Genomic DNA, 144,179 nt, shown 5'->3' on the forward strand with positions numbered 1-144,179 from the left:
GGAGATTACGGTTTTCAAAAAACTCAAACTTTTACGACCCTGTGACAGCGTGACTAAATAGGAGAACTTTCGTACCGCAAGCCCAGATCAAACAGTCGAACACATATTTGTGGCCAAGAAATGAATTAAGATAAATAATTCGATAACACTCTGACTCAGGTCATATGGCAAAGCAGTCTCTTCGATCCGCAATTTTTATGGGCCATATGAAACATACCCTATGATCAGAAAATACCGGGAAATTTTAAATAGAACAAAATAGAGTTAAATTTCAGGTAACATTATGTTATCTCCTTCAAAATATGATCAATCTGAAGCAAATGTGATAACGCAGAACCCAGTCCTCCATGCATCCCAGGTATAATATAATATAAAGGGTGTGTCACATCAAATTACATCACGGAAAAAACGCTGTAGAAATTTAATTTTTAGGAATTATATCTTCAGCTTTCGCTTATAATCAGATAAGAGTGTATAGATCACGTTGGCCATGCTTCACTGACAATTTTTCGTAAATTTGGAAAAATGTCGTCGAACGAAAAAGAGCGTCGTGAATTAATCCTGTGCACTCATTTCGAGAATCCGGAGTTGTCACATCGGGACATCGGTAAGATGCTGGGAATCGTCCAATCCACGGTCAGCAGAGTACTAAAACGATACTTCGAGAACCTAACCATCGACCGGAAGGTGAAGAACGGCAAAAATGGATGCTCCGTAAGTGAAAAAGATCACAAGCGCGTAGTTAAGCAGTTTAGACGTGATCCGAGAAGTTCGGTCCGGGATGTCGCCAATAAGCTGAATTTGTCAAGTTCATTCGTCCAGCGGACCAAGCAGCGGGAGGGCCTGCGTACATACAAGGTTCAGAAGGCTCCTAACCGCGACGAAAGGCAAAACATGGTGGGGAAGACGCGAGCCCGGAAGCTGTACACCGAAATGCTGACGAAGCCGCATTGCCTGGTAATGGACGACGAAACCTACGTCAAAGCGGACTTTCGTCAGCTGCCAGGCCTGTTGTTCTTCTCCGCAGAGGACAAATTTAGCGTTCCGGAGGAGATTCGCAAGCAGAAACTATCCAAGTTTGCCAAAAAGTACATGGTGTGGCAAGCGATCTGCTCTTGCGGAAAGCGGAGCGCCCCCTTCGTGATAACCGGCACGGTAAACGGGCAGGTTTACCTTAAGGAGTGCCTACAGAAGCGCTTACTACCACTATTGAAGCAGCACGAGGGCCCGACCATCTTCTGGCCGGATCTCGCTTCGTGCCACTATTCAAAGGACGTGTTGGAGTGGTACGAAGCCAACGGGGTCACCTTCGTGCTAAAGGAAATGAACCCGCCCAACGCGCCGGAGCTTCGCCCAATAGAGAAATATTGGGCGGTTATGAAGCAGGCCCTCCGGAAGAACCCAAAAGTTGTCAAATCGGAGGCGGACTTCAAGAGAAAATGGATTTCTGTTCAAAAAAAACTACAACCTGACGTTGTACAGAACTTTATGGACGGGGTAAAGAGGAAGGTGCGAGCATACGGGCTTGGGCTCGAAGTATGAATAAAAAGAAAATGCCAAAAGTTGTTTAATAGTTTTTATTTTATTGTCTAAAATTTTCAAAAGGATCGGTCTACTGGGCGAATTTCTACAGCGTTTTTTCCGTGATGCAATTTGATGTGACACACCCTTTATTCATAGACGGCCGAGAAAAGATGAACGATTTCCCACATCAAGATAACAGAAAAAGTTTGAGAGAACTAGCCTCCGAATGAAATGTTTCTCACAAGATCGTTCGTCATATTTTGGTTGATGTTTTGGGCATGCGAAAAGTCGCAGCATGACTAGTGTCTAAAGGGCATTTTCTTTTAAAAATATGATTGCAATCAAGTGAGTGAAGACATGCTTGAACGATCAAAACTCTGATACCACGTCCATCCAACACATAATACTTGGCGACGAGACATGGGTTTGATTTTTTTTTCCTATTTCTGAGACTCAAATTTCCGGTGGACAGCATTGAAGACATAAAAACGAATTCGCTGCGTGAACTAAGGCAATTTCTCAATACAGTGCTCAATAAAAAGTGCTTCGATGACCGGATTGCTCATTGAAAAAAGTGTATTGCTTCAGGAGGTACCTAACGATTGCAATAAAAAAATGGACAAAAAATTCATGGGTTTGCCCTCATCAGGGTTTCCATATCTACAGAATAATCTGTGTTTATACAGATTTTTCGGACTTTTTCAAACCAAGAATCTGTAGATACAGATTACAGATTTGTTAGGTTTTCATACAGATTTACAGATTTTCCAAAATAACTATCCAATATTATTCATGGTTTGATATCAATAATACTTTTTCCCGACTCACCAATTTCATTCAAATAGCATTCGAATCAGTCTAAATGAAAGTCATGTTAGCAATCATATGTAGCGTGTAATACTGCTTTCTCGTGTTCGAACTAAGGCGAAAAGATGCTAAAGTCTGCGTCATCGGCTAGCTTTACCATAAATAAATAACACCGTATAAAGCACTGTGAATGGGAAGTTTTACATGGATACCATCAACATCGTTAAATTCATAATAACTATGCACTTTAGTGGTAAAGTGTCACAAATAAATAATAAATAAATAATAATAACTATGCCATCCAATGATACTAAAGCCAAGATAATGCTTCAAAATTTTATATAAAGGGTGTGTCACATCAAATTGCATCACGGAAAAAACGCTGTAGAAATTCGCCCAGTAGACCGATCCTTTTGAAAATTTTAGACAGTAAAATAAAAACTATTAAACAACTTTTGGCATTTTCTTTTTATTCATACTTCGAGCCCAAGCCCGTATGCTCGCACCTTTCTCTTTACCCCGTCCATAAGGCTCTGTACAACGTCAGGTTGTAGTTTTTTTTGAACGAAAATTCATTTTCTCTTGAAGTCCGCCTCCGATTTGACAACTTTTGGGTTCTTCCGGAGGGCCTGCTTCATAACCGCCCAATATTTCTCTATTGGGCGAAGCTCCGGCGCGTTGGGCGGGTTCATTTCCTTTGGCACGAAGGTGACCCCGTTGGCTTCGTACCACTCCAACACGTCCTTTGAATAGTGGCACGAAGCGAGATCCGGCCAGAAGATGGTCGGGCCCTCGTGCTGCTTCAATAGTGGTAGTAAGCGCTTCTGCCCGTTTACCGTGCCGGTCATCACGAAGGGGGCGCTCCGCTTTCCGCAAGAGCAGATCGCTTGCCACACCATGTACTTTTTGGCAAACTTGGATATTTTTTTTTTTTTTTTTTTTTTCTTTATTTTTGAGACTTTCAGCCTCCTGGGCTGGTTCGTCTCAGGCAAACTTGGATAGTTTCTGCTTGCGAATCTCCTCCGGAACGCTGAATTTGTCCTCTGCGGAGAAGAACAATAGGCCCGGCAGCTGACGAAAGTCCGCTTTGACGTAGGTTTCGTCGTCCATTACCAGGCAATGCGGCTTCGTCAGCATTTCGGTGTACATCTTCCGGGCTCGCGTCTTCCCCACCATGTTTTGCCTTTCGTCGCGGTTAGGAGCCTTCTGAGCCTTGTATGTACGCAGGCCCTCCCGCTGCTTGGTCCGCTGGACGAATGAACTTGACAAATTCAGCTTATTGGCGACATCCCGGACCGAACTTCTCGGATCACGTCTAAACTGCTTAACTACGCGCTTGTGATCTTTTTCACTGACGGAGCATCCATTTTTGCCGTTCTTCACCTTCCGGTCGATGGTTAGGTTCTCGAAGTATCGTTTTAGTACTCTGCTGACCGTGGATTGGACGATTCCCAGCATCTTACCGATGTCTCGATGTGACAACTCCGGATTCTCGAAATGAGTGCACAGGATTAATTCACGACCCTCTTTTTCGTTCGACGACATTTTTCCAAATTTACGAAAAATTGACAGTGAAGCATGGCCAACGTGATCTATCGTGATCTAAGCTGAAGATATAATTCCTAAAAATTAAATTTCTACAGCGTTTTTTCCGTGATGCAATTTGATGTGACACCTTTTATTAGGCTGTCAAAAAAGTCCTGCGGTATTTCCGCGAGGCGTCGTTGTAAGCGCGTAGTTCTAGTTGTATTCATTGTATCGAGTCATACTATAGCTTGTTGGAAAGGTATTTTTGCGCGCTATAATATAGTCCTTGGCAGTGTTTTGTTTGGTTAAGTCGTTCGTGAGTTATAGTGTCGCAAATATGGAGCAAAATAATGAGTAAATCTGACATATTTTACAGTACTACTATGATAAAGGCCAAAATGCATCTCAAGCTGCCAATAAAATTTGTGCAGTTTATGGACCCGATACAGTTTCCATTTCCACCGCACAACGATGGTTTCAACGTTTTCGTTCCGGTGTAGAGGTCGTCGAAGATGCGCCACGCTCCGGAAGGCCTGTCGTCGAAAATTGCGACAAAATCGCTGAATTAGCCGAGAAAGATCGGCATAGTAGCAGCCGTAGCATCGGCCAAGAGCTGGGGATAAGTCATCAAACCGTTATTAACCATTTGAAGAAGCTTGGATTCACAAAGAAGCTCGATGTATGGGTGCCACACACGTTGACGCAAAAAAACATCTTTGACCGTATCGACGCATGTGAATCGCACGGAAACGGCTCAGACGGTGGCCAAGCCCTCATGAACGGCCAAGAAGGTTCTGCTGTGTGTTTGGTGGGATTGTCAAGGAATAATCTATTGTGAGCTGCTTCCCTATGGCCAAACGCTCAATTCGGACCTGTACTGCCAACAACTGGACCGCTGATAGATCTGATAGAGTTATATGCTACACATCACCGTAGCAATTGCTGATTTTTTTCAGACACAATTCTCGTGCAAGATTTTTCATCAACTTGCAAATAACATGTTTCTCCGTTACATGGAATAAATGTTTGATATATAAAATATGATAAAATAAAGACAGCCCTAAATCGAACGATTCCTTTCTCGAATTTAGCTCTTATCAACACATTCGGCGATTCATTTTTATTTATATAGATAGGAGACGATATAGGAGTGCGTTTTATCACATTAAAATCACTTTCGAACGAAGGTTAATTTCACTAGCGCAAACATCAAATGGACTAACATCGCTTGTCAATATGTAATTGTAGAACATATGACGAATTTCATGCCAACTGATCTTAGGAGTTGGCAACACCATCTCAGATAGTAGTGGAACGTTGTGGGTGTTAAGACATGGGTCATTTAAGCAACTTTGCATACTTGAAATATTCGAAAAAGCATTAGACTACTTTTGCTTTTAGACTACTTTTGTTGTCTAATTCTTTTTTTGTCGTCAAAAAATGGGAAAAATTTTTTTTCTCAATTTTTGACAACAAGAATTTTGTAGGTATCATATCAATTATATTCATATATATATTTTTTGGGAATAAAAAAAAAGGTTTTTTTTTAATAATCCGTTTATTTTTACAGGCTCAGTTACATAGGTTTAAAGGAGCCACGCTCTTAACTAAATTTTTACTAGAAAATATTAACATGTTTCCTTAATTCTATGGTTAATAAAATAGGAAACCGAATACTCGCGGTCGACTCGAGTTTAGAAGGGTGTCACATTTTCATTAGGAAAAGGATGGAATGTAAGGAGATTGTAACAATGTTCACACTCACACTAATATTTACACTCACATTCTCATTCACACTCACACTCAATTCTTAAAACTATTCTTACATTTAATATGTATTTACAATTTAATGTTAGTTGGAAGGGAACCGATAGCTCGCGAAGGACGAAAAAGAGGGTAAAAGGATGTAAGAACAATCACACTCGAAGATCGATAGCTTTAAAGAAAACATATATTTGGGACATGTAATCAAGATCTAACCGAGCCAACACATCTCTCATCGGCACATAAAAAAAATACTTTTTTGAGAAAAATTAATTTCAATTTTTAAAATTTTTAAAAACTTTTTTGTCAGCGAAATTTTTTTCCAAAATCTTAACAATTTCCTACGTTTCATCCTTTGACAAGAATTTTGTTTCATTTTGTTTCATTTGTTTCATAGTTTTTAAATTATAAATTTTTGTAAAAAAATAAGAAAAAAATTGGCTTTTTCCAAAAAGTAGTCTAATTCTTTTTCGAATATTTCAAGTACGCAAAATTGCTTAAATGATCCATGTCTTTACACCCACAACGTTTCACTGCTATCTGAGATGGTGCTGCCAACGACCAGTCGAGGTGGCATTTTTCCTTCAGAGTTTTCCGGAAATTTTCAATTTCATGTATGATTGAAATATGTGTATTATTTTTATGGGATCCCTTTCCATTCCAGAGGAGGGAGGAGTGTCATACCATCATAGAAAAATTTCTCGTACCCAAAAACCCTCACATCCCAAATTCGGCTCCATTTGCTTGATTAGTTCTTCGAGTTCTGCAAACTACCCCCTCCCCTTCCCTCTGAAACCTCCACATGCTCAATTTTGGTTCTGTTTATTTGACTGATTCTCGAGTAATGCAGCCCCCCTTCTTAGGGAGGGAGGATGATTGTCAAACCACCATTTTTTTTGGTCAAATATCGACACTCTGGGACTTCGTTTTTTCGGAATACAAGTCAAAACGTATGGTTTAGGGTGTCAATGAAAATCATAAAGATACCCTCTGCAAAATATTGGCTCATACGGACTTCATTTACGATTGTCGCAGATCTCAAAATTTAAGTTTTCTGAAAATCGAAGATCAGTGTTTGGATTTCGATCAAAATCAAATGATACACAATGTGTCATGCAAGTAAACTCTCACGAACATATAACCAAATATGAGAGGATCATTCAGATACTTGTATGAATGTCAGCAATCACTTTTGTAACATTTAGTGATTAAACTAAGAGAGGAACGAAGACAGTTGTTTGCATATTCGAGTTGTATCAAACATGGCACACTATTTTTGAAGCCTGCATACAAGTTTGAACCGCATATATCGTCTCATTTTACTATAGCGAAACCCACTGCACAGACAAGTGTAAAGCAATAAATGATACAAGAAAAATTACGTCATCATTACGTCACCATTTGCGGAGAGCAGCGAATGGGAAAAGAGATAAAACGCGAGAGTTTTTGCTTCTCACTGGAGCGGTGTTGCTAGTAAAACTATGCGGTCTATATGAATATACACATTTCAAGGGATAGCGGCGTTAAAAATGGAAAATATAATCTGACTACCCTTCCCTTAGCCTCTATCGAGCTAAATAATCATATAGTTTGCACTCTCTGAGACTTAAAAATCAGGATCTGCTACATTAGCTGAATATGAATCTTTCGCTTTGCGTTGTCCGTATGATCCTGCTGTTTCATGATGCATGGAGAGGTCGGTATGCATATGTTAGAGGCAAAGAAGAAAATAAGCTTTCTGCACTGAAAGCGTATATGATAGCTTTGCTTGCATGCTGGTGTGCAATGAAGTGCGAGCCGATGCAGAGTTGTCTCGTTCTCTTTTGTGTCGTGATTTGCAGCACATAACAATAATAGAATACCGCTGGGGGAAATGTTTCCTGAAAGATCATATTTGAACGAACGAAAGCGATTTTTTCAATGAGTGGATCATTTGGCAAACACTGTCGAAGATTCACCCAAGGGCAGAGTAAAGGAAATCGGGGTTTTCAAAAAAAATTATTTGATGTCTTAGAATTGCATGGTGATTTTTCGGTTTTCAAAAAACTGAAACTTTGACCGCTGTGCGACATTAGTAAATGAAGTCCGATTGAGCTGATATTTGGTATAGAATAGTTTTTCGTGGGAATCAACATTTTTAATCATGTTCCCCTTGAAAATTCGAAATGACCATTTTCATTGGCACTCTAGTGTACAGTTCTGTCTTTCTTTGAACACTTCGAATATCCATCTGCCTTAGATTCTACCAAAATCACGTTAGTTTTAAAATATCACAGGTGTGTTCTGCCAGTAAAATAGAGACAGATGACAGGAGAGACGATTGATGCGAGAAAAAAATTGTACTCTGCAGTCATTTAGTGTTATGTCCCTCCTTCTTTCTCACCAAGTTTCGCGATCTCATCAGTATTTGTTCGTAGCAACAATCCTAGCAACGGTCTGTACGAGATGGCAACTATGGAGTCATTTAATTGCAGGATGTACGATGTCATCCACTTTCCACAATCCGTGCAGCGATTGACGATTGGCCCAAGCATTTAAGACTCCCCGTGAAGAAGAGGGGGTAGCTATCATTTCAAATTTTTTTGCCAAAAATGTTAATTTTAGATACTTTCATACTTTCAATAACAATTTTAGCTTTCTATTTCATTTTGTTCTCGAGTTGTGAATTTTCAAACGATTGACAGAACTTATGTCTATACTAGGTATTATCTGAACCATCACCGAGAATAGAAGAGGTTTTTCCAATAATTGAAGTTGTGTTGAATGTTAGATGTTTTCACATTCGTCAACAGAGAGTTAATTGGAATACAAAGCAATAATTGTGGTTGTTGAAAACAGACAAACATTCATCGTACATAGCAGTAATTTTCTGCGGTAATTTGCAATATTATTTTGCACGAAGAACCATCCCCAATCACGATGCCGGGAGCTTCATTCCTGTGTATTTTCGAAGAATCATTTAATGACAGATGCGACATCCCCTGTCCGCCCGATTTGAACAGACCTTCAATCGTGAATTGTCGATCATCATAAACTGATTTATCTGTAGATTGTGAGCCGTTCAAAGAGCATAACATAACATTCTCCTGGGGGGTCTCCGTAGCCACATTGGTTGCGCGTTCGCTTAGTAAGCGATCGATCGTGAGTTCAAAACTCAGGGCCCTCATTGACCATCTTTGTGTTGTTACAGAATTACTACGTCCACGCAACAATCATCAGCGATGGAGATCGATCCACGGTCGAAATAAGATCGATTCATCCATACAACTGCTCTGCTCTGCAAGACACATCGGGCTGCTGTTCTATAAATAACTCAACAATGATCAATCAACTGTCTCCGCTGTCCGGTGGTCCAACTGGATAATGGAAGAACAGAAAGAATACTCTTACGCCTAAATGGCTACTGTGTGAATGTACCATATGTAATGGTATAGAAGGAATAGTGGCGAATGGCAACTATGTAATGTGCTAATTATAGATATATGGTATCCATGTGACATGTACACGATTAAAAATTCGGCTCTGTTACAGCTAAAATGCTAATGAGCCTTAAATAAATAAATGGGATAAAAAAAAACATTCTCCTAAATGGATGCCATCGGTTTAAGCGATGATTATCGGTTCATAGGTGTTGCTAAAATCATTCATTTATCACACTTATCTCTAGGCTCGTACCGAGGTCATGAAGTCAAGAGGGGCTGTTTTTATTGACCAATTAATAAGTGATCGTAGATGACCTTTGAGTGAGGCACCGTATTTGATGAGGATTATTTCATACAGAAAGGTGTGACTACGTGTTTAAATCTGACCAGAAACGGTGAATTGTGATCAAGAAATTGATCTTGATGCTGATAATAAATTCTCAGATTAATCAAAACAAATTGTATTATATTTCACATCATGGATCTCACGCTTTGAAGAATCACATCATCCCCTGAAACATGTTTTTTTTTAGGCAAGTCTTCGAGAATAATTCAACCTATATTATATGTTAACCTTCTGTTCCAAAGAACAAAAGATTAATACAAAACAAAGACTTGTTTTTGTGTACAATATTCTGATTATCATTATTCCGCGAAAGCTGAGCTGAGCCCCTCTGAGCTTTGGTTTCAATCGTTCTCGCGTTTCAACTAGACGTGATATAATCGACCATTACTTTATTGATGATTCACTCTTTCGGCCAGAGAACAGTCGAGAAAGGCCTATAAAAACCACCTTTGGTACCACTTGTGCAAACCTCTTATCACAATGGCGAATTACTAGAACAATGAGATGCTTGCAAGATGATGCCCGCTAAATAGTCCGTAGGGAATACCAACCAGAACGGCATGACTAAATCGAATTTTCTGGACCGACACGCGGATGCGGAGTAATGGATTTTAGTGTTTTGGCTATATTTTTGCGGTCACAAGAATAGCATCTGCTATCCGGCGCGAATAAATTAACATGTGCGTGCTAATTGAGCGCATATTTCACATTTCCAATTTGATCGGATAGGGTCCGATTGAATCGCCTTATTTTAATTCAAGCCGGATCGTTGTTGTAAAAGTCGATCATGTTGGCAGACAAAGTACATATGAGTGTACCTAATGTGACTGACATTCTACAGAATTCTTCCGCTTTGACATAACTCTTCCTCGGAGCAAATAAGCCGAGAGGAGATAACAGTTGAGCCCATAAAAAAGGCCATACGCGATGCTGTTGTAGGTTTTGCTTGTTTGGGTTGCAAATCAGCTCCATGTGTTCATTACAAAGTCAATGCCTCGATCTTTCCCTTTTTCTCCTCCTGTTGTTGACTTAAATGGGTACCCTCGAGCGTGGCGGATCTATCTAGCGCGGCTATCAGTTGGACCCGTGATTCACGGTTCAGACTATGTCGCATCGGTCGTAAATTGATTCTCGGTAATGACACAGGAGCGATGCCTCCCGATGTCGTGACTGACAATGCTTCTTCTTCGAACAAAATTGTTAAAATAATTTAACGGCCACAGGAAATTGCTACCGCATGGAGTAAACGGTCGACTTCCGATTATAAACACCGTATGCTTCGACATGAAGCTGAGAAAATTATGCATGACACCTTGCATCCAGATGGAGATAAGTTTTTCTTGATATATTGTCATCTTCTGAATGACACTCGGCGCTGGAATCAAATCCAAAAATTCACCAAGAACAAGTTTGCGAGCGAGTGACTCAATTCAGAACAAAACAAAAAAGGAACCGAATGCGAAATGAAAATATTTCGGATTAACCAGTTTTGTAGGGGGAAAGGTGATACATTCCAACGTTAGAACCGATCGAAAACAATCCCACAAGTTCAGAGTCAGGCGGAATGCGCCGTCGGTTACAAGCTGCTTTATGGCGTCAATCAGTGTGATCATTGTGACGGACATACCGGAGTCGTGAAGTGGTGGCGAAATTTGCCCCCAAATCAACAGCTGGTTGGAATCAGCAATTAAGACTACCATGTATACCGAATAAAGAGAGAATTTAGCGATGATCCGAGAAGGATGTTTTGTGGAATCAGGGAAAAATTTAAATCATTCAGTATTAATTGTTCAAATTAGAACGAACAGTCGCTAAATAAAATGTTGATCTTTTGGATACAATACTGGTCTGTTTGACCCATTTTGCGAAATCGAAATCAGTTTTTATTTTTTTTTATCCCTTTTGTTTATTTTAGGCTCATTAGCATTTTAGCTGTAACAGAGCCGAATTTTAATCGTGTACATGTCACACATATTTATCATATCTATAATTAGCACATTACACAGTTGCCATCAGTCTTCCATGTTTCACAAAAAACACTGCGTCCGGAATAAACATGTCCACGCTGCTGTTCACAGTTTTGTGTTTGAGTACAAACATGATTTTTTCGTATCTATGTTAGAAAATGTGACATGTTTGTACTCGTGGTATGTTTGGACATACGATGTTTAATCCCAATGTTTCACATGATGTTCGAACATGGTGTACAGTTTCTCTTGCATTTTCACCCCAAGCACCGGCAGTGCGTAGAGTAGAAGAAGCGAATCGGACACCACACCACCACCACTCAACGCGTGGTGTGTTGGTATGTTGACATGGAAAAAATGCTTTCCTTTCATGACAATGGGTGCTTCATCAAAAATATTGGGCAAATAAAATAAACCTCTTTTTCTGTTCTGAACAAAATAAACATCGATTGATATGAGAGTTTTTCACATTTGATATCATTATTTAGTGCACGCATCAATTTATATATTGAATTCATGTAACATTCGCTATTATTAGCTATTTGAACAAGTACTAACATTGAATTATTCAGCAGTGACATGTTAGGCGTGACGCTAACCACTCGACCACGGGAGCAACAATTTTGGCTGGATCTTTGAATACAAATGGCCAATACTGCTTGTTCGCGACGATCGCGACCCGAGCTATAAAACGAGTGGAGAAGAGGAGAAGAAAGGATGACGCAATCGCATGCACACATAGCATATGTATTGCAGTGTAAGTGTAGCTTTTAGTTTTTTCCTTCATTCAGTTTGTGATAACATCGAGAAATTAATGGTGTGTTTTAGCCGCTGAAATTTCTCTGCTGGTTCTGCTGTGTGCCGCTGAAGGTTGCATCTAAAACTAATTTTTGGGTATTTATTTTTTTAGTCAGCATTTGTACGACGTCGCCCGCTATGCAGTCGGCTCCCCAGACTTTAATTGCCAACATGCACGCAAAAAAAATAGAAAGCTTCTTTCTATTCAGAGAATGTTTTCTTTGAACGAAACCAAGGATTATTTAATCAGACTTGCAAAATATGCATGAACGATCTATAAACTTTTACTTAGTCGTGGCAATACATACAAACACTCTTTACAGATACACGGGACGAAGGTTGATCCACTGATCCTGAGGTCCACTGATGATTCAACAAGAGCCAAAGGTTGTACCGCTCATGACAACTCTACACGAGCTGATGATTGCGCCGGCTAGTGATCATTCTATCCTGGATTCCTCGAGTCGAAAAAGACGCACCACGCTAGATATGGGGTGCAGACTAGGGGGTCGTTGCTGGTTAACGGTCAGCTGCATCCCAATAGAAGTATCCCATGTCGGGCACACGTACAGAGCACTGAAGACTGCATCATCCCAATTATGAGAACACTTGTAATACTAACACCGAGCCAACAGCGAGTAATCGGTTACATATTACTAACATAGTTGTAAGCAAACATTGTCAAAATATTGAACTCCCGGCCCCGTTAGGCTAACGCCATATGAGCCATAATAAAATTATATATTTTGGTGCATGAACTTATAGCCTCTTAGTTCGTGCAATTTTTGAAATGCGAACTAAATTTCAAGTTCGTTTCTGTGAAAAAGTATTCTACGAAGAAATGTCTTGGGATGAATAATTTCTTTCCGTGTATGAAAAGAAACGAAACGAAAGCAATGAATACTGCGACATCGGGTGATATGTTTGTACATGATGTTCTTGAATTATAAACATCGTGTTTGTTTTCACATGTCTATGTTTGTGTATCATTGTTCGTGTTGGGGATAGACACTCAACACTAGCGAGAATCATGTTTGAATTCAAACAAAAACATGGAATTTTCACATCGCGTGGACATGTGTAAGTGTTTTTCGGAAGACTGGTTGCCATTTTTCGGCGTTAGAGTATTCCCTTCTATATCATTGCAATGGTACACATTTACACAGTAGCCATTCAGGCGTAAGAGTTTACTATCTGTTCTTCCATTATCCAGTTAAGACTGGACAGCGGAGACAGTCGTTGATCCATTGTTGAGTTATTTATAGAACAGCAGCCCGATGTTTCTTGCAGAGCAGAGCAGTTGTATGGATGAATCGATCTTATTTCGACCGTGGATCGATCTCCATCGCTGATGATTGTTGCGTGGACGTAGTTATTCTGTAACAACACAAAGATGGACAATGGGGGCCCTGAGTTTTGAACTCACGATCGATCGCTTACTAAGCGAACGCGCAACCAATGTGGCTACGGAGACCCCCAAATCGAAATCAGTTGATATTATTAGATTTCTAATGGCAATAATTTAACTCTAGGTAATGTAAGAAAGACTGAAATTTCTGGAACATGAATGTATCTTTTGAATTGAGAAATGTATCAGGTTTGTTAAGCCCACCGTTAAATTTTGGAACGTTAACTGTCAAATCTGTAAAAAAATAGGGGGTTGAGTCCAGGACACGATCGCATTGTTGACGTGGAACTACGAAATAATTTTCTCCGAATCATCGGTCCATCACTTCAGATACAGTAACGTCTCAATTATATTTCGCGTAATATAGTACAAATGTGACATATTTAAAACAATTTTTTTCTCTAATTAAACTTGTTTTTTCAATTTGTATAATTTAAACAATTTATATATATTTTGCAAGTCGTGCGACCAGAACAAATATATAGAAAAACATTAATTACAGTAGTTTCAGGTATGTTTTTCTCAGTTTTTCACTTACGCATCATATATCTTAGTCCTTCACCTCTCCTTTGGTTTTCCGAAGTTCGTGCTTCATCATGGCTCAATAGGTTCCGATCGAGCGAAGTTCAGGACAGTTTGGTGGGTTTATGCCATTCGGCCCAAAATCCACGGAATTAGCCGTATACATCTCCTACACGGTTTTGGAGTAGTGGCATCAAGCCAAACCGGGTCAAAACAACGGTTTACGACAGCTCCATCTGTTTGAAACAGTCATTCGCAGTAAACTTGTTCTTACCCGTGAAGTATTTAGGTACTTCGTTTGCAGTTTTATGGAGATTTTGCGGGTGCACGTTTTGGCAACACTGTGCTGGCATTCCTCTCGATTTGGGAAGTACTGCACGTTATACAGGGTGTTCAACGAGTTCGAACACACTTTAAAAATGTTAAAAAAAATTAAAATACAAGATTTCTTTTCTGCGTAAATTTTTATGAACCTGAGAACTCTTACGACATATTAGATCGAACCCTCATCACTTTGATGGTTAATGGAGTCCACGCCGAACGCGTCGATCCCGGATCTCGCACAGTCTTTGGTCGAGTCCGAGTTGTTAAGTTGTTAAGTAAAATTCAGCTCCTTGGATAGATGTGAATTACTGCTAACAATATAGGGTTATCTAGAAGTATACTTTCTCCCCATGGACCGTACAACTCCATCTGAAATTTGTGAAATCAGATTCGGAAAATCAGACTTCTTCAATCCAACATAAACTTTCCAGGCGTCAGTTCTTCAAGTTGAGGTGTTCTAGTTAGGTTGAACGGTTGAAACAGAAGTTTCTCCAGATCGATCGTTTTGTTCTGCTGATTCTCGATTGGGAAATATTTCATCATCATTGATGATATTTCCAATCAGCCGTTGAATCGTGAGATATGTACTCCTTTAGCGAGTACATATTGTTTCTTTCCTTGCTCTTCTTTTAAGAATTGCATCCGTTTTCGGGGTTCTAGCACCTATAGTAACTTTCCTCAACTTTCCAGAACGATCATTCAGTCCGTTACGAATCGTCAGCTGGAATGTGTGAACGGGGCAACGCATATGGAAACCTTGAACATATCGGCAACTTCATCTATTACGAAATCAAATTAATTTCAATGAATTCGGCTCTTACCGGATTTGCTTTTTTAGTGTTTGCGTCTTTAATTACCATGCAACTGATGCTTTGACTTTGAAGTTAAATTCCAAGCTTTCTTGCCATTTCCCCGTTTAAATCTATGGATTCTGGTTGTGATAAAAATATCAGCGGGATGCTGTTACTGCATTTCAGCAGTCATCGTTAAATCCACGTTAAATTTCGGACACTTTTCTTTCAGTGTAGTTTATGAATTATTTCACTAATCAATGAAATATTTCACTTACATGACAGCTGAAACCCACCTCTTTATTTCGATGTCAAACATGTTCTTCAGTTTGGCAAAATGGCGTCGAATCAAGTGGATGTACGCAAACGCATTTTGCGCGAACGGCAGCAAAATCCAACACTGTCGGTACGCGATCTTGCCAAAAAGCTAAAACTGTCGAAGAGTACCGTGTTTAGTGTGTGCAAATCGTTTGACCAGAATTTAACTGTGGATCAAAATTATTAAGATCATGAAATTAAATTTTGTTTAATGAGCTAATTATTATGATTTTATTGGGTCATTTGACAAATGTTTTCGACTCCGACTCCGACTCCATAGCTCTGGTCTACACTTTGCGTGTTGGATTGATAATATTTTATGATCATGTCAATTGATGCTTGACGAATTTAATGCCAAGGAGTTGGCATCATCGTCACAGATTGTAATAAAACATTGTAGGTATAAAGACATTTAAGTAACTTTGCATACTAGAAATATCCAAAAAAAATTAACCTACTTTTTGAAATAGTTTAGAACTTTTTCTGATTTTTTTTTCCAAAAATTTCTGACCTCAAAACAATGATATCCACAAAATTTTAGTCAAAGAATAAAATGTAGGAGATTGTTTAAATTTTAATAAAATATTATAAAAAATTACAATGTAAAAGTTAATTTAGTTATTTAAATTCAATAAAAAAAAATACCCCATACAATTACCAACAAGACATTCATACATCAGAAAATGGGCACTGTTACAGGGAAAAAGTTTTTCTTTGAACAACTATTCCATGTTTTTTTTTAAAGCAGCTGATCCTAATTTCGTTCAAATTCAAGATAGCGCCGTAGTGTATTCGACAAAGTTTTAGATCTTATTGAAATATGGACCTTTGTCGCAGACGTCAACTTTCTAGTTTTGGTAGTTCCAGAATTTATGGGTTTTTTTTCTGGAGACTACTGTTGCAATTAATTGTAACATTTTTTTGTGTAAATTTCAGCGTTTAGCACGTTCTTAACATGTTTCGCGATAATATACACACGAAAATGTTACAAGTAGAACATTAATAGTAATTTTTCCAAGAAAACATGAAAAAGCTGTTGTTAGAAAAACTTTTTTCTCTGTAAAAGTGTCCATTTTCTGATGTATGTTGTCTATGTCTTGTTGGTAATAAAAGTACGTTTTAAAGACAAATAAATTTTAATAATTAAATGCTTCTTGTTTATTTGTAATTTTTGTTTTAATTTTATGATATTTTTAAATGAAAATTTAAACAATTTTCTATATTTCATTCTTTGAGCATAATTGTGTGAGTATTATTGTTTTGGAGTCAGAAGTTTATGTAATTTTTTTTAAAAAACTGGTTCTTTCCAAAAAGTAATTTTGTTTTTTTTTGTATTACTTTTTATGAGAATTTAAACATTTTCCTACATTTCATTCTTTAACCAGTATTTTATGGGTATTATTATACCCACAATAATAACAATATAACTTTGGCTCTTTTCAAAAAGTAGTCTAATTCTTTTTGGGAGATGTCAAATACAATGGCTTTACACCCAAAATGTTCCATATGAGATGGTGCTGAAAATAGACACTCAAGTTAGCACGAGATTCGTCAATTTAGGTTTAATTACGTCAGGGGTTACGAAAATATCCACGCTTGCCCATGATGAGGGGGAGAAGGTATAAAATATTTCTTCGTGGACACATTAAAAATATTGTTTTAAATATATTACGTATTATTCGCATGTATGTTGATCGTTGATCTTTCTCATTGAAATTCACATTCTCAAACTACACTGCGTTTCACAACTATAGAACCACTCATTTTTTCCGAGTTTCCAGATATTACATATAGTTACATAGAAGTCGGATGAATTGAAGTATATGGTGTAGGACATAACAACTATTTTCAATTAAAAGACTGGTCATTTGAACTTTATTATTGTACTCAGGCGCGAAACATTCAAAAAACAAAAAATCATAACTATAGAACCAGATGGAAAAACTTTCACTCCTTTACAAAATTAACGTCAATTTCACATGAATTACAATAAGTTTCTAATTTGTAGGTCATTTCTAGTTCTCAATCAGTTCAAATAACCCATTCGGGGTGGTTTTGATTATGTTGCGCCATGTTTTAGAGTGTATCTCGTTCTTCGCAGAGGGTACTGTTCGTTTATGCTCTTCAAATCACTCATGCTGCTTGTAAGCTGCATCTACTATTCGTACGATCACTCTTCATAAGTTTTTGATAGGATTTTGATTCGGTAAACAAGCTGACCAGTCCAGAATCTGAAGCCCCCATTTAATAAACCATGCCTTGACTTTTCGGATGTTACGAATTGATGCCAAATTACCCAATTATCACGGTGTTTTTGATCCAAAAACAGAAGTAATCGATTCTGAAGTACTTCATTGCACTTCTAACAGTACATTGGTGTTGATGAGGAGCTATCTGAACCAGGCCGTTTTTAAATATTTTCCTCAAACCATCAACTGCCGCCTGCAAAATTACGAGTTTAAACATTACATGACACGTTCCGTAAGTCCTTTCAGTATGAAGAAATTCTATTCAAGTTGGATTTCTTTTCATCAGAAAAGTTCTCCTGATATAGTGAAACCCATGAGTTTAGCTTCCAAATTGTTTTTTGGATCCGCAACTTTAGAGATGAGATGTTTATGGTTTGGGGAGAATTTTCTCAAAAAGGCCAGGTTTAGGTAGCTTACCATCGACACGAATGAACAGTCAGAAGTTGAGAGAAGCACTTCAGAATCATTTACCACTGTTTTTACATCAAATACAATGTAATAATTGGGTAATTTGGCATCAATTCATAGTTATTTGGAGAGATTGAGAACTAAAGATGACCCACGAATTATAAACTTATTGTAATTCATGTGAAATTGACGTTAATTTTGTAAAGGAGTGAGAGCTTTTCCATTTGCTTCTATAGTTACGAAACTATAGTTTCGCGCCTGAACACAATAATAAAGTTCAAATGGCCAGTATTTTAAATGAAAATAGTTGTTATATCCTACACTATATACTCTGGAAACTCGGAAAAAAATAGTGGTTCTGTAGTTGTGAAACGCAGTGTAATATACGCAAACTGAGAGCGATCGATTTACTTTCATTGCTAGTTCAAGTTCATTCATTTCGCAGGATTCAAGATACCGCCACAGACTGTTAGTATTGTAGTATTGAAAATGTCTGACATTATGTTCTTAGCTGCGAGTTCCGATCCAGCTTCCGCACTTGATGTAAAAACCATTTTATTTCTATCCCTCGAGAACTTCGGAAGTTTTGTGAAAATGGAGGACGAAAATAAAACTCTTTTAGAAGTGCACGGGTCGTATCTCTGGAGAAGGGGTTTTAGCAGCGATGGTCTTCTTCATTGAAATGTGGGAATTTTTGAAATACTCTTCTATGGGGTGGCCCGGAAAGTTCGTGTCGCCTCTGATGACAACCAATTCAAAACGTCAATCGAAAATAATTCGGTATTCGACGGGTGAATTAATACATTCACTACATATGTCGAAAAAGCTTGGTAAAGATTGGTTACAGAAATCGTTACAGCGTATAGGTTCCACATTATTTGATCGAAATAGATTTAATGGATTCCATATTTATTTGTGACTCTCTCTATAAGCGAAATAAAATGTCGTTTTTGTTGCAAATCGTGACGGGTGATGCAAATGTCAAATAATTTACAACAAAGTTGAACGGAACAATATGGCAACATTAACATCAGCCATATGAGCCTTAATAAAAATATATATTTTGGATAAAAAACAAAAAAAAAACATCAGCCATTTGTTATTACCAAAGTCTTACGAAATTGTTAATGTTATGAGCCTCTACCAAACAATCAGTCGATAAATATCATCACATTATCAAACATATATAAATGATGCTTTCAAGTTCTTCCTAGAAACCGACATTTGCTTTCTGGCCATTTCATGGCACATTTCTATTCAAGTCTATTCAAGAAGTTTTGTAAGAAGTTTGCGGTTTGTGAAAGCAGGAGTGCATCATTGTTGCATAGACGATTTGTGTCCAAGACGAGTAATGTGCGCTACACATACAACGTCCCGTCACCGTTCCGTCAACTACTCTCTTGAACTTATTTTGCCGACGGCGAACTTGCCGTTGCTGGTGTATGTGAATGTTTCCATAAAAATTTCATGGGATAATAATTGACGTAACGTGACGTGAACGTGACGTGGATGTTGCATGTGGATCGCGCTTGATTCTGAAAATATTTCTCAGTACCCAACTAATTTCAGTGAGTTGATCGGATCGGACTGCGGATCAACTAAGTTAATGTCATCCGAAATTGGCTACTGATTAACGACTATGAGCCGGAGCGACAACTTAGGTGTTGAATGATCCAAAACTACATCAAACCACGCACCATTTCCTTAACATAAACAGCGTAGTGAGAATACCTATTACCATTGCATCCATTCATCGTGACTTTTTGGGCTAGCAATGCTGTTGGAAAGTTGAATTCCTCGCCGAGATTGTGCTAGTAGCATGTTTGAGTCTCAATGACGTCAATGAGTCTCTATCACATTGACGTCAACACATGATTTTAGTATTTTTTGAACATCATAATTTTTTTTATTGAATCGTTTATTTTTACAGGCTCAGTAACATAAGTTTAAAGGAGTCAGACTCTTAACTATATTTTAACTAGAATATATAACCATGTTTCCTTAATTCTATGGTTAATAAAATAAGAAACCGATTACTCGGGGTCGACTCGAGTTTAGAAGAGTGACACATTTTCGTTAGGAAAAGGATGGGATGTAAGGAGATTGTAACAATGTTCACACTCATATTCACATTCTCATTCATACTCACACTTCACACTCAATTCTTAAAAACTGTCCTTACGTCTAATATGTGTTACAATTCACCTTATTCTAATGGAAGTGAACCAATAGCTCGCAAAGGACGAAAAGGAGGGGAAAGGAATCACACTCGAAGATCGATAGTTTTAAGGAAAACATATATTTGGGATATGTAATCAAGATCTAACCGAGCCAACACACCGGCACATCGGGCTGTCTTCCTCTGGCCGGAAGAGAGTTTTCTAAATTCGATCTGGCAACAACATATCCCTCGCACGACCAAACAACGTGCTCGATGTCGTGGTAATCTTGCCCACAAACACAGATATTGCTGTCGGCAAGATTAATACGAAAGAGTAGCGCATCTAACGAACAGTGATTGGGCATGAGCCGAGAGAAGGTGCGAATAAAGTCCCGACTCAAGTCCAGACTTTTGAACCATGGTTTAAGGCTAACCTTAGGGATAATCGAGTGAAACCACCGGCCCAATTCATCTTCGTTCCTCTTGCGTTGCCAGTTAGCGATGGTATTTTTACGGACTAAGGAATAAAATTCATTGAAGGCGATTTAACGCTGATAAATAACGCCTCCAATTGCACCTACCTTTGTTAATGAGTCAACCCTCTCATTACCCGGAATTGAGCAATGTGAAGGGACCCAGACAAAAGTAATGACATAACAGCGTCTGGTTAAATCACTCAAAATTTCTCGTATTCTCTCAAGGAAGTACGGCGAGTGCTTTTCCGGCCTCACTGAACGGATAGCTTCGACAGAGCTAAGACTATCCGTTACAATGTAATAGTGTTCAACAGATCGTGAGGCGACGCTGTCCAGCGCCCAGTATATCGCTGCCAATGCAGCAATATACACTGAGCAACGACAATGAAGACTGTGGGAGGTGCTGAAAATTTCGTTGAACACTCCAAATCCTCGGGACTCATTCATAGAAAACCCATCAGTAAAGTACATATTATCACAATTGATACGCCCATACTTTGCATTGAAGATCGTAGGAACGATCCCCGATAGAAGATAATCTGGAATTTCATGGATTTTCTCCTTCATAAACAGATCAAAATGTACAGAGAAATTGATGTAGTCAGGAAAACAAACGCGGTTGGGAATACACGAAGACGGATTAACCTGCGAGGAGATGAATTCATGACATGGACTCTTGAATCCAAAGTGAAAATTTAGCTCGATCCGTTGCTCAAAATTTCCGATCACCAATGGGTTCATAACCTTATACCGGATGAAGAACCGAAGAGATAATAAATGGAAGCGATCTTTTAGTGGGAGTACGCCTGCCAAAACCTCGAGACTCATGGTATGCATTGAGGGCATACATCCCAACGCAATACGGAAACAAAAATACTGAATTCGCTCGAGTTTAATGAGGTGTGTTTTGGCAGCTGATTGACAACAGAAACTACCATACTCCATCACTGAGAGATTAGTTGTTCGATACAACATTATAAGATCTTCTGGATGGGCTCCCCACCATGTGCCAGTTATTGTACGGAGAAAGTTTATTTCTTGTTGGCATTTTTTACTCAGATACCTAATATGTATAATAGCACCCCCCCCCAAGTACATTTGGAGTCGAACCAGACCTCAAGATACTTGAATGACATAGCATGAGTGATCGGTTTACCCAAAGAAATGTCCATGTGGACAAAGGGGGGAGGGGTATAATAAATTTCCACGCTTGATCACGGGGGGGGGGGAGGCTGTTTGAACGTGATATGTAGACAGCCCCATATGGGACTATCCTTGTACCGCAGAAATATTTCGTGGCAATTGGCATTTATTGTCCACTTCCTCTGAATTGTTTTTTTTTGTTTTACCTATTATAGGAATTAAGGGAAAGACATCCCGAATCGCTGCCCGTAAAAATTCCGTCTCGCCCGGTGCGTCACCCGTTACCCAACAGTACAGCAATGACCAAATCGAGAAACAAAAAAAGACGGGTGGGTAATGTCAGGGACATAACCGGAGTGACAAAGGACTATACAAAGGGGACAGCTTTTGTTAAATATATATTTTAAATATATTGTTTTATTTTCTTCTCATACGTGAATACCTACCTATCTACCTGAAAAATGGATTAGTTTACTGTTTACTCTTTATGAATATGTTGATGGTTCTGAAAAGAACCTTTGGTGTTGTGTTTTTGTTATCACTCGATATTCCCATCTTGTTCGGTTAAACCTTCCTGTTTAGCTATTGCGTTTGCCACTCGCCACAACTTTCACAGTTGGAAAATTTCTTCCCATCCAGCTTGTGACATGTTGTTCAGTGAATTACATTTAATGCGACGTGCCGGAGAAACACTTTGCCACTCACTGAAACTAATTGTTGTCTTGATGAGCGCCGAACCGAAGCTGATTGTCGTGAGCAGCTTTGCAAGCCAACTCGAGCACTCCGACAGCCGAAACTCTATAATCGCTGTTAGGTATACTGGTGCTCCGGCACCAATCCGTTCGGCCTAGTTACCCTTGCGGAGCAATCAGTGAATGCGACCAACAGGGAACTGGAGACCTGCACGGTTCGAGTGAGACTTTGCCTTTCGCTTAACTTGTCCTCCTTTGTTACGTCCACGATGCCGATGCCGTACAACCACACGGGTTTACGGTTTGAAAGAAAATAAGATATTTTTTTGGGGTCCGCGTGTTTTATACTCTAGCGGTACACACTCACAGGATAGAGACAAATCGGCAGACTCAGCCAGAGGGGCGAGTCCAACGAGACGAACGAATGAGCGTTAAAAGGGAGCGATGGCAAAAAAATACATTCATTACGATTTGTACGCTCGTTGGATTCACTTGCAGGCTAAAAAGGGTCCTTTTCAGGATCACAAAATTATCTTCAATCTAAAGAGTTTATTGTTTTGTTATCACTCGATATCCCCATCTTGTTCGGCTAAACCTTTCTGTTTAGCGATTGCATTTGCCACTCGCCACAGCTTTCACAGTTGGAAAATTTCTTCCCATCCAGCTTGTGACATATTGTACAGTAAATTACATTCAATGGCACATCGCATTACCACCACTCAGTATCGGATTGGAGATAATTTTAACCTGTAATTGAACATTTGCGATGACAGTGGTACAGTGTCGACTTTCAATGTGGGGACCCCGAACTCTATGTTTACAAACATGTCCATCTAAATATGTCGCATTACATGTCCGTCCAATTAGATAAATGTCGAGATAAGTGTAAATTACTGTACTTTCAATCTAGTAGCAATTTAAGAATTGGTGAAAATCAATAAGCTCAGAACAACTGCCAAATTCACATACTCATCAGATCCTGGCAAACAAATTATGAAAAAATCAATTTGTGTTTTATTATTATTTTGGATAATGTTTTAGAAAGCATTGAACTGTATTTCCTAAACTCGTTTTTGGAAGGTTTAATGGCCCTGAAAAGCGCCTTGTTTTATGGAATGGTTCCAATTTGGAAAACTTAGTACTCGTGGTTTTGAAAAAAACCATTTCGAACGCCCTCGATGCCGCCTTGTTCTGGATTTGCCACTAAAGCAGTTTGTATAAAGAACAAACTTTTTTCTTCTGCTACTTGATGCCGTTTTGCTATTGCCACTCGCCACTCGCTGCAACTGCCTGTTGTCTTGATGTCTACCGAACCGAATGTGTTCTGTTACGAATGCGGGTTTTCTTATCGTCGCGAGTAGCTTTGCCAGCCAACTCGATCACTTCGGCGACCGAAACTATATAACGCCGGCTAGGTGGACTGGTGCACTGGTACTAACGCGCTCGGCCTAGCTACCCTTGCGGGGAACTCCAGATCAACACGGTTCGAGCGGGATTTTGCCTTTCCCTTCACTTTTCCTCCTTTACCATGTCCAGACATGGCTGCTTGGGTTGGTTTGTTGAAGTGTTGTGATGCGAACCGATGTGGTGTACGGTTTGAATGATAATGATCGTTACGGCAGCGGAGCGGGGATTTTTAAGCTGACTGGCTGGCTCGAGAATTACGCATGTGTGAGACTGCGACCAATGTTTCGTTCATTTTTTTCTTTTTCCTTTCCAATCGTGCTTCATTCTATTTCGCTGCTGCTTTGGTTGCCCGTTTTGGTCGGTACGATTTGAGGAGCACAAAATGGACCAATCAAAAATGGGCACATAGTGCATTTTGACAATGCTTGATATTTCACAATTATTCAATTATTTATCTCAAGAAAAATGAAATGTTATTCATTATGATAGATGCGTAGATATATTTCCTATCAATTGATGTAAAAACCTTTGCGATCTATTGAGAAATGCTCGAGTTGTAAGCGTTCCAAATCTTGCATTTTTTCCTACTTGTTCAGTGCCTAGATTTCCATTTCACCCCCTTTATCTTCCGGTTAGGCGTAGTCCTACGTCAAAAGTAATTCTCGGTAATCGACGCTTTGGTCTCTTAGACAACCCGATTTTGTTTTGTTTTGGCTGAAATCTGCTTACTTTCTCACCCACTATTCTAACCAGATGTTCTACCTTCAGATTTCTATTTGTTCTTATCTCTGCAAAACTATCTTGAGGGCTAAAGCTTCGACTTTTTGGACAATATAAAAAGTACCTTGACGGGGTTTTCTGCGAGAAACCAAACAATTTCTGAGAGAATTGAATACAATTGAAAAGTGGAAGATTCTTGAAATGAAAATGAAAATCATGCTTTTGATTTTCTTCTGTATTCTCCGATATTTTCGTACAAGATTCCAAGTAAGGTAAAGTAATTTCAATAATATTCTCATTTTTGAACCTCGTTTATGCAAAATCTATTAGATAGCGTGGAAGGTGTCACCGAATTCAGAGAAGCTCGGGTCACATGATCTGTCGCCCTAGTAAAAATCGCTCCACACGACATATTAGTATCCCCTATTGCTCGGGCAGACCGGCGTCACAATACTACACGGTGCTGCCATACACAACACGCAAAGCTCTATATTCGATCACACACGTCTCACCCACGAATCTGCCGCGAACGACACAACCGCCACCCCCGCATTGACACTTTTCCTCCGGTGTTTTCCGTTTTGTGTTGTTGTTTCAGTCGAAAGCATGATTGTCGCGAGTGAGCGAGTTCAGCAGCATGTTTGTGTTGTGTTCGCCCGCGGCTCGTCGCGCATTTCGCTGAGAGTTCAGCTGAACGCTGACTCACCTCGCCGGGTGTATATATAGGGGGGGATCTTCAGCTGCACTCGGTTTAGTAGAGAGAACGAGATACGGGAGAATAGAGCATACCAGCATTCGCGCAGAGACCATCATCATTCGGTGCTGAGGGAAGCAATCGACCTGACGAGTAGTGAATCCATACGAAAACTGTCCGTCGAATTTGAGGAAAAGTTTTTCCCTGTGCTCATCCAAGTTGGCAGTGTCATTTGAATCAGTTTTCCAGCCATCCGATTGAAAGTGCCAAAAACTGTGTCAGTGATAACGTTTTGATTGAAGAACCCGCAGTGCAATTCCTCTGGAAGGTTCCAGTCCAGGTGGCAGAATGAAAACAATTGCGACGTACTTCCTTCTGATTGGTGCCCTGGTGGCCACCGGTTACGCATATCCAGGTATGAAATTGAAGCGATTGAGCTAAGTGATTACGCGAGCAAACGAGCAAACATCTGTTGATACTGAATCTTAATTTCGGTCCTATTTTCATCACCCATCATCGTCAGCTGTGTGCAACAGTGCGATAAAACGGGGCTTGTTTTTGGTTTGGGTTGGGGGTGTTTTGGGAGAGAGGGTGTCATACGCATCCGTTGTGATTGCTGCTAAATTATCGACGGTCACTTCCCGTTTGGGGGAGCGCGATGTGTTTGCGAAATTGGCAGGTGCTCGAAGCAGTGTTAGAAAGCCAATGTTTACAGTTTTTCGTGGTGCGGAAAATTCTTTGAATGGATATTGCATAATTGCTGACTTTGTGAATATCATCTGCGAAGTTTTGCAAGTTCAACAAGTTCATTTATGAATAATAGTTGAAATTAGTGGATGAGGTTCATAGGATGTATTTTGGTTCCTGATCTTGAATGGAATAAATTTGAATGTTGTCTGAAAAATATCACTGTAAGAATACAATATATAATATTATAATATTTTTTTTCATTCCTTTTGAATTGTTCCTTGACTAATTCTGAAGATCTTTACGAGGCCACCTTGTAATTTTTTCATTCTGTACACGATTGCATACGCTTCTAATTGATAGTAAAACTTCTTGCAGCTTCCGAAATCGTTGTTTCAAGTGGATCAACGAGCTTCCTGATCAAATTCGCTTTGCTAAGAATGGTCATGCGTTTTAGACGTTCAATTTTGTTCGAAGGATTAAATATCTTGACAATTTTACTATTTAAAGTAAAATACAATTATATAAATAATCTATCAATCTTCGTCTAGATTAATGAACTCGTATCCTTTTTTTTTTTTAATATGTTAACCATTTTGTAAGCTACATACCACATTTATCAGATTTGGAAAATAAAACGTACAGCAGGAATTACGGATCGAAATGGTATTGAATGTGTAACACAAAACTTCAACAATCATAAAAATGTCACATAGGTCCAGAAAACGAGACGAGCATTTCTCGTCTCGGCTTCAGTCACTGTCGAGACGAGTAAAATATCCTATTCAGTACACGACATTCATTGAAATGTTTTATTTGGTAGACTGGAAAGACTTCTGACACTTGTTTCGGTATGATTAGTGATGTCAGATATGAAGACATGTTTTTAAACAACAAATATAGAATAAACATTTCTAAAATTGATCAAACGGGACTACTTTCTCAGTGCCAAAATCCTAAAATCATTACAAAGAGGAATAAGTTTGATAAATCTTTTTGTTTTATTAATATTTTCCTACCAGTGTATGGTTTCATCACTCAGACGATTCGTTATTATGGAGTTATTGGGGCCAATGTTTATTCATCCAATCAACGATTCATAAAGAAAAGTTTTAAATCTATACGCATGTACTTCCCTTAACAGTTGCACACTAAACTCTACTCTAGTTTTTTTTTCACATGTATAGCAATAAACTTCGAAACATCTAGGTACGATCTATGGGGGACATTCCTCTACCTTCTCTAAGGGGAGGCTATCGTACAAATAAAACATGAATTTCTACATTACTCGAGAATTAATTAAGCAAATGAAACCAAATTTGGCATGTGGGGGTTTTAGGGTGCAATAAATGTTTTTACGGTGCTTAGAGACTCCACCCCCCTCTCTAAGGGTGGCTGCCTTACAAATGAAACACAAATTTCTGCATAACACAAGAACTAATTAAGCATATCGAGCCAAATTTGGGATGTGAGGATTTTTGGGTAGGAGAAATGTTTCTATGAAGGTATGAAACCCCTCCCTTCTATGAAATGATCATCACAATCACGGATGCCGCCATTTAATATAAATATTCTATCTTCGATTAGGAATTAAAAATATCCTCACACGGCATATGAAGATATTTTCTGATGTTTACACTCATGGATGGCTTATGTTCTTGTTTTCGAGAAAACTATCCCAAAAAGAAAGCATGTTACGCCAGCGTGCGAAACAAAATAATAACGATTTCGTTTAGAAACTACAGGTAAACTTCGATATAACGTACATTTCACTTTCAAAATTGTACGTTGTATCGAATTGTTATATCGAAGCATAATAAAGTACTCACAAACGTAGTCTATAATACATTATTGTGTTGCTGTTTTAGTAAAGTTAATGAATAACTTAAATCAGAAGACGAAGCTAGCCTTTCTCATGATGTTTTCCTTCGTACTGTTGATTAAAGCTTGATTCATTTAGAATCCGGAATCACAAAACCAGCTGTATTTCGGGATTTATTGAAGGTACACAACTTGTTTTAGCATCACAATACGGGTAATTCATTGTTCTATCAGAAAAAAAAATATTGAAAAAAATTTTCTTTTACACTTTGGAAATGTGTACGTTATATCGAGTGACGTTATATCGAGGGTACGTTATAACGAGGGTACGTTATATCGAAGTTTCCCTGTATTTGGTTTTTCCAATAATTTTCAAGTCTGTTAATATTTCTTTACATTTGGCATCCCTTATTCGAACGCTAAATGCAAAGTACGTAGAATAGAAGGTAGTCTCCTCTCTGCTTTGTTCAAGTAGTGGTAGGCAAAGGAAAAAAGCAAAAAATTGTAATAAACCATCCATCGAATCCATATAAATTCGAACATTTTTGATTTTTTTTAAATTGTAACAAAAGAACTGTCTCAAAATATGTTTCTAAATGATGAAATAGCAATTTACTTAATCATTTTAAAATAGAAAAAAGTGGAATTATCGCACCTGTGTTATGAAAATAACCCAAAAATAACCGATGAACAAATGTGTGGAGAGGTTATATCGAAGCAGTTTCGTTTCGTGTCGTTGATAGTATGATGAAAGATTAACTCCCACACTGCTGATTTTTTTTCTCTTTTATTGAAGCAGCTATCAAGAATCATCGCGACGCTTTCAATGGTTTCGGTTTGGAGTATTCAGCCGTTCAGCCGGGACCAAATTGGTGTTTCTGAAAAACGAGAAAAACATTTCCTCCACGCCGGGTCATCTTCCGAATTGATTGCAAATAAATATTTTGCACTTTCGCAAGAAGTTAATGTATAAATTTAATGTATAAAATGTATAAATTTTGTGTGAAACCATTGGAACGGAACGTTTAGGAAGATCCAAGAAGCGAATGCATTGGATAGCTGAAAACATCTCCGATTAGTTTATCTCATCACAATTTATATAAAACACACTTACCTCCAGTACAAAGATGTCTTCTTTGCTGATTATAGGTTAAAACAGTATCCCCAAGTTTTAAAATTTTTCTGCTCCGGCATCGCGGGACGTGGCACTTCGACATATTGCTGAAGTAAACAAACACTGTTCAGTATGAAATCGATAAAAAAATCACATCAAACCTTACCTGCAGTGAAAATGCGGTACACTATCGTGTTTATCGTCGGGTCGACTTACGATTTTGTCACTTTGTACGATTTTTTGAACTTTTAAAAACAAGAAATATTGAAAAAACTTCCGAACATCGAACAAATTGAGGATAGTTTATTCCTAATTTCTTTGTGTGTGTATCACATGCGCGCTCCGTGTGTATGCACAGAGAATATCACTTACCTTCTATTCTACGTACTTTGCGCTAAATGCTGTTTTTGACGTTTCGAGGGATGCGAGTGCGAGTAAAATAAAATTTTTCGCACGCTGGATCTCGCATGACACTAACTGACATGATGTGTTCACACGGTGTGAGTAGCTATACTGCAGCAACTGTCTAGGCCGACTCGTATGCTTACTCGCACCGTATAAACTAGGCTTGAGGGCCCATTCATACGTTGCTAGTAGCTGCCTTGACAGTGAGCAGCTACTGGGCCGGTGAACTCGCTTGACAATTGGTTGACTCGCCTTGTCCGTTCACACAGTGTGACCTGCTGACGAGAAACTTGATACTACAGCATTGGCTTACCAGGGATGCCAGATGATTTTTCAAATGTCCATTAAATAGTCAGAAACAACAATCAGGTCCGAATTTGATCTGAAATCGACTTCTGAGACGATAGATGATTGATCTGAAAACCTGAGACGAAAATTTACAGTTTTCGTCTCAGGTTTTCAGTTGCATTTATCATTACACAATTTTATCACGAAATACACGCTGACCGTGTATAAAAATACTTTGTGCTGAATTTCTTCGAACTGAAGGTACTATCCGAAAAAGCAGAAAGGCAAAAGGTTTTGGGCCAGGAATTGGTTACAAGGAAAAGGAGCAACAAATACAATACAGAAGGAACTCTACGATGATGATCCTCTAGAGCACAGAGCAGTGTTGAGAAAAACACCTGAATAAATGGAAACACTGTTGGATTTCATTGGTCCAAAAATACAACGCCAAGATACACTCATGAGGGATGCTATACCTGTAAGAGTGAAACTAAAAAAACGACATTGAAATGCCTTTCTTGTTTCATATCTAAGATACTTCCGGAAGTATGTGATGCTATAAATGGCAGTGTAAAAGATTTTTTTTAAATTTTATTTACTTCGCCTTGCCAGCGACTTCGTGTACCAATTTATGAAATGAAAATGGTAGTAGATTTGCAGGTGGAATAAATACGCGTCAAACATTAAAATAATCAATGAAAATGTACTTTTTCAAATCGAATATGTATTCTGTTTCTTAGAACAATACTTTTTTTTGCAAGTTGTGAGTGAATTTTGAATGAAAATTGATAATGATTCTATATTATAGATTCTAACGAAAACTATCTCAAAAACAAAGCGTGTCCCGTCAGCGTGCAAAACAAAATAACAACGATTTCGTTTAGAAACTATTTGTTTATTTGTTTTTCCAATTATTTTCAAATATTGAAAAATAGAGATATTTCTTTACATTTGCCATCCCTGATTCGAACGCTAAATTCTGTTTTTGACGCTTTGAGGGATGCGAGTGCGTTCACACGGTGTGAGTAGCTGCACTGCAGTAACTGACTAGACCGACTCGTATGTTTACTCGCACCGTCTGAAGCCGGCTTAAAGGTATCTGGTAACATTAAATTTTTTAAATGGATGCCAAAATGTACGATATTAATTTGGGAGTCATTTTTATGTACAAAAACGATTTTAGAGCGTTAACAGAAAATTCTGTTTAAATTCGTTGAAAATGCCACAAGTTGATAAGTTTCGCACTGTAAGCATTCTTTTTAGAATCTACTGTGAATGTTAAGAAGTTTTTTTTTAATAATGTAAATGGTGTGTTTGATGAAAAATTAAAATTTTCAATTTTGTCTTTGTAAGTCTATATAAAAAAATATTTTTGTCGCTGCACTGGAAATATTGTGTTAACTTTTGCATAACCAAAGACGTAATTTTTGGGGCTAACGAGCAGTGGCAACCGTATACATTATGACGGCATTCAATTGCCGCAAATTTTTCCAACTTTTTCAATAGTTTATTTTTTATGAAAGGTAAATATATGGTCTTTCTTATGTAAGCATTGGAATCTTCGAAGTTGAACTCGATTCCTCGTTAGTTTCCACGGCCTTATAAATGATTAGGCGCGCTTTCTATGTAATAATTTATTGATACTTTTGACGTAGGAATATGTCTTTCGAGAATGAAAATCCCAATATTTGTCACGTCACAAAGAACGAATTTTGAATGTTTGTTTGAATCAATGAATATTTTGAATGTTTATTGGTAGACATCCTTATCAGGAGAAAACAATTAAAAATTATTGAAGTGTCGTGAGTGTTATAACGAGAGTTTCTTATTTCTCATACATTTCTTTCACCACTCTATATGATCGGGGTTCTGCCAAAACAAACTAATCGCCAAAAATATTATTTGGAGATATGTCAATTTAATGTTTGAGCTCCCACTAATTGACTGTGTCTGATCAAATTTATCATTTTATCGCTCACGTGTTACAAACGGGATGTTAAACATAATACTGCCTTTCATGCTGTAAGCGCACATCTTCGTCAATTTCTGATTCAGAACCTTTATGAAAATGAAAAAAAAAATTGTTGCTGCTAGACAATCAAAACTTCGTTCTCTTTGAAGTCATACAAATGAAACACAAATTTCTGCATTACTCGAGGATTAATCATGCAAATGAAACCAAATTAGGCATATGGAGGTTTTAGAGTGCAATAAATGTTTCTATGGTGGTTAGACTCCCCACCCCCTCTCTAGGGGGGGTGGGGGGTGTGGTCTGCCATACAATCGAAACACAAACTTCTGTATAACTCGAGAACTAATCAAGCACAATTTGATATGTGAGGGTTTCTGGGTATGAGAAATGTTCCTATAAAGGTATGGCACTCCTCCCTCCTCTGGAATGGAGAGGGGGTCCCATAAAAATATTACACATATATTATAAAATATACAGAATACATTCAAGCCGTGTTATCCGGCATAGAAATCTCAACTAAGTACTAGTAAAAATAACGCAAGTAATACTACGTTGAGACGGCAAAGTTCCCCTAGGAACGTTAGTGCCATTTAAGAAGAAGAAGAAGAAGAAGCAATGAACCACTCAAAAAGCCTGCATCTAATGGGAATGGACAGGAATTCAGTATCACCGCCTTTGTCAAACAACCAATAGCTACTTTTCAAAAAGTATTCCTCAAATCTCAACGTTTTAAAGGCAGCGGTACAAGACAAACGTCCAGTATAAGTCCATAAAAGAGGAATCGTGTTTCTCCGGGACAATCCCATACTTTATGTCTCTTCGAAAGTAAAAAGGCACCAGGAACAGTTCTACGACGAGAAGCTAAGCATATCCTATGAGGATCTAATTTTTATGCCGTGTGGAAGATGGCGTTAGATTAGGGTTACCATCTGTCCTGATTTAGCAGGACATGCCCTGGTTTTGAAATCTATTTTGGGCGTCCTGATTTTTTTTCACAATCTAGCATTTGTCCTGATTTTCATGAGAAATTCAATTTTGTTGCAGATTTAAAATTATTTTCAGTGTATTATGTTTTTGCGTAAAATCTTTTTTTTATTGAAAACTAAAGTTTTGTGAGCATATAAAGAGGAGCAGTTGGATCTTCCACGAGATCTTTCAACTCTCTGTATCATTTAGAAATTTTGTTTCACTTTCGGTAAAATGACGCTTTCGTTTAGACATTTGAAAAAAAAACTTGAAATATTGAGACAAAGAACAAAAACATAGCCGCGGCCACGTTTTTTATTCAAATGGCTAAACGAAAGCGTCATTTTAAAGACTAATTGCGCCAGAAGTATCCCTTTTTCACAAAGGAACTTAAGGATTATGAGACCAACGCTGCATATGTGATTTATAAGTGTCGGTAGCTCATAGCGGTGTTTAGATTTAGCCATTTTGTTGAAACAGAAATTAATTTACTGATTAACAAAAGCATATCCAATCACCGAAACATTCCCATAATATTCGATTGGCATCCACTCCCAAACTGAACTATGTTGAGCAGAACTTCAGCCGCTCAGAAAATCTGGTTTGCAGAAGGAGCTGTTGCGTTTCACACCCGTGGTTTATACTTCGGTACTATTGCACTTGATGTTTGATGACTCTGAAACCGCCAAAAAATCTTCTGTGTTCGTGAGAAGACAGAAGTCATCATCTCCACAGTATTTTCACCGTATGGAATATGTTAAATAAATGTTGAATTTCACGTGTTATTATCTTATATATAAAACAAGGGTTTTCCCACGTACGTATAACTCATCATCACAGGAGAACGGTTGATCAGATTTGAGTCGTCTATGGATCGTTCAGTTTGTCTTCACGCAAATTAGAACGATAGCATACTTTGGAGGATATTTGATATATATACAAAAATTTAGAAAAAAAAATTGCATATGTATGTTTCGGAGCGAAAATCATCAATCAGATCAATTTTACAGATCTTAACGATGTTATACAAACTCTTTTAGAATATATTTGTTATTTTTTCCTACCAAAATATTCTTTTGAACTAATATATATGGCAGAACAACGTTTGCCGGGTCAGCTAGTTTATTTATATCTCAAATAATCACAATGGTTTATTCCTAATAGTAACTGGGATAGTTGTCCTGATTTTCAACACCGACCAGATGGTATCCCTACGTAAGATACATCCAACAAACATTATGAGATATTCTTAGGTTGCTGACGTTTTCACCGATTACTTGAATTAATTGGTCATCAAATGAAATCCCATTCCTATTTCTCCAATCGGCTAGTAATTCTTCCAAATGTTGCGTACGTGTAGGTACTCGGCCTGATTCTACGCGGCGTGTGAGGTGAGATGACAATTGTCACATCACCATCACGCAACTCTCCTCACTCTATTCCTACAGTCGTTTCGGATGCCGTGAGAGGTTCATTTGATGTATGTGAGAGGATGAACAGCAAGTGACAAGGCGTTCATTCTGCTGGTTGCCAAATCTGATCAGAGATGCCACATTCGCACATGTGTTCACGAATTTGCAGACATTTAACTTTTATCACAACCTTTTATTCCTGCTGCAGGCTATTTAAAATAGTGACAAAACATTATTGATTCCATATGATAAACGAAGCTGGTCAGTATGTCAGACATTAGCACATATTTACAAATATTTCAGATTTTTATCGCATATATTTGAGAAAAAACATCTGGCATCCCAGAATTTTATTTGTTTCGCTCAGAGAGGTCAGATATTTGTTTTGCTGCAGTCAGTACCGTATCTATAGATCTGATTTAACCTGGCCTGTTGTTAGTGTATCAGGACATTCTGCCGAATTTGCAGGTATTTGATTTAGATTTGGTGAAACAGTTGATTGCATCCTGTAAAGTTTAGCATTTTTGTTTGTTTTGGTCGTAGTTGCTGCTGCTCTCTGCACTCTCAGTGTTAAATTGTTGCTCTGGCTCCGGCTCGGGCATATACCACGGCTTCTGAAATGGATATGCAGTTCGGTGACGATGACTCGCGGATAGATAGATGAAACACAAGACCCATATGATAGATATATTTTAGAGAAAATAAATAGATTTCATGAAATGAAAATAATTTCGGTGTGCTTATTCGTCCAATTGAGGAATAACAGACTCACTACCGCTTTCACAAAAAAAACTACTTGCAATTTGTCTTTCGTACTGTGAAAATTGAAGATAAATTGAATTTATTGATACATATAATACCATTACTATCGATTCTATACGACCCAAAAAAACACTTATTATTCCTCTTCCTTTTTTCATTTGTTTTCATGCACTGTCGACACCTCAAGACATGTCGACGATTGTCACCTAGAAATCCCAGTTCATGTGACAATCGTCACGTATATTTGAGAGCGGGAATAAAGTGAGAGTTCATTCAAGTGAGATTTCTCACGGCATACGCCTGGTGGAATCGCGTGACATAAGTGACAATTGTCATCTCACCTCACACGCCACGCAGAATAAGGCCGACTATATATACATAGTGACCCCTTTTTTGCTCAAACCAAAACAGCTAAACGTTGAACATATGAACGCACTACCTTAAATTTCCTCTCGAGCATGGAAATCAGCTGACCGGCGGTGGCTCTTCGATACTGCCAAGTGCCAATTAGCGTTTGCTCACTTGCTTTTCACTTTGCGGTTTTCGTCAACATCATCGATCTGAACTCAACGAGATTCTACGTGAGACGATGTACGCCACTGCGTTCCCTGCGAATCCAGTCGGTGAAGCGAAAACCTGAAGCACAATAAGCGTTGCATCTTCCGCAAAGATCTCACGCTAGAGATCTCTGATGATGGAATACATTTTTCCCTCCCACAGCGCATCTTCTGCGCGTTGAGGTGCGGAGTGAGTGCGGTATGTCAGAAAGGGAAGGGAAAACTCTTGTGCACAAAACGATGCACATTTTGCGAGCGGGTTTGGCCCACCACTGGCGAAGTGCACGCAGATTAGCATATGACGCAAAATAGTACTTTTTCGGCATCTTAATCAAGATTTTCAGTTGGGTGGAAGGTGTGTTTCAAATGCTGCTGCGTGCATCACCACCTTCACCACTACGGAAAGTGTTTCAGCATCTTCACCTTCTGGAGAAGAGGCTTCGCTTTCGGTGACCTAATTTCTCCATCGCTGCGGTTATCTGGATAGCTGTTCTTTTACTTTTTTGCATACTGACTCGGTCAATCGATACCTCTTGATCAGCATCACGTATGGAAAAACCAGCGCCGCATGATGAGGCGCACTGTAAGAGAACAGCAGGTTGAAACAATTGCAACGTCAAGTGCCGGTTTTGAATTGGCATTTAGCGCTTCCTCCGGTGTTGCCTCTGGTTGCCACAGTGTTCACACAATCATCACCCCGAATGATTGCAAATTGTGAGCAACAAGATTTGTTAAAATATAATTATTTTAACGAATGAATATTTCATTTTTGTTGCCGACAGTGTATATTTAATACATATTACTATTACTGACAATCGGTAATATGCATAAGTCATAGGACTGATACATCTGCTGTTATTATTTTCTTAACGATGAGATATTATTTCACTCACTCGTGTGCTGCAATCCAGCTTAATGCAAATGCAGTGATTCGCGAAATAACTGGTTTCGTGTTTATATTGCAACTTGATATTGATGTTGGGTGGGGGGGGTGTTTGTTCAGAAGAACCACCCGCGGGGTAAAACGGACCATGACGGGGTAAGACGGAGCGATGCTATTTTCAAACAGTTTAGTAAAAATAACAGGAACAGTGGTGTCTAAGGTACTTAAAGTTTTGGGCTGTTCATAAACTACGCACAAACTTCTGAAAAGATTATCTATATTCCTATCTATATTCCATGTGCAGAGTTTTCAAAAAATTCGTGAAACATTTATCAAATTATCGGACAATTATCTACGTGGGTCTAAAATCTCTCAAAATCTGTTCACGTGAAGTTTTAATAACCCCGAAGTAGGTATTTCTGGCTCCGATTCGATATGTTGATATCACAACGTGTGGCGCTTTTACCGCGTCGAAAATGGTTCGTCTTCCCCTCAGAGCACCTTTTGCATTATTTAGCACTTTTCACGCATTCTATATTACATTTTACATATCTTTTAACGCAGAAAGAACCGGAACAATCTACCGAAGGGTTGGGACACTGACAATTAAATGAATACACAGTTTTTGCTGGAAAAATCCTTATTTTGGTTGTCTTGAAAATTAGATCGCTTGCAACCGCAATGGACGAAAACTTTGTTTTGTTTACAATTTTGATATTTCGTGCTCTCAAGTGTTGCCAAGTATTTTGAAACGACAAAAATATGCTAATCATGCTCCTTGCGTAACATATTTGCCAAAAAACTGAGGATTTCTTATAAAACTGGCCGTCTTACCCCGCCGGGCGGTCTTACCCCGTCTTCCCCTATTATTTCGCGGAATACACATTTGGAATCCGTCTGGTCTAGATGACAGTTGAATCTCTCAAATTTCAACAATGTTTCTGGCTGGGAATCGCTCTAGTCACAAGTCATTTTTGCATGATTTTTTGTTCATTGGTGAAATAAATCAAGGTAATTTGTTCTTTTATAAAATTTTTGGGCAGTCAATGTTATGATGGATATTTCCACCATTGGAACATTGATGTTCTGAATGATTTTTTTTTGTATATTCGTTTCAGAATTTTGTATTCTGTCAAATGTTTAGGGAAGTATGCTGTTCGAGTGCCATGAAATTAAATTTTGGTTTAAAAATCCCATCTCTCACTTTTCGCAGAGAGAACATAAAGTGAAAAAATAAATATATTATAACTCTTTAAGAAAAACGACCACATAGTTGAAGCTTTGATTCGTTCGATTATCACTTCGGATATTGTTTTAAAATGCATCAAAATTTTAGCTCTTTGGAGAATGTTGGTGAAGGGTGATTTTAGAACCAGCTTAGGATGATCGATACTCGATTCTTTTTTTCTTTCGCGAGAGCAGTATATGAGCAGCAATATGTTGAAATTTTAGTCCTTGTTGTGAATGCACGATCTTCAATGAGCGAAAGTTCTTCTTCCAAAAACACCGCGAACGCAGGCGATTATATATTTTTTCCCCCGCCACGTGTGATTCAATCATACACAAACACTCTCCACCTGGCAGAATTTCTGTGTTTAGATACAGACATCTCACTGTCTGAAACGAGACAAGAATTAAATTGGAAATGAGACTTATCTTATACCCGCTAGTTAATATTTCTCTTCAGCGCTGCTTCTGCGCACCAGTGTATGCTCTGTACTAAACATGAATTGTGCATATTTTGAGGATACATTCTGAATAGGCTGACCAAACATACAGTACCGTTTTTTCGATCATTTTTTATCGTCCCGTCTTTTAATCAATATGTACCGTATTTTGAGAAAAATATATTTATTCCTTTGTCATTATTTTCATACTTTTCACCACAAATTGGTTAGTGACATTTCAAACATTTATTGGCCTTGTTGAGATAATATTGTTGAAGTTGGTGTTAGTTTTTCTTATATTATTATAATTTATTTTTGACTAAGAAGGTGCAAACTGTTGTTGAAAGTAAAATTCATTGAACTGAAATACAGGCGGCTGAATTTTTTAAGACTGTGGAAATTTTTTACGATACAGCGCGGACTCGATTATACACAGTTTTTGATTTCTTTTCACTGTATATAATCGAATCCTGTATATAAACGAGTCAAAAAAAAATTTTTTTTATTTGTGTTTTTGACATAGGACTATGTTTTTGATTTCTATATAGGGGGGTCACTCTACGAAAAATGTAACGATTTATTAAGAGTTTTCAAACGCATATTACTCAAAATGGTTATTGCGACATATGTTGTGTTATATATCATTAGACAGGAGATTTATCCACATTTTTTTTGCTTGAAACATGAACAGTGAATATAGTAAAAAAGTTAACAATTTGACGATTTAATTGGGTATGTTTTCTTTGGTTGCACTACCCACTCGCTACTCGGCGCAACGAGCAATTTTTTTGCCTAACTTCGGGCGTTAGCTCATAATGTGAGTTAATGCGTAAAATGAATTATTCTCCATTTACCGATAATAGGCAATAGTTTTATATTATATTGTATGTTGTCCAACCAATTTGTGCTCAATTCATGTTTTCATCGTATAGGTCTCACTACTAACAATTTGTGTAATTGTGGTCCAGGATGTAAATCAGATTATGATAGCTTGAGTAGTCGCGATCTTACAGGGCTATGAAGGTCTTACAATGTTCCGACAACGTGATAACGAAAGAGATAATGCTATTTTTATCTATAATATATTTTTGTAGTCATAGATTGATTTGACACAGTCTTATATTTATATAGGTCTTAACTATTTAGACTTGTTTAAAAATTATACATGATGACTCTTTGTCTTCTTCTGCATGATTGAATGGCTTCAATGGTATTTTTGTGTACATTTTTGAACAGAATGCGGTACCGAATTCTACCAAGTTATGTCATCTAACCCGTTTAAAGGATACAAGTACATGCAGGAAATGGTTTTTCCAGGGCATCCATTTGGTGTATCAGAAGAGAAAAAAATACATATTCTGAACAATGAAAAACTCAATTGAAATGCAATTCCTACACACAATAACAATCCTATGTCAAGACCCCGTCCGTCCCCCTAGGCTCAGACCCATCAACTTTTTTGCATATATTTTTCGATTTTTGAAAATGAAAGAGGAATTTGAATTTTGATCCTCTTAATGTCAGAAAACACCTTTCTCACATGAAAAAAATTAATTAATTCCAGATTATCTCAGGAGGTGATAGACGATCATATTTGATGAAAAAAATTCTCCTACGCATTTGTTCGAATTTCAACAATGACAGAGTTATATAACTTTTTTTTTTGTTTCGGACACTGTTGCCTAAAACTGGCTCTACATTAAAAAGTACGCTACGGAAGACGATTCTGATGCTTTTATTTGAAAAATGAGAAAATTTAGTACAGGATATAGTAGTGGAACAACTAAATTAGTGGATTTTAATAACATTTTATAAGTAAAAAACATAAAAGTTAATCATTTTTAATGTGTTATTATTAATTAAAAAAAGTTTATATTAAACTAGATTGTTTCTATCAATTAAATTGAAGTTTTTTAACCGATCTACAATTTGTTTTTTGACACCCAACTTCTATCTTTCTTAATTTGGCTGCATTATTGATATTAAAAATTACTGGTGAAAATTCAAGCAAAATCTTCAAAAATCACGATTTTTACCCCACTCTACATGTAATAGACACTTAAACTTCACCTTAACGCTGAAAGGTTACATCTCTTCTTGAAATAAGCCATATTTGTAATATTAAAAAAAAAATATTTTCTTTCAAACTATATAACTTCGGAAACTTCGATATAACGTACCCTCGATATAACGTCACTCGATATAACGTACATTTTACCTCGATATAACGTACACATTTCCGAAGTGCAAAGGAAATTTTTTTTCAATATTTTTTTTCTGATAGAACAATGAATTATCTGTATTGTGATGCTAAAACAAGTTTTGTACCTTCAATAAATCCCGGAATTCAGCTGGTTTTGTGATTCCGGATTCTAAATGAATCAAGCTTTGATCAACAGTACGAAGGAAAACATCATGAGAAAGGCTGGCTTCGTCTTCTGATTGAAAGTATTCATTAACTTTACTAAAACAGAAACACAATAATGTATTATAGACTACGTTTGTGAGTACTTTATTATGCTTGGATATAACGTACAATTCGATACAACGTACAATTTTGAAAGTGAAATGTACGTTATATCGAAGTTTACCCGTATAATCAAGTCCAAAATTGTATATAAAGGGTGTGCCACATCAAATTGCATCACGGAAAAAACGCTGTAGAAATTCGCCCAGTAGACCGATCCTTTTGAAAATTTTAGACAGTAAAATAAAAACTATTAAACAACTTTTGGCATTTTCTTTTTATTCATACTTCGAGCCCAAGCCCGTATGCTCGCACCTTCCTCTTTACCCCGTCCATAAGGTTCTGTACAACGTCAGGTTGTAGTTTTTTTTGAACAGAAATCCATTTTCTCTTGAAGTCCGCCTCCGATTTGACAACTTTTGGGTTCTTCCGGAGGGCCTGCTTCATAATCGCCCAATATTTCTCTATTGGGCGAAGCTCCGGCGCGTTGGGCGGGTTCATTTCCTTTGGCACGAAGGTGACCCCGTTGGCTTCGTACCACTCCAACACGTCCTTTGAATAGTGGCACGAAGCGAGATCCGGCCAGAAGATGGTCGGGCCCTCGTGCTGCTTCAATAGTGGTAGTAAGCGCTTCTGTAGCACTTAAGGTAAACCTGCCCGTTTACCGTGCCGGTCATCACGAAGGGGGCGCTCCGCTTTCCGTAAGAGCAGATCGCTTGCCACACCATGTACTTTTTGGCAAACTTGGATAGTTTCTGTTTGCGAATCTCCTCCGGAACGCTGAATTTGTCCTCTGCGGAGAAGAACAACAGGCCCGGCAGCTGACGAAAGTCCGCTTTGACGTAGTTTTCGTCGTCCATTACCAGGCAATGCGGCTTCGTCAGCATTTCGGTGTACAGCTTCCGGGCTCGCGTCTTCCCCACCATGTTTTGCCTTTCGTCGCGGTTAGGAGCCTTCTGAACCTTGTATGTACGCAGGCCCTCCCGCTGCTTGGTCCGCTGTACGAATGAACTTGACAAATTCAGCTTATTGGCGACATCCCGGACCGAACTTCTCGGATCACGTCTAAACTGCTTAACTACGCGCTTGTGATCTTTTTCACTGACGGAGCATCCATTTTTGCCTTTCTTCACCTTCCGGTCGATGGTTAGGTTCTCGAAGTATCGTTTTAGTACTCTGCTGACCGTGGATTGGACGATTCCCAGCATCTTACCGATGTCCCGATGTGACAACTCCGGATTCTCGAAATGAGTGCACAGGATTAATTCACGACGCTCTTTTTCGTTCGACGACATTTTTCCAAATTTACGAAAAATTGACAGTGAAGCATGGCCAACGTGATCTATACACTCTTATCTGATTATAAGCGAAAGCTGAAGATATAATTCCTAAAAATTAAATTTCTACAGCGTTTTTTTCCGTGATGCAATTTGATGTGACACACCCTTTAGCACAGTTTATATGTTCGTCGAAGCGTTTCGTCAAGAATAACGCCAAGATATTTGATCGATGATGCTCTTTCCACCCTTTGCCCATCAATAGTTTTACTAAGACCTTCACTGTCAAAATACCATGTACTTCGTTTTGTTTATGTTTAACTTAAGTTTCTTCCATTTCAACCATTCGTCTAAGTTCGGCAGTTCATGGTTCATCTTTATGTAGTAATCTTGCAATGTCTCAGTTACAATGAATATTACAGTGTCGTCAGCAAATAAGTTTACGTCACTGTCATTTAGCACCTGTTTGATGTCATTGATATAAAGCAAGAAAAGCAGCGGTTACATGTCGAGTTTTGAGATTTTCATTTTATACCTTATATCTTCCAGATAAAAGTGGTCCTACGTTGAAAGAGATACGGGGTAACTTCGATATAACGTACATTTTACTTTCAAAATTGTACGTTGTATCGAAGCATAATAAGGAACTCAGAAACGTGGCTTATATTACTTTGTTGTGTTGTTGTTTGAGTAAGGTTAATGAATAAATTCAACTAGAAGACGAAGCCAACCTTTCTCATGATGTTTCCCTTCATACTGTTGATTAAAGTTTGATTCATTTAGAATCCGGAATCACAGAACAGCTGTATTTCGGGATTGGTTAAAGGTACAAAACAAGCTTTAGTATCAAAATACAGAAAATTTATTTTTCTCTCAGAAAAAAAATATTCAAAAAATTATTCCTTTGGACTTTGAATATGTGTACTTTATAACGAGGTAAAAAGTACGTTATATCGTGTGACGCTATATCGAGGTAACGAGGTAACACCCATTCAGATGAATCCATCTGATTAAAGAATAATGAATCATAGTCAAGTGAGGTAGGTGAAAAAACAGCCAAATGGAATAGATGAGGGAACGCATACATTAAACTGGAAGGACGTGAATCAAAAATTATTCACCAATGTTGGGCCATCGCTAATAATGCATTAGACATGCCAACTCGACTGGCCGTTGGCAGCACCATATCAGATAGCAGTGAAACGTTGTGGGTGTAAAGAAATGGGTCACTTAAGCAACTTTGCATACTTGAAATATTCGGAAAAATAATTATACTACTTTTTGGAAAAGCCATTTTTTTCTTAATTTCTTAAAAAAAATTAAACTTAAAAACTTTGATACCTACCAAATTGATGTCAAAGGATAAAATGTAGGAAGTTGTTCAATTTTTTAGCAAAAATCATCAAATTTTTTTTGAAAAAATTTTGCTGACAAAAAAGTCATTTGAAAAATTCGTTTTCTCAATAACGTATTTTTTTAAAATTACCAAAAAAAAAAAAATATATATATATATATATATATATATATATATATATATATATATATATATATATATATATATATATATATATATATATATATATATATATATATATATATATATATAATCGGGTACAATCGGCAGAGAAATAAGCAGCAAACACATATTTTTTACGCTTCCGTTTTGACTTCCTTAGGGTACATGTGCTGACAAGCGCACTAGATACTTGCACTGTGCAGCGCTAACGATTGGTACAGCAGCAAATTAACCAATAGTCAATTTGAAAATTTTCACATTATCTTTCAACCTCAACATATGCTGTTGACCGCTCACCGCTCAGAGTGACACTGGAATATAAATTATGAAAAACAATTTTCATACTGTTGAATGGTGTATTGTGATTCGCCTCTACCTTACGGCTGGTGGGGCCCAGTTTGCTCGTCACAATGATCGGATTGGTTCGCTCGAAACGTAGGGATTTCGTCCCTTAGCTTTTTTGAATTGTTCAATAAAAAATATTTTATATCACTGCACTAAACATCTCTGCGGAAAAATGGCGAGGTTGGAAACGTGCGAAAACTTTTATTTTTTTCGCTATATGCTCAATTTTTACACGTTAATTTTATTCATAGGTATCCCTAATAACCTCATATTTATTTGCCTTTATAATATCATTGTTTTTTACGAAATTTGTAGATTTGAAACAATCAGTAGAAACAGTGCGATGCATTTTAATCTGATTAATTGATAATTATTCCTGATGTACATTTTCCCTCCGTTGTACTTATATTTTCCTTATCAAAATATTCAATTAAATCGTTCCACGTGTTAGAAAAACAAAACCATAAACAAACACAAACGATCCAGTTGACAGTTCTGACGACAAACACTGGTAATGATGTGTTCGAAAACTATGAACGAGCGGCACCATTAGACATTCAATGAGGAATAAATTATTCAGGAATGTAATTTACAATTCACATCAATTGTCTCCTACGTTTGATGCGGTTCGTTGAGTTCCACTGATATCGAAATTGTTGTTCAGTTACTCATATTCTTTGAGATGTTAAGATATTTTGTCTCTCAAATATTTTGTCTGCAGCAAATGAAGAACACACTGAGATGTCTGATTCGGGTGTTTCGCGAATCCCCTGAATTAACGGCAACAGTGAGCAATAAAATGCCCGCGAACTGACTTCTTCTGCATCTGTCACTTGCTTCAGTAAAGCCAGAATATATCGCTAACGCCTAGTTTATGAGGGTATATCCGTTTGATGTTGACTTAAAAAATAAGGAAGCTCTAACCATTCTCTCCGTTCCACGTTTGCGGTCGATCACACTTTATTTCAAGTTCTATTAGTCATATTCATTGCGCGAGAAAATCGTTTCTCCCGCTGAACGCCCGACTTAAGTGGGCAAATGTCACGCTAATCATTTGGCGTCATCATCAGCGGTGTGCTGATGCGTACAGTGAATGAAGCTGCAAACCGTTTGATTCCGGCCTACACCGGGAATGACTATTTTTGTATAAATAGGAAGATGATTTACTATATCAGAGATGATATTGAAATGACACGAGGAAATGACAGCGTTTTTTTCTCTCTTCATTTCAATGATGAAACGAGCGCGCGTTCTTGGTTCGAATCTTGATCGAGAGATTTGATCACTGCTCATAAGAAGCTCTCGCTGCCATAAATTAGCACTTCGTTTGGTATGACTCGACACCAACTTGGGCTATTTCAAAACAATTTTGTTTCGCAAATCGTGTTTTTTTTTCTCTACAGCAAAAGCCATAGGAAACTCGTTCTTCGAGGATGCATCCCCCAATTGTATCGCTGTGGCTCTCCAACAATAGCGAATTATAGACTCGTTTTAGCGGGGTAATTGAATCAGTCACGACCATGGGGCCAAGTAGTTCATAATCATCCACTGAAAGGAGTCGTGGGTACCTCCGAAGCGATTCACGTGCCCCGAAAACGTTTCTCCCGGTGCATCATCCTCGTGATTTTGCAAACTGTACAAAAAGCTCATTGTCGAAGCGAAACAGAGCAACTGCATGGTGAACAATTTTCGATTGCTGCAATTTTTTTCCACTTATCCGAATTGAAACAAATGCCGGTGGCTCATTGCAAGGGATAGTGATTTGGCTTTACAAATTTTCATTTATTATCGACGCTCTATCGGGCTAATGTTCGTTGGATTATATAACCCGAGTTGGTCATCATAATCATTATCGTATGACTGGCCGTTCTAAACGATCTAGTAACTAATCAAGGTGAAATCGATTTGCCACCGTTACGGTGCAGTTGGGGGGATGAACGCGGTGCTCTGTGTTCTGGACAACGGTTTGATGTCTTCTTCGCATACGTAAGGCCACGTGCGCTCGACAAGTCACGATCGAGAACCCCTTCAATGGTGACATTGACACATTGACGGCAGAAGACAACCGGAACAATGATCGCATTATGTAAACCAACAAACTCGTCATGATCACGAATCAGTGTTGTGTGTCGTTGTTCACTCCGAAATTCGAATTCATTTAAATCTATTAGGAAGCAAAAGGGGAAATTCAGGATTCGATGGTCATCGTTCGTGCATTCAGTATCGCGCCTCTCATAAGTCCAATCGACAGAATACATCATGATGGCGGGAGATCAGCTGCAGCTCTAACAAGCGCTAACGAGTTTAATGCATTCGGCGGCATTCAAAACGTTTGGAAGCATAAACAGCATATCTCGCATGCACGGGTCCGTACATTGACCGCGTGATGGTAATTTTTGAGAATCGAATGCAGCCAAAAAGCTGCATTTGGATTCCAACAAATGCATCCAACATTTTCAGTGAAATCACAGCAATGCAATGCCCTGCTGAGAACACAATCAAATCGGCCAATCGGTGTTACGATAATCACTACTGGCCCATTGAAACAGTGATTCCATTGCAGATTCGATTGTGCGATTCGCGACACAACCGGCGATGCTCGGTCACGGCTTAGTAGTCACCATTATACCAAATGTAGGTACGGTACGCGAATTTGTCCCTCTGAATGGGTGATCTTGATTTACGCGTATCGAAGGTCACCATTATCAGGCCATGGCAATTAGCGTGTGTGTTGGATTGTTCGGGTTGCGTTTTCCATCTGTGGATCATCCAGTGGATGATTCCAATGTCAATCGGATGCATCCGCTCCGCAATTTCACCCAACGGTTTGAGAGTGTATTGTTGCCGAATTTGAACTCGTTTATTTTTAACTTTTTCCATTTCATCATCCAAAAGCGGATCAATAAGAACCGATGGTCAGGGAGTGGAGCATATTGGCATTTTCTCGTTAACGTCATTGATGGCGTGAGCAGATGGTTGAGCTGAGAAAATTATCGAACACATTGCAGGTGAACAGTACACCTCCGAGAGATCTGACATCGCGAATGTGGAGAAAGCGCGAATCAGATTTATCTATTACGATAACATATGGCTCATCATAGATACCCGATTTTCGATTTCGGATTTGTCTTCTACTCAGCGTGGATTTTCCGTTTGTTGCACAACTATGTCTGCAATAATTTAAACCAGGGGTTCTCAAACTGTTTTGGGCGAGAGACCCCTTTTCCGGAATGAAGTGATACCAAAGACCCCCATAGCTAAATCTCTTTAAAAATCTCTAGTTTTTTTCTTATTCATACATAATACTTACCAATTTAAAAACTTTGCGGTTGATGAAAGGAGAAAACTTGACCTTATTTTCTTATTAAAATTCAACAAAATAAATATATACATGAAATTCAGTAATTATCAAGTGTAACTAATAATTTTTAAATACACAATACTTTCAAATACTTACGTAGGTAATTAATTTTTGAAACTAACTTTAAAACCGCAAAGTAAAATTAAAACTATGTTCCTGAAAAACGCAATCCTACGTTAAAAACTATGGGTGGGTTATACCTAAAATACAACCGCAAGGTTGACGTAGGACTACCGTTGGCTTAGTAGACATTTGAATGTACTGATTAAATTATTAATTAAACCAGTGATTAAATGAAACAATTTCCGAATTCAGATGCGAAAAAATCCCAATTTAGGTCAATTCATGTATTGTGAAAAGATTACTTTCCATGATGCCTTGTCCATTTCATTCATTTCTGGTGGACTTCCAAAATATGCGTTAGGCACCAATCAACGTAAAAAACGAAAACCAAGAAAATCGAACATTCATAATTTTCGGTGAAAAATATCCTGAACGCTACGCTCTTTTAAATTATTTTCAATCACTTCATTTAAGTTCAATTTCACTGTGTAATCTCTTGAATTAAATTAGTCGACGAGTGTATTATCATTCAGGGTGGAAACTTGTGGATTTGATTTTTCATCTTCCAACAAACACAAACATAAAGACCGTGCATGTGCAGAAATTTTTAGTTTTAATTTTTGACGTGTGTAGCATAACAAGTCTCACTCCTCACCGTGTGTTATAATACACGAGTGTGACGAAAAAATGCACCTTCAGAATGCGAAATTCCGAGTGATTTTAGGATGTTTTTTTTTCAGAACTCGTAACAATTTTTCAGTAATTTTATGAGTGAATATATTGACATTGGTTGAAGAAGAATTTTCTCGGTTACCTTCGTAGGTTTCCCAATGATAACATTCCGTCGTGGTGGTTGTAGTTATGTAAAGGGTACGCGAGGAATAACGGAATATATCACCGATCCAATTGGCTAGAGAGGAGTTCTCTCGGTTATCTTCTCAGGTTTCCCACTTTCCATGCGATAACTAATGAAGTGTGTAGCCGGTCCTATTAATTTTACTGGGTCTCCTTCTCAGGATACCTAAAGATAATTTCTGCCACGTGTCTATACACGAGATATTAGGGTTTTCATTTCGTCGAGTGTTCGATAGTTTGCGTTTACATAATCACATCACTTACCTCAGTGAATCCTGATTATAACCTCTTCCCACTAACAACAATCCCTTCCATGATGAACGCTAGGGAGCCACGCTATAGAGGCGACCCTTCTGGCCTTCGGGCGGGGAATATCATATTAACATTCCTTCCATTCCTCTGGTGATTGTAAGGATGTGGCCGGTGTCGTTATTGACCATTTAAAGCTCGAATCACCGAAAATTGCACAACGAGAATGATTTGTTAGTCCCAAGCGTCATTCTGTGTGTTCTTTGTGCAATTAGGTTGGTTCAGGTCAATCACGGAGAGCAACTACGAAATGTACAGTCTACCCAAGCTCAAGCTCAAGCTCCAACAAACACAAACATAAATAATTACACTAAATATTTCTTTCGATTGATTTATAATTCAGACGGTTGAAAAAAACCATTCCACTGAAACGCAGAATACACACACGAGTAAGGTCGTGAGCTCATTTGGGCAATCTTCCTCAGCAAGTGGTAGACATGAGTTAATAAATAAAACTAATTTTATTTTGACGAGAGCGAGGCTCTTCGTTTATTGAACACTAAAAAGGGACTGGTCATTATATCTATGCTAGAGTCTTACAAAGCCTGGCTCTAGCATTATCTCATTTTTACACATTATCTCGTCTCGTTCTTATCGCATCTCTTTCGTTATCTCCTTCTGGTAACATGTGGCAGGGGTCTGGTTTTTATAACGGGTCGTTATTCCAGGATGCGTGCTGACGGAATGGTACAGTACCGATTGCTGCACTGTGTGTTAACTCATGATCCCATGAAACTCTAGTGCTCTAGTGCTAAGCTCTTTCCGGATATGTTTCAGAACAGTGGAATGGTACCAAAGATGCATCTCAGCAGAACTAAAATGAGCTACCTGATCACATACGGTATTGAGCCATACTTTTTGAATGACATCCTTCGTTTACTCGAAAATTGTAAGAATATCGTTATCGGCTTCGACGAAACGTTAAATAAGATTTCACAAAAGCAACAGATGGATGTTAGCGTCCGTTACTGGAATGTAACGGAGGAACGGTGGAATCCAGATACATTGCCTCAGCTGTTCTAAGCTCAACGCGTGCACTGGACGTTAATTGTTAATTGGAGAGTAGTGAAGCAGTCGAAAGAAGAAATTCGTGAAATTCAAAGCAGCCAAAACTACGAGCTCATGAATATAGGTAGCTGCAGTTTGCAAGTTTTCACAATTCATTCAAGAAGGAATGAAAAAGACTGTTTGGAAAATTGATGAATTCCTCCAGTGTTTCTACAGTCTGTTTGAGAACGTTCCGTTAAGATGTGCGGAGTATTCTTGAATTATTGGATCGGCTGATGTTTGGGGGAGTAAAATGGATCGAAACCCAACCGATGGTATAAATAGCCCTGGACATGCTGCCGTATCTGAAAACCTAAGTAACCACGTAGTCTAAGCACAAAAGGAACGTAAATACAAAGATGCACATCCAGATTTCCGTAGGAGCATCGCTGCAGTTTTCACAGTCAGTACCTTTAGAGTAGTTGCAGAGGCTTTCGAGGATAAATTGTTGGGGTGTTTTCTTAAGATCAGCAGCTGCTGTTCAACCATTTATGACGAGCTTTCAGAGTGACGAGCCTATAGCACCTTTCCTATTCGAACTGACGAACCTTTTTAAACCAGTAATGAATAAACTGATCAAGCCAGCACTTTTGAGAGGGAATCTTAAGTCCCTTATAAACGTCGATTTTTCCGATGATTCGTGAAAGTTGCAAGCAACAGTGTTGTGGAAACAATCAAGATAAATATCTTGATTTTTCGTCATTTTGTCGAGAAAAATAGAATCAAACAAAAGTAAACAGGAATTCCTCGAGTTTTGTGATACTTTGGGTTCGTGCGATATGCTGAAAAACTGTCGTCAAAAAGAAGAGCGTTTGGACCTTTTGTGGGTGAAGAAACTCATAGGCGCAGCGGGAAAAGAATATATAAACTTGTCTGACCTTGTCAAAGAGATCCTCATTCTGTCACATAGCAATGCTACATTGGAGTGAGGTCCTCCATGAACAAAGTATGTTTGGTGGTAAACCAAAATGATCCGAACTTGATAGCTCAGCGCATTGTTCACAATGAATTCATCTTATTTTGCAAACAACTTGCAACCTAAATGCAAGCTTGTTATGTTTGTTTGGACTTGAATATGATCATGGCTTCATTCGTTCTACTAAAATATTAGTCATTATTGTAACAAATTGCTTCACGTAATACAACTTATACAGTATCATGAAAGTTTCAAGTAAGAATAAGTGTTAATTAACAGGGGTCGATGTTTAGACCTCGTCGACCTCCAAAATCAATTTTCGTTTGTATCGACCCCTTGGACACCGAGATCGACCACTTTGAGAAACCCTGATTTAAACAAATAAAGTTTCTTTTAGTCCGTCGATCATAATTTTAAATAATTAATTTAATTAATCCAACTTTTAACTGTTGGAAACTAATAGGAGTACCGGTAAGTTTTTTTTCGTTTTTTTTTCAAAAATTAATGCTTTATTCTGCAAAAATGGTTACACATTTTATATTAAAAGTATTGTCCATCTGTAGTTACAACTTTTTCCCATCTTTCTGGCAATTCACGGATCCCCTTGCGGAAATAATCGGCCGGATTGTCGGCTAACCACGAATCGATCCAATTTTTGACTTCATCAAAATTGGAGAAGTGCTGGTCTACCAGGTCATGTTGCATCGATCGAAAAAGGTAGTAACGGTGGGGGAGATAGGACCTCCCATTTCAACGTTTCCAAGTATGTTTTAACCGGTGTCGCGAAATGCGGCCGAGCATTGTCGTGCAGCAAAATAACTGTATCGTGTCTTTGCTCGTATTGTGGCCGTTTTCCCTTCAGTGCACGGCTCAAACGTATCAATTGTCGTCGATAGAGGTCCCCCGTAATGGTTTCATTCGGTTTTAGCAGCTCATAGTAGATCACACCCAGCTAATCCCACCAAACCACACCATTTCTGGCCGTGAATATTCCGCGCGGCTGTCGATGATGATGCATGGCCGGAGTACCCATACGTTGCATGACGTTTAGGATAATCGCAATGGACCCACTTTTCATCGCCAGTAACGATTTGATGCAAAAAAAAAAATCTAGTAGTAGTTTATGCCGTTGGAGCAGTTGTTCGCACGTGAAAAAACGGCGTTCGACGTTTCGTGGCTTCAATTCATACGGCACCCAATGTCCTATCTTTCGGCTCGTTCCCATTGCTTTTAAACGATCGGATATGGTTTGCTGAGCTACTCCAATTTTATCTGCAAATTCTTGTTGCGTTTGTGACGGATCTCGATCGAGTAAAGCCACCAATTCAAACGTGCAAACCACGTTTGACACGTTCGCTTTGTTGGAGCATGGTCACCATAAACTTCCACCAAAATGCGATGACTTTCCGCAGTTTTTTTCTTCATATTGAAGTAATGAAGTAACACTTCCCGCAAAAACACTCTCATGAAACAATTCGACATATTCGAGGTGGCAAGAACTATGTTGTTTACGCTTCAACTTTTTGACATATACTGAATAAGACGCGCAATGACTGTAGCTTTCCAACGAATGTCTGAAATTTGATTCACTGGAATAATAATCAAGTTACGCCATCTGTTGTTAAGCCGAAGAAGCTTACCGGTACATCTAATATTGTTTTGATGATGAAATATTATAAAACCAATGTTTATTACATTAACATTACATTAACGTACATCCTGAATTTTGAATTTGGTTAAATTAAATCGAGTCATTGAAAGCTATCAAGTTCTCCAAGTAAATCCCTAGAGAATCTTCAGATAGATACAGATGATTTAAGACTACGAGATCTCTACTCTACAGTGAGCCTCCTAGTGTTGGACACACTGGACTCAATCAATAATAACAACAACTATTCATAAAAATTGGAACGAATGGTTGAGCCAAGGCGGTATAATAAGGTGGAACGTTATGTCAGAACTGCTATTCAGCCATTACTTGAGTTCGATTTGACAGCGGCCAAACGAACGGCTAGGTTTTTCCGAGAAAGAGGATAACGAATGGCATGCAATGAGAGGCGCATACCGCTATGTGTTTGCTGTGCATAAACGTTGGTTTTGTTTACGCTGTTGGCATCATCGTTGTGTTTCGGTGACTGCTGCAAGTTATGGTCTGCATTGCTGTTTTATGGTACTTGAGGGTTGTTGGCAATTCAGCGATTGTGGGAGCTTTGCTAGTGGGTATATAAAAGAGCCACTACCGGCGGGCTTGTGTCGTACTGCTCTAAGTTCCATTCGTTTTGGTGGCATTAGTCGTTGACGACTCATTACGATTGAGTGATAGCGATACGCTGTGGATATCCATGCATATCGTTTCCCGGCGACTGTTGCTTTAGCTGGAGACTCACCTGATCGTGCGGGTTGTGAGACACAACAGCTAGTTCGATTGAAACCGGCCCAGCGTAGGTATATGTTGATGTGGATCGCTATGTAGCATAAAAATTAGACCTGCTGTCATTTTTCATCCCCTCTCGCATCTTCCATGCCTTATCTCCATACTGTCGAAAACGAACCACCTGTCAATTCCAGCTCCTTGGGTTGAGCATAATTCAGAAAATTCACCGCGAAAAAAAAGAACAACACTATTTTGTTAGAATATTGTCAGAACCTGGGATTTTGTTCAACTAAAGATCGTTTATCAGAAATATATAATTTCATTCACCAATGTTGATTGTGGGATAATTGAATCAGGTCTAGGGTTTATGTAACATAACGGATTATCCCTTCTAGCATTATTTTTTGCAGCTTAGTTCCATACAAAATGATCATTTAATGTTTTACAAATCGATTTGCTGCCAGCAATCGGAACAGCCTTAACAGTTGATCAGAGCTTTGATCTTTTAACGAATTTATCCAAAATAGTGTCCATAATTGGTCGGGTCGGTCAGAGGGAACCAAGTCGCAAAATTGAAAATTTCGGGTTATTGATTGCATTAGGTTAAGCATTTTGTGATCTACATACCACATTTATCAGAATTGTAAAATCACGCATACAGCAGGAATAACGAATCGAAATTGTTTTGAATGATCAACGAAAACCCCTCATAATATGCAGTCAGAGTGAACCATGTAGTACTTACCATGGGGATGTTACTCTATATCATGAATTCTTCAAAGGTTACAGGTTCACGTTTATGCTCTCCTTTTTACTCTCAGGAGACATTTTCCATGTATACTTTTAAGATTCAACTTCATTTTATAATGTGGTGTAATACATGTGGCATTTGTGCAACAGTGGTTATGTGAACTACACAACTACACCGTGTAAAACAGACTTACATTCCAGCCGGCCTTGGTTCGATCTCCTGCTTGGCATCGATTGGATTTTTTTGACTAATATTAATATCTCTCTACCGGATGAACGAAGTTTTATGAAACTAACATTATTTGAAAGATAAAAGATCGACGATGTTTTATACTTATTGGCCATAAAAGCTTTTTTCAATAGCTCAAAACTACTTCGAAAGCAAACTATTTAAATCTTCATAAACAGCGATAGCTTTTTGAAATTATATTTCAGTCTCGATTGGTCTGCCAATTTGTATCCGTTTTTTTTAATGAACGGACATGTAAAATCGTTTGCTTGTGAATGCACCCAATCGGTAAATTATGATTTCGCACACATATGAGCAGTTAACTAGGTTAACTGATGATTTGTGACGCAGAACTACGCCTTTCAGGAGAGTGCCAAAGCAGAAAAAGGTCACATTTTTATGAAATAAAGTTAACGTTAATAACTATTTTCACTGTGAACGAATTCTCATGATTTGTATACCAATCGAATAGGAAATTCTCTAAGATTTGTTTGATATGCTATATATCACAATTCTCTAATCTCTAAACGGTTCAAATTCATGAAAACTGGAAGAACTTCCTTTTTTCCCATACATTTATTCTGCCGATTTGTGTGCTAACCCTACCCGTATTTCAAATGCTTATAACTCGAACATTTCTTAACAGATGAGAAAGATGTTTGCATCAATTGATAGGAAATATTTCTACGCGTCTATCACAGTTAATAAAATCTTATAGTTCATGCGATGACCAATTGAATAACTGTAAAATGTCAAGCGTTATCTAAACGTCCTAACTGCCAAGTTTTGATTGACCCGATCTACGGTTTCCCCAACACAGACTTCAAATTCAATGTACCTGTGGAAATCCGCTTTGCAAATATATATGCAAGTCGGAGATATTTTTGTTCCCACCGAGCTGTGTTTCCCTAACACGGACTTCAAAATCGATGTGCCTGGAGAAATCCGCTTTGTCAAAACATGCAAGTCGGGGGTATTTCTGGTTGTTGGGTACTTTTGTACTCGCTTGTCGTTGTGCAGACCGGAAAATGTTTCCCTAAAACGTACTATTAAACTGAGAAACCTGGGAGAATCGTCATTTCAGATACTAGAGGTGAATGAACTTTCGCGGCTCGAGAACTATTCAAACATGAGATGTGCAATAATTTCAGAGGGAAATGTAAAATACAATGATCTTCCGTTCACATATTTTGGTAGTCCTAGGTATCATGTCAAACGTGAAAGGACGTTCATCAAATTTACTGTAACGAAGAACATAATCTATTACAATGCATGTATTGATCTTACATGGCAACTGTTTAAACTTTTTACTTACAAAGCAAATATGTTGAATTCGACAATTGTTTCATTCAATCGATAATTTATTCAATGCAAGACAAATACTTACTAAGGCAACGGTAGCCCCACGTCAACCCTGCCGTTATATCGTAGATATAACCCACCTTTTTTTCCACAATGGCCCTTCTCAGGGCTAGAGGCGAAAAACAAAAAAAAATGAGTGGGTTATATCTATGATATAACCGCAAGGTTCACGTGGAACTACCTTAGCTTAGCAATCATTCGTTTGTATTGATTAAATTCTTGATTGAATGAAACAGTTTCCAAATTCAATTGAGTTCAATATATTTGCTCTGTGAGTGAAAAAAATTAACAAATGCCGTGTAAAGTCAATTCATTTATTGTGATTGATTGTTCTTCATTACAAGTAAATTTAATGACGGACCTTTTACGTTTGGTATGATGACTAGAACAAAATATATGTACAGAAGAATTATCAAACGTATGATGAACCAGCCTAAGGCTAAAAATCTTTCCAATAAAGACAAAAAAAAAATTATCAAACGATTATTTTATTTTACATTTCCCTCTGAAGTTTACATCCCAAAAGTGTACATACTTCTCGAATCTCGAATTTGCTTGAAACTGGGAAGTTCATTCGCTTCTAGTGGCTGCACGATTTTCCCAGGTTCCTATGTTTAGAAGATCATGTTAGGACAGACATATTCCATTTATGTTTGCATTTATTTGCAGGGCCGATTTCCCCAGAAACCTCGGTTTTGAAGTCTGTGTTAGAAAAACACATTTCAATCGGAACAAAAATACTCCCCATTTGTATGAATTCGCAATGCCGATTTCCCCACGCTTCATGGATTTGAAGTCTGTGTTAGGGAAACACATTCCAGTCGGAACAAAAATATCCCCGACTTGCATGAATTTGAAATACCGATTTCTCCAGGCACCTTGGTTTAGAAATCTCTATTAGGGAACACATTTCGGTGGGAACAAAAGCTCCCCCTACTTTCGTGTGTTCTTTTTCTTCTTTTTGGCTTTAAGAGGGTTTAAACTTTTCAGTTCACTCGCCTCTAGGATCTTTCGTGTGCTTGCAATGCCGATTTCGCTGCTTGGTTTTAAAGTCTGTGTTAGGGAACATTTTTCGATGAGAACAAAAGTCCCCCTACTTTCATGTATTTGCAATGCCGATTTCCCCAAGGCTGCTTGGTTTTGATGGCTGTGTTAGGGAAACCGTAAATCGGGCCAATCAAAACGATGCAGTTAGGGCGTTTAGATAACGCCTAATATTTTACAGTTATTCAATTGTGTATCTAATGAAAAACAACATTTTGTTAGTTGCGATAGATGCGTAGAAATATTCCCTATCAAGTGATGCAAACATCTGTCCTATCCAGTACGAAATGTTCGAGCTATAAGCATTCGAAATCTTTCATTTTTTCCTGCATGTTCTGTGTTTAGGTTTTCATTTTACCCTCTATATATTCCGGTTAGACGTAGTCCCACGTCAAAAGGATGAAATGAAAGCACAGTGCGAGTGAGCGGATATCATTCATGCCTAATGCTGATTTCAAACACAAATACACACAACTCGATATAAGAAGAGGAAGCCCTCTGTATCAAAGTGTGCTACGATATCTGAGTGGGTATGAGAAATTCTGGTGTGGATTGGCAGTGCTGTTTGGTTGGAATATGTTTGGTTGAAATATGTGTATTATTTTTACGGGACTAGGCCCCTCTTCATTCCAGAGAAGGGAGGGGTTTCATACCATCATAGAAACATTTCTCGTCCCCAAGAAGCCTCACATCCCAAATTTGGCTCAATTTGCTTGATTATTAGAGAGGGGGGAGGAGTGTCTAACTACCATAGAAACATTTATTGCACCCTAAAACATGCCAACTTTAGTTTCGTTTGCTTGACTAATTTCCGAGTAATGCAGACATTTATGTTTCATTTGTATGGCAGCCCCCCCCTTAGAGAGGGGGGAGAGGTCTCGAACTATCATAAGAACCTTCCCCGACCCCAAAAACCCCTACGTACCAATTTGCATGTCGATCGGTTCAGTAGTTTCCGAGTCCATAAAAATCAGATATACAGAAAGACAGAAAGACAGACATACATCACTCCATTTTTATATATATAGATATCTAATGTGTAAATCTTCAGTCTGGTAGCAATATCCATATAATGCAATCCACTTGTTTACCACTTCGAATATTATCGAAATTTTTGAAATAACTTTTTAGTTTTTTTTTATTGTTACTACTTCAGTAGTAAAAATTTTCATTTAAAACTCGAACAATTTTAAACTGGTAGGCCTGGCCTGGTAAAATTCTCTATCAGTTTACCATCATTTTACCATTTTAAAATTGTTCGAGTTTATATGAAAATTTTTACTACTGAAGTAGTAACAATAAAAAGTTATTTCAAAAATTTCGATTCGTTCTAAAATAATATTCGATGTGGTAAACAAGTGGATTGCATTATATAATTGCGTAGTTCTACGTCGAAAATGCGGTCGTGTCCTAGATACAACTCCTCACAATTTTTCGTGTTTGCATCTCTTTTTTTGGTTCTTTAATGCGCTATCCACTATTTTCGTTATTCACGGTGAGTTTGCCGGACTATTAATCGGAATTCTACTGTGCCGTGAATTAACACATGATGTTTTTCCGCCTGTGATTTTCCCAGATCTTCTCATTCTTCAAATTTCATAGCGGAGTGTGAAGAAACACATAACTTAGACTAAAGAGGCTGCCCCGCTTGCTAGCACAAAAAGAATCGAGTTCAACATTAAAAAACTCCCAAAACGTTGTTACGTTTCATCCACTCTCTCTCCATCACATTAACAATTTATTTTGAAGTTTTGATTTGTATAAAAAAGTATAAAAAAGTACCAGTTTGCTATTTTCCAAATAAATTCATTTCAAAGCTTTCATTTATACTTCCTATAATTTCAGACATTTGTTAATTTTTAATTGCAATCGCAAAAAAGACCGCAAAAAATGTCCGCTTGCAAATCTGGCAACTCAGTTTCGAAGTCCGTGAGGTAAAACGCTATACACAAATAAGTTGGCGGCTGGTACTTTTCACATGTGTTCGTATTTAGAAACATAAAACAACAAACGTGATAGCATTGTTTCTCATTGAACGAAATACATCTTATTACACAGAGATGCGACACTAATGAGCACAGAAAAACACCTTTATGCTCACATGGACAAACAGAAAATGCTTTGCTAGAAGCTTAGGTGATGAAATTCAACAGGAAACACGGTCGGCCTCTCATAATCTATACCAAACTCTGAAACGTGAGTCCGCCTCGAAAAGCACTCAGCCATAAGATGATGTTTTTAGAGACATATAAATTTTGTTCCTATTAAGATCATCATGAAAAAAATTAAAATACACTCTTCTTGAAGAATATGAAGCGGAAACTGAAAAACTGTCGACACATGTAAAGTCAGTTACGGAAGCAATTGCTCAATTTTCCCAGCAAATGTGTCTGCTTTCTAAAATAAGTTGTGATAATATCGTCTGCAATTTTGTTGCTCTCCTACACATACCCCCTTTACCGATTATATCGGGCCGCAAACAGACCCAATTACGTAACGTGGATGACACGAAAATATCCCGCTATCACGGGCAGAAACTCGGTCCACATAGGTTCACAATGGTGTGCCATTGTTATCAAACGATGAGTACAAACTATGGCTATAGGTGTAAATAGGTAAAACGTATGTCACTCGAGACTCGACGTGAAAAAATAATCGTTACCATTGTGGGAGAGATACATCATTATTTCACCGGATTGAGTCATCGCTGGCAGTTGCAGTTGTTGACATGTTCATTATTCGATAGTTCAGGGTGGAAAAATCTAGTACTAACGTGTTGTCACGTTTCCCTTTTTCTCTCTTATCATTGAACAGCCCACAGTGAGAGCAACCCCGCGGATGACGCCGAATTCATTGTGGTCCCGCTGGAGCATCAGAAACCTTCGTACTTCAACCGATATCCGAGCGGTTTCGATACCTTCGATGGCGTAGTGGACACCGGTGACTTCCCACATCCGGCCGGCCAAAGTCCGGTATTCTTCCCCTCGATCAATCCATTTTCGTGGCAGTTCTCGTCTTACCTCGATGGTGAGTGCATATGATGCACATGTGCATCTTTCCCAGCTCTGTTTGCGCACTCGCGCAAGGTTGATAAATGTTATGTAAAGCAATTGGAATGAGCCCAGTCATGAATGCTTGAATGTGAATACATTACAGTAATTATTGCTCTATTGGATAATTTACAGATCTAATAAGGCGTCTGCGTGATCGCTTCTCTGGCTCATGGAATCCGTTCTACGGCGATAGCGGCTTTGGTTCTTCAGGACCAGGATTGTGGCCCATTGATATCCCTGATGATTCCTCCGAAGATGGACAGAAAAATTCCACTTCCACCGTTAAAGTAGATTTGGTTTGTGCTTCGTAAGGGTATATTGCTCACCAATATTGTTTTGTAGGTTATCGACGGCCACAAGGTGATCATCAACGACACGTACTACACCAAAAAGAACGAGTTCGGCACTTCGATCTTCAAGGTACGCGTGATTGACGTTAAGCCAGCCGACGAAGAGGGCGAGGGAGAGAAGCCTACGGAGACCGGAAATCGTGTCGGTGGAGATGACGATTCCAAGAAGGACGAAAAAGAACCCGCTACCGAGCAACCAAAGCGTGACACGGAGCTGGAGGCGAGCGAGGAGGAGACCACCGCGGCCGACGACAATTTGAACACGATCGACGCCAATCCGAACAACGCTGATGGGTCCAAAAAAGATGAGGTAAATACCGATGCGCCGCCTGCAGGCGATGCCGAGAAGGATGCTACCACTACCGCTACTCCTGATGTGTAAAGCTATATCTTCACGCTATCTCTCTACGCTGGGAACGAGAGGGCTCTTTCCAACTTTTTCTCCCCGAATTGGATTGTTCTGTAGCGTTTTTGTTTTGTACTTTGTACTCTGTATAGTCGATCTCTATTGCATTACCGCTTATGTTTAAACCCAAATTTCTCTGTTTCATCTAACGCTCCTGTTACCATATCAGATGTATTGGATGTTATTCTGAACATTGTTGAGGCATGATTTGCATCTATCCGTAGTTTTACAGGATTATCCTGAATATCTCCATCTAACTTTCTGTACCGATAGTTTGTTGTAAATATGATCGATTTATGATTGTCCTTAATTTCGATCCCCACATCAACACGCATTTGAACGCATCCCTCCAGAAACTAGAGGGCAACTAGGACCGCCTTGCTGTATTTACCGAGTGATCTTCCGGCCAAATATATCCAAGATACATCCGACGAACTTTGTGTAATATATAATGTATAAATTGCATCATCCCCCCGTGAATGGCTAGTGATTTGAGGAAACGGAATGCATTCTAAGTTTTTTTGTTGTTGATTTGTACGACCAACCGCAAATCGAAAGCAGGCAGATATTGGACAACAGATATCATTTGGAGCGTTTGGTTCTGCACCGTTGCGAGTGTTACAAAATGGCGTATAAAAACATCATTTCTAAACAACTTTTATGTAAATAAAAATAAACTGATAAAAAGTTAACATGATTAATTACTTTACTCATCCCCCTGCTGAACTAAAAATAAAGCAAACAAACTTATACTTTTAGTGCTACTTAATAGTCACCGATGAGACCTTAAGCGAGTGTTGCATGTTACTAACGAACGTATGAAAATGATTTGTAAATTTTGCGACAAAGGTAAGTGATACTGCTGATATGTTATTATATAACTCATAACAATAAAAAGTGTTATTTTCGTGTGCTGGTAATAATGATTTGATGGTCGATGGAACGCAACTAATGTCTGATGGCAGTAAAATCAAACGCACTTCGAACGTGTGAGGTCAAAAGACTCATCTATAATTCATCCATCACTCAAAAGTTGTTCATATGATGTACAGAAGAAGCTTAGGTTAAAATGGTATTCTTTTCAGGTTTTGAGTCATCACAGTTTTTCGTCATATTCAACTTTTCAGAGGCATTCATTCTCCTATTAGCCTTAAGGGGAGAAGCGCTCAAAATCTGGTCAACTTAAATTTGACATATTTCTTTTGACGTAGAATTACGTCTTTCAGAAACATATTGGGGGCACAAATTGAATAACGAAAATCGGTCACATTGTGTGGAATGCTCAATTTCAAATGCTTATTACATTTCATTATGGATTTATGAGATTTTTGCATCAATCAATTTCAGCAACAAATTGATTGACGCAAAGTGGGCACTGTATGTTAATTTGACAACGTTGCATATACATTGTCGGACAATAGAATAGGACCACATCTCAATCCAAAACAGAAAGTGACAAAACTTTGAGAAAAAAATTTCCATTTAAGTGCATCAAACCATTTACAAATTGTAAATTCCATTCTTCGAAGAAATTAAAATCATCCATAGTTAAACCAATTGACCTTTATTTAAAAATGCGTTTTAAACATACTTACTGACTAAAATAACGCGACATAAAATAGGACCGCTTTAGAATTCATGGTAAAAAAAATTTAAAAAAAAGGAAATTCTTACCGTGATCGATTTGCAGGGTTAGTACTTGGTGGTATAACCCTTATTACGCATCACTTCTCGCACCCGGTTCGGCATCGGCTCCACCAGCTTTTGGCACGTTCTCAGCGGGATAGCGTACCACACCGCCTGGGTTCTCTCCCACAGCTGCTGCTTGTTTTTTGATTTTTCGGTGTACACCTTACGTTTAACTATTTCCCATAGGTTCTCTATGGGATTGAGATCAGGGAACTGTGCTGGCCACTCCGTAACGTCTACCTTATTGTCCTGGAACCACTTTTTAACCGTTTTAGCGGTATGTTTGGGGTCGTTGTCCTGCTGGAACTGCCACTTTAGGGGCATCTCCAACTCGGCGTGTGGCAGCATTACTTCCCGAAGTATCTGGGCGTAGAGATGCTGGTCCATAATCCGGTCGATCCAGTACGAGGGACCCACCCCGTACCAAGAAAAGCACCCCCACACCATGATGTTACCTCCTCCATGTTTGAAATGTTATATTTGTATACTGGGGCATATACGCACAGCCGAGTGGGCGATGGACCCAACTCTTTCCGTTCGAGCCGATGAGGTTCACTTTGGTCTCATCCGACCACAGCACATTTCTCCATAGTTTCTCCTTTTCCGGGTCCATCGCCCACTCGGCTGTGCGTATATGCCCCAGTATACAAATAAGACATTCAAACATGGAGGAGGTAACATCATGGTGTGGGGGTGCTTTTCTTGGTACGGGGTGGGTCCCTCGTACTGGATCGACCGGATTATGGACCAGCATCTCTACGCCCAGATACTTCGGGAAGTAATGCTGCCACACGCCGAGTGGGAGATGCCCCTAAAGTGGCAGTTCCAGCAGGACAACGACCCCAAACATACCGCTAAAACGGTTAAAAAAAGGTTCCAGGATAATAAGGTAGACGTTATGGAGTGGCCAGCACAGTCCCCTGATCTCAATCCCATAGAGAACCTATGGGAAATAGTTAAACGTAAGGTGTACACCGAAAAATCAAAAAACAAGCAGCAGCTGTGGGAGAGAACCCAGGCGGTGTGGTACGCTATCCCGCTGAGAACGTGCCAAAAGCTGGTGGAGCCGATGCCGAACCGGGTGCGAGAAGTGATGCGTAAAAAGGGTTATACCACCAAGTACTAACCCTGCAAATCGATCACGGTAAGAATTTCCTTTTTTTTAATTTTTTTTACCATGAATTCTAAAGCGGTCCTATTTTATGTCGCGTTATTTTAGTCAGTAAGTATGCTTAAAACGCATTTTTAAATAAAGGACAATTGGTTTAACTACGGATGATTTTAATTTCTTCGAAGAATGGAATTTACAATTTGTAAATGGTTTGATGCACTTAAATGGAAATTTTTTTCTCAAAGTTTTGTCACTTTCTGTTTTGGATTCAGATGTGGTCCTATTCTATTGTCCGACACTGTAAGTGATAGGTTGCCTTGGGAACTTATTTGAAATCATACCGATGATTTAAATTGCTACGTGAAGGTTCGTGGGAGGTTCGAAAAATCATTTTTTCCACTTTTTCCCAAAAATGACTTTTTTCTAAAGAGCCGACCACTGAACCGATTTAAATGATCGACACATAAAATTGAAGCCAATGAGCAAGCCTTTTATTAAAAAATACTGAACTTGCAAAAAAAAAATGAATTCTGTTTTCGTAATTATTGATTGATTTATTTATTTATTTATTGTAGACCAACTAAAACAACTAAAGAGAGCTGGGTGGATAATTTATCCGTTTAATTTAGAAGAGGATTTTAACATGTTTCATAATTTTATTTGTTTTTTTTATTTTTATTATTTTATTTATTTATTTATTTCGTCAAACCAGCGTAGACTAAATATGCTACCCAAATATTACAGTGAAATTTAACTATATCTTATTCTATTCAGATAGTCTTTGAGCATTGACCTTGACATGGATACATCAATTATTTCACTGTGTTCGTTACAGAGTCTCATCATACGATTAATAGGACTATATTTGGCAAAATTCGTTCTTCGGTAATCTATGTAGAAAATGTTGCATCCGTGGTCGAGTGGTTAGCGTCTCACATTATCATGCCGGGTGTTTGAGTTCGATTCCCGTTCTGGCCGGAGGATTTTTCGTCAAAGAAATTTCCTTCGACTTGCACTGTGGTCACGCGTATTCAAGAGCTTGCCCCTCGGAATACATTCATAGCGTGTTATTTGGCTTAAGAAATCTCAACTTAGTATTAATAAATGACGCTAGTTGATGGATAAGTTGAGACGGCAAAAGTTCCACAGGGAACGTTAACGCCATTCAAGAAGAGGAAGATGTAGAAAATGTTGGGGTTTCTCAGGTGTCTAATCGGTGCGTAAAAATTTAGGTTTCCTAATATTTATTCTGAGTCCACTGGTTGTGATATGATATCAGTAATAAATAGAATCATGGCAGAGCTCCGACATTCTTTTAGGCTTTTAATATTGATTAGCATACAGCGTGCTTCATATGGAGGGAGATGCTATGAAGACCAGCCTAGTTTACGAAGTGCAAATAATAAAGATTGTTTTTTTACAGATTCAATTCTGTCTTCATGTGAAGTTATGTAGGAGGATCATACAATACTACAGTATTCGAGAATTGATCTGACATATGTAATATACAATGTATTTATTGTGTACGGATCATGGAAATGGTAACTAGAGCGTTTGATGAAGCTCAACATATTATTTGCTCTGTAGATGTATTATAATGATCAACGAAGGCTAGTTTCGAATCTAAGACCACGCCTAAGTCTCTTACTTGTTGACATCTATTGATGGGTTGATTTCCCAGCTTAACACCATTGTTCAAGTGTGTTCTTCTTCTTGTAAAAGTCATCAAAATGCATTTCCTAACATTGGGTTGTAAATAACTCTTAGTGCACCAATTATAAAATATGTCAACTTCATTTTTGAATGTTTGAGAGTCTTCCTCATTCTTTATTTCCATATCAAGCTTCATATCATCTGCGTAGATAAGTGCCTAAACATTGTTAAGAAAAACGCAAACGTCATTAACAAATAAAATGAACAAAAGTGGCTCCAAATGAGAGCCTTGAGGAACTCCGGATGTAACAAATATTGGTTTTGAAAGGTTGCCATTAAATCTTACCATTTGCGTGCGGTCAGTCAAATATGATTCTAGCCATTTCAATAGCTTGACTTCTATCCCTATTTTTTGAAGTTTAAGAAGGAGTAAGGGTATATCGACCCGATCGAAAGCCTTACTAAAGTCAGTGTTTAGAGCTTCAACTTGATTACCATTATCCATTGCATTTAAAGTGAATGTGACAAATTCCAGCAAATTTGTTGTTGTTTATCATCCTTTGAAAAAACTGTGTTGCTTGTTCGTAATTCGTGTCTTTAGTTGTTGATAAAGTGTTTGGTTTATTATGACTTCAAAGAGTTTTGGAAAGCAAGAAATAATTGCTACTCCACGATATTTTCTTACATCGGATCTATTACCGGATTTGAATATTGGTACAAGAAAAGAGTTTTTCCATATTTTTGGGAACCTTTCTGATTCCAATGACTTATTGAGAAGCCATAAAAGTGGATGAGTTAATTCAGATGCCATTTTTTTTTATAAAAACCGGTGGAATTCCGTCAGGACCTGGCCCTTTCGAGACGTTAAGCTTATTTAATGCGTCAAAAATTTCAATGTAAGTTAGTTTTCTGAATTCAACATCACATGGAAATTCAAGAAGAACTGCAAAGAAGTCACGATCTCGGTTCTCCTCAGCTATTTCAATATAAACTTCTTGAAAAAATGTTGCAAAGAGGATGCAAATTTTTTCTGGGTCATTTCCCACGGTATCATCAAGGTGCATGCTTTTTAATTTTGTTTTTAAGTAATTAAAGAAACTTTTCGGGTTAGACTTTATGTCCGACTCTGTTTTTAAGTTGTAATCTTCAAAAGCGCTATTAACAGTTGAGTTGAGCTGTTCGCCAATGTTCAGCTATTTTCCGAGATTAGCGTCAGATTTGTATTTCTTACAACTTTTATGTGCCTTCTATTTTTTTATCTTTTAGATTCTTTATGTTTTGATTAAACCAAATCGGATATTTTGTGTTTATATTTCTCCTTTTTCGTTTTGTTGGTATCTCTTCCTCTATAATTCCATTGATCATCGAGTGAAAAGTCGTCACTGCTACTTCAATGTTTTCCACACTTCTAAATAAATCCTGATGTAATCAGAGACTTCCTCGAATTCATAATCAAATGAATTTTGGGCGTTATCTTAAAATATAGAATATTCGATAGCTGTGTGGAAAGCTTCATTTTTCCAAAGCGGAGTTAATGATTCAGTCACACAAAAATCTTCGGTCATATTTGTTAACAAGAAATCCAAGAAGCATTTTTGTCGGTTATGAACATTATTTATTTGATTCAACCCAAGACCGGCTAGTTTATCAAAAATAAATTGCAGAGTCTTATTATCACCAACAACTGGAAGCAAGATAAATTCATTGTCAAAATCAGTGATAAGGTCCACATTTCGTTGATTGGAATTTCCGTATATATGGATTTTTGATTCTGGTGCAAAGGAAGATAAAATATTTCAACTTCAAAGAATTTCTCATAACAACTAATTTGAGCACGATCAGCGGGGGAAAGAAAACAGATGCAAATATATGTATCTCTCCTGCAATAAGTGCCTGATCCACACTTGCTCGAACTCGTTGAATTCTGTTGTTGGAATATGTTCTGATTCTATCTTTCTATATATATAAATATATATATATATATATATATATATATATATATATATATATATATATATATATATATATATATATATATATATATATATATATATATATATATATATATATATATATATATATATATATATATATATATATATATATATATATATATATATATATATATATATATATATATATATATATATATATATATATATATATATATATATATATATATGTATAATGGATTTCGGTCTGTCTGTCTGTTGGTCTGTCTGTCTGTTGGTCTGTCTGATTCTTATAGACTCGGAAACTACTGAACCGATCAACGTGAAAATTGGTATGTAGGGGTTTTTGGGGCCGGGGAAGGTTTTCGTGATAGTTTGGGACCCCTCCCCCCTCTTTAAGGGGAGGCTGCCATACAAATTAAACACAAATTTCTGCATTACTCGGAAAATAATCAAGCAAATGAAACCAACTTAGGCATATTGAGGTTTTAGGGTGCAATAAATGTTTCTATGGTGGTTAGACTCTCCACCCCCCTCTCTAAGGGAGAGCTGCCATACAAATGAAACACAAATTTCTGCATTACTCGAAAACTAATCAAGCAAATGGAGCCAAATTTGGCATATAAAGGTTTTACGGGGCACGAAACGTTTTTATGGCGAATAAACTCCTCTCCTCTTCTCTAAGGGGGGCTGCCATACAAACGAAACACAAACTTCTGCATAACTCGAGAACTAATCAAGCACAATTTGGGATGTGAGGGTTTTTGGGTATGAGAAATGTTTCTATAATGGTGACACCCCTCCCTCCTCTGGAATTGAGAGGGGGCAACATAAAAATATTACACATATTTCAACCAAAAATATTCCAACCAAACATTACAATTGAAAATTTTCGGAAAACTCTGAAGGAAAAAGGGAAAATTCGGAAAATTAAATTCCCACATGTTCTACAATTACATAGACAAATGCTGTTAGTTCATTTGATGTTTGCGCTAGCGAAATTGATCTTTGTTCGAAACTGGAAATAGATTTTAATGTGATGAAATGCACTCCTATATCTTCTTCTATTTATACCAAAAACAAGGATCGCCGGTTGTGTTGATAAGAGCAGAACTCGTCCGATTTAAGGCTGTCATTTTCTGTATAAAACATTTATTCCATGTAACAGAGAAACATGTTATTTGCAAGTGGTTGAAAAATCTTGAACGAGCATTGTGTCTGAAAATAATCTGATATTATAATGATGAGTTTTGTTAGAAATACTAGGAATTTTATAGTAAAAGGTAAATTCAACGGGGTCGAATAGAAGATCAATCAATGAACAGTTCTGCGATTGGACCCATGAACTTGCTCATAGTAAGAAAATGGAATGTTTGAAGACAAATTTTGGGCAGGACGAAGTTCGCCGGGTCAGCTAGTTTATTAACGAATTAATAGCAATAAGGTCGCCGCTTCTCGATTTTTGATGGGATTTGTGAAGATTACGGTCATCTCTGAAGAAATTGAAACGACTTCCTCGCTTCTAACACTATCATCCCAATTCGTCTCTGTTGCCATAATTATCGAGAAAGAAGAATTCAAAATATTAATTTGGGTTTCTTTCATTTTAAGTGGACTTTTCATAAGGCTTAAATGTTGACAGTATATCAAAATTTCAACTACATTTAGATGTTCTGGCGAGGAAGTTGGTTCATTATCTTCTACTTGGTATGACGATGGATGCCTCGTTTTGTTAAAACTTATTATTTCTCCTTGGTGTGAAGCTGACAATTCATTATCTTCTGGAACGTCTAACTTCGTTAATGGAAACATCTCCTGAGAAGATGTCATGTCTTGCCTTACGCCAGGAAGTGGCGAGTTGTCATCCTCCAATGGGTTCGTCAATTCCGGAGAGTCGTAGTCGTAGTTGTAGCTTTCAAGAAAAAATATAAAAAGTTGGCCCTCTAGTCCAAAGCCATGAGAACAAAAAAAAACATTGTTTTCATGGCTTTGGAAAAAATATAAAAAGTTGGCCCTCTAAACTTTTTATATTTTTTCTTGAAAGCTGAGATTATTGGAAATAACAAATATCGATATCAGAGATGCTATTTTTTACGTTTTCGAGGTATGATTTTTCAAAGTTAACCGACGGTTCGAAAAATAATTTTTCCCTTTTATATTTGAAAAAAAAAGATTTTTCAGACCACCCTAAAATGGAAATGGTCATCCTAGTGAAAAAATTAAAAAATACGGGTCTAATATTTTGCCAAAAAGAACAAAACTACTACTTTTCATGGAAATCTGAGAAACACTATATCGGTTTGGCATGGAATGGCTGTATTTTGATATTGACGTTTGCTCTTCACTTCTCAAAATGGCGTATAAAGCAAGAGGATCAACGCGATGGCGATGGAACGATATGCTGAGATTCCAGAACCGAGTTTGCCAGAACACCGTTAGGCTATGGTGACATTGGCTCGGAGTACGCACAAAATTTGATTGTACGAAGAGAAACAAACAATGTTGTTCAATAGAAGCTGACGAATTTGAACAAAGCAAGGGGGAAGCAATGTAACCATACCAATACAACTCAGTGTAGTTGTTTACTTTCACTATTGTATACAATTCGTACGACCACTTTTCTGCATCCAGTGTCACCGTCGCTTTAGTGTTGGGGTAACGATAGTGAACCTTCCACAGTCCCAAAAAATCATACATAGAAATATTCACGCCGATCGGTTGGGTTATTTCCTAGTCCACACAAATCAGACAGACAGAAATTCATTTTTGACATAGGACTATGTCTTTGATTTCTATATAGGGGGATCACTCTATGAAAAATGTAACGATTCATTTAGAGATTTCAAACGCATATTACTCAAAACCGTTTTTGCGACATGGGTTGTGTTATATACCATTAGACAGTAAATTAACCCAGCAATTTTTTACTCGAAACACGAACAGAAAAAAAAGTTAAACAATTTGACGATTAAAATGGGTATGTTTTTCCGATTGCACTAAAAACTCGCAACATTGCACGCAACGAGCAATTTTGTTACCTACACACGGGCGAAAGCTCACATTATGAGTCGATACATGTTATGAATTATTCTCCATTTGCCGATAATAGACATTAACACGTTAACTGCCACGTCAGTTAACGTGGTATAACATATGATGATAAAATGAGTATAACATATGATGATAAAATGAGCATTTCCTCTAGAACAAAAATACCTTCCACTACGATAAGAAAGGATGGCCCTAAAACGTTTTAAAATTTCTATAGAGTCGCTATCAGGAGCGTAGCGTGACCGGGTGACATCCCTCCACTTAAATCTTGTTATCATGTCTTTGTTTTCATTCTCTAATGAAAAATCAAATTTACTGATTCAAGTAACCTAAATTTGAGGTTAATTATAATTTTTATGAAGGGTGATTTTTAAGCGTTTGGTTTTTAATTAACAAAAAGACACAGGAAAACATTATGAAAAAAATTAAAATTTATTATCTGGAGTTCAAACTCAATCCTTGAAAATAATTTTTAAATATTACTTCTTGTGAATGTTTCAACGTTTCAGCTAATTCATAAGAAAAGTTCAATTTTGTATAATTTTGAGTTTTGTGTTGCTCCCATAAACTAGTCCAAAGGCGCCAAATCACACGAACACAATTCACTAGTTCAAAACGAGAGATGAATTACTCACTAAATTCATTGCGCAAGAAGGTTCATCGTTTCGTGTGTGCTGTGTGACATGTGGCACCATATTGTTGAAACTACATGTCGATCAGATTTAGCTTGTGTGTTTTGGGTAATGAAAAGTTGAAAATAATCGCAAAATAGTGCAAAATAGTGTTCTCATCTTCATCTTCAAAGAAGTTCGGGCCATAGATTCCTCCGGATCACAAACCGCACCGAACAATACATTTTTTCGGGATGCAATGGCAGCTTTTGTATTACTTGTGACTGCTCATGGGACCAAATACGACAATTTTGCTTATAAACTTATCCGTTCTACCAAAAATATGATTCATCGCTGAAGACATTTTTAACATTGCATTGATTTTTTTTTTGCGCTGAAATGCATATAAATCATCGAAAAAAAAAAGAATGGACGATAGCTTCGTCGAATATGCTTCTTTTCATATACCGTTTTGTCTCATATTCCGAACACTCAAGCTTTGATGGCCATTAAACAGTGTCTCATTACTCAAAATGGTACTCTTTCGCGAAATTAATTTGATTTTTGGATACAATAGAGCCTTCTTTTTGATTTGACCACAATAGAATTGATTTACAAATACATATTTATGGTGAAAAACTAAAAATATGTTTAATCGTTTTTGTCTCAAATTCCGAATACCATTTTTGTCATTGACTCATATTCCGAACACTTTTGTCTCGAATTTCGAACAGCAAAAATACGTTTTGAAAAAAAAATCATAACTTTTAATCCACTGGACCGGTTCATATAATCGATATATCAAATTAAAGCCAATTAGCTAGTCTTTTTAGGAAAAATATTATTATTAACATATTTGAGAAAAATGGTTTTTGCTTTTGTAATTATTGATTGTATTTGTTTCTCGTTGTTTACATGGTTTCGGGACCAAGGGCGCTATATTGGTATCAATACCTGTAAATGATGCTAAAATGAAGTCTATAACCCAAAAAAATGTCAGGGTTTTGAATATTAAATTATTTATAACATTATAGTCCAGTAAATTCACATTGAAAAATGAAGTGTTCGCAATTTGAATCATGCGTAGAAACTTGATTCATGTTCCGAACACCAATTTTAATGAACATTTCTGTATAAAGTATCATTTTATTTCAGTTATTTATTGTAGATTCTTACCGTTCCTTGCACATAACATGAAAACAACAAACAAAATTGTTGAAAAAACTACAAAAACTGGAAAATTAACCATGATTGTTTTTTACGAAATTTGCTAATGCAAACATTTTATCGTTGTTTTTGATTGCCAATTTTTTTGAAAATGCTTGATATTATAAATTATAGGCTGTATCGATACCTGTAAATGATGTTAAAATGAAGCCTATAACCCAAAGAAAGTTGAGACTTTCATTATTCAATTATTTATAACTTTAAAGTTCAGTAAATTTACATTTAAATTGAAGTGTTCGGAAATTGAATCATGCGTCGAAACTTGATTCAAATTCCGAACACTACATCAATGCAAATTTTAATGAGTGTTTCTGTATAAAACATAATTTTTTTATCCATTTATTGGAGATTCATACCTGTGCTAGAAAACACTTAACATGAAAAAAGACAAACAAAATAGGTGAAACAAGTACAAAAATTGCAAAATTGACGATGCTTGTTTATTACGGAATTTGCTAACGATAACATTTTGTCTTTGGTTTTGACTGTCACAGGTTTTTCTGCAAGTTCGATTTTTTTTGTTTCAGAGAATCAGAAGGGCTGGAATTGCTTACGCCATTGCGAAACTTTTTTTTAAGTCCCCTCACTTCACAAGTTTGTAACTATTCTAATTGTCCAGATATTTTCCGTTTATTTCTTATTGTAATGTCAAAACATAAGGAAACGAATCATGAAATAATGGATAATGAAAATATTCTTTGTTTCATTTGTTCAGAGTTCGGAAGAACGCCCGAAATTTAATGAAGGGTGTCGTTACTAAATCAGTAACCTTTTTCCATCCAAATCGGAAAAAAAAATGAAATGATTCTTTTACATGAACATTTCCATGGTGAAATTCTCCACTATAATAATGACATCAATTACTGAATAAACTCGAATGAATTTTCAAAGAAAACGGTTGACGTTCATTCTAAAGGGTGTGTCACATCAAATTGGATCACGGAAAAAACGCTGTAGAAATTCGCCCAGTAGACCGATCCTTTTGAAAATTTTAGACAGTAAAATAAAAACTATTAAACAACTTTTGGCATTTTCTTTTTATTCATACTTCGAGCCCAAGCCCGTATGCTCGCACCTTTCTCTTTACCCCGTCCATAAGGTTCTGTACAACGTCAGGTTGTAGTTTTTTTTTTTGAACAGAAATCCATTTTCTCTTGAAGTCCGCCTCCGATTTGACAACTTTTGGGTTCTTCCGGAGGGCCTGCTTCATAATCGCCCAATATTTCTCTATTGGGCGAAGCTCCGGCGCGTTGGGCGGGTTCATTTCCTTTGGCACGAAGGTGACCCCGTTGGCTTCGTACCACTTCAACACGTCGTCCTTTGAATAGTGGCACGAAGCGAGATCCGGTCAGAAGATGGTCGGGCCCTCGTGCTGCTTCAATAGTGGTAGTAAGCGCTCCTTAAGGTAAACCTGCCCGTTTACCGTGCCGGACATCACGAAGGGAGCGCTCCGCTTTCCGCAAGAGCAGATCGCTTGCCACACCATGTACTTTTTGGCAAACTTGGATAGTTTCTGCTAGCGAATCTCCTCCGGAACGCTGAATTTGTCCTCTGCGAAGAAGAACAACAGGCCCGGCAGCTGACGAAAGTCCGCTTTGACGTAGGTTTCGTCGTCCATTACCAGGAAATGCGGCTTCGTCAGCATTTCAGTGTACAGCTTCCGGGCTCGCGTCTTCCCCACTATGTTTTGCCTTTCGTCGCGGTTAGGAGCCTTCTGAACCTTGTATGTACGCGGGCCCTCCCGCTGCTTGGTCCGCTGGGCGAATGAACTTCACAAATTCAGCTTATTGGCGACATCCCGGACCGAACTTCTTGGATCACGTCTAAACTGCTTAACTACGCGCTTGTGATCTTTTTCACTGACGGAGCATCCATTTTTGCCGTTCTTCACCTTCCGGTCGATGGTTAGGTTCTCGAAGTATCGTTTTAGTACTCTGCTGACCGTGGATTGGACGATTCCCAGCATCTTACCGATGTCCCGATGTGACAACTCCGGATTCTCGAAATGAGTGCGCAGGATTAATTCACGACGCTCTTTTTCGTTCGACGACATTTTTCCAAATTTACGAAAAATTGACAGTGAAGCATGGCCAACGTGATCTATACACTCTTATCTGATTATAAGCGAAAGCTGAAGATATAATTCCTAAAAATTAAATTTCTAAAGGGTGTGTCACATCAAATTGCATCACGGAAAAAACGCTGTAGAAATTTATTTTTTAGGAATTATATCTTCAGCTTTCGCTTATAATCAGATAAGAGTGTATAGATCACGTTGGCCATGCTTCACTGTCAATTTTTCGTAAATTTGGAAAAATGTCGTCGAACGAAAAAGAGCGTCATGAATTAATCCTGTGCACTCATTTCGAGAATCCGGAGTTGTCACATCGGGACATCGGTAAGATGCTGGGAATCGTCCAATCCACGGTCAGCAGAGTACTAAAACGATACTTCGAGAACCTAACCATCGACCGGAAGGTGAAGAAAGGCAAAAATGGATGCTCCGTCAGTGAAAAAGATCACAAGCGCGTAGTTAAGCAGTTTAGACGTGATCCGAGAAGTTCGGTCCGGGATGTCGCCAATAAGCTGAATTTGTCAAGTTCATTCGTCCAGCGGACCAAGCAGCGGGAGGGCCCGCATACATACAAGGTTCAGGAGGCTCCTAACCGCGACAAAAGGCAAAACATGGTGGGGAAGACGCGAGCTCGGAAGCTGTACACCGAAATGCTGACGAAGCCGCATTGCCTGGTAATGGACGACGAAACCTACGTGAAAGCGGACTTTCGTCAGCTGCCGGGCCTGTTGTTCTTCTCCGCAGAGGACAAATTCAGCGTTCCGGAGGAGATTCGCAAGCAGAAACTATCCAAGTTTGCCAAAAAGTACATGGTGTGGCAAGCGATCTGCTCTTGCGGAAAGCGGATCGCCCCCTTCGTGATGACGGGCACGGTAAACGGGAAGGTTTACCTTAAGGAGTGCCTACAGAAGCACTTACTATCACTATTGAAGCAGCACGAGGGCCCGACCATCTTCTGGCCGGATTTCGCTTCGTGCCACTATTCAAAGGACATGTTGGAGTGGTACGAAGCCAACGGGGTCACCTTCGTGCCAAAGGAAATGAACCCGCCCAACGCGCCGGAGCTTCGCCCAATAGAGAAATATTGGGCGATTATGAAGCAGGCCCTCCGGAAGAACCCAAAAGTTGTCAAATCGGAGGCGGACTTCAAGAGAAAATGGATTTCTGTTCAAAAAAAACTACAACCTGACGTTGTACAGAACCTTATGGACGGGGTAAAGAGGAAGGTGCGAGCATACGGGCTTGGGCTCGAAGTATGAATAAAAAGAAAATGCCAAAAGATGTTTAATAGTTTTTATTTTACTGTCTAAAATTTTCAAAAGGATCGGTCTACTGGGCGAATTTCTACAGCGTTTTTTCCGTGATGCAATTTGATGTGACACACTCTTTACAGCGTTTTTTCCGTGATGCAATTTGATGTGACACACGCTTTAAAGTTTGAATGATTTTTCTTCGAAACAAAAATTTTTTTTTGCGAAATAAATATAATTATCACTCATTTGAGGAAGCGTGAAGGAAATAGTCAAATTGTTTTCAAAACTAATTTCCTTTCCCTTTGGTGGAGTGTTAGTCCTACCCGACTTTATAGGTTTTTTTATGTATCATATTAAAAATTCTCGCAGCTGTCTTAAATGGGTGATAGCCCATCTTGAGAAAAGCGTAACACAGGTAATTGAAAATTCTAGTCATAGTGGAACCAAGCTGAGCATCGATACTTCTGACCGAGGACTTCGATTGCTGCCTATACAACATTTTCGATGCGGAGGCGATCTGGCGTAGTGGTAACATCCATACCTCTCACGCTAAAGGTCACAAGTTCGATTCTCACTCCCAAAATTGGAAGTAAAAGTGACGAACCAGCCAAAAGAGTTGAAAGTCACTATTATATAGAAATAAAAAAAAACATTTTCGATCACAGTCGGGTCGGCTGAACGCGGTTAGCTCTTGTAATTCTTATCCATTCGAAACCTAGAATAGTACTTCCTTCATGCGTTCTTATTTCCAACTGTTCCGTAACCGTTGCGTATTGAAGGAACTTGGTAGACAACAGCTCTGTTCTTATGGACTCAATTAGCACCCAACGGTTTCAGTACAACCTGTAGTTCAAATCATAAGAGGATATACCTACATTGCTTCATATTTAGGGGACTAAAAGCTACCTAAGGTGCTACTAGTAGCTGAACAGGTACCTGACTTGTCTTCAATTGCTAGAGAGTAGCTAGAGAAACAACAATACACTGTACCCCACGGTAAAACAGTAAGGGCCTAAACACTGTGGAGAGTGGTACACCTGGTACACCACAAGGTTCCATCACACCTTGTGACGTTAACACTGCTCATTTATTCGGACTTGTGACCGGAGATAGGGTTTCTCAGTAATTTCATTTAATAATCATCAATCGAGGCTGAGGAAAGAAACGAAAAATTTTACAACGCATTTGTAGATATTCCCGGATTTAAATTGCCACACCTTGTACATACGGCTTAGCATGTGTAAAGGTAAGTGAATTCATTTTTCTAGGGATACCATGAAACATGTAAGAAAATTGTTTATATATATAGTTTTAAAATTATATTTAAGAATTCGGCCCCTTTAAACTTATGCAACTGAGCCTGTAAAAATAAACGAATTAATGAAAAAAAACCATGAAACAATTCATCTTCATGTTGTTTTGAGTTTTCGTCCAATGCATGCGACGTTCATCAATGAAGCGATGATGATAAATTAATGAGATTAATTGCATTCTTATGGAATATTTTGTGCACGTGACCATAAAGTTGATCAATTCATATAGCCTACAACCGGCATTCATACTGATTTTTTTAGGTGCTTCTCAGAACAAAAACTATTCTTCCACAATAACTTCCAATAGCTCATCAACTCCACAGCCATACACTTCATCGGAGCTTGAATCTCTGGAGGCAGAAGAGCTGCTCGCTCAAGTCAACGAGTTCTACCCGGGGAAGGACTCGGTAGAGCGCAATGCTCTCAGAGCGGAGCTCAACAAGGACCGTGAAGATTCTACCAGTTCAGCCGAAGCAACCGGTGAGGATTTCTCTCCCGATGAGTGGAAACAGTATCATGACGATCGCAAGCGGATAGTCGTCAATGCGATCCAGAACCAGATCCCGAAACGAAATCAAAACCAACTAGAAGAGGATGCACCGGCGGTCGATTTGTCCAACGATATCGCCATCAACGAAATGCTGGCGGACAGAGCAATCGCTCCCCACCCGGACGTGGAAGTATTCGCCCCAAACCGAAAGCGTCCAACCCAGCAGGATCCCATGCAATCGTTCCCCATTCGTCCACCATTCCCGCAGTCGTTCCCTGGTGGAAACCAATATCCAGTGCAATACCCAATCCTGTATCCCCAGCAGTTTCCGCAATACCCTGCTTACCCGCAGAGACCACTCGGCCAGTTTCCGGTGCAAAGTTTTCCAATGTTAGGGCCCCAGTGGCCCGGACAACAACTCTTCCCTGTCCAGCGGCCGGTAAGTTTGTCCCAGCAAGCAGCCATGCCGGCGGTATCCTTCCCGCAGGATTTTACCGCGACGGTCTGGGAAGTGAGACCCTAGGTTAATCAGAGACCCGGGAGTTATTTATTTATTAATTTATCTATTGTCTAGTTGTGTAGTAAATTATTGAACCATTCTAACCTCGAGGGAACCAAAGAAGGGTGCATTAAATGTGTTAAAATGCAAAAAGGTAAGAAGATCGAAATAAACATTGGTTGTTGTTGATTACAGGACTGACCCCTTAGTTAAAAAACTGTCGATAACACAATAACAGAGCTTATTATCCACTGAACTGTTCTGTCGTGTAATATACAGTAAAAATGTATGATTTTTACCCAGATTAGATTCAATCTAGATGTGACAAAATGACAAAATGAATACAATAAACTCTTTTGAAAGTGAATAAAGAAATTAATGATTGATAATTTATGCCAAACAGAGAAAGAAAATTCCCAAGTTTCTATTTAAAAAACAAAAAAAAAGTGAAAGTTACATTTATTTTTGATTAGTCATGAATATAAGTAATGTTACCCATTGACTCATTTAACAATTCACGAGAATCACGTTTGACACGTTCAGCCCCGTGTCGGTCCTTAGGGACTGGATGGACACAAATTCAGATTGGGTGACAATCCTATGATCTGTGGAAAATGACACTCAAAATTCATCGCAGCTATAATTATCACCATCACATTTTGGTATAATATATTGGAGAGAAGAGTCTTCTACTCTACTAATCCACCATTCTCTTGAACTCAACACAATTGTGAAATTTCATGAAATACAGTCTAGCTCAAACTACGAACCGGTGTAGAGGCCCTTTACCATATTCACCCAAAGTTCCGCTTTAGTACTCGAGTTTTCAGACCCGTGTTAAAATCGTTTCGCACTATTTTAGGGACTGACGTTGAGCTTTTCGTTAGAAAAACGTTGATCACTGGGACTGACAGTTACAAAATGAGGATATCATGACATGATTTGTTTACGGATGTTTTACGATATGTGAATACTTTCCAGTCGAATTTCTGACAATTTTCCTTTTATAGTAGCAGTAACGGTAAATTTCTTCGTTTTTGGTCAAAAATTAATGCCTGATTCTGCAAAAATGGTATTTTTGACTTCGTCAAAATTGGAGAAGTTCTCGTCAACCAGGCCATGTTGCATCGATCGAAAAAGGTAGTAATCGGACGTAGAAATGTCTGGAGAATACGGTGGGTAGGATAGGACCTCCAATTTCAGCGTTTCCAAGTATGTTTTGACCGGTTTCACGACATGCGAGCATTGCCGTTCTGCAAACTAAATTTATCGTGTCTTTGCTCGTATTGTGGCCGTTTTTCCTTCAGTGCACGGCTCAGACGCATCAATTGTCATCGTTAGAGGTCCCCCGTAATGGTTACATTCGGTTTTAGCAGTTCATAGTACACCACACCCAGCTGGTCCCACCAAATAGACAGTATAACCTTCTGGCCGTCGATGTTGATGCATGACCGGGGTATCCATACGTTGCCCGAAATGTAGGATTGTCGTGATTGTCGTCAGTAACGATTCGATGCAAAAACCCTTTCTTTTATGCCGTTGGAGCAGTTGATCGCACGTGAAAGAACGGCGTGGCTTCAATTCATACGGCACCCAATGTCCTATCTTTCAGATCATTCCCATTGCTTTTAAACCGTCGAATATGGTTTGCTGAGCTACTCCAAGTGTATCTGCATGTTCTTGTTGCATTTGTGATGGATCTTGATCGAGTAAAGCCTCCAATTCTTCATCTTCAACCTTTTTATGGTGGTCCGGAATGTTCTTCATCTTCCAAGTCAAAATTACCACTTTTAAACCGTGCAAACCACATCTGACACGTTCGCTCAATTGGAGCATGGTCACCATGAACTTCCACCAAAATGCGATGACTTTCCGAAACTTTTTTTCTTCATATTGAAGTAATGAAGTAACACTCCCCGCAAAAACACTCTCGCTGGTACGAAATTCGACATATTCGAAGTGGCAAAAAACTATGTTGTTGACGCATTAACTTTTTGACATATACTGAAAAAGACGCGCAATGACAGTAGCATTCCAACGAATGTTTGGAAACTTGATTCACAGTATGTATACAAAGGTATTGCAAGTACATCATAGTATACAACATAATATAAAAACAACATAAAGAAAATCCTGAGAGGGAAATTGTTCAACCAGATGCTTTCGCATCATTTGCAAAAGCTAATTTCGATGGCAATGTTTCTTGCGTAGATGTATTTATGAAAAAAAAAACTATCTGATCATTTTTCTGAGTATAGTGTCCGCTACAAAATTAGTAGTATTTATTTGTTATTTTTCTGAGTGTACAATCTGGAGACGAACCACCAGGGATGCCAGCTGTGAGAAGATTCTGCAGATATTCGATTTGTAATGAAACTATTCAATTTTGTGAATAAAGTTTGTAAATATTCTAAAGTATGTGAAGACTTGAGTCTTTTTTTCTTGTGAAAGTTACTACACATTCACTGAATAATTGAAAAAAAAAAATAGATAACACAAAGAGATTTTTCATCATTTAATTTCTTTCTAAGCCAAACTTTTTACCATATAATTGAAAATAAAAAACTGTATGATTCATCATACTTCGTAAACAAATTGAATTACTATATTTGTTATTTTCTTCCACTATGATTGTGAAAATATTTTTTCGTGACATGTATGGAGATTCAAAAAAAGCTGGCATCGCTGCATCACGGGGTATATAAACGATAAATTTAACGATAAGTATACGCAGTGTGTCATCCAAATGCATCCATGTTTGTTTTTGTTGAATTCTTTTGCCAACGAGTTAAGACGTAATACTGCACTTTTCAAAACAAACCGGTAGCAGAATTTGTTTTCTACCTTGCAAACACTAAAAGGAAACTAAATCAGGTAGGTATCAGAGCAGGTTGAAATAAACTTCATAATGGATTGCATTCCGCCGGTCATGCCCTTTTATCATTATAGATTCGCCGGAAGATGTTGGCCTCGAACGACTTACGTCGATGCATCGGCGAGAATCGGCTCAAAATGGAAGACGAGTTGTGTTCGGATGACGAATCAATCGAAGTGATAAACGAATCCGATGTTTCGAATGAGAGAAAAACAGACGCTAATACATTTTCTCAGGGGAAGGACGAGATGAATGACACCGATTCCGGAGTTGAAAAATTGATCGCAAGTGTTAATGAGCTTTCATGCCGAAATGATATGGCGGTAAGATCAACACTTTGCTTGGATTTCACGAATTCCACTAGCTTCATCGGTTCATGGGATCTTGGAGAAAGTGTCGTTTTACCTGGGCATTCTACACATGCGGCGAACGTCCAAGCGTGTGATCAATCGGTGAAACAAGATTTGGTGACAGATGAATTTTTCGAATCCATACCAGAAGCTGATACATCATCCTCAGTCGATCTGAAATCCTTCCATAACCAAAATGGTGACGAATTTATCAAGCGGAAGCTGTTGAAACCGAAGCGAATAGATCAATTGACCGTCTCCGCCCGAATCAAATACGCGAACATTGAGATTATGCTGCACAACGAAGGATGCCTTATGACGGCGGATGATAATTTCGTGGCAAAAGTGTCGCTTGGTGCACCACAGGCTTTGGATGTGGCTCGTGATTTTGAGGCAGCGAAGGATATTTTGCTCAAACAGCTTCGGATTTTGAAAGTATTTTCAAATGATCAAAAAACAAAAAGAGCTGATGAGCGCATAGTGTTCTTGGAAAAAATTAAGCAGGATACTGAAATGCTGTACGATTGTGTTAGTGACTATTTCAACAATTATTTTCAACTCATGAATATTATCGATCGGCTGGAAGCAACTCACAACATCAACTATTCGAGTGTCTGCGATGAAATCGTTGATAATCCTCTTATATCTGACGACTGGAAGAAATCCGCTAGAAGGCTTTATGAAGTTGAAAAAGAAGCCCTGGCAAGGGAAGAAATATATGCCGACTTTGGATGGACCGAAGAAAACGAATCTCATTCGGACGTATTTCGGCTTGTTCAGGGAACAATTTTTGAGTATCATAGGAATCATTTGAACAAAGTTGTCGAGAATGCTCCAAATTATTTATCCGATGGTTTGAAGGAATTGTGTCCGAGGAGACTATTTTTGGTTAACAGAAATGATATGGAGCTTTTTGCGTCGATGACTAACTACCTAAGAACAGATTATTTCCAGAAACCGGTGCATGATATATTCAATCGTTGGTTGAACAGTATGAAGTGTCAGCAAACACTTAACGATTCTAGGATTATCCAATCGACTGATCCTTTATATTTAGATTTGTGTGTATATCTTGAAGAAATCATCATTCATATCAGTAATAAGGTAGGTGTTGATGGAGCGACATTTCTCACCAGCGACGAGAATGGGTGGCGACCAATTGAGAAAATACCTTGGAAGTATGAGATCATTCCGTCAATTATTCTGGAGAGAGAGTATTTATTTCTGTTCGATATGCTGACTCATTTTGAACCATCCGCGGAGCGGAGAGTTCCATTTCAACACACCATGGAAATATTGGACAAACCAGAATACAAATCCGTTTGGGTCAATTCTCCTCGTACAGGCGATAAGATTTATGTGTGGTACTGTCTGCTAGATAATGTTCTAGCACAAGTTCTTCCAAACCAAGCATTCGAAGCAGCTGTTCATTCCTTCATTCGCTTAATTGGCTCTCCCAATCTGCCCAACATTGTCAGGGTCAGTTTAATAATAATGATCGCTGACATCAGTCCGTTCCTGATTGTGGAGAATACTGCCACTTTCGATAGGCTGTTATTGGAAAATCAGCTATTGTTTCTTGAATCAATCGCCAACGAAGGTGAGGATAACTGCGCTTTACATTTCACGAAAGTTCTCCGAACTTACTGGAAGCATAGACTTGAAATCATCGCAAGGATTCCGTCCAAAATTGGGCTTCCAGCAATGGGATCCATTCAGGAAAATCTATTGGACATTTTGTTGCTTGCTTCTGAGAAAAGGTTGAATCCCGAAAATGTTAAGGCCTTTTATCAAATCTTCAATAGATTCCTTTTGGATTTGGACAACGTATCGTTCGATTGGTTTATTGAAGACATTCCACACGTTGACATGAGTATCCTCTGCAAATTGAAAATAATCGAAAAGGAAGACTATCACATATACCGAGTCGTACAGCCCAATAAATTCGCTCAATCAGTTCCCATGTTGTTTGAAAGCGTCGCTACACCGAAGCACAATGTGATTGAAATAATTTCCGCCTGGCTTTCCTGCATCAAGCGTCAACTTCAGCGAGAGATGTGGCACTCGGGCGAAAAACTTTCAGCTGCCGATCAGCTGAGAGCGACTGGTAAACTTGTTCACGTCATCCGACAGATGTTGCCCCTCCTCCACAAACAGATTATTCAAGATTCGTTGTTCGAAGATATGGTTTCCTTTGTGGTAGATGCTGTTAATATGAGTATTTCTTATGGGGATCTCTCAGAAAGGCTTAAAAATTTCTTTGCACGCCCGGAGATGTGAAGCTTGCTGAGATGTTTCAGTGGAAATTGAAAGTTTTTTTTTCTCTAAAATTTTGATGGCCATTTATGACCGAGATTCCGTTTCCACAACTTCACTAAGGAGCATAGGCAGAAAAATTGGTGCATATTCTCACCGAATGAGGCGACTTGTCGAGCAAAATTGTATAGGTCTGAATTATGTATAACATTCAGCTCGCGCAGTCCGAAGACATCGGTCGCAAATTTGTTCGCGTCTATTATTGAGTGGAGATTATACCGTTATCAGTTCGTGGCTGGTGAAGTTATTTCGCCCTAACGGGGTTCTCTTTATTGCGCGAGTGAGGAGAGCAGCAATCACTACCAGCGTGAGGAAGAAGTCCTCCACGGCGGACGCGGTGCGTGTGCCGTATCATCGCTGTGTGTGCTTTAGCATCGTCATCGATTCCATCATCGTGTTTTGGTGCGATATACCGTTGCATCTGTGCCGAGCGATTGCCACGCGGTTCGATTGGGACACCGTTTCAATTCATTCGCATTGGTGTGCGATTTAGGTATAATATATATTAGGTTTAGAAATACAAAAAAAAATAAAAATTATATTATTTTATAACTGCCGTAATGGCAGAATGTCATGTTGACATGGAGATTGAAACTACTGTTTCCTCCTCACTAGCTACAACGGGGGCTGGGAAGTCGCTTAAACGCGTTCCCCCCTCAGAAGATGTCTCTTCAGAGAAAGAGGTAATCTACCTTAACAAGCCCCCCTCAAGAAAATTGGCAAACTTTTCCTCCTCGCCCCCTCAATCTCCCGCTCCCGCTTCCGCTCTACTACCGAACTTGCCTCCCAGCCCTACTGATCCCGCTCCCGTTCAACAATCGACCTCGTCCTCCCCCTCAGTTGTTTCCTCTCCTCGTGTCAAGGTCTATCCAGACGATGCACTTGGAGCTGGTCCATGGGTTGTTTTTTTCCGGCCTAAACCAAAAGGAAAGTCAATTAATGTCATTCAGGTTTCGAAAGATCTGGCAAGATTATATTCCTCCGTGGTCGAAATCTCTAAGGTTAGACCGAACAAACTGCGTGTTGTCGTGAGTGATCGGAAACACGCGAATGCAATTGTGATCGACGAGAGATTCTCCCTAGAGTATCGCGTCTACGTGCCCTCCCATGACGTAGAAATCTCGGGGGTGGTAACTGAAACTGGTCTGACGTGCGAAATGATAAAAGGAGTTGGTAAATTTAAAAGACTCCCGTTGGTGGGTGTTAAAATTTTGGACAGCCGCCAACTAGGAAAAGTATCCCAGGAAGAGGGAAAAACTAAATTCACGCCGTCAGACTCGTTTCGAGTAACTTTTGCTGGTTCCGCTCTACCTGACTACGTCATGGTGGGCAAATTGAGATTGCCTGTGCGACTCTTCGTGCCAAAGCCCATGACTTGCCAAAAATGCAAGTCAGTTGGTCACACTTCAGATTATTGTGCCAACAAGGAGCGCTGTGCCACTTGCGGAGAGCAACATGAGGGGAAATCCTGCAGTGCGACTGAGCATAAATGTCCATATTGCGGGGGATCCCCACACGAGCTCTCAGTGTGTGAAACATACAAGAGTCGCTGGGAGAAACAGAAGCGCTCTTTGAAGGAACGCTCGAAACGCACTTTTGCGGATATTTTAAAGGGCGCTTCTCCACGGGCCCAACAACAATAACCAATCAACACACAAAATGTCTTCGCCACGTTGCCCGTTGACGAAATAGAAGCGGACACAGCTAACGGGGGCACACCGTTCATTTTCCAAGGGAATCCCCGGCGCAAAAATGTGACCACTCCCAAAGTTCAAGGACAAGCCCCTCCGGTGATACCCCCTGTTAGCATGCCTAAAAAATCGAGTGCAGCGGACAAGCAAAATCAGGTTCCTCCTGGATTCCGTGGGAATAATTCACCTTCGAATGGCCCAGCACTCGAGGGGACATCAAAAACCCCAACTGTCCCTGTTTTTCCGTCCAGTTCAACTTCCCAATCGGGATTTATAAAGTTGTCTGACCTTTTGGACCAAATCTTCAAGTGTTTTAATGTTTCCGACTCCATCAGAACCATTGTCACCGCAATGCTTCCAGTACTAAAGACAATTTTGCAATTGATGCAAACATGGCCCCTCCTTGCAATGATTATCTCTCTTGATGTCTAATTTAAATAGAGAGGTCGGAGACATCACTGTTTTACAGTGGAATTGTCGTAGTCTTATCCCTAAATTGGATACATTCAAATTTTTAATTCATAACTTCAATTGTGATGTTTTTGCTCTGTCCGAAACTTGGCTTTCTTCGCGAGATGATCTCTCTTTCCACGATTTTAATATTATACGCTTGGACCGTGATGACAGATACGGAGGGGTGATATTGGGTATCAATAAGTGCCACTCATTTTTTCGAATTGACCTTCCACCTATTGGAGGGATCGAAGCTGTTGCTTGTCATGCAAACATCAGAGGCAAAGACCTCTGTATTGTCAGCTTGTATTGGCCTCCGAGAGCTGCGGTTAGCCGCAATCAACTTGTTGACATGTGCTCACTCCTTCCTGAGCCACGATTGATCTTGGGAGACTTCAACTCTCACGGAACTGCCTGGGGGGAACAGTACGACGACAATCGTTCATTGTTGATATATGACCTTTGTAACAGCTTCAATATGACCGTTTTGAACACTGGGGAAACAACACGTGTACCTAAACCTCCTGCTAACCCAAGTGCTCTTGACCTCTCGCTTTGCTCGAATTCAGTATCGTTAGATTGCAAGTGGAATGTAATCCAGGACCCCAACGGTAGTGATCACTTGCCAATCAAAATTTCCATCACCACTGGGTCGAATTCTTCTGAATCTATAAATTTGGCATATGACCTCACAAGACACATTGACTGGAAAAAATATGCGGACGCGATTACTCTAGCCATCAATTCCAGAGATGGTTTACCTCCATTGGAGGAGTATAACTTCCTTTCTCGTTTGATATATGACAGCGCGGTTCGCGCTCAAACGAAACCCATCCCAGGTTCCACTATTCGTCAAAGGCCTCCCAATCCATGGTGGGATAGCCAATGTTCCAAGCTTTATCAGGATAAATCGAACGCCTTTAAAGCTTTTCGGAAACGTGGAACCATTGAGAATTTTCAAACGTATTTGGACCTTGAAAATCAATTTAAAAAATTGATCAAAGGGAAAAAACGTGCTTATTGGCGAAATTTCGTGGGAGGTTTGTCACGAGAAACGTCAATGAAAAAATTATGGAAAGTGGCTCGAAACATGAGAAATCGCTCTTCATCGAATGAAAGCGAAGAATATTCACATCGATGGATTTTTAATTTTGCACGGAAGGTTTGTCCTGATTCCGCTCCTGTGCAAAAAATTGTTCGAGATATACCACAAGATAGGTGCGATCTTGATTCCGAGTTTTCGATGGTAGAATTCTCTCTTGCTCTCCTTTCTTGTAACAATTCTGCTCCAGGAACGGATAGAATTAAGTTCAACTTATTAAAAAACCTCCCTGATGTGGCGAAACATCGCTTGTTGAATTTATTCAATCGGTTTCTGGAGCATAATATTGTTCCAGATGATTGGAGACAAGTGCGAATTATAGCTATTCAAAAACCCGGAAAACCCGCGTCCGACTTCAATTCGTACCGCCCAATAGCAATGCTGTCTTGTATACGGAAATTGTTGGAGAAAATAATCTTGTTTCGCCTTGATCAATGGGTTGAAACGAATGGCCTTCTCTCAGATACACAATATGGGTTCCGCAGGGGCAAGGGGACGAATGATTGTCTTGCGTTGCTTTCTTCAGAAATTCAAATGGCTTACGCCGAAAAAAAACAAATGGCTTCAGTATTCTTGGACATAAAGGGGGCCTTTGATTCAGTTTCAATAGAGGTTTTGTCAGACAAATTACACTCTCGGGGTCTGCCGCCTCTGTTGAATAATATGTTATATAACTTGCTTTGTGAGAAACAGTTGAATTTTTCTCACGGGGATTCGACAGTAAATCGGGTCTCCTACATGGGCCTCCCCCAGGGCTCATGTTTAAGCCCCCTTTTGTACAACTTCTATGTAAACGACATCGACAATTGTCTTACACAAAATTGCAGCCTAAGACAACTTGCAGATGATGGAGTGGTGTCTGTCGTAGGATCAAACGAATCCGACCTGCAAGGTCCCTTACAAGATACTTTGAACAATTTTTCAACCTGGGCCATTGGGCTAGGGATCGAATTCTCCACGGAGAAAACAGAGATGGTGGTTTTTTCTAGGAAGCATAGACCAGCAAAACCAAAGCTTCAACTTTTGGGTAAACCGATCACTCATGCTATGTCATTCAAGTATCTTGGGGTCTGGTTCGACTCCAAATGTACTTGGGGGGCCCATATTAGGTATCTGAGTAAAAAATGCCAACAAAGAATAAACTTTCTCCGTACAATTACCGGCACCTGGTGGGGAGCCCATCCCGAAGATCTTATAATGTTGTATCGAACAACTATTCTCTCAGTGATGGAGTATGGCAGTTTCTGTTTTCAATCAGCTGCCAAAACACATCTCATTAAACTCGAGCGAATTCAGTATCTTTGTCTCCGTATTGCGTTGGGATGTATGCCCTCAACGCATACCATGAGTCTCGAGGTTTTGGCAGGCATACTCCCACTAAAAGATCGCTTCAATTTATTATCTCTTCGGTTCCTCATCCGGTGTAAGTTTATGAACCCATTGGTGATCGGAAATTTTGAGCAGCTTACCGAGCTAAATTTTCATTCAGGATTCATGAGCTCATATCATGAATTCATCTCCATGCAGGTTGATCCTTCTTCGTATACTCCCAACCGTGTTTGTTTTCCTGACTACATCAATTCCTCTGTACATTTTGATCTGTTCATGAAGGAGAAAATCCATGGAATTCCAGATTATCATCGATCGGGGATCGTTCCTACGATCTTCAATGCAAAGTATGGGCGTGTCAATTGTGATAATATGTACTTTACTGATGGGTCCTCTATGAATGAGTCCACAGGATTTGGAGTGTTCAACGAAATTTTTAGCACCTCCCACAGTCTTCAGAATCCTTGCTCTGTGTATATTGCTGAATTGGCAGCGATACACTGGGCGCTGGACAGCGTCGCCTCACGACCTGTTGAACACTATTACATTGTAACGGATAGTCTTAGCTCTGTCGAAGCTATCCGTTCAGTGAGGCCGGAAAAGCACTCGCCGTACTTCCTTGAGAGAATACGAGAAAATTTGAGTGCTTTAACCAGACGCTGTTATGTCATTACCTTTGTCTGGGTCCCTTCACATTGCTCAATTCCGGGTAACGAGAGGGCTGACTCATTGGCAAAGGTAGGTGCAATTGAAGGCGATATTTATCAGCGTCAAATCGCTTTCAATGAATTTTATTCTTTAGTCCGTAAAAATACCATCGCTAACTGGCAACGTAAATGGAACGAAGATGAATTGGGCCGGTGGTTTCACTCGATTATCCCTAAGGTTAGCCTCAAACCATGGTTCAAAAGTCTGGACTTGAGTCGGGACTTTATTCGCACCTTCTCCCGACTCATGTCCAATCACTGTTCGTTAGACGCGCTACTCTTTCGTTTTAATCTTGCCGATGGCAATATCTGTGCTTGTGGCCAAGGTTACCACGACATCGAACACGTTGTTTGGTCGTGCGAGGAGTATCTTGTTGCCAGATCGAATTTAGAAAACTCTCTTCGGGCTAGAGGAAGGCAGCCCAATGTGCCGGTGAGAGATGTGTTGGCTCGGTTAGACCTTGATTACATGTCCCAAATATATGTCTTCCTAAAAGCTATCGATCTTCGTGTGTGATTGTCCTTATATCCTTATATTCTCCTTTTCCTTTTCCTTCGCGAGAAATCAAATCCCTTCTTACTAACAATAGAATAAGGTGAAATGTAAATACATGTTAGATATAAGATAGGCTTAAGAATTGAGTATGATGAATGTGAGTGTGAACATTGTCAACATATCCTTATATCCCATCCTTTTCCTGAAACAAAATGTCACCCTTCTAAACTCGAGCAAGCCGCGAGTAATCGGTTCTCTACTTCATTAACATTAGCATTAATAAAAAATGTTTATATATACTTGTAACTATACAGATAGGAGTTTGGCTCCTTTAAACTTATGTAACTGAGCCTGTAAAAATAAACGATTTAATAAAAAAAAAAAAAGAATTATGTATAATCGATTATTATGTCATTATATTGGATGAATTTTTTGTTGATTGTTGATTGTTGATTTTTATTATTTCCGAAATGCCCACAGCAGTGCCGAAAATATACGTTCACGACATTCAAATACGGCGAAATTCAGCCATTCTTGTATTGATACCCTTCTGCTCAAGCGAGAGCAGTGGCGAAGTGAGGAGAGACAGCGCCCCCGGCAAACAATGAAAATGGTGCCCCAAAAAACACCACTTTTTTCGATTTTTTCACTAGTTTTGAGATTGTGATATTTTGTATAAATATGAGGAAAACTACTCACCTGCCAATGTTCGCTTTGAGCAGTTTATTCGTATTCAGAAGGCTAGACATACCATTACCTGATTCGCCTCGCGTACTTTAGTTGAAGCAAAATTGCATCAAAATCAAAGTCTTAGCGATTCCTTCTCGCTAGAATTAATTGCCAAGCCATTGGGCCCTATTATAGAAATCGAATCGAGGATTCGATACAATCACTGTCACTATCACACCGAGTAAAATCTGGAATTATAGAAATCGAGGAAAACAGCTCGATTCGTTACTCTGCTCGAATGTCAGTGCTGGTGTTGAAATATTTTGAAACGGGTTTGAAATGTTTCACAAAGCACTATAGAAAGGATGCCAAATCTTTTTTTGAGACATCTGCTATGAAAATTATAAATATCTATATTTCCAAAAGTGTTAATATGGTTATGTTTTGGAGAAAACTGATATTCTCTCAACGAATGAAGCTTAATAGGTGTAATGCATGCATGGATGTGTAATAAAAACGATATCATGGAACAATTCGCTTTACAAAAAATACAATTATTAGAAAATGAAGTTTTTCATATATTCTCACAACTGCAATCTATGGAATTACGTAAGGAGTCACGCATGAATTCCACTTTTTTAGCAAAACAATTTTTTTTGCATGTAATTTTCTTTTAGCGTCGATTTCTTGTTGTAGCGGCGTCAATAGCTTTATTGTATTGGGCCACCACCTGAGGCCCTAAATTCTCGCTTGTTGTGTGCTAGTGTTTCCTTTACCCTTCACATCATGTCAATCCAAATCTGTAATTTATAAAAAATCATTATTGTTTTGCAAGACATTTCAGCTTTAGCATATGCATAGAAAGTTTGGTATAATATAGCAATAAAAAAGAAAATTACTGACAAAAGTAACACGTACTAATGTACGCTAGCAGGAATAAGCAATTTTCAGGTAGGAAATACGGTTGATAGTAATTCAAAGAATATGATAAAATTTACTTATGAAGTTATAAGTATCGTAGAAGAAATACTTACTTTCTGCCATTCTGAACCAAGACACATTGATGGTCTCAGTGCATCAATCTCCTCACTGAATTCCTTCCACTTTTCCTTAACAGGGATTCTATTTAAACTGCCTCCAAAAAAACTCGAGCAATGTTTACATTCGCTTTCATTGGTTCAACGAGTCGTGCTGGTGGTGATTTGTCTGTCCACTCATTTTCAGCCACTGAAATATGCGCTGGAAGTAAATTCTGCATTGCAATTTACAACATGATTAATATAAATAATGATGGATTGAACACTTACCTTGTATAGACTATTCTGGCAGCACCGTAAAACAAATACTGATCAAAACAAACGAACATGTGTTGAAAATTGCATATATTTAAGCGTTTCTGAAATGTTTCCCAAAGGAAAGTATCAGGGACGCAAACCAAAACAAAATAATTATCTGAAGATATGCAAAAAGCGAACCAAACAACTCGAAAATTTCTGACACTTGCATCGATAGCTATCACTCGCTCGGTGCTATCGAATTGCTCGATTTCTATAATAGTAAAATAGAGCTAACGAGCAAAATTCTTATCGCCTCGATTTCTATAATAGGGCCCATTATAAAACTGTGTATTTCATGATCTTGAAAATCCAAGATGGCGGTCGCTACAAAATGGCGGATCACATATTTTCTCAAAACCTTATCGATATGGGTTTTCCAAAACCCCATCAATATGGATATCAAATGGAAGTGCTTGACTAGTAGAACACATTTATTTATGAAAAATCCAAATCCAAAATGACTGCCACTACCAAATGGCATACTATATATTTTCTCAAAACCTCGTTAATATGGGTATCAAATGAAAGGGCTTGACTAGTAAAATACGGCTATTTATGAAAAATGCAAATCCAAGATGGCTGAATCTACCAAATGGCGGACTACTTATTATTTCAAAACCCCATTAATATGGGTATCAAATGGAAGGGCTTCACTAGTAGAACATAATTATTTATGAAAAATGCAAATGCAAGATGACTGCCACTACCAAATGACGGGCTACATATTTTCTCAAAACCCGGTTAATATGGGTATCAAATGAAAGGGCTTGACTAGTAGAACACAGTTATTTATGAAAAATGCAAATACAAGATAGCCGCGATCACAAAATAGCAAATTACTTTATTAAACGGTTTTATTTAGCTTGAACTGTTTGTATCTATGTTTGTATGCCTTTAGGGTTGTCCCACATTAATAGAAATTTGACCAATAGGAACTGACCGAATTTATAAAACACCTTCATCTCTGCTGTCATTTTAAAACTGCTTATCTTGAAAAATCCAATTTGGCCGCCGCTACAAAATAGCTGATTCCATATCATCCCAAAAAATGGTTGATTGAGATATGTGTATCAAACGAACGAACTTGATTTGGAGAACACACTATGTATTTTCTGCAATCCATTCAGTATCAGTATCAAATGAAATTATTTGACTGATAGAATACAGTACAATGGTTTTATTGTAGAGAAATATTCTAATGAAACAGATAATGTACTAAAAACTAGAAAATAAAATAAGTGAAAAAAAACTTTAAGTTAAACGGTTTAATTGTGATTAAACATAATAATGTACTAAAAGCTAGAAAATAATTAGGCAAGTAGCAGTTAGCAGTTATCACACCTCTCCTTCATTAGTCTAGGGCATTGATAAGACTAAAACAAAATCGTGGGACATGTTGGATTTCCATTATCCATAATTAGCGACTTCATCATATGTCCCACGATTTTATTTTAGTCTTATCAATTCTATTATTATATACGGAACTCACCGGGTCAGCTAGTATATTAATAGAACATTTACAAACCCTTGCAGGGCTCGGCATAGTCATAGTCAACTGAGGATAGCCATCTGACTGTATCCGTATTCAGTCGGGAATGACTGTTGGCTTCTTCACGCAGTTCCTCCGCCGAAACGAGTGAACAGTCAGTCGGACGTTTAGTCGCTATTTACCTCTACCGACTCGACTAAATCATTTCATTCTTCCCAGTCAAATTGTTTTCATTCCATTTTGAAGTGATTTCCCCCAAAACGAATTCGTTCCTTTCTTTCTCTCCCATGTATCATGTATGAATGCATCGATGTTTGATATACACTACAGGTGAGCTAGATTTTTTTTTGTATCGTACACGAAAATTACTCTACGTATGAAATAGTGTGCACTATTTTGCACGTTATTTACTAAAACTAACGCGAGGACCTTTATAACATACTTGATAAATGTCTAAGTTCGTTGGTTTGAGTTCACGATGGGTGGACAATAAACCGTCCATTCATGGGGTACCTACTTTTTTGCAACAGAAATCATGTTTTCGTTTCACTTTATATGGACGTAGAAATAAGATTGCGCACGCGGGTAACAATTTCGTTCCTAGGGGGGGTAGAAATGTGAATTGAAGTCAGTTGAATGAAGAGGCAGATTTGTATTCATTAGTCGCATCATCCTCGCTAGTAAACGCTAGTTAATTTTTTTTTTGTTGACGGCCACTGCCGAAGCATTTCTAGTCGAAGCGAAGCTACTGAGAGTAGAGTCGGTCTTCATTTTTCTGGCCCAGGTCCCTTGAAGATAAAACTGTGCTGAAGTGTGCTTCCAAAAACTGAACCGATACCAAAAACAATCAATGGAAGTCGGCCGTTATCCTCAACATTGTTCTCATCAACGACATACGACGAATACTGGTTTGAATTTGCCTAAAAATTAATGAGTTCAATTTACTGTCACCTACCATGCAAGCTGCATACGACATGCATTCGAGGATAGGAGTTAAATTAGGTTGAGTAAAAAGTTATCCATTATTTTCGCGATAGCTGGCTTCAGTGATCAATATCTCGCGTAATATAGATCATACAACGCTTAATATCGATCATTACAATTTTAGGCTCGTTGTAAAGGTGACATTTCACACTTCTAAAAAAATCTTTTGCTTCTTTTTGTTTGTTCCATTCAGTTGTTAGTTACAGGGTGTTTCAACAAAGAGAAAATTCGGTACATTTTGCACTTTTTTTATAAAGGCGGAAAAGCCCGCTGAAATTGTGAATGGTGTACGCTGCCGTTATTTTTCGAACTGTAAAATACGTGCAATTTAATTTTTATTTTTTTGGCAGACTTATCTCACTTCTTAACTAGGCGAACCTAGCCAGAATTTTCACCTGCCCCCGGGCTTATGAATGCCAAAGGGGGACTAGGCTCTGCGGAATGCACGTATCTGCATGCTCGTGCTGTTTTAGTACTGACCGAGGAATTGTCGGACAATCGCGCAGGTGCTAAGGATGACCGACTTTTGGATGCCGGCCAATTCCTTCTCCATGTTCAACACCTTTAGCGCTTCCAGAAGTGTCTTCGGGACAATTCCAGTTCCAGAGAGAACGACTGGAACAATTCTTGGGACCTCCCTTAGCCCCCACAGTTCCTTGAGCTCCACGGCCAATGGTCGGTACTTGCAGATTTTGCGACCGTGGGTCTCCTCCAGATTCTGGTTCAGTGGAATAGCGACATCGATGATGGTGACTTTGCGGTCGCTCTTGTCGTAAACCATTATATCTGGGCGGTTGTGGTGGATCGAGAGGTCGGTCAGAACAGTGCGATCCCAGTACAGCTTGAAACGGTCATTTTCCAGGACAGGTGCAGGCAGGTACCGGTAGTTTGGTACGTTGTCTTCCAGTAGAGCACATTGGAGCGCCAGTTGTCGATGAACAATACGGGCCACGTTGTTGTGGCGCTCGGTGTAGGCTGCGTTGGCCAAAACGGGACAGCCTCCCATAATGTGCTCTATGTTTTCACCTGGTTGATGGCACATCCGGCAAATGTCATCAACGTCTTGATGCCAGACGTACCGCCTGCAGTTTCTCGTCGGCATTATCCTGTCCTGGATGGCTATCATGTCGGCTTCTACTACTGAAGAGAGTTCACCACGCGTTAGCCACAGATTAGATGCGGCCTTGTCGACGTGTGGCCGGTTCAGTTGATGGGGGTGGGCACCATGCTTCCAAGCTTCCTGCTTCCAAGCTGCAATCTTCTCCTCCACTGTCTGCAGATTGCAGTTTAGTTGGTACTCCGCTTGCGCCAAGTGCAGAGCGCTGTATCCTCTGTCAGCGGCGCAGACAGCCCGGTATAGCGCGTTTTGGTTGGCGCGTTCTGCGAAGTACTCGCGCAGTTGTCGTACCTGGGCAACACACAGTGCAGATATGTCGACTATTCCAAGTCCCCCTTCTTTTCGTGGCAGTGAAACTCTCTCCAGTGCCGATTGAGGATGGTGCATTCCGGCCTCTTTAAATGCTTTCCTCATCCTCCTCTCAAGGTCCTCTAGGTCAGTTTTGCTCCATTTGACTACACCAAAACTGAAGGTCAGCAGGGGAACCGCGAATGTGTTGATCGCGCGTACCTTGTTCCCCGCGTTGAGGAAAGTCCTCAGGACACAGTTCACTCGACTCAAGAACTTGTCTCGCAGCTCCGTCTTGATGTCGGAGTGACGAATCCCGGTGAGCTGTCGGAATCCAAGATATTTATAGGATTCGCCACGAACCATGTCTCTTATAAACTCGCCGTCATAGACCTCGTAACCTCCGGATTCGGTAAGCTGCCCTTTCAGCAGATGGACACAGCGGCACTTGTCGAGGCCGAACTCCATGCAGATGTCCCTGCTTATGTCTTCGACAACCCGGATAGCTACACCTAGACGCTGACGTGAATCAGCGTAGACCTTGAGATCATCCATGTAGAAGGTATGGGTCACTTCTTCGTGGGCGCCGTCGCCATATTTTATTTTATAGCCATGACCGTTTCTATTGAGCGTCCTACTGAGGGGGTTCAGTGCCAGACAAAACCAAAGCGGGCTGAAAGAGTCGCCTTGGAATATCCCCCTCTTTATCTGCAGCGTTCTAGACTGCAACACATTTTCCCCATCACTGAGGTGCAGAGACGTACTCCACTGCCTCATCGCATGCTGCAGGAACCCAACGACGACGGGATCAATTTTGTAGAGCTCCAATACCTGGACGAGAAACGAGTGAGGTATGGAGTCATAAGCCTTCCTGTAATCGATGTAGGCCATACTTAGGTTCCGCTGGTTATATACCGCCTGGCCGACTATGGCTGCGTCGATGATGGCCTGGTCTTTGCAGCCATGCGTATTTTTCCTGCATCCTTTCTGCTCTTCTGCGATGATGTGATGCTGTTCGCAGTGAGCAGAAACTTTGGCGGTAATTATGCTGCTCAGTATTTTGTACAGACTCGATAGGCACGTTATCGGTCTGTACTTTGATGGGTTCAATGTGTTGCTGTCTTTCGGGAGGAGGAAGGTGACGCCACGGGTGGCGAATTCAGGAAGGTTGTGTGGGTCACGTAGCACCTTGTTGAAGCACTCAGCTATCTTTGGATGTGCGACGGTCAGCTTCTTGTGCCAAAAGTTCTGGACACCATCGGGGCCCGGTGCTGCCCAGTTCCTCAGGTACCGCGAGGCTTCGCGGACATCGTTCTCTCCGACGATGATAGCTGGCATCTCTCCAATTTCACCACAACTCTCCTCCTCCCGTCTTAACCACATTTGCCCGTCGCGATGTTCTACTGGGGTCTCCCAAATACCAGCCCAGAAGTTCGTCACATCGCTAATATCTGGCAAACCTTCGCGGTAGTCGGGCTTCTCGTCGCTAATGTGGTCGTAGAACGCTTTTTCGTTATCTCTGAACATCCGATTTTGTTCCTGGCGCTTTGCAGAGTCAGAGTAACGTTTCAGCCGTTTAGTTAGGACGCTCAATTGCTGTACCAGTGTGTCGAGTTTTTCCGTCAGCTGGTGAGCTCCCAGCTGGCGAAGTTCAGTACGCCATCAGTCTTCCAATTGCGGCGCGCTTGTTTAGGATCCGTTGCTCCAATCTCCTTCGCCATGGAGGCTCACGCCTTTCACGGAGATATTGTCTGCCTCTTGGCCTAATACGGTATCCTAAACTTTTGGCGGTCGCCACAGCAGCACAGTAAACTTTCAGTTGCAGCTCCTCCATGTTCTCAGCATCAACCAAGTGCAGCGGAAGAACGTGCTCGTTCATGAGCTTTACTGCACTTGTCAGCCTGCGGGAATGCTGCAACTTCGGGATCCTGGGGCGCGACAAAGGGTCCGTGTCGCGGAACTGTGAGATCGTCTCGTTGTAATGGAAGACCAGATCGCGTAGTAGTTGTTGATCTGGCTGTGGGTCTTCCGGCTCAGGGGGTTGTTGTACTGTGGCCTCCACTGGTGCTGATTCGCGTGCCCCACTCGCGAATGAATTGCGTCACGACACATCGCTTGCTCTGCTTGTTCTGGAGCTTAGTTCTCTCTGCACCTGCTGCTTGATCTCGTCGACTTTCGTTTGGGAGAGCATATTGTTGCGTACAATCGCTCTACGCCTCGCGTTCATCGCGTTTTGGTCAAGCCTCCCGACGAACTCTGGATACGCTTCCTCGAACATTGCGAGTATTCGAGGGCGACCGCTCATGTCCGTCTCCAAAGCAGTGCAGATGTAATAGGCGCGGATCACGAATTCGTTCATTTCGTGTGTCCACATGATCCGTCGCCTAGTAGTACCCACAAGTGTGGACGACTGTCGTCTGACAGTCGCAACACGCCTCGTAGGCGCAGCGTTTCGTTGGTGATGTCGATGGCTGCTGTTTCCGTGTGGCGGTAGCTCTTCGGGTTGAACCCGGCTGGTGGCCCGCTCTTGCACCTCGCCCTCCAGCCGCTGGTCCCTCGCTCTTACTCCCGTTCCAGGACCAGCTCCAGTTCGGGGACCCTCCTCGGGCGATCGCATTCTAAGTATTCTTCGTGAACGTAGCTCCATTTTCTGGGTGTATCTCCTTTGCCCGGGAGACAGCGGGTTGGCAAGGCCTCCATGACCCGGGAGGCCTTCCCCGGGAGAGATATAGCGCTCTGACTCGCTCGCACCCCCTCACTTAGCCACTTTCGACACCCGTTCTCGGAGCCAAGACCAGGTGTGTGTTTCCAGTTCACGCCCGATCTAGAAATGTCGTCATATGATCTTCGTGGAGGCGTGAGATAGGAACATTTGAGACCAACGGGCAGGCTCCTACCCTAGTGTTGATCCCCATTTGAGAACCAAATTTTAATTTTTTATTTTTTTTTATTTTTGATTTTATTTTTTAGTACGAAAATTTTTAGTACAATACAATAAATTCAGATCTCTAGTGTCAACAAATGAACCGTTTGAAGCAGCGATTGACCAGAAACGTCCAGAATTGACCAACAGAAGAGGCGTTATGTTCCATCAGGACAACGCAAGGCCACACAATTCCGAGAGCTTGACTGAGATGTTTTAAGGGGGTATTCTAGTGTAGAGACACGAATTTCGGACGTTTTTTCGAACTCCGTAAAAATAAAACAAAGAATATTTTTACTATCCATTATATCATTATTCGTTTATCTATCTTTCAACAATAAAACAAAAATAGGACGGAAAAAAATATTTATATTTAGAATAGTTACATGCGGGTGAAGTGAGGGTGTTCAAAAAAAAGTTGTGCCATGGCGTACACGATTCCAGTCCTTCTGGTTATCTGAAACAAAAAAATCGAACAGATTCTGAATCAGTAAAGATGTCGCTATGGCATGAACCTCGGACAAGTCAAAAACATGGGTTTTAACAAAATGGCGGCCGTTTGAAAACAAAAATGCTGTTTAAAACGTTTTTTTTTGCGTTTACCGATTTTTTAAAAATAGTAAAATTAAAAAGTTAAAATTTTTTATTGGTTCATGCGATAGAGAGATGTATGCAGATTATTTTCATATAAATTTGACATAAATCGGTTCAGTAGAACTTGAGATATCGTGTACGCCAGTTAGAAAAAAACTAGTTCCGAGAGAAACGCGTTTGAAGTTCATTGTGATGGCCGTAACAGGTTAGATACCACATCACTAAGATGGCTCTAACTAGGTAAATAATAGGATTTTCGATAAGTCCTTTCTAGAGTATATTCTTGAATGCCTAAACTACAGAAATATGGTAAAAAAAATTTTCGATTTTTTCAGATTTCTAGACTAGAATACCCCCTTAATGCATCCACAATATAGTCCGCACCTGACACCAAGTGATTACCACCTTTTTCTTGCATTGCAAAATTTCCAGAGTGAAAAGAAATTGGGAACAAGAGAAGATTGGAAAAATCTATTCGCCAATAAGAATCAAGACTTCCATGATAGCCTCTAGAAAGGCAACAATTTTTGCAACAAAACGGTGCATATTTGACTCAAAATGGGACAATCCGAAGCATATTAAAAAAAGTTTTGGATTTCACCCAATAATAATGGATAACTTTTTCCCCAACCTAATATTTAAAATCAACAAAACCATCAAACTGTATAATATATAACATGAAAAATGTTTACACGCCATAATAATGCAATCCCGTGAACCAGCTCAAATGCCATGGAAAGGAACACGTTCACTTCTTAACTAGAATCATGAATTATTCAGAATCTGTTTCATCAATAACTATTATTTGTTTATTTGCGCTCAGAGAATAATAAAGACATTACCTCATCTTCCAGCAATACAAGAGCCCATTACTAGCAGACGCGATTGCTGGGGCCATTTCTCGAATGCCAGTCCTCACTACTCTCATATCGCCATCATTCTTTAAGCTAACAACCGTTTTGGTTTCAGTGGAATATCCATCTGTTGCCTCTCCCTTTGCTGGCTCGCTTTCCCGGCTTAAACTCGAGATGAAACCCCCCCAAAGGTGACGAAGATTCCATTGCCATGCCGCCATCGTTCATCTCTTGTTCCGTCGTTACCCCGAAACTAGCAGCCACTGTTTGTCTTTCAATCTTTGATAAACAAAGTAATTAATTTTCATTTTCACTCAAGCACTAATCGGTTGCGCCAGCTGATCTTCGTTTCACAATGTGTGTGTACTTGGGTGGGTATTAGAGGGAGCTGTGTGGGAGTTTGTTTTTTACTTCTTCAGCTTTTCATCGATATTCACTTGTTGCTTATCAACCTCAGGACGGGATGCCGAATTAAATCGATTACATAAAATTTATCATCCCGAGGACATGGCCAACAAAAGTTGCCATCTCCAGGTGAGCACCGATCTGATATAATGGAGAGCAACCCACCCGCTACCCACCGCAAGTTCTTCCTTCTGAATAGGTAACATGAAAAAAGGAGAACCTTGACAAGAAGCTTATGCAAGTAAATACTCGGATACGGGATTGGTTCGGAGAATGGGGGATATTATGTCTTCGACATGAGGCAAAACCTACTTGAAAATTTAATAAATACAATATTCTTTATTGAAGTTTCTCGTTCGGTTGCTCCGCAAGCGAATCTTTCCCGCACTTGTTCGGATGCTAATCGATACACCATATCATCGTGATGACGAAGAAATTTTGCTATCGATGGCAGTTCGTACCTTCTGAATTCTGAAGATTTTTAAGATCGGTAAACGATAGCGATGAATGACTTTTCTGTGATTTGAGTGGGAAGGCTAATGTTCTAATAAAAAAAAGGGTTTGATAAACATTTTAAGTTTATGTCACGCTGATTAACTCCTCGTAACTCCGAAAACTGTAATGATGTGAACAATGGGTTTCCACGTTTTCCAAAGGATGCAATTGGAATGGATATTCGCCTCCACAGAGGTTCTACCGTTGGACACCGTTTTATTGTTTCTTCGGATTGGCAACTCTTGCACCCCATTGTTACGATACGATTTTCTCGAAATCGGAGAGAATTGTGATCTAGTTTTTCGTTACAAAGCAAATAGTAAAGTCTGCTTCATTTAATATTGGAACACAAACAATTGCGTGTAGTTCAGTCATTTATTAACGAATTCATAATTTGTTTTTCATACAAATGTAGCATTTTCTTTACTCTTTCATAAAAAAAATTTAAAAAATTATTCATTGCTGTTTCGAAGAAATTCTCGTACTTTTCCCGTAATACGGCACATTAGGCGGCGCACACCCTTTTCGTCCACCGTTTTGGCGATTTGATTCCACCAGTTCTTCATTTGAGTCATGTTCCTAACAAGTTTTCCCTTTGCCTTAAGCCTCCGCTTCGTGATTGCCCAGTATTTCTCTATCGGCCGGAACTGGGGGCAGTTTGGGGGGTTGAGGTCCTTCGGTATTACGCTGACCCCGTTCGTTGCGTACCATTCCATAACCGTTTTGCTGTAATGGCAGCTTGCGAGGTCCGGCCAAAACATTACTGGACGGTCGTGGGCACGAATAAACGGTTTCTGTAGGCACTCTTTTTTGTAGACTTCTGATGTCATTGTCTTGTCAGTGAGAAAGACTTTGGTATTCTGTTCACAACTGCATATCCCCTGCCAAATCATGTACTTGCGGGCAAATTTATCCGCAAACACGAACTTAACTTTTGCAGGTACATCCCCCCGAGCCGTCGCCAAATACAATTTTTGACCTTGGATTTGCCCAAAGTCCGCCTTCACGTAGGTCTCATCGTCCATCAGAATACATCCGTCGAACTTGGTCAGCACTTGGTCGTACAGCTTTCGAGCACGGATTCTGGCCACATTGTTCTGCTTCAGCGTCCGATTTGGCTGTTTGCTGGCTCGGAATGACCTTATTCCTTCCCGGAGACGAATTCGTCGCACCGTACTGTGAGCGGCCTGGAACTTATTGGCCAAATCGCGGTCTGAAAGATTGGGATTCCTCTTGACGGCCTTGATGACTTTCCCACGCAGTTTCCGGTCGACAGTTCCACTCCGACGCTTCGAATGCGGCTTCCGAGCCGTCGTCAATGTTTCCTTGTACTGCTTGATAACACGCCATACGGTATTTATGGGCATTTTAAGCTGTTTAGCTAGCTTAGATGCCGACAACAATGGATTTTCAAGAAAACTGTGCACAATTTTATCTCTCCGTTCGGCTTCCATGTCGGTTGTTTACAAAATGCTATCGTTTGGTGTTATGGCATAAATACATGGTGAAAGGTAATGAATTTCCCGACACGTGGGTGAAAAAAGTTTCCAAATCCGTCCACTAGGAGCGCCACAATGAGCAAAAGAATTTGTTCCAATATTAAATGAAGCAGACTTCAACCGGATCTTCCTTCGGAAGTGAGAGATTTACGATCTATGTTTTTCCATACATGGTCCCAAACTCGATGAACAACATTTTGGATCCTTTTTTCTGGCAGTAATTCCAAAATGTGATTATTCATTTTCTACAGCACACATTCTTTAAAAGCCTGATAAATTCACAGATGAGTTCCTTCAAGTGGAGCATTTCATCTGGAATTGATCTTATGTCGCTGCGGCCCCCCACCCCCCCTGTCAGCTAAATCCTGTTGATACGGAAGTACCTCGCTAGTCCATTGGAACCGATCAGTGATGAGAGATTAAGATTTCTTAATTGGGCATTGTAGACCGAGGCCACCCTTGAACTTAATTTTAATTTTCTGTCCATAAAGAACTCTATGTGGCATTCAATACCAAGTAAATTTGGTAACTCAAGGAGTTTAAGGAGCATCTCGATAGTAAGGGTAAGTGACTCCTATTGACAGCAAAATTTCGGATCATGAAACAATCGGTATGATTCTAGATCGTTGAGACGCAGATGTTTCTGATATAAAACAGAAAAAATGCATAAATGTTGGAGTAACTATTCGAAAAGTACATTACAATTTATTTTATGGAACAAAATAATCACCATTGGACGACAAACCTCTGTTCATGTGGCTGCCGAATATCTAGAAGAAGATGTTCGGCTGTCTCATGAACTTTGCTCTTCAGTAAAGTGGGTAGTGACTAATAGAATGTCTGACATTTCAACATTTAGACATATTGGAAACAAGCCTTGGTTGGCTTCCATGAAACGAAAACGGAATCGATATAATCAGCGCTGTTTTGTATTTCGATCGATTCGAAATATTTTGAACGACTTGATAAAATTCCATCCTGTATTTCGTTCGAGCTGTTTTGGCATTTCGTTCGATTTGTTTCTCTTTGAGTATCAAATGGGCAAAACGTTCGAAATAGGGAATGCGAAATTACAACTCGAAAGGGATAAGGGTTACGAACGAAATGGAAATACGTCGGAATACAGAATAGAGCTGAATAAAGGGCGAACACGAAATTATTGCTACACATTCAGCAAGGCATAACTTTTTTACCATTGGGTAAAAATCAACCAAATTTTGCACACTTTCTCATTGATGTGTATTGTCTACATGCTGTCAAACTCGAAGTCGTGTTTTTCGATTCAACGAAAATGGAGGTGAACCAACGCGATTCGAGAGAACAAATTCTTTCCAAACACCTGGAATTTCCTGACCTGTCGCACCGGCAGTTGGGAAAAATGTTGAACATTCACCATTCAACCGTCTCCAGAGTGTTGAAGCGGTTCCAGGAGCGGTTGACGTTGGATCACGGCATAGGAGCTGGAAGAAAACCGGGACCGGAGAACAAAAAAAAGGTGAAGCGGATGATAAAAGCAAATCCCAACGTCTCAAGTCGTGATTTGGCTAAAAAGATCGGCATGTCGCAGAGCTACGTCCAAAATGCAAAGAAGAGAGCTGGACTACATACATACAATGTACAGAACTACCCAAACCGCGATGAGCGGCAACAATCGACGGCTAAAACTCGGGCACGGAAGCTCTACGAGAAGATGCTGACAAAATATGGCTGCTGTGTAATGGACGACGAAACGTATATAAAAGCCGATTTTAAGCAAATTCCGGGGATGGATTTTTTCACCGGCAAGAGCCAGTTCGATGTGGACGACAAATTTAAGAAGAAGAAAATGTCGAAGTTCGCCTCCAAATATCTCGTTTGGCAGGCCATCTGCTCTTGCGGACTGAGGAGTGAGCCTTTCGTGACAAAGGGCACAGTAAATGGCGAGATCTACAAATCAGAGTGCCTCGAGAAGCGCCTTTTTTCCGTTCTTGCAGCAACACGATGAAGTTACGCTATTTTGACCAGATTTGGCATCACGCCACTATTCTAGAAGTGTCCTGGAGTGGTATGAGGCCAATTCTGTCCATTTTGTTCCAAAGGACATGAACCCGCCACACTGTCCGGAGCTGCGCCCGGTGGAGCAGTACTGGGCAATAATGAAGCGGGAACTTCGGAAGAGCAAGAATACAGTCAAAGACGAGAAGGACATGTTAAGAAAATGGAAAAAAAAAATGAGAAACTGGTACCGGATGACACTGTAAAGACTTTGATGGAGGGCATCAAGCGAAAATGCGTTCAATTTTACACTCAAGGCTCCATCGATTAACTTTTCTTTTGATTTTTGAAGGAAATACATGTATAAAACTACCCTAAAATTTTGGTTTGATTCTAAACATTATAAGAAAATTGGCATGACATTTTCGGTGTCGCAATAATTTCGTGTTCGCCCTATATATGATAATAGCGAAACGCACTTTAATCATTGATAACTGGAACATGTACAAGATATGAAAAAAAATATGTGCGTGAATTAAAGAATTTGAAAACTAGTTTTGTCCAAAATGACATTAGTTCATTTCAACATGATTCAAAGAAGCTGTGGGAGAAAATTTAAATTTTATGCAATCCGGGTGGCAGTATTGACATAGACATTGTTTTGGATTATGGTATGGTCAATGACACCAAAACAGCAGAAAAACTAAATAAATATGTTATGTCTAGTGTACCGTTTTGTCCCATTTTCCGAACAGTCTCAAATTAAGAACACTTTGTTTTTAAATGTAAATTTACTAAACTTTTATGTTGTAAAAAATTTAATAATGAAAACACAGACTTTTGCAAAAATGCGACAATCAAAACCAATGATAAAATGTTTGCGTTAGCAAAAATTTAATGCTAAAGAACAACCGTCGTTCATTTTCCAGTTTTTGTAGTTTTTTTTTAACTATTGACGTAGAAGTACGTCTTTCATTAAGGGTGCCAAATCAGAAAACAGGTCACGTTTTTATGAAATAAAGTTAACGTTAATAACTATTTTTGCCACGAACGGATTTTGGCGATTTACATACTAAACGAATCGGAACTTCCGTAAGACTTGTTTATTATGCTATACATTAGAATCCCCCGGTTCGTAAATGGTTAAAATTCATGAAAACATTAAGCGTTTCCATTTTCCCATACATTTGTTCTGTCTATTTGTGTGTTTTTCCGAACAGAGCTGTCAATAACGAGCAACTTATCGACGACCAACGGAGGGGAAATCGTAGGATTTAAAGTCTCCGTGAACAAAGGAAAGGTAGAAGAATGAAGGGGAATACTTGCCTAGAGTATAAACAGTGGATCTCGCTGAGGCAAATTTTCATTCGGCATCGGACTGTTTAGCAATCCAGTTCACTTTGTTTTCGCTGCGCTTCGATCCAAGATTGGACCCCACCAGTGGTAATCCAACTTGGATATCGTCGTTTGGTTTTTCTGTTCATTTTTCGCATTATTCGTATCGTGTGTTTTTCTTTCCGCGTCATAAATTGAACGCTTCGCGTAGTGTGTGATGAGCAAGAAGAAAAGGAAGGCAGGCTCGAGCTGTAAAAAACGAACGCATTGCCAGGGGCAATAAAATTTCGAGGCAAGCGTCATCTAATGATGCACGCGATGTTGGTGCACTGAAAAGCGCTCGCACTGCACCGAGCCTTCGCGAGTGTGACACCTCATCGAACAACAACGAAGTAGGCGATTTCGGCGCGTCGGTCGAAAATGTAAACGCCGTTACCCAAAATCAAGCTCCCCCCGCTGGTGGTGAAGGCGGTGGCTCTTGACAAACTCATCAGCGAATTCGCATCGATGGGTGTTACAGCAGAGTACAAGCTGTGTGGCATAATTCAGTCTTGTTCCAAGCAGTTAACATTGTTTGTTTTCCGTCATCATAAGGGCTTCGTTGGTGCCTTTGAGAATGCATAACTGCATTAAACTAACGTTATGGCGAAGCAGACGTTAAGGTTGTGCGCCAAAAAATTATTTGGGGAATACCAAGCATCTTGAATGTCTTACTGGAATTTTATAAGTTATTTGGGTTCGCGTGCCAGTCGTAAAACTCCCTCCAACTAGGATTGCATTTGTGGTAATATTGATCATAATGAAGCATTGATACTGTTTTCGAGGTTGTTATTAACAAAAAGAGTTTATTTCGCTTGTTTAGTCACCAAGAAAGTAAATGTTCTGGAATTTTGTATATGATTAGGTTTCGCTTGCCAGTAGCAAAACTTCCTCCACTAAGGGTGACAGCTGCGCTTCTCTCGAGCATGAGAAAGTTATGCAACTCTTTTCGAAGCCAGTAATATTAACAGAAGCGTTTCTTTTGAGAATAGCGCAAAATGCTAGAAGCGTTTATATTCCTAGTAGTTTCAAGCCACCAATGTAATAAAGAAATAAATTGCAACATACGATCAGCTAGTGTATTGTTTTGCGAGGGCAAGAATGAATCATCAATCGATTATCGTCAACTTCAGGGGGATTCTACAATGAAAAAACCATTTCAGAGATTATTCTACTAAGCAGTTGTTTCTGAAGTTTCACAGCATTATAGAATAATATCCGAATGTATAAACAAGCGACTTATAAAAAATAACAGCGTAGTTCTACGTCAACAATGCGGTAGTATCTTGGACACAATCTCCTATAATTTTTTTGTTTGTTGTTTTCATGTAAAGTGCTAGAGAATGTATAAACCTACAATAAATGTAGCCATAGAGCAACGACAATGGGTAAATAAAGGAATAGCAGCTTCCTAATAGAGATATAGGAAATCCGTCTGCGGCTATACGGGTAATTAAATAATGTTTCTTGTCATATATAAAAAGGCGAAACAATGTGAAATAAATTAGCCCTCAAAGTCCTTAACCTATGTAGTGTTCGGAATATGAATCAAGTTTCTACGCATGATTCAAATTCCGAACACTTTATTTTCAAATGTAAATTTACTGAACTTTAATGTTATAAATAATTTCATTATTCAAAACTCTGACATCCTTTGGGTTATAGACTATAGCGCCCTTGGTCCCAAGACTATTTATTTATTTATATATACATTCATCGGACTTAACATGGTCTACATAAAAGAAAAACTACAAATATACATGTGGGCAACAAACACTACGTTGAAACATAAACAATTAAGAGATTCATCATTTTTAAGCCGCTTAAATTATCTAGTTGAGCTAAGCAGCTGGAGCACTTTCAGTTTGAAGACAGATGAGGACTCATTGAAATCAAATAAATGGTAAAACTCATTAAATGCTGAACACATGGATTGAAACGGTGAATTTTTTGTGAAATCCGAACGGTTCCGCGGCATACGCAGAAATCCGCTGCGCTGGCGAAGATTACGGGGTAACACGTTTGCTTGCAACGATTCCAGTAATATTGGGCTGTCCACTTCAGATGTAAGAATTTTAGCTGCCAAAACAGCTTTTGCCAGTTTTCTCCTTTTCTCGAGAGTAGTCAGTCCAAGTAACTGACAGCGAGCTTCGTAAGGCGGTAGATTCTGCGGATTATTCCAAGGTAACTCTCTAAGGGCGTACCGAATGAATTTACGTTGAATGGCTTCTATTCGATTCGTCCAGTTGCTGTGGTACGGTGACCACACGATTGAAGCATTTTCCAAATGAGAACGAACGTGCGCGCAATATAAAGAGCGAAGGCAATGCGGATTATCAAACTCTCTCGCAGCTGGAGCCGATCTGGCGTAGTGGTAACATCCATACCTCTCACGCTGAAGATCACGAGTTCAATTCTCACTCCCAACATTCTTCCAAAATTGGAAGTAAAAAGTGACGAACCAGCCAAAAGTGTTGAAAGTCACTATAATACAGATATAAAAAACTCTCTCGCAATCTTAAACATAAATCCAAGTTGTCTATTCGCTTTGTCGATTACGGCAGACTGGTGGTTTCGAAATGTCAATCTGGAATCAATCAGGACGCCTAAATCCTTGACGCACTCCACACGCTCAAGCTTTTGATCATTGATACGATAGTCAAAATAGAAGATCTCACGGCTTAGTTTTCGATGGAATGAAATAACGATACATTTCTCAATGCTAATAGTCATTCTGTTCTTTTTACACCAGTCGTAGAATTTGTTCAGCAGTGATTGTAGAACGTAGTGATCGTCCAAACTTTCCACAACGATGTATATTTTCAGGTCATCGGCATATACCAGTTTGCACCTTCCATCAAGCGGTACAGTGACATCGTTAAAAAATAGTACAAATAGCAAGGGACCGAGATTGCTGCCCTGGGGAACTCCAGTTTCATTCACGAAAACATTCGACAACGAAGAACCTACTTTGACTTGCAGTATTCTATCCTTGAGGTACGATTCCAACCAGCGGCAGAGGCTACTAGAAAATCCGAGTTTAGCAAACTTCTTCAAGGCAATGTCGTGGTCAATCCTATCAAAAGCTGATTTCAGATCAGTGTAAATAGCATCAACTTGGTTACCGGATCCAGTAATGTCAATGCAAAACGTGATGAACTCCATCAGATTTGTATGAACAGACCTGCCTTGTACGAACCCATGTTGTTCTTGAGCAATGTAACTCCTGCAGCTGAAGCGAATTACTTCACTCACAATTATTTCCAGCAGCTTAGAGCCAGCGCACAGCGAAGTGATGCCTCTGTAGTTACGTACAGACCGCTTTTCACCTTTTTTGAAAACTGGAAACATGTATGATTTTTTCCATTCTGCAGGAAATTTTGCTTGTTCCATTGAAAGTCTGAAGATCTTCAGGAGTGGCGTTGATAGTGGTTGAATGCATCGTTTCAGAACAATTGCTGGTAGACCGTCGGGTCCAGGAGTATACGAAGACTTAAGCTTGTGCGCCGCTCTAAAAAGCATTTCTTCGGATACAAAGAAGCAGTCAACATCGACAAGATCAGCAGGCACAGTATCGAGAAATTCATTGGATGGATTTTCCGGACCAGCTTTGCCAAAAGCTGACGCAAAATGCTGCACAAACAATTTACATTTCGTTTCGTTCGTCGAGGCTGTAGAGGTTCCGAGTGACATAGTCAGGGGTAAACCATCTGCCTTGTGCTTTGATTTTACAAACGACCAAAACATCCTTGGATTGCGACGCAATTGCTCCTGGATTCTCCTCACATAACCAGCATATCTTTGGCGATTGTATGCACGGTAAGCAGAGCATGCTTCCTTGAATTGAGTCTTCGAATACATACACCGTTTCGATGAATATCTCCGAAGCGCCGTCGAGCGTTTGGTTTTTAAGTTTCGAAGCCTGCCGTTCGACCATGGTGGCTTAGGTGATGGTTTGAATCGGGGAGTATGGCTCATGAGCAAGTTGTTCACGATGAGGCCAAACTGATTAATCGACTCATCAACATCTGTACAGCTAAGAACAGCAGACCAGTCAGTCAATTCCAAACCTTCAGTCAATCCAGTGAAGTTTATCCGTCTGTAGTTCAGTGACCCGGGGTCGACAACATCTTCGTATTTCAAGTGCTCAATGTTTTCAAGTGTAAATATAAGGGCTGGATGATGGCTGTCCAACGGCACAAGTGGGTCGACAGTTGTGGTTACTGAACAAGCCGTTCTATCACTGACAAAAATCAGGTCCAACTGACGCTGGTTATAGTTTCGAATCGTACTGCATTGGATCAGATTACATCGTGCTACACCGTCCAATAACACCTCGATAGCAGAATGTTGTTGTCCGAGTCCAGATCGCACCGACATAGGATATGCGAAATTGTTTCCGTTGGTAGTGCATGACCAAACCAAGTTTGGCTGATTGTAGTCACCCGTGACAACAATGATGTCGTCGATTCCGGCACGTTCACGTACTTTTTCTATACAGCTTACGTGACTCGCCATAAGATTCCTATCACCACGTTTTTCGCAGGGTAGGTAGAAAGATCCAACAAAAATTTTGCAGTCTGTAACCGATATCTGTACGAACACTTGCTCAAGACTATCAACCATTCTTTCGGTGCATAAACAAGAATCGAAGACTTTCCTGACAGCAATTAAAACGCCTCCTCCTACTTTACGCAAGCTATTTTTATGATTGCGATCCATCCTGAACACGTTGAAACTATTGCCGAACAGTTGAACAGAGTTGATTCTTTCGTCCAACCATGTCTCAACTAGCACTATGACATCGTATTCCACTTCCAAACAAGCCAGAAAAAAGTCATCAATTTTGGATTTCAGACCACGAACGTTCTGGTAGTAGAAGCGGATCGGAGAGCACGAATCATTGTCAGACGTTGAACGCGCCTCGCTAGAGCCATCGATGCCATCCACGACTCCATCGCTGCCATTAACAGGGTTGACGACCCGCTGGTCTATGGCTGTTGGCTGAGGAGATCTGTGAATGGTGAATGAATCAGGAAGCGTATTGGTCGAGTGGATGTGTTCTTGCCTGGATAAGCAGGCTGGGAGACCTCTTCTAAAGCTACAGACACAGGACCGGGACGTCTGCGATGATTGGAACCAAATCGATTTGATTGCAGGGATGAACTGGTTGGTTGATCGGTCACGACTGGTCTGCACATAAAAGAGGCTCCCATAGTGCTTATTGACGTGCATCCCGGTAACCGCTTAACACCTCCAGTACTCTCAATATGATGAGAAGCTTGATGGTAGCGAACGTTTTGCGAGGAATTGCTGAAAGCCGAAATTTTGTGAGAGAACGACGATTCAGTATCGGAAAAAAACTTGCCTGGCAGAACAGGCTGGGCTACCCTGCCTCCACCATCGAACACAGGGACGGGACGACTGCGGCAGTGACTGAAGTGATATGGCTCGACTGTGCCGAGGGGATAAGGGCTGCCCATATAACCTGTTTGTGTGCGTCCCGAGTTGTCCTCGATGCTGAATGTTAATGGTGGTAGGTCGTTTTTTGCTAACACTATGACAAATTCGGACGAGTTGAAGCAGAATCGTTTTTTGGGTTGTGTTCGAAAGCTCGGATGGTGACACCTTCAGGCCAGTACCAACGATCGCCGACCACGTTTGAAACAGCTTTACTGACTGTTACTTTAAATGAAACGAATGACAAGTCATCCAGGCTTTTCCCACGAGGAACTAGCTTCACAACTTTGACCAGAGACGACCACACATTTACAATGTCATGTATATGTTGTTTAACATCGTCCTCCCTTTGATCTATGTAAACTATGTAAACTATAAGAAACAAACACAACCAATAATTACAAAAGCAAAATCTTATTTTTTTTTGCGAGCGTAACATTTCTCCGAAAAAGACTAGCTAATTGACTTCGATACATCGATCAAATGAATCAGTTCAGTAGTTTAACAGTAATGATTTAAAAAAACGCATTTTTGCTGTTCGGAATATGAGTCAGTGACAAAAATGGTGTTCGGAATTAGAGACAAAAGTGATTAAACATATTTTTAATTTTTCACCATGAATATGAATTTGTTAATCAATTTCATTGTAGTCAAATGAAAAAAAGGCTCTATTGTGTCAAAAAATCAAATTAATTTCGCGAAAGAGTACCATTTTGAGTAATGAGACACTGTTTGATGGCCATCAATGCTTAAGTGTTCGGAATTTGAGACAAAACGGTACAAAAAATTCACAGAAACAATGTTTTTCCATCGAGACAACTCAATTTTACTTTCCCTAGTCTAGTTTTTCAGTTGAGATGTTGCAGAATCATTAGCATGCAAGCACTAAGGAGGTTGGTGATGGATTTAATTGTGTAAATTGACGACGGATAGATTTTGATTTTTGTATTCGTTTATGCATGTGTTTATGTTTTATTTTTGTATTTAGTTCACTTGAGACTGAACAAATGAAAAAGAAAATTAATTTCCAAGAATTGGATCCTTCATTTAGAAGGGTCCTAAGTGGAAACTGGAATGAAGCTAGGGGTAGCCAAACCTGAATACTCGCAAACTCTTCTGTTCGGTAGAAGGTTACAACGATATTTGTCAAGTTTTTGACAGATCTGATTGCAGATCCCTATAAAGACGTTTTTCCCTAAGTAATGAAGACGCTGAAGTGTCAGTAAAACATTTAATTTTCATTTAGAGGGTCTAATGAAGAAACTGGAATGATGCTGGGAATGACCTAACCGGAATATTCGTACACTTATCTGTAAAGCAGATGGTTATAACAAGATTTTTCAAGGTTGTGGCAGATCTGATTGCGAGTTCCAGTATACATGTTTGTACCCGGATTATGAAGGGCCTGCAGTGTAGACTAGAATTAGGCTTGGATTTACTCAGCTGTCTGGGGCTCGATAACGATCGCATTATACCGTTATCGAGAATCTAGTAAAGCGGGAAGACTCTTGTAAATTCACGGCTAATACGGACATAGGTATTGAGCTCAATTCCAGATTGGTGAAGGATTTTTTCGGGTTGGAAATTTTCTTGACATGTCATGGACGAAATGCACTCACGTGATGCCTCAATATGTTCATTTGGAAAAAATTCTGTGTATATGACAAAACCAGTCCGTTTTTTCTTATCTTGCTTACTGGATAAGTTTGATACTATAAAGGAAAATCCTATAATTCATCTCCAAGATAACTTGATAACTTGCACTGTGGTCACGCGTATTCCAGAGCTTGTCACTCCAGAGTGCATTTAAGGCGTGTTATTCGGCTTAGAAATCTCAACCAAGTATTACTAATAAAAATGACGCAAGTAATGCTACGTTGAGAAGGCAAAAGTTCCACTGGAACGTTAGTGCCATCCAAGGAGGAAGGATAACTTGTCCAGCTCAAACCTTTCTAGAGTAATGAGGTGGGATCATCATTATTTTTGACGTAGAAAAACGTCTTTCATTAAAGTTGCCAAATCAGAAAATAGGTCACGTTTTTATGAAATAAGGTTAACGTTAATAACTATTTTTGCTGCGAACGGGTTTAAACGATTTGCATACCAATTGAATCGGAAATTTTCTAAGATTTATTTGATATTATATATAATGATCCCATAGTCTGTATATGGTTCAAATTGATGAAAATTGGAAGCAACCTCATTTCCCCATACTTTTGTTCTGTCCATTTGTGTGCTTTCCCGAACAGAGCTGTCTATAACGACCAACTTATCGACGAGCAACGAAAAGGAAATCGTAAGATTTAAAGTGTCCGTGAACAAAGAAAAAGAAGAAGAACGAAGAGGAATATTTGCCAAGAGTAGTGGATCTCGCTGAGTAAACGTTCATTTTTCGTGAGGACACCGACTGGACAACATCGTTGCTGGGCGAGCTGGACGGCGGGGGATCGAGTGCCTTTCTCAAGGCAATTGGGGTGGATGAGTAATATGAGGAAAGAGTAGAGTTTTCCAATGACCTTTTTGAAGGCTAAAGACGGATGAACTAAAGAAGTTTAAAGTCTCTTTAATTCAACAAGGAAAGGAAAGGTAAACGTAAGGTAGTTCTAGATACGAAGCAATGAACATCGCGACCAAGTTGCTGTTACTTAGCTGTGGATGCGACCAAATTACTTCTTCGCTGATGTCTCTGGCATTGCAATCATTTGATCAAACTGACGCCATTCCATTAAGGTTCTGAACTACACAATTATGTGGGGAATCATCAAACTAGGCTATCATCAGCTCACCAAGAAAATAATTGTTCAGGAATTTTGTGAGTGTTTTGGTTTCGCATGACAGTACCAAAACTGTCTCCATCATGGATGACAGCTAAGCTAATCGAGACCGGAAATATTAATAGAAAGTCCTTCTGTTGAGAAGAGCGCAAAGCGGAGGACTTGTACAACATAACAGCGTAGTTCTACGTCAACAATGTGGTCGTGTCTTGGACACAACCTGCTATAATTTTTTTTTCAAAGGACATGATGAAAGCAATGTTCAACAGTTTTGAGCAGATAAACGTGTTCGTAAGCCAGATTCGCTGTTTAATATTTATATTTCTGATACGGTTTATGAAGTCACGCTTCGTTTTAACTTCGCCCAGTTAACTGCAATAGTGTCTTGAATTTAATTTTTACCTTTAACTTTTTCTCGAATAATCAATTCATCTGGTGATCGAAACTCTGCTACAAGTCTTAAACTTAAAGCCAAAAGAAAAGCGGTTAATGTTATTTAGATCACGGAAGATTTAACAAAATACTCCTACTTGATCGTTTTAAAGGTTAGACCAAACAAATCGCGTGTTGTCGTGGCTAGGCCATTGATATTATTATCGACAAGCGATTTATATTAGAATATCGCGCATACGTGCCTCCTCATAACGTAGAAATCTCGGGGGTGGAAGGAGTTAGTAGCTCCCTTTGATGATTTTTAAAATCTTGGACTGCCGCCAACTAGGAAAAGTCACCCATGAAGGGAGAAAAACAAAATTTACGCCGTCTGACTCGCTTCGAGTAATTTTTGTTGGTTCCGCCCTCGCTGGCTACGTTATAGTGTACATTAGGGTGGAAGCGAAAATGGTCATGTCAAACTTCAACAACCGACCATGTACATTTTGTTCATTGGTCCAAAAAATGATCTGTACAAAGTTTTAGCTCAATCGGACATGATTTAGGGGTGCCTCAAAGTACTCAAAGTTTAGATTTTTTGACCACTCAGGCTAAGTCCCAAAAAGTCGATTTTCGGCCAAAAATTTTGTTTCGAGATGACAACAGATCTCGACGTTTCATGTATTTTTAAGTCATTTGGCATCGAAAAAAAACCGGAGAGGGGACTGTCACCGATCTGTTTTCCTATGTTTCCTATAGAAAGTAGACACTCTAACTAAGAAAAGTTCAAAGTTTCAGGACTGTAGTAGGTGCTATACCTATGATATTGAAAAATAAAGATGAAAAATCGCAAAAAATGCAATTTCTTTTGAAAACCCGAATTTCAAAAAAAAATTTTTTAATCAAAATCACTCAGAATATATCATAAGTATTTTATATTCTTACAAACGTGATTGATTAGGTTTTCCGAAAAACTTGTGGTTAAGTGGCTTCAAAGGTGAAAATAAAAAGATGAAGCACAAAAGAAAGAAGAAAATAAGAATACATCATCATAATTACAACTTTCTTGATCGGCATCTATTTACTCCCAGGAACTGCCGCGTCGAGTCCTCGATTTTTTTTTAATTTTAGAAATATACTAACACATTCTGATTTTTTTCGTTTTCAAACTTGTCATCTATGACAATTTCTGTATATTTCACCACCAACTTATTAAAATCTTAACGATAAATTAAAAGAGAAAACAGAGATGGTCGTCTTTTTTGAGAAGCATAGACCAGTAAAACCAAAGCTTCCCTAAGGTTAGTCTCAAACCATGGTTCAAAAGTCTGAACTTGAGTCGGGACTTTAATCGCACCTTCTCCCGACTCATATTCAATCACACTGTTAGTTAGACGCGCTACTCTTTCGTGTCAATCTTCCCGGTAATAAGCTCTGCATTAGTGATCAAGGTTACCACGACCTCGAACACGTTGTTTGACCGTGCGAGGTGAATCTTGTCACCAGATCGAATTTAGAAAACATCCTGAGGAAGGCCCGAGTTCTACTCCGGTAAAGTTATGTAACTAAGCCTGTTAAATTGAACGAATCTTAAAAAAAAGTAGATGGGTCTGAGCCTAGGGGCACGGACGGGAGCTTGACGTAGAACTGTAATTGTTTGTAGCAATTGCATTTGAATTGAGTTTTTTATTGTTCGCAAATCTGTAAATTTTACTCTTTTGATATCGTAAATAGAGGTCTTGGAAAACAGTTTCTTACAAGGAGTCAAGTTTATCAGTGCATTTTTGAACACAATTCTAAATAGGTTAGATTTATACAGATATCAACCTAAGTCTAATGAACCTATAATTACAGAAATATATTATGGAACAAAATAGCATTTTCTCCTTTTGTCTGTAGAGGGGTTTAATAACTTTATAGCCACGTAATGTATATTAAGTATCCTCTGGCCATGAGTGCTCCCCTGGGAAGTTCGCGTAGCTACTGTAGTGATTTGATCTCATCTGGTGCTAACTTCTGCTCATTTATAGGGAAGGGAATGGAGAGCGGACAAATGAATTCAGGGAAGTGAAGCAGGCAAAATAATAACATAACTGCTTCTAAGGAAATGAGTAACATAATATTAACCCTTTGCGGTCGGAATAAATTCCCCTTGAAAGAGATCCTCTTACCATTTCACGCTAACAATATTTTGATTATACCGAATACCGTTACCTCTTATTCATAGAAACTCCATATACATTTGTGAAAAGGTTCGATAGACATTAAAATTCGTTTTGAAAAAATGTAAACTATTACATCGTTGAATGAAGTATTTAGTACGATTCCTTGCTGTGGTGGCTGAGAGCAGACAAACGATCGCGGAGGGTTAAGATCGCGACTTCTTAAGCTATAAAGATCTGACATGTGTGAGTATACCCTTTCGAATATCACCATCAGCAGCAAAATCATTTTTTACACTACCAAACAACATGCTTGATATCATGTCCTGGAGCACAATTACCTAAATTGTTAGTAGAAAGAGCTATATAATGGAAACGTGAATTTAGCACGAATTGAATGGACAACAACCTAAACATCAATCTAATAAAATCTATATAAACGTTTAACCTTTTGAGCCAGGCTCTCTTCAAATCTTTGGGGAGAATAGGGTAAAATCAGCTAAGATTATCTCTAACATCATTCCAAGATCATTGATTCTGCCAACAGAGGAATGCCTATTATCGGCAAATGAAGAATAATTCATAATTCGGATCAACTCACATTGTGAGCTAACGTCCGTATGTAGGCAACAAGATTGATCATTCCGTTGTGGGGGAAAACTAGTGGCTAGTGAAATCGCAATAACATACCCATTTTAATTATCAAATTGTTTACGTTTTTTACTATATTCACTATACTTCTTCTTCTTCTTCTTCAATGGCACTAACGTTTCTAGAGGAACTTCGCCGTCTCAACGTAGTATTATTTGCGTCATTTTTATTAGTACTTAGTTGAGATTTCTATGCCAAATAACACGCCTTGAATGCATTCTGAGTGGCAAGCTCTAGAATACGCGTGATCACGGTGCAAGTCGAAGGAAATTTCTTTGACGAAAAAAATATTTGAAATTTAAGTTTTTACACTCAAACTAACGATGGCAGAAAACATTTCATCTTCGGCAGAAAAAAAATGCTTTTTCGTGTGCTGAAGGGTGAAATGAACAAATAAAAGCACTTTTTTCAAAAGCTTCGAAATGTTTGTATGTATGGGAGCAGACATCTCTTTCTCTCTGACTGAACGTCAGCTTGGGATTGTACTCAAAAAAGAGTCCGAACGATGTCATCGGGGATCGAAACAAAGTCGACTGGAATGCAAAGCTGTTTTACACGACCACACTATCCGCTGTCCACACGTGAGAATATTACACCTCATCATAAAATTAAATTGGAAAGTTTTTTCTAAGCATTTTATTTTATTTATTTACACCGTCTTCGACTAGTCGTACAGACTGTAATTTGCTTATACCATTTTATCCTATTTCTAAAAGCGTTCTTAGTCAAGTTTAAATCATGCACATCACAAATAAGATTGAATTGGCGGAGGCAAGAATCGAACGGATTGTTGTAGCCGTAGTTTGTTCTGTGGTATGGTATTGCAAAGAAAGGCGAGTTCCGGAAACGTCTGGGAGGTATGTTTTATTTTTTATTTATTTTTTATTTATTTATATATACATTCATCGGACTTAACATGGTCTACATGAAAGAAAAACTACAAATAAACATGTGGGCAACAAACACTACGTTGAAACATAAACAATTAAGAGATTCATCATTTTTAAGCCGCTTAAATTATCTAGTTGAGCTAAGCAGCTGGAGCACTTTCAGTTTGAAGACAGATGAGGACTCATTGAAATCAAATAAATGGTAAAACTCATTAAATGCTGAACACATGGATTGAAACGGTGAATTTTTTGTGAAATCCGAACGGTTCCGCGGCATACGCAGAAATCCGCTGCGCTGGCGAAGATTACGGGGTAACACGTTTGCTTGCAACGATTCCAGTAATATTGGGCTGTCCACTTCAGATGTAAGAATTTTAGCTGCCAAAACAGCTTTTGCAAGTTTTCTCCTTTTCTCGAGAGTAGTCAGTCCAAGTAACTGACAGCGAGCTTCGTAAGGCGGTAGATTCTGCGGATTATTCCAAGGTAACTCTCTAAGGGCGTACCGAATGAATTTACGTTGAATGGCTTCTATTCGATTCGTCCAGTTGCTGTGGTACGGTGACCACACGATTGAAGCATTTTCCAAATGAGAACGAACGTGCGCGCAATATAAAGAGCGAAGGCAATGCGGATTATCAAACTCTCTCGCAATCTTAAACATAAATCCAAGTTGTCTATTCGCTTTGTCGATTACGGCAGACTGGTGGTTTCGAAATGTCAATCTGGAATCAATCAGGACGCCTAAATCCTTGACGCACTCCACACGCTCAAGCTTTTGATCATTGATACGATAGTCAAAATAGAAGACATCACGGCTTAGTTTTCGATGGAATGAAATAACGATACATTTCTCAATGCTAATAGTCATTCTGTTCTTTTTACACCAGTCGTAGAATTTGTTCAGCAGTGATTGTAGAACGTAGTGATCGTCCAAACTTTCCACAACGATGTATATTTTCAGGTCATCGGCATATACCAGTTTGCACCTTCCATCAAGCGGTACAGTGACATCGTTAAAAAATAGTACAAATAGCAAGGGACCGAGATTGCTGCCCTGGGGAACACCAGTTTCATTCACGAAAACATTCGACAACGAAGAACCTACTTTGACTTGCAGTATTCTATCCTTGAGGTACGATTCCAACCAGCGGCAGAGGCTACTAGAAAATCCGAGTTTAGCAAACTTCTTCAAGGCAATGTCGTGGTCAATCCTATCAAAAGCTGATTTCAGATCAGTGTAAATAGCATCAACTTGGTTACCGGATCCAGTATTGTCAATGCAAAACGTGATGAACTCCATCAGATTTGTATGAACAGACCTGCCTTGTACGAACCCATGTTGTTCTTGAGCAATGTAACTCCTGCAGCTGAAGCGAATTACTTCACTCACAATTATTTCCAGCAGCTTAGAGCCTGCGCACAGCGAAGTGATGCCTCTGTAGTTACGTACAGACCGCTTTTCACCTTTTTTGAAAACTGGAAACATGTATGATTTTTTCCATTCTGCAGGAAATTTTGCTTGTTCCATTGAAAGTCTAAAGATCTTCAGGAGTGGCGTTGATAGTAGTTGAATGCATCGTTTCAGAACAATTGCTGGTAGACCGTCGGGTCCAGGAGTATACGAAGACTTAAGCTTGTGCGCCGCTCTAAAAAGCATTTCTTCGGATACAAAGAAGCAGTCAACATCGACAAGATCAGCAGGAACAGTATCGAGAAATTCATTGGATGGATTTTCCGGACCAGCTTTGCCAAAAGCTGACGCAAAATGCTGCACAAACAATTTACATTTTGTTTCGTTCGTCGAGGCTGTAGAGGGTCCGAGTGACATAGTCAGGGGTAAACCATCTTCCTTGTGCTTTGATTTTACAAACGACCAAAACATCCTTGGATTGCGACGCAATTGCTCCTGGATTCTCCTCACATAACCAGCATATCTTTGGCGATTGTATGCACGGTAAGCAGAGCATGCTTCCTTGAATTGAGTCTTCGAATACATACACCGTTTCGATGAATATCTCCGAAGCGCCGTCGAGCGTTTGGTTTTTAAATTTCGAAGCCTGCCGTTCGACCATGGTGGCTTAGGTGATGGTTTGAATCGGGGAGTATGGCTCATGAGCAAGTTGTTCACGATGAGGCCAAACTGATTAATCGACTCATCAACATCTGTACAGCTAAGAACAGCAGACCAGTCAGTCAATTCCAAACCTTCAGTCAATCCAGTGAAGTTTATCCGTCTGTAGTTCAGTGACCCGGGGTCGACAACATCTTCGTATTTCAAGTGCTCAATGTTTTCAAGTGTAAATATAAGGGCTGGATGATGGCTGTCCAACGGCACAAGTGGGTCGACAGTTGTGGTTACTGAACAAGCCGTTCTATCACTGACAAAAATCAGGTCCAACTGACGCTGGTTATAGTTTCGAATCGTACTGCATTGGATCAGATTACATCGTGCTACACCGTCCAATAACACCTCGATAGCAGAATATTGTTGTCCGAGTCCAGATCGCACCGACATAGGATACGCGAAATTGTTTCCGTTGGTAGTGCATGACCAAACCAAGTTTGGCTGATTGTAGTCACCCGTGACAACAATGATGTCGTCGATTCCGGCACGTTCACGTACTTTTTCTATACAGCTTACGTGACTCGCCATAAGATTCCTATCACCACGTTTTTCGCAGGGTAGGTAGAAAGATCCAACAAAAATTTTGCAGTCTGTAACCGATATCTGTACGAACACTTGCTCAAGACTATCAACCATTCCTTCGGTGCATAAACAAGAATCGAAGACTTTCCTGACAGCAATTAAAACGCCTCCTCCTACTTTACGCAAGCTATTTTTATGATTGCGATCCATCCTGAACACGTTGAAACTATTGCCGAACAGTTGAACAGAGTTGATTCTTTCGTCCAACCATGTCTCAACTAGCACTATGACATCGTATTCCACTTCCAAACAAGCCAGAAAAAAGTCATCAATTTTGGATTTCAGACCACGAACGTTCTGGTAGTAGAAGCGGATCGGAGAGCACGAATCATTGTCAGACGTTGAACGCGCCTCGCTAGAGCCATCGATGCCATCCACGACTCCATCGCTGCCATTAACAGGGCTGACGACCCGCTGGTCTATGGCTGTTGGCTGAGGAGATCTGTGAATGGTGAATGAATCAGGAAGCGTATTGGTCGAAGTGGATGTGTTCTTGCCTGGGTAAGCAGGCTGGGAGACCTCTTCTAAAGCTACAGACACAGGACCGGGACGACTGCGATGATTGGAACCAAATCGATTTGATTGCAGGGATGAACTGGTTGGTTGATCGGTCACGACTGGTCTGCACATAAAAGAGGCTCCCATAGTGCTTATTGACGTGCATCCCGGTAACCGCTTAACACCTCCAGTACTCTCAATATGATGAGAAGCTTGATGGTAGCGAACGTTTTGCGAGGAATTGCTGAAAGCCGAAATTTTGTGAGAGAACGACGATTCAGTATCGGTTGAGCGGGATCTGTGCAAGCAATTCAGGGCAGTCAATAGAACCTCCAAGAATATCGAATATAAGTAACCGCTGCATCGTAATTCGTCTGGCTGATAATGCTTCCAATCCTATGAGCTTGCATCTGTCAGGGTATGGCGGTAGGTTGGTCGCATCATTCCATGGAAGTAGTCTAAGAGCGAAGCGCAAAAACTTTCTTTGCACCCGCTCGATCGACAAGGTGTGGACAGCGTGGTAAGGGGACCAGACTGGCGTAGCGTACTCCAGCGTACTGCGAACTAGTGAACAGTATAGTACTTTCAGTGCATGGATATCTGTGAATTCAGCTGCGTGACGTCGAATAAAGCCCATAACGGAAAATGTGCAAGTCATTGATAAATATGAGGAATAGCATCGGTCCTAATACGCTACCCTGCGGTACTCCAGATGTAATATTAAAGACTCGGGATCGAGTTGAGTTGAGCGCCACATATGCGGTTCTGTAACGCAAATACGAGGAAATCCAATTTGTGATTGAATCTGGAAATCCCATGTGCTTCATTTTCTCGATGAGCAGAGTATGCGGAACCGTATCGAACGCTTTCGCGAAGTCAACGTATACTGCGTCAACTTGTCGTCTATCTTCTACTTCGCGAGACAGAGGGCAGTGACGTAGCACATAAGATTCGTAGTAGTAGAGCGATGCTTCATGAACCCGTGTTGTCCTTCAAAAATAATGGGGGACATCACGTTGTACAAAACTTTGTGCACCAACCTTTCAAATACTTTACTAATACAACACAGTATAGTAACGCCACGATAATTCTCCACTTTTTTGTAGTTGCCAGACTTGTGAATGGGAACGATGTAGGCAGCTTTCCAGGCTTCCGGAAAGGTCATTTCACGAAGTGACTGGTTAAACAAGAGGGTAATTGGTGCCGCTAATTCCCTCGAGCAGTTCTTCAGCAGTAGGGGAGGTATACCATCCGTCCCGCATCCCTTTCTGATGTCCAGGGCATCGATAGTTTCCACAATTTCATTTTCGGTGAACTGGATCACTGGCAGGTCGATGTTGTATGCAGGAATGTGAGCAAAACAACCGCGTCTTGGTACCGGTGACTCTTTGCTAAACACGCTCCCGAAGAACATAGCGAAGAGGTTCGCGGCTTCTGCGATTGTGTTGGCTTGGATACCATTGAAGTTGACGCTACGAGGGATTCGAGTGGATGCTTGCCTTTTTTTCACAAAATCCCAGAAGCACGATGGGTTTTGTTTTACGCTAGTCTGAATCCTGGAAATGTAGTTGCTGTAACTGTCGAACAGCACTGTCTTATATTGCAGTTCGACATTTCGAAGATAGTTCCGATCGCTTACAGACTTCGAATTGAAGAAGCGGTGACGAGCTTTCCTAAGAATGTTGCGCAGGTTCCGGAGTTCGGGGGTCCACCACGGTTTGCTAGACATTGATCTGAATGAACGTCTTCTGCGAGGCACATTGTCATTAAGCACTGCATAGAGCTTGTCATAGAATGCTGATAACAGTTGTTCTATTGGTCCGGTTTGCTGTAAGAAGTCCCAATTGATAGCGCTCAGAACCGTTTTTAACTGCGCGAAATTGCGTAGGTTGAAGTCATAGGAAGGATTATCGTCTAACTCGGTGTGCATAATTCCATAATTCGCTGTCCTCGTCGAGTAGTATAACAAAGGGTGCATGGTGATTGTTCACTGACAACAGAGGCGAGCCGGGTTCGATTACGTCCAACTGCTCTGGAAGGCTCACAAATGCTAGATCAAGAAGCCTGCCGTTCGCGTTCAGGTATTGGTTGACTTGTTGCAGTCCAATAGCAAACATTGTTTCGATGAGTGCCTGTTCATGTTCAAGGTTAACGTTTGTGGGTATAAAACCGTTCACATCATCATCAAATTGCCAACGCAAATTTGGTAGATTAAAGTCACCTAGCGATACAACAATATCAACTGCGGCAGCTCGGTTCGCAACGTCCTGTACTGCGTTAGCATGCGCGTAATAGAGATCAGTGCTTGAATTGGGTGGCAGATAGATAACCACAAGGTAGAGGCACCTACGATGAAGTCGTAAGCAGACTGCGACTTGCTCGAGGTGGTCGCAATTCATTAGCGGAATAAACTCGCTGTTGAGTTGAGCTTTAACTGCGATTAGCGCTCCACCTCCCCGAGAATGCTAGCTTGATAACCGGCTCCGACCACAGCGATAGAATATGTAGTCGGTCGAGATCTCAGCACTATCAATGTCCTCCCGCAGCCAAGTTTCAGTGAAGACCAGGACATCGTAATCGCAACTAGTAACTAGCTGCAAACGTAATTGCGCTATTTTGGTGCGTATACCTCTGACATTCTGATAATACACGGAAATAGGACGTTCAGAGGAGCGCGTTCTCATTCCGACTCCAAAGGTTGAGGATGAAGAGGGAGGATCGGATGGTGCTGACGATTGGCTGAAATCGTTTGAACTATCAGGTACTAAAATCAGCGGGATACGAGCATCGGACGTGTACTTGCCTGTGGATACAGTTTGGAAGTCCCCGTCTCCACACCCAAACACAGGACCGGAACGACTGCAGGGTACTAGCGATATGGACTCGACTGTGATGGGGGAATAAGGGACTTCCAAATTGCTTGAATCGTTGCGTCCCAGGATGACAGCGTCTGGTTTAAAGGTGTGACTGGAGATGTAGGCTTGGCTTCCAGTATCAACATCAATGTTGTTGATTTTCAGGTACACGAAATTTTCGGAGACCGTAGTCGTCAAATTCGCGGAACACTAGCCCCTCATGCCATGTTGCAGGATCGAGGGCCTTGTCCTTCAAAGACTGGTCTAGACCGATTTTAAAAGACACGAAGGACAGCGTGCCGGTTTCTTTCCCTTTAGGGACGAGCTTCATCACAGGAGGATCCACGTCGATTTCGAGATTGGCTTTGACCAAGGCGGCAACAGATTCGGTAGTGACGTCTGGCCGAATTCTCGAAAGGTACAGCCAGAACTTTTGTTCAATATCGTTGGAGCACGTGGGAACTGTTACCGCATTTTCCTGTAGTTTTTTGCTACCTACACGGCAGTCAGGAGCGTGTGCAGTAGTGTCAAACTCGCGAAGTCGTTTAGTAGCTCTTCGAGGCTCGATTACGGGCCACTGCATACTTGTAGCTGCTGATGGTTGAGCTTCAGGCTTAGAATGCAGTTCTTTAATTTCGGTCCTTAGTTCCGTAATGGCAGTCGTCAGTGAGCGGAGTGGTGATTTATCATCGGCTAGACCCGAAATCACGCGGAAATGCGAGTTTTCAAATAACTCGGCGCATCCGTCGCACATCCAGAATAGATTCTTTTTGTGGGATGTGAAGTAGGATTGCATCGCTCGAGTGACTCCGGAACAATTATTGATGTGGAATAATCCGCCACAATATCCACGACAGACTACGACGTCGATGCCTGTTATTGCTTCTGAACACTTCGCACAATGTTTAGTCATGATAATTTCGTTAATCTTTTTTTAGTATAATTCCGATGTTGGCGTCGGTGCTGGCCTCTAACTATGCAAATGTATTATATGTTGTATACAAGTTGACCAGTTGCACACAACTGAGAATTCAGCTAATCGTTGGCAGATGGCGCAGCAGTGTACAAAACTATGCGTAGGACGTAGAAGCAGAAGTGTAAATAATCAACAACGAACGGTGAACAATGGAGTGAACGATTTGCACTATTTACACTTATTTATACGAATGTCAGATCTGACGAGTTGATATGGTACAACACTGAACAAAATACTATGGTTACAGATCGATTGATAACAATAAAATCAGAATGCAATGAAGTTTAACACAAGAAAAATAATTAAATCAAGACAACAGACAATAGCACGACTCAATACTGCACGCGAAATTGCGTACAATGTTGAGTAAAAAAGAGACCATGAAAGTGAATCTATATCCTTTTGGGCTAGAGCCGTGTGTGTTTTTTTCTGTATTATAGTGACTTTCAACACTTTTGACTGGTTCGTCACTTTTGCTTCCATTTTGGAAGAATGTCGGGAGTGAGAATTGAACTCGTGACCTTTAGCGTGAGAGGTACGGATGTTACCACTATGCCAGATCACCTCCACTCGGGCCGTGTATTTGGCAATGTATGCGAAAAGCTTTAATACGTGCCTATTTGCCACGTGACCACGGGTAATCGGTATTGGTAATCTTAGGTTTAGATTAGGTTAAGGTAGATTAAGTTAGGTTAAGGTTTTCTATTTTTTTTTAGCAAGCGAAAATGCTAATTCAGAGAAAAGATTATGAATTGTTACAGATGAAAATGAAATAAATAAAAGGAAAAGAAAAAAAAAGTGTCTCTTGTTTCGCTCGCTCATATTGTTTTTTTCATTGCTATGGCATATATATTATACAAATGCTATACCAGTATGGGAAAGTTACTCATTTTTTTTTGTATTTTTTAAACTCACCTAATATAATAAATTAGGATGCCAAAACATGTGCTAAAATTCAATTTTGGGTGTACCGACAGCTTGCTGAATCGCAGAAGAACACTGGTGTCCCAGAACAGGAACGGTAAGAATGGAGCCTTGAAAAATGACGTGGATGTCAACACTGAATATGGATTAGGATGAAGGTAAGTATACCAAAGTTTCCTAAAACATATATCTCAAAAAACTGAAGCCAAGTGAATATTCGAATAAATAGACAATGCTTAATAAACATTGTGTTCTATATGAGAATCATCGAAAAATTACTGATTCAACTTCAACATCCGATCTACCTCTCTGTAACGGCTATTTGTCACGGAACAGTTCTCTTGTAAGTACATTATTCTCATTCTTTACCAATTTGCGTGAAGGGCTCTAAACAACGACAAACATCTTCAAAAGTCAAATTTGCCATTCGCTAAGCAAAATTTCCAACTTCGCATTTCTTCTCCGGAACCAACAGCCACCCAAAATGGTGAACCGCCGGTATACTTTGGGACAAAAAACCCATCTTACGCTTGGACCAAGTTTTGGCGAGTCGAAAAGCCCTTGAGAAGGCGGGTCCGACCGTCAACTCGATTCTGTTCCGATGCTGCCGACTGGTCGTTGTCAACGAGCATGCTGGGGGAAGAGTGGCAAGCCAAAGGACCAACACCAACGCCACGCCAAGGCATCCAGGTCAAGTGGACAGGGCCCAATTGAGAATATCCTCTCGCAATTAAATTATCGCCTGAAGAAACAGCCGAGTGGTGTTGGCAGTAACTTTCGTCGCCCACTCCCCCGATGGGATGGGACACACTGCAGTTGAGTCTCTGGACGGTTCGCTGCGTGGAGTGTTTTGTATAATTAACGCTTTCGAAAAGATGATGATGATGCTGAGGATCGTAATGTTCACTCTCTCAACACAGCGACCACAATGTTCATCCTGAAAATGAAAGCTTGTTTTAGTAGTTCACTTGGTAGAAATCACAAACCCAGGCCAAGTCTCTGAACATAAATTTATGTAATTTAATTTGTCCTTCTGCAAAGCTGTTGCTCTGTGTGAACTTCGAATGACCGAAAATGTGTTAATATTGACCAGAGATATCGAAATACAACAGAGGGTCATTGAGTAGGTGTTGACAAATTGTTTGCTATCACTTCTCAGTCTCCACTTCGAGTTTATGAATGCATTGAAATCGCATGAGAGCTCTGGTAAAGAAATAGGGATTCTAATTAGGTTTGACGGTTGTAATAACAATTCACATTCCTTGATTGTCAGCAAAATAAACCACCCATTGGTGATGGATCATATCCTTCGAAGGCTTGCTGTTATGGAATCGAACCGTGATTTGATACAATCACGATATGAACACAGGATTCAATCGAAATTGTGTTATTCTTTCCATTATTGATTTAACTGATTTCATTGCGTGTGCTATTGCTATATCCCAAAGCGAGTTTCTTTTCACTTTTTTTTCCTTCTAACCGGTTGACTTCATCCAATTCCACTCACGAAAACACCGTCGGGACTCGCTTTCAAATTGCAAGATTGCTTCCATGTTCACCGGGTTTGGTCACCCATGGAAACCCCCCGGAAAGGGGTTTCTGCGCCCCGAGGATCTTGTTGATAACACTCGGAACATAATCGAAGCGGTGGTGTTTTTAGCAATATTGAATTGTCAAGATTTTCCAATCATATTTGTTGGGATGGAAAGGAGAACGAGAACGAACATATTGTGTGATTGCATCCACATAAACATTTGTGGAAGCTATAAGGCATTGTGTTCGGGTTCTAGATAGAAGAAATGAGTATGAGTTATTTTCCTCTCATTTTATTGCTTGAGTTTGCCTACACGACACATTCATATTGTTTATTTAATTAATTTAATCATAGACTTTCCGATGAATTTATGTAAACCCAACTTAAAAAAGAGTTTTTCCATTGCTCCTCCCAATCTCAAAGAGGCATTCGATTTCCCTTGAGTTGACTTGAGCAAAATCAATTTGGTATGAGATTGAATTGAACACTTTATGTTTTGATGGATTCCTTTTCTTTTCCTTCGAGGAACATGCTGAGGGTACAAATTGAAAACCTAACTATCGACCGCAAAATTTGTCCAATTTTGAGCGCTTATTGCTTAGTCGATTCTTGGTGGATTTACGAGATTTTGCAGATTTGCGAGATGCATTTCAAATTTTTCAATGTGTAAAGTTGAAATGAATGCTTCTAGATTCCCATACATTTGTGTTGACCGTGTTAGGGAAACACACGTGATCGACGTCGTAATTGGATATTGTTCAAAGGTACTCAAAATCAACAAAAAAAAAATGGGTGGGTTCTATCTATGGTATAACCGCAAGATTGATTCCTTAGCTTAGGAATTATTTGTTTTTTTTTATTAATTCGTTTATTTTTACAGGCTCAGTTACTTAAGTTTAAAGGAGCCGAATTCCTAAATATATTTTTAAAACTATATATATATATATATATATATATATATATATATATATATATATATATAAACAATTTTCTTACATCTATGGTTAGTAAGGTGGAAAACCGATTACTCGCGGTGTACTCGAGTTTAGAAGGTTAACATATTTTTAGGAGAAGGATGGGATATAAGGAAATTGTAACAATGTTGATGAGCACTCAATTCTTAAATCTATTCGTATATCTATAGTTTATTTACATTTCAACTTATTCTACTATTTATAGCAAGGGGACGAATTACCCGCAAAGGGAGGAAAGGAGGGTATAAGGATGTAGGGACAATCACACACGAAGATCTATAGCTTTAAGGAAAACATATATATGGGACATGTAATCAAGGTCTAACCGAGCCAACACATCTCTCACCGGCACCATGGGCTGTCTTCCTCGGGCCCGAAGGGAGTTTTCTAAATTCGATCTGGCGACCAGATACACCTCGCACGACCAAACAACGTGCTCGATGTCGTGATAACCTTGGCCACAATCGCAGAGATTGCTGCTGGCAAGATTAAAACGAAAGAGTAGCGCGTCTAACGAACAGTGATTGGACATGAGTCGGGAGAAGGTGCGAATAAAGTCCCGACTCAAGTCCAGACTTTTGAACCACGGTTTGAGGCTAACCTTTGGGATAATCGAGTGAAACCACCGGCCCAATTCATCTTCATTCCACTTGCGTTGCCAGTTAGCGATGGTATTTTTGCGAACTAAAGAATAAAATTCATTGAAGGCGATTTGACGCTGATATATATCGCCTTCAATTGCACCTACCTTTGCCAATGAGTCAGCCCTCTCATTACCCGGAATTGAGCAATGTGAAGGGACCCAGACAAAGGTAATGACATAACAGCGTCTGGATAAAGCACTCCCACATTTCTCGTATTCTCTCAAGGAAGTACGGCGAGTGCTTTTCCGGCCTCACTGAACGGATAGCTTCGACAGAGCTAAGACTATCCGTTACAATGTAATAGTGTTCAACAGGTCGTGAGGCGACGCTGTCCAGCGCCCAGTATATCGCTGCCAATTCAGCAATATATACCGAGCAAGGATTCTGAAGACTGTGTGAGGTGCTAAAAAATACGTTGAACACTCCAAATCCTGTGGACTCATTCATAGAGGACCCATCAGTAAAGTACATATTATCACAATTGATTTTCTCCTTCATGAACAGATCGAAATGTACAGAGGAATTGATGTAGTCAGGAAAACAAACACGGTTGGGAATATACGAAGAAGGAAGAGGTGAATTCATGATATGAACTCATGAATCCAGAATGAAAATTTAGCACGATCAATTGCTCAAAATTTCCGATCACCAATGGATTCATAACCTTACACCGGATGAGGAACCGAAGAGATAATAAATTGAAGCGATCTTTTAGTGGGAGTAGGCCTGCCAAAACCTCGAGACTCATGGTATGCGTTGAGGGCATACATCCCAACGCAATACGGAGACAAAGATACTGAATTCGCTCGAGTTTAATGAGGTGTGTTTTGGCAGCTGATTGAAAACAGAAACTGCCATACTCCATCACTGAGAGAATAGTTGTTCGATACAACATAATAAGATCTTCGGGATGGGCTCCCCACCATGTGCCGGTAATTGTACGGAGAAAGTTTATTCTTTGTTGACATTTTTTACTCAGATACCTAATATGGGCCCCCCAAGTACATTTAGAGTCGAACCAGACCCCAAGATACTTGAATGACATAGCATGAGTGATCGGTTTACCCAAAAGTTGAAGCTTTGGTTTTGCTGGTCTATGCTTCCTAGAAAAAACCACCATCTCTGTTTTCTCCGTGGAGAATTCGATCCCTAGCCCAATGGCCCAGGTTGAAAAATTGTTCAAAGTATCTTGTAAGGGTCCTTGCAGGTCGGATTCGTTTGATCCTACGACAGATACCACTCCATCATCTGCAAGTTGTCTTAGGCTGCAATTTTGTGTAAGGCAATTGTCGATGTCGCTTACATAGAAGTTGTACAAAAGGGGGCTTAAACATGAGCCCTGGGGGAGGCCCATGTAAGAGACCCGACTTACTGCCGAATCTCCGTGAGAAAAGTTCAAATGTTTCTCACAAAGCAAGTTATATAACATATTATTCAATAGAGGCGGCAGACCCCGAGAGTGTAATTTGTCCGACAAAACCTCTATTGAAACATAATCGAAGGCCCCCTTTATGTCCAAGAATACTGAAGCCATTTGTTTTTTTTCGGCGTAAGCCATTTGAATTTCTGAAGAAAGCAAAGCAAGACAATCATTCGTCCCCTTGCCCCTGCGGAACCCATATTGTGTATCTGAGAGTAGGCCATTCGTTTCAACCCATCGATCAAGGCGAAACAAGATCATTTTCTCCAACAATTTCCGTATACAAGACAGCATTGCTATTGGGCGGTACGAATTGAAGTCGGACGCGGGTTTTCCGGGTTTTTGAATAGCTATAACTCGTACTTGTCTCCAATCATCTGGAACAATATTATGCTCCAGAAACCGATTGAATAAGTTCAACAAGCGATGTTTCGCCACATCAGGGATATTTTTCAGCAAGTTGAACTTAATTCTATCCGATCCCGGAGCAGAATTGTTACATGAAAGGAGAGCAAGAGAGAATTCTACCATCGAAAACTCGGAATCAAGATCGCACCTATCTTGTGGTATGTCTCGAACAATTTTTTGCACAGGAGCGGAATCAGGACAAACCTTCCGTGCAAAATTAAAAATCCATCGATGTGAATATTCTTCGCTTTCATTCGTTGATGAGCGATTTCGCATGTTTCGAGCGACTTTCCATAATTTTTTCATTGACGTTTCTCGTGACAAACCTCCCACGAAATTTCGCCAATAAGCACGTTTTTTCCCTTTGATCAAGTTTTTAAATTGATTTTCAAGGTCCAAATACGTCTGAAAATTTTCAGGGGTTCCACGTTTCCGAAAAGCTTTAAATGCATTCGATTTTTCTACATAAAGCTTGGAACATATGCTATCCCACCATAGATTGGGAGGCCTTCGACGAATAGTGGAACCTGGGATGGGTTTCGTTTGAGCGCGAACCGCGCTGTCATAGATCAAACGAGAAAGGAAGTTATACTCCTCCAATGGAGGTAAACCATCTCTGGAATTGATGGCTAGAGCAATCGCGTCCGTATATTTTTTCCAGTCAATGTGTCTTGTGAGGTCATATGCCATGTTTATAGATTCAGAAGAATTCGACCCAATGGTGATGGAAATTTTGATTGGCAAGTGATCACTACCGTTGGGGTCCTGGATTACATTCCACTTGCAATCTAACGATAGTGAATTCGAGCAAAGCGAGAGGTCAAGAGCACTTGGGTTAGCAGGAGGTTTAGGAACACGTGTTGTTTCCCCAGTATTCAAAACGGTCATATTGAAGCTGTTACAAAGGTCATATATCAACGATGAACGATTGTCGTCGTACTGTTCCCCCCAGGCAGTTCCGTGAGAGTTGAAGTCTCCCAAGATCAATCGTGGCTCAGGAAGGAGAGAGCACATGTCATCAAGTTGTTTGCGGCTAACCGCAGCTCTCGGAGGCCAATACAAGCTGACAATACAGAGGTCTTTTCCTCTGATGTTTGCATGACAAGCAACAGCTTCGATCCCTCCAATAGGTGGAAGGTCAATTCGAAAAAATGAGTGGCACTTATTGATCCCCAATAGTACCCCTCCGTATCTGTCATCGCGGTCCAAGCGTATTATATTAAAATCGTGGAAAGAGAGATCATTTTGAGAAGAGAGCCAGGTTTCGGATAGAGCAAAAACATCACAATTGAGTTTATGAATTAGAAATTTGAATGTATCCAATTTAGGCATAAGACTACGACAATTCCACTGTAAAACAGTGATATCTCCGACCTCTCTATTTAAATTAGACATCTAGAGAGATAATCATTGCAAGGAGGGGCCATGTTTGCATCAATTGCTGCAAAATTGTCTTTAGTACTGGAAGCATTGCGGTGACAATGGTTCTGATGGAGTCGGAAACATTAAAACACTTGAAGATTTGATCCACAAGGTCAGACAACTTTATAAATCCCGATTGGGAAGTTGAACTTGATGGAAAAACAGGGACAGTTGGGGTTTTTGATGTCCCCTCGAGTGCTGGGCCATTCGAAGGTGAATTATTCCCACGGAAACCAGGAGGAACCTGATTTTGCTTGTCCGCTGCACTCGATTTTTTAGGCAAGCTAACTGGGGGTATCACCGGGGGGACTTGTTCTTGAACTTTGGGAGTGGTCACATTTTTGCGCCGGGGATTCCCTTTGAAAATAAACGGTGTGCCCCCGCTAGCTGTGTCCGCTTCCATTTCATCAACTGGCAACGTGGAATAGATATTGTGTGTTGAGATTGGTTGTTGTTGTTGTTGGGCCAGTGGAGAAGCGCCCTTTAAAATTTCCGCAAAAGTGCGCTTCGAGCGTTCCTTTAAAGAGCGCTTCTGTTTCTCCCAGCGACTCTTGTAAGTTTCACAAGCTGAGAGCGCGTGTGGGGATCCTCCGCAATATGGACACTTATGCTCAGTCGCACTGCAGGATTTCCCCTCATGTTGCTCTCCGCAAGTGGCACAGCGCTCCTTGTTGGCACAATAATCTGAAGTGTGACCAACTGACTTGCATTTGTTGCAAGTCATGGGCTTTGGCACGAAGAGTGGCACAGGTAGTCTCAATTTGTCCACTATAACGTAGTCAGGGAGGGCGGCACCAGCAAAGGTGACTCGAAACGAGTCTGACGGCGTAAATTTAGTTTGGTCCCCATCATGGGAGAGTTTCCCGAGTTGGCGACAGTCCAAGATCTTTACTTCCATTGAGGGAAGCTTCTTGAACTTGCCTTTTCCTTCTGTTTTTATTTGTTCGCTCGTCAGACCCGTTTCAGTTATCACCCCCTCAATTTCTACGTTATGGGAGGGTATAAATGTTCTATATTCGAGAGTGAAGTGTTGATCAGCAACAATCTCGTTTGCGTGTTTCCGTTCATTCACGACAACCCGCAATTTGTTCGGTCTAACCCTGCGAATTTCAGATACAGAAGTGTATCTGGCCAGATCTTTCATGATCTGAATCACGTTAAGGCTTTTTCCTTTTGGGTTTGGCCGGAGGAAAACAACCCACGGGCCAGTTCCAGGTGCATCTTCTGGATAAACTCTGACACGTGGAGCGGAGACAACAGAGGGAGAAGACGAGGACGAGGACGAGGATTGGGTTGGATCGGAAACATCAGAAGGGGGAGCGAAATCGATGATGGGAGAGGGGGAGTGGAAGTAACAGTGGGTTCAGAAGGGAGGCTTGCTATTTTCTTAGAGGGGGGCTTGGAAGGATGAGCAGATTCGTCCCCAGAAGAATTATCTTCTTTTTGAGGGACTCGTTTATGTTTTTTCCCAGATCTTGAATGGGATTCATTATCGGAGATCTCCATCTCTGGAGATCCTCCACTATTCTCCATTTTACAAAAATTTGTGTCTTATTTCTAATCTATTATTGATTTTAACAATAATCTCAAAAAATAAAATAACAAAACAAACAAACAAAGAATTATGATGATAATATTAAGCAATGAACATATGAGTTGAACAATAATATTAATATTACTGCCCTAACCAGGGAGAGACAGAGGCTACGCGCTATGGATCAACACAATAGCGCAAGAATAGCTCACACGGTCACGTGATGATAATTCCCGTTAACGACAGCCACACGATGGCGATCCCGTTATGCCAATGTTCAACAGCCGCCAAGGGCTGCAAGCTGCAAGAGCGCTACTTCCTTTGTTCCACTTCACAAAAGGTCAATTCGAAAGCGGACAGCAATGACCTTCACTCGTACACTATACCAATCGCACAATAGTAAAAGTGGCAACGCACAATAACGACACTGAACTTTACTCGTCAAGAGTTGGATAGCGAATGAATCATTTGTTTGTATTGATTATATTTTTCATTGAATGAAACAATTTCCGAAATCAATCGAATTCAATATATTCGCTTTGTGTGTAAAGATATTGAATAAATGCCATGTAATGTCAATTCATGCATTGTGATAGATTATGTTCTTCGTTACAAGTAAATTTAATGATAGTACTTTTACGTTTGATATGATGCCTAGGACAAAATATGTGAACAGAAGAATTTTCAAACGATTATTGTATTTTACATTTCCCTCTGACGTTTGTATCTCTCTACTTCTCGAACCGCGAATTTGCTTGATTTGATGAGCTTCTGGCACTCAGTTTCGATTTTGACATGTACTTCGAACGTATACTGTTTAATCAATAGGCGTTATCGCAGCAAATGATAATCAAATTTTTACCCAATCATCAAATGGTACGCGTAGAAATTCAGTAGGCAGAAGATATGAAGGCATATCGTTCAAGGCAATCTTGAATAACACAGCCAAAGCGTTGTGTTCGTACCCGCTTTTGTAATCCGTGTTAGGAAAACACTTTTCGGAGTTCAAAAAAAACATGCGGGTGCAGAAGCTTGCTTGAATCAACAACTTCAACTTCTACTTTTTACACTATAGAGGCTTTAAACTTGAAAGTTCACCGCACCGCGGATCATCCGCTTGCGAATAATCGGGGTTCCAATGCCAATTTCCCCTAACACTTTGGTTCTGGGGAAACACATTTCGGACGGAACCAACCTTTGTAGAAGTAGCATCGCAAACAAATCATCCGTGTTTTTAGAAGCACTCCTAGTGTTTTAATTTCTAAGTGTTGTGATTTCCCAACTTTTTTTTGTGTTCAAATCATTTTCCTCATATCAAACATCGAGGCCTCCTTCAGCCGAAGGATCCGCCACTCCCTCAATGGTGTGTTCCACTAAAAAGAACAGTGAACTCATTTTCCATACATAAAATTCAAAAATATTTTTTCTCGGTTTTTGAAGCAATAAAAACGCAAAGTGGCGCTTAAACGCTGATTTATATGATTCTGAACACTTCTCATTTCCTCGGAGATGTTCCCTTCCCCATCCAAAGGTCTAACCTACAGGGGAAGATGGTCCTAACTCGATCGGTGGTTCTGAACCTACCCCTCTTTCTATCTCAGAAAAGGTTCTTCCAACAGAATTCTCAGTAGTGTCAAATGAAGTGTTCAGAATCATATAAATCAGAATGTAGGTGGCTACAATACGGTGTAATTAATTGTCACGTCACAAAATGCATGTCGATTTTTGCAAGGCTCTTGCGAGTTTTTCAAAAGTTGCACATACTGGAATCTAGGTTCATCTTTTGTTGACATATCATAGAACAAATTTCATTTGTATGTTTTGAAACGGAACTGGAAATACCACGTGTTATCACGCCACAAAAGTATCGGATTGGCAACTAGTGAATTCAAATATAAAATATTCTCCAACTAAAGCGCGGACTCGATTATATACAGGTTTCGTTTTTTTTCACTGTATATAATAGAATCCTGTATATAATCGAGTAAAAAAAAACTTTTTTTTATTTGTTTTTTTTTGCATGTATTTTTTTGTTTTGACGTGGGACTACGTCTAACCGGAGTATATGGGGGGTAAAATGAAAGCCTAAACACAGAACATGCAGGAAAAAATGAAAGATTCCAAATGCTTATAACTCGAACATATCTTACTGGATCGGAAAGATGTTTGCATCAATTGATACGGAATATTTCTACGCTTCTATCACAATTAATAAAATGTTATTTTTCATTAGATAAACAATTGAATAACTGTGAAATGTCAAGCGGTATCTAAACGCCCTAACTGCCTAGTTTTGATTGGTCCGATTTACGGTTTCCCGAACACGGACTTCAAAATCAATGTGCCTGGGGGAATTCGCTTTGCAAATACATGCAAGTCGGGGACATTTTTGTTCCGACTGAAATGTGTTTCCCTAACACAGAATTCGAATACATGGAGCGTGGAGAAAATGGTATTGCAAATACATGCAAGTCGGGGCATTTTTGTTCCGACTGAAATGTGTTTCCCCAACACAAACTTCAGAACCAAGGTGTCTGGGGAAATTGGCATTGCAAATACATGCAAGTCGAGGGCATTTTTGATCCGACTGAAATGTGTTTACCTATTACAGACTCATAAACGAAGGTGTCTGGGGAATTCGGAATTGCATATACTCGATTATCCGCGATGTGGTTTATCCGCGAAAGCGAGTTCAATAGTAATGCTATGGACCTTCCCGGAAATTATCAGTGAGGTGTAGGATTTTGCATTTTTGTTTTGGTCATGACTTTCAAATTATTTGACTTCTGGTGTACACAACCTTATAGATGGATGTTTTAATGATTCTTTTATAGATAAAACATGCTGAGATATCGCGTTTGCATCTCTTTTTCAGTCATTTATTGCATTATCAGCGATTTTCGTGATCCGCGGTGACTTAGCCAGACTATTCCGCGGATAATCGGGGATCTACTGTACATGCAAATCGGGGGCATTTTTGGTCCGACTGAAATGTGTTTGTCTAACACAGACTTCAAAACCAAGATGTCATCATACCAAACGTAAAAGGACTGTCATTAAATTTTCTTGTAACGAAGAACATAATCTATCACAATGCATGAATTGACATTACATGGCATTTATTCAATATCTTTACACACAAAGCGAATATATTGAATTCGATTGATTTCGGAAATTGTTTCATTCAATCAAAAATTCAATCAATACAATCAAATGATTGCTAAGATAAGGTAGTCCCACGTCAACCTTGCGGTTATATCATAGATATAATCCCCCCCTTTTTTTTTAAAATAAAAGCGGAATTTGATTTTTGATTCATCCCCTTTTAACCGTTCGAAGTCCCGACACGCGAGTTTAGCTAAATCAGGTGGCTTTAGCGCCACTCCCAAAGGGAGACCACCTGTCGTGTTATTTGCCCGACTAACTATTGGAATTTCTCTCAGGGTCAAGCTAGCCTCGAACGACCACGCACGATATAGGGAAAAGGTCACGAAACCTACGTGAACTTCCCTGCAAAAAATGCGATAACTCAAAACTCCGATTTCCGCGAATACCTGAATTTTCAGGAACCTTCCCCATTCGAGTAGGTAGCTTTAGGAGATGGAATCAACCAGAAAAGATTCCGAATAAAATTAACCGAAACGAAATATTATTTCGTGAAAGAAAAAAAAACTCATTTACATCCCTATTTACAATTTATTTCCTTCTCCCTTCATCTTCCTCTATTTCCGTACTCAAATCCTAAACTCTCAACGAAAGCTCTCTCTTCCCAACACTCTCAATAAAACTTGAAATTTAGTAGCGTTACGTTTCTACGCTATGGCCATGCGTTCACTTTCGTCACCTACCTGCGCGTAGGGTTTTTACCGGACTGATAGCGTGCGATGAAAACGAGCTGGATACAGTCGCAGCTGAATTTGCTGACGGTAAGCCACCGTTGTTGCTCGTTGCTACCGACCAGGATTCCGCGGTCAGGAAACTCAAAAAAAATCCTCAGCTCTGTTTATTCCGGTTAAATGGGATATCCAGAATCCCGGATATGCTGCCTGTTGAACAGGCAATCTGTTCAACGGAAACGCGTGATTGATTACAGTGTTGGGTTAGGTTGGGAAGAAATGGAATTTACCTTTGTTTCTCAAAATCAACGTAAACATAGCGAAACTGAAACTGTATTCACACTTTACTAACTGCTGTATCTAATAAAAAATAAAATGAAATTATAATACTACTTTTCACTTCCGAAACAATATTTCACAAAAGTACCTTTTTGTACTTATTCGCACTTAAAAAAAACGTTCCGCTCTCTGACCGCTTCGCAAACGAAATGGCCGAGAGTTCCAAAAAATTACAGGTTCTAACTGTGGTATGCCAAGTGGCCATTGATTTCCGCCCGTGAAATTTCTTGCAAAGAAATTTGCCGAATTTCTCGTTTGCAATTATTTGAGAGGAGCTGGACCCCAAAGAAATAGTTGGGAATTACGACGCATAGATGGCATTGCGTATTATTAATTCCGCACTGGTTGCTATAATTTATTCATTTAAATTTTTCATGCATTTTGATTTATAACAACCGGAAAACGTTACATCACCCCTCACAGTTTTATGAAAATTTTACTTAAATATATATTTTTTTAACATAGTATTTTCAATCACATACTTCAAATCAATCACAAGGTTGTATGCTACAACAATTTCAACGACATATCTCATAACGTAACGCTACTAAATTTCAAGTTTTATTGAGAGTGTTGGGAAGAGAGAGCTTTCGTTGAGAGTTTAGGATTTGAGTAGGGAAATAGAGGAAGATGAAGGGAGAAGGGAATAAATTGTAAATAGGGATGTAAATGAGTTTTTTTTTTCTTTCACGAAATAATATTTCGTTTCGGTTAATTTTATTCGGAATCTTTTCTGGTTGATTCCATCTCCTAAAGCTACCTACTCGAATGGGGAAGGTTCCTGAAAATTCAGGTATTCGCGGAAATCGGAGTTTTGAGTTATCGCATTTTTTGCAGGGAAGTTCACGTAGGTTTCGTGACCTTTCCCCTATATCATGCGTGGTCGTTCGAGGCTAGCTTGACCCTGAGAGAAATTCCAATAGTTAGTCGGGCAAATAACACTACAGGTGGTCTCCCTTTGGGAGTGGCGCTAAAGCCACCTGATTTAGCTAAACTCGCGTGTCGGGACTTCGAACGGTTACATTGGCGCCCAACGGAAATTCGTTTCCTTAACTCACAGATTTCTACGTTATGCATCATTACAAATTATAGTCACATATATTAGAATATTACAATCATTTTATTTCTTAGAATATTATATGATTTTACCTTTTCCAATATTTTCTAAAAATTGCATTATTTTATACATAAACATAACATAATATATACATAATATATAAACATAAACATTTTTTTAAATCTATTATTCTATTATTTTTAGCTTTAAGAATATTTTTTTTCCTACGTTCTGAATTATTTTTCAAAGAGTAAATTTTAATTGAATTTCTAATCGTTTGAACTGAATTTTTGAAGTGTCCAAGATGAGTGGTCCTTATATTTTACCAGTAGCGGATCATCTCACTGAAGATGAAATTAATTTTGAGCTTCGTCTTAGACGACAAACTATCGATCCTCGTGAACATCTAGAAGATAAAAAGAGACTTTTAAGAAGATTATTTATTGAAGAGAAAAAAGAGCAAATAGAACATCGTGGTACTTACAATATTAGAGATGAATCTAAAACAATCGAATCCAATGTCTGTTCAATAACAGAAACGTTGAAGAGGAAATTTGATCGTGCGCTTATCTCGAGATTGCGCCATTATTTAATCCGGGCAGCATGTGCCTCTACGAGTGATGAGAGCCAAGAGACGCTCAAAAACAAGCTATGCAGTTTCATTGAAGAAAGTCTGAAAGAGTTTAATCAAAAGATACATATTAATTCAGGTAGCATAAATGATGAAGAAGAAATTGAGAAAGTAGAAAATGCTTCAACACAGGTATCATTAGAGGAAATAGCAGTAGGAAGCATTAGTAGTGGCATTCAACAAATGAGATTATTAGAAGAAATTTCGAGACCAGAAATAAAGACGAAATTATTACAAACAAATGTTAGAAATGTTGGGCATAAAGGAGCTATTCCAAAAGATTTATATGTACGAGATCAAGAGAAACATGTTAGAACTGTTCATGAAATCGCGCCTCGTGAGATACCAAGTCGTAGTAGAGAATATAACAGGAACGAAGGAAAACGTTATGATGATAGAAATGAAGAAAAACGAGTAAAACATGATAGTAGGGAAAATGAACAACATACCGTGCGCTACGATCGGACAGAGAATAAACATTCTCACCGAAGAATAAAGCAAAATAAACATCGTAGATCGGATATATCTAGTAGTTCGGATAGTGCAGCGACAGAAGATCGATATTCTTATCCCAGCACTTCAGATAGTGAGCATGAAAACCGCAATAGTAGACGAAATAAATATGGAAGAAATCGAAGAGATAATCGTAGATCTAGGCGATATTCAAGAACACCAGACAGAAGTTCAAGTAGAAACAGGAAACAGTACCGAAAATCAAGAGTAGAAAATTGGGATCTCACTTTCTCAGGTGATAGTAGATCGATACAAGTTGAAGATTTTTTGAACCGTGTGAAAAAATTGGCACGTCATGAGGGAGTTACACCCTTAAAGTCAGAAAACAACTTTCTCACATGAAAAAAATAAATTTATCCAGATTATCTCAGGAGGTGATAGACGATCATATTTGATGAAAAAAAATCCTCCTCCTCCTCCTCCTCCGAATTTCAACAACGACAGAGTTTTTTTTTTGTACTAAATTTATTTTCAAATGGCTCAGCAACATTACGTAACAATGAGCCGTGTTTATGAATAGGGAAAAGCCTCTTTGAGTAGAACAATGCCAATGTTCTTTCTCAAAAAGGCATAAAAACCCTATTATCTTTTCGAAAAATGTTACAATATGGACAAACAATATGACAAAATTCACAATAAGATAATATTAAAGGGTTTCTTGTTGCAGAGATGACCATCTCCTAGGAACTAGTTATCTCCTTGGGACTAGGGAAGGGATGAAAATCTGCTCACTTTTCGAATAACGACAGAGTTATAGAACTTTATTTTTGTTTCAGACTCTGTTGCCTCAAACTGGCTCTACATTAAAAAGTACGCTACGGAAGACGATTCTGAAGCTTTCATTTGAAAGATGAGCAAATTTAGTACAGGATATAGTAGTGGAACAACTAAATTAGTGGATATTAATAACATTTTGGAAGTGAAAAACTTAAAAGTTAATCATTTTTAATGTGTTGTTATTAATTTTATCCTAAAAATTTCTATTAAACTAGATTGTTTCTATCAATTAAATTGAAGTTCTTTAATCGCTCTACAATTTGTTCTTTGACGCCCAACTTCTATTGTTCTTAATTTGGCTGCAATATCGATATAAACAATTCCTGGTGAAAATTCAAGTAAAATCATCAAAAATCACGATTTTTACCCCACTGCACATGTAATAGCCACTTAAACTTCACCTTATCGTTGAAAGGTTACATTTCTTCTTGAAATAAGTCCTATTTGAAATATAAAAAAAAGTTTTTTTTCCAAACTGTATATAATCGAATCACATATAATCGAGTCAGTATATAATCGAATCCGACCTGTAATGATGCTAGTAGGCAATTTTCTCAAATTTACTTCGATATAGCTTATCTTTTGGAAATCGCGTGATTTATACGTGAAAACGAGAAAACCCTTGTTTTAATAAGTTAAACCGTTGTCACGACACGCTGGAAAGGGTCTAATCTATGAGCATGGTTTAAGGGGGTATTCTAGCGTAAAGACACGAATTTCGGACGTTTTTTCGTGCTCCGTAAAAATGAAACAAATAATAGTTTTACTATCCATTATATCATTATATCATTAAGCTAGATGAACATCTTTTAACAATAAAACCAAAATTGAACGGAGAAATAATATTCATAGCTAGAATAGTTACAAGCTGATTAAGTGAGGGGGTTAAAAAAAGTCGTGCCATGGCGTACACAATTCCAGCCCTTCTGGTTATCTAAAACAAAACAAAAATCGAACAGATTCTGAATCAGTAAAGACACAAGTCAAAAACATCTTTTTTGACAAAATGGCGGCCGTTTGAAAAACAAAATGCGGCTTAAAACGTTCTTTTTTGCGTTTTCTAAAATCAGTCAAATTTTTCAAAATATCCTTTTTAGAGATTCATGCGATAGAGAGATGCATGCAGATTGTATGAATCGGTTCAGTAGAATTTGAGATATCGTGTACGCCATTTTGAAAGAACTAGTTTCGAGAAAAACGCATTCAAGGATCTGACGTCAAGGATCAGAAAATAGATTTGCAAGACTGGCTGGCACTTCCAGAACCTTAATTTAAAGGAAATCGTTCAATTGTTTTATAAGGATTAACGCCAATGGCGAACTGTATGCTACAGTAATTTATGACTGAACTTGAATTTATCCATTGTTATGTTAAAAAACTTGATTTCTTTTGAGCGATAAATTTTTGAAATATGATATGATATGATGATACAAAACCTAACACAAACATTCCAACCCGGTTTTCTGGGACTCAAAATGCGCGCATCGATCATAATTTCAATTGCACTCGTCACCTGTCAAATTGCAAATTGGACCCACTTCACAACATCATCAATCCAACGAATCGACTGCTGCTGAAATCACGTGTCAGCCAGTCAGTCTGTCGCAGTACCTGTGTTCCCACCCACTAGAATTTTCCAGCGCACCACCAGAAAAAACTGGAACACAGGTGAAAAAGCGGCGTAACAAAAGTTAATCACAATAAAAACATTCCGAATGGAGGAATGTTCGCCATCTGTTTGGCCGGTGAGCAGTCTGTTTGCAAAAATTAATTCAACGAAACGAGCTCTGACTTTTATCGCGAAGTTAAAATAAACTAATTTTCCTCACGATGGAAGGTGCGAATGGGAGGGCGCATTGAGGGGCGAAACCGTGAGGTGAAAATTGGTAAAAAGTAATAAATTTTTCCTGATTCATAATTGAGGATCATTCAGTTGGTCACGGTTTGGGGCTCAATTTCGTTATGGTTTCCAATGTTACATTTTTTCTCTTGGCTCTGCCACCTGTGGCAGAGGATGGACATTGTTTTTTATACATGAAACAAGAAATCAAACACGCTGTCGTTGAGCCAATATTTGCAAATAGCAGGATTCAATAACGAAGTATTGTGACAGCTGTATCTGCTTTTAGAATAATTGTCGGTGGCTTACATCAATTTGAGATTCTTTATCTCTTCAATCCGTTCCTGATCTCGAGTGCATTTCTGACATGGTTTCTGATGGTGCACCACAAAATACGTGACAGGCACACTGGCTCTACCCGTGCGAGACGATGCATCTCCAAGTGTTGCCCCTTGTCCAACATGTAACATGTGGAAAACTGTTATAAATCTGTATAAAATAATAAAATCACACATTTAAATTTATTCATTTAGCTTTCGCACCCGCTCCCGCTTTGGCATCCTCTGTTGAGGGATTGGTGCGATGTCAGCAACAGCAGCAGCAGCAGCATCAGGATGCAAGATGCGCTTGAACGTCCTCTCGATGCACACTCTGCCGAAATCTAGTTCATATGATAGTTGTTTTACACGCTGGGTAGATATACTGGCCCCCCAAAAATAAGTTTTCTCGTTTGCCGAGTGCTTCCACTGACATCGTCCGGATGCTGGCTTACTGTTGTGAGCACTCAGTCTCTGTAGATTATTTTTTCGTCGTCCCTGCTGCGTCACGCCACCCACACCCGCGCTCTCATCGATGAGCGGTGAGAGAGCATAGGGTTGTGTTTTTGGCATATTGTAAGCCGAGAAGCTGGGCGGAAAAGTGAATTTTGGACAAGAGAAATCTCATAAAGTGTAGAATGCTAATGTTGTAGAACAAGTAGCAATCGCAGCTGATGCACCTTCATGTCGTCCGGGACCGGAGGATGCGGATATGGGGGTGGAAGCGGAAGTGTCTTTCCCGCAGAGGGTTGGATGAGGTTGGATGATAGCAACAATGACGTGTGAGCGGATTCGGAGCAGTTGAATGTGGATAAATTTATTCATGAATGTTTTATTGGATTCGCTGGATTCGATTGTTTCGATGTGTTTGGGATCAGATGGGATTTGTGGGGAGGATATGTTCCATGAGCATGTGCGATCTCTATTTGTTGACTTTACTGAATATTCATTCTCAAATTCAACCACTCACTTATTTATTTATTTATTGTGATCAATTGGTTGATTACATTTTGCAATGAAGGAAATGTTATGGGTGAAACGAGATTCAGATTCTATTTTGAATACTTTGAATTTGTTGCTTAGGTATATTGTAAGGCAAGTAATGAAGACATTTTCCATCGTGTCATGAATGATGGTTTTGTTTGTGTTTATGGAACTTTTATTCGAAAACGAAATTATTATTTCGTTTTCAAAAAATGTTGTAGGGTTACAAAATTTTCAAATCTAGCTTTTCACGGCAAACGACATCATCTGATTTTGCATTGTTTCAATATCATCAAAACATTGAGAATTTTTGAGCCATTTTCTGTGAATAAAATTGTAGCTTCATAAATAAATAATTACATTCATTCTGCTCAAACGTTTCGAGACTTTTTTCTTCAAATGAAAAGAATTTCTATAATATCGTGATTTTTTTCGGGTTTCGAGTAAAAATTAGGCGACTCTGGTTTCTCCTATTTTCAAAAATAAAACAACCTTGGACGGAGCTGTCAGACTGCCCATGAAAATAAAAACAAAAGAGTCACTTGACAGAACACAGTGTAATTGTGTAAGTGTTATACCTAATTTACTGTGGGTTTTTCCCATTTCATATAAGTGTTACACATGTGTGAAAAGGTCATTCACTCCTGAAGAACCAAACTTGTCGTTGCATTCGCATATAGTCAAAGGGATGGAAAAATAGGTAGCTGTAAATGTATAGCGATGAGCAATAATGTATTATTTTTTGAACAAAGGTAACATTTTGCAAATGTTCCCTTACGGCGAATAGTTTCAACTATTGGGCCCTTAATGAATTCTTACTGTTTTTCAACAAATGACGTTACGGATGAATTGACAAACCCCCGGATGAATTGATACAGAATCAAGAATTTTCGGATTTCACACAGTTTCACACATGTGACATGTTCTTGTAATGAAATTTTTGCATCAAATCACCTATTTAATTCGTCTGTTCTACCATCTATCTCACCTGAATCAAACATTGTTTGTGGGTTGAGCAATTTTAATTTTTTTGTTGATATCAACAAATTATTCTTATTTAACAAACCAACACAGTGCGGTGAGATTTTATCGAGAGTCCATTTTAAGTATTCATGTATTTTTGGCGATTGTGTCACATTTACCCGAAACCCACTCACCCGAATTCCACTCACCCGAATGTAACAAATACCCGAAAGCGACAGCTATCTGAATGTAACATCTACCCGAATTGACACTTACCCGAATGCGACATTTACCCGAATGCAACAATTACCCGAATGCAACATTTATCCGAATGTAACATTTACTCGAATGCGACAGTTACCCTAATGTAACAATTACCCGAATGTAACATCTACCCGAAAGCGACACTTACCCAAAAGAAGGCTATATTCAAGTAATACACAAATTTTACTATATTTGTATTTGTATTTGTATATTTAATTCTGATCAGTGTTATATGAAGATCATATTTGTCTCATACTTTCATTTCCATTCAAAAAGTATTTTTCGTGGGAAGTACAATTCGAGAAATACTGCCATTGAATAAAATCCTTTTCAAAATAATGAAAAGTGAAAGAATGCAGTTTTATAACGTATTATTAAGTCCATCCATTCTTATGGATGACGCAGCCCGTTTATGAGCGTCGGACGCCATACGTTTATCTGGTACATCACGTTTGCAACCAGGCAATCAAAATGCATGCCATG

General features: G+C 39.4%; 2 protein-coding genes and 1 long non-coding RNA gene across 3 annotated transcripts; 2 read left to right on the plus strand and 1 right to left on the minus strand.

Annotated features, from left to right (window-relative positions):
• The first annotated feature begins 25,510 nt into the window (after positions 1-25,510).
• Positions 25,511-77,024, plus strand: LOC129775499 (uncharacterized). The gene is made up of 5 exons (XM_055780308.1): positions 25,511-25,883; positions 58,732-58,944; positions 59,103-59,257; positions 59,313-59,630; positions 75,984-77,024. The coding sequence occupies exons 1-5, from the start codon at positions 25,817-25,819 to the stop codon at positions 76,671-76,673; spliced, it is 1,443 nt and encodes a 480-aa protein (XP_055636283.1). The 5' UTR covers positions 25,511-25,816; the 3' UTR covers positions 76,674-77,024.
• On the minus strand, positions 28,922-29,432 carry LOC129775500 (uncharacterized). Its single transcript, XR_008742970.1, has 3 exons — positions 29,257-29,432; positions 29,091-29,197; positions 28,922-29,035 (listed from the first exon to the last, which is right to left on the minus strand). It is a non-coding gene; the product is annotated as an uncharacterized LOC129775500 (long non-coding RNA).
• Positions 77,025-79,366: 2,342 nt separating the features above from the next.
• On the plus strand, positions 79,367-88,412 carry LOC129777883 (uncharacterized). The gene is made up of 2 exons (XM_055784455.1): positions 79,367-79,523; positions 79,599-88,412. Exon 2 carries the CDS (start codon positions 79,611-79,613, stop codon positions 82,152-82,154), a length of 2,544 nt encoding a protein of 847 aa, XP_055640430.1. The 5' UTR covers positions 79,367-79,523; positions 79,599-79,610; the 3' UTR covers positions 82,155-88,412.
• The last annotated feature ends 55,767 nt before the right edge of the window (positions 88,413-144,179 follow it).

Source organism: Toxorhynchites rutilus, chromosome 3 (genome assembly GCF_029784135.1).
Source record: "Toxorhynchites rutilus septentrionalis strain SRP chromosome 3, ASM2978413v1, whole genome shotgun sequence".
Taxonomy (NCBI): Eukaryota; Metazoa; Arthropoda; class Insecta; order Diptera; family Culicidae; genus Toxorhynchites; species Toxorhynchites rutilus.

Coding starts and splice junctions, on each gene's coding strand:
- LOC129775499 (XM_055780308.1), top strand. CDS start 25,817: ATGAAAACAATTGCGACGTACTTCCTTCTGATTGGTGCCCTGGTGGCC. Junction 59,258..59,312: donor ATTCCACTTCCACCGTTAAA/GTAGATTTGGTT, acceptor ATTGTTTTGTAG/GTTATCGACGGCCACAAGGT. Junction 59,631..75,983: donor ATGGGTCCAAAAAAGATGAG/GTAAATACCGAT, acceptor TCAACTCCACAG/CCATACACTTCATCGGAGCT.
- LOC129777883 (XM_055784455.1), top strand. CDS start 79,611: ATGTTGGCCTCGAACGACTTACGTCGATGCATCGGCGAGAATCGGCTC.